At 42.9% G+C, this 130,000-nt stretch overlaps 3 protein-coding genes and 1 long non-coding RNA gene across 8 annotated transcripts in view; 1 reads left to right on the plus strand and 3 right to left on the minus strand.

Annotated features, from left to right (window-relative positions):
* nelfcd (negative elongation factor complex member C/D) overlaps positions 1–10,647 on the minus strand; it is a 56,069-nt gene extending 45,422 nt beyond the window's left edge. The window contains exons 1-5 of one of the 2 annotated variants that reach the window (XM_076268372.1): positions 10,508–10,647; positions 6,226–6,341; positions 1,420–1,529; positions 925–1,034; positions 84–191 (exon numbers count right to left, since the gene is read on the minus strand). In XM_076268372.1, the coding sequence (XP_076124487.1) occupies positions 84–191; positions 925–1,034; positions 1,420–1,529; positions 6,226–6,341; positions 10,508–10,561 (498 nt within the window). In that variant the 5' untranslated portion in view covers positions 10,562–10,647. The other variant, XM_076268373.1, reaches the window with a different exon arrangement.
* A 21,733-nt stretch (positions 10,648–32,380) lies between these two features.
* Positions 32,381–106,171, minus strand: gnas (GNAS complex locus). Of its 3 annotated transcripts, XM_076268423.1 has the most exons (13): positions 104,812–106,171; positions 92,875–92,947; positions 88,708–88,762; positions 84,419–84,538; positions 78,662–78,694; positions 71,494–71,591; positions 52,827–52,881; positions 52,016–52,089; positions 51,117–51,175; positions 40,357–40,477; positions 40,091–40,221; positions 34,972–35,039; positions 32,381–34,870 (listed from the first exon to the last, which is right to left on the minus strand). In XM_076268423.1, exons 1-13 carry the CDS (start codon positions 104,948–104,950, stop codon positions 34,724–34,726), a joined length of 1,173 nt encoding a protein of 390 aa, XP_076124538.1. In that variant the 5' UTR covers positions 104,951–106,171; the 3' UTR covers positions 32,381–34,723. The 3 variants fall into 3 exon arrangements, with proteins under 3 accessions (XP_076124538.1, XP_076124539.1, XP_076124540.1); XM_076268424.1 differs by lacking the exon at positions 78,662–78,694; XM_076268425.1 differs by lacking the exons at positions 52,016–52,089; positions 52,827–52,881; positions 71,494–71,591; ... (3 more) ...; positions 92,875–92,947; positions 104,812–106,171 and adding an exon at positions 51,941–51,952.
* LOC143104098 (uncharacterized) lies at positions 61,808–62,288 on the minus strand. Its single transcript, XR_012982999.1, has 3 exons — positions 62,158–62,288; positions 62,034–62,059; positions 61,808–61,987 (listed from the first exon to the last, which is right to left on the minus strand). It is a non-coding gene; the product is annotated as an uncharacterized LOC143104098 (long non-coding RNA).
* Positions 106,172–126,662: 20,491 nt separating the features above from the next.
* The window catches only part of tubb1 (tubulin, beta 1 class VI), a 20,996-nt gene continuing 17,658 nt past the window's right edge, over positions 126,663–130,000 (plus strand). The window contains exon 1 of one of the 2 annotated variants that reach the window (XR_012983061.1): positions 126,663–126,807. Coding sequence is in view for 1 of the 2 variants with exons in the window: in XM_076268434.1 (XP_076124549.1) it covers positions 126,751–126,807 (57 nt within the window). In the remaining variant the exon portion in view is untranslated. The remainder of the gene's footprint in view (positions 126,808–130,000) is intronic. The other variant, XM_076268434.1, reaches the window with a different exon arrangement.

A 130,000-nucleotide genomic window follows, 5' to 3' on the forward strand; every position in this document is an offset into this window, starting at 1 on the left:
GTGTGTGTGTGTGTGTGTGTGTGTGTGTGTGTGTGTGTTATTAGCCCTGCTGTGTGTGTGTGTGTGTGTGTGTTATTAGTCACCTTGACCGTGAAGTTCAGCATCAGGCAGTCTGGATGGGCCTCAGCGAGTTTGTAGAAGAGATCTCTCCAGGTGGTGTGTGCAATCATCTGTTCCAGCCAAGCAGGGGTCTACAAACACACACACACACACAACCATAATAAACACACACACCCACTAGGGATGTAGAAGAGATCTCTCCAGGTGGTGTGTGCAATCATCTGTTCCAGCCAAGCAGGGGTCTACAAACACACACACCCACTAGGGATGTCACCATTAGAGATTTTGGTGGTACGATAATTGTCTGAAGAAAAATCTAAATTTCATGATTATTACGATTATTTTGCGTGAATATTGCTGTGCACTGTTTTGTTTGGGGGTGGGGGGGCTGATATAAAGCATTGGGGGTGGGGGGGTGGGTGTCTCGTTCTTGTTCTTCTGCGGAGACCAGCAGCACTTCCTGTTGAGGGCACCTTTGGTGTAACTTTGTTTTGGTTCCGTGCGAGTTGCGCTAATCTGTCTATGGTACCGGATGTGCGTTTTTATGAGTGTCAACGGAAAGGCGGTGTAGGAGAGCCTTCACGGTTTATTAACCGGTTAACCGAGCCTTCACGGTTTATTGCGTTTCACACCGTGGTTAATAGTAAAACCGGTTTACAGTGATACCCCTAACACCTACACCACATTACAATGAATAACACTCTGGCATGTGTGTGTGTGTGTGTGTGTGTGTGTGTGTGCGTGTGTGTCCTTACTGCTCCCTCCAGTATAATGAATAACACTCTGGCGTGTGTGTGTGTGTGTGTGTGTGTGTTAAAACTCTGGCATGTGTGTGTGTGTGTGTGTGTGTGCACGTGTCCTTACCTCTCCCTCCACTGTAAAGATGGAGTCGGCTTTCTGGGGGTCAAAGTGTTTAATCAGCAGACTTTTCAGATGGTTCTCAACACGCTCCTGCACTTGTGCTGGTTCCACACCTACACACACACACACACACACACTTAAGGTGGATAGCGATAAATATACATTTCAATGCACACCCTCCTCAGTGCTTGCACTGTGTGTGTGTGTGTGTGTGTTACCCATCTGAATGAGCCACTCTGCCAGCAGGTTGTAGAGTTGTGTGTGTGTGTGTGTGTGTGTGTGTGTGTGTGTGTGTGTGTGTTACCCATCTGAATGAGCCACTCTGCCAGCAGGTTGACCTGTGTTAGTGTGTGTGTGTGTGTGCGTGCGTGCGTGTATATGTGTGTGTGTGTGTGTGTTACCCATCTGAATGAGCCACTCTGCCAGCAGGTTGACCTGTGTTAGTGTGTGTGTGTGTGTGTGTGTGTGTGTGTGTGTGTGTGTGTGTGTGTGTGTTACCCATCTGAATGAGCCACTCTGCCAGCAGGTTGACCGTCTGAGCCACAGCGGAGTAGTTCTCAGACAGCAGCTGGATCACGTGCTCCGGTGAGCCGCCTGCCTGGAAGTAGCTGGACAACATACAGGAAACAGGAAATGGGCCATCAACATACAGGAAACGGGTCATCAACATACAGGAAACAGGAAATGGGCCATCAACATACAGGAAACAGGAAATGGGCCATCAACATACAGGAAACGGGTCATCAACATACAGGAAACAGGAAATGGGCCATCAACATACAGGAAACGGGAAATGGGTCATCAACATACAGGAAACAGGAAATGGGCCATCAACATACAGGAAACAGGAAATGGGCCATCAACATACAGGAAACGGGTCATCAACATACAGGAAACAGGAAATGGGTCATCAACATACAGGAAACAGGAAATGGGCCATCAACATACAGGAAACAGAAAATGGGTTAAAGTGTATTTACACTACCTGGGCCATCAGTCAGGCCGTCATGGCTACCAGTCCCACTCACACCCACTCACACACCCACACACACACACACACACACCTCCATCCAGATATTAGAAAGCTAGATACCGCATTGACTGTCGAGTTCTATTAGGTGGCATCGTAAACGCGGCTGCCATATTGGTGGGGACAACACCTTTATTGTCTATATGGGCAACATTTGCAGGCAATCACAGACACCTGTGTGATGTCCAGTCAGTCTCACCTGCTCCTCCATTGGCCTCCAGTGATTGTTGCCCCCACCAAGATGGCGTCGCTATTTACGTACGTACTAGCTTTCTAATATCTATGTTCTGGAGCCCAATGTGGTATCTAGCTTTCTAATATCTATGTTCCGGAGCCCAATGTGGTATCTAGCTTTCTAATATCTATGTTCCGGAGCCCAATGTGGTATCTAGCTTTCTAATATCTATGTTCCGGAGCCCAATGTGGTATCTAGCTTTCTAATATCTATGTTCTGGAGCCCAATGTGGTATCTAGCTTTGTAATATCTATGGCTCCATCTCTCATCAACACTATCCAGAGATTGCACTTGCCATTTCAGTCATCCCATCGAATCTTTTTAAGGGACTGTATGATATTTACCGGGGGGGGGGGGGGGGGAGGGCCCAAGAGAATTTTTTAAGCCTTAGGGGACGGCCCAGGAGAAATCTTTTGGCCTGGGGGGAGGGCCGAGGAAAATTATTTTTTCCTGATCCATAATATTTTTTTTCCCTGATCAATGATCCGTTTTTGATATTTTAAAAGGTTTGTAGGCCAAAACATGATTCACGTCTCTTTGACAGAGTGGGCGAGTCCAAAAAGTCGCAACCCTACCTGAATCTCCCACAACCCCCCTCGTAAGCATGCAGGTTTTTAAACATGGCGTCTAGTGAAGCAACTAGGCGCAAACGTGGTGACTTTCTGCAAAGATGAAGCAATGCTAGATTACACATGAATGTAGTACGAGTTGAAATGGTCTATAAAAAACGGATTTATTTTGTCTAATATGATGTATGAGCGCCCTCTACTGGTGCTACTGCAGACATTACGAGCATTTTCTAGTAGGCTGTTCTATGTTTTACTTTGGCCACTATCCGAGCTGTGAAACATACAAATTCTGTTATCTGAATTAACTGCTTGGTGCCAAAAGGAGTGATAACTGCATGAGTTGATTGCACAAAGCAAGAGGGTACACAACCGCTACGTAGGCTAGACTGTATGGCTGAGATGACTTGAATCGACTTGACTTGACTTTAATCGACTTGACTTGACTTAAAACCCATTCGAATCCTAGCAGTCTACACAAAACCATGGCTTTTTGGGAGAAGTTACTTTAATAGATATAAAAGGTTCTGTACCTGATGGAACGAATTGACAGACGTACAGTAGAAGGATTATCTTGCGCTGTTGACCCGCTAGCTGATCTGGCGTGGCTGACCGGGGCACAGCCACAGTATGCTGGTAGCTTTCCCACCATCTTCAGCCTCTAATTCCTCACATGTCCACAGGAGAGGCCCCCCGAAACACGCCGCGTTTGTCTCTCATGCTCTTGTCGACAGTGACTATCCTGTGTTGATGAGGGACGCACTGATTTTCGCGGTAAGGTCAGAGGTTACGCTTGTTTCACTTTACTGGCGAATCGTAGCCCTTGATGAAGTCACATGAGCGGCAATAAATATACCGGTATGTGAGTTCAAGCAATCTTTATTATTTTTATGTAGCAAAAACTGGTAGAAAAAGGCCCACTCTGATATTATTCTTAACTACACATAAAACGGCATGTTTTCCCCTTGTTGTTCTGTATGATTCCGAAGCATCTATATAGCCTACGAGAGGCGTCGTATTGTAGAGATCAGCGCTGCGTGTGTACCCGTGTGTGTGTATGTGTGCTTATGACATTTGCTGGCCGTTTTAACCTTGTAAACGTCATTTTTCGACCAGTTTTATTTGATTCACGTAGGGAGGAGGGCCAGGCAGAACATTTTTAACCCGATCGTTAAGCCCTCCCCCCCGCTAAATATGGTACAGTCCCTAACCAAGACAATGCTGAGTACTTTAAGGGAGAGCAAGACACACCCATCACAACTGCATCATTCAGTGCAAACTGCTGGGATTGGTCAGGAGTGGACGACAGATTCCGCCCCCATCTTCCCCCTCACACACCAATACAAGGCTCCATTGACTGGACCACAGTAGAACTTAATCACTGACCCTCAGTCCTGCGTTCGAACGCAAACAAGCGTCTCAAATGAGATCTGCTTCGCCATGTCACTGTGTCCAAGGCTGAATGGTCCTCATTTACATCAGTCAGAAATACAATTATCATAGAAATAGAACTATGTCCTCGCTTCCATAGAACTATGTCCTCGCTTCCATAGAACTATGTCCTCGCTTCCAAAGAACGACGTCCTCGCTTCCATAGAACGACGTCCTCGCTTCCATAGAACGACGTCCTCGCTTCCATAGAACGACGTCCTCGCTTCCATAGAACGATGTCCTCGCTTCCAAAGAACGACGTCCTCGCTTCCAAACGGCTCCACTGTCTGAAACCACTGACAGCTATTGCCCTGCCCGACACATTCAGCTATTGCCCTGCCCGACACATTCAGCGTATTGCCCTGTTGCCCTGCCCGACACATTCAGCTATTGCCCTGCCCGACACATTCCGCTATTGCCCTGCCCGACACATTCAGCTATTGCCCTGCCCGACACATTCAGCGTATTGCCCTGTTGCCCTGCCCGACACATTCAGCTATTGCCCTGCCCGACACATTCCGCTATTGCCCTGCCCGACACATTCAGCTATTGCCCTGCCCGACATATTCAGCTATTCACAATCTTAAATCATAAAGTGATGACCAGCATCATGATATTAATGAGTGGCAATATAAAGTGATGCTGATGACCAGCATCATGATACTAATGAGTGGCAATATAAAGTGATGCTGATGACCAGCATCATGATATTAATGAGTGCCAATATAAAGTGATGCTGATGACCAGCATCATGATACTAATGAGTGGCAATATAAAGTGATGCTGATGACCAGCATCATGATACTAATGAGTGCCAATATAAAGTGATGCTGATGACCAGCATCATGATATTAACCGTTAGAACCCGATTGACGCAAAGTGCGTCAAAAAACACACCCTTTCTTCTCTGTTACATTGCTCCGGAACGGTTCATCGCAGCGAGATGAAACCTTTATTGCACGACAGAGCAGAAGTGGGGCTTTCCAACGAGACTACACACTTGTCTGTACGATCAAGTATGAAAAATTAAAAAAATCATGAAATTAAATCAAATTGCATCATATTTACAGTCTATACTCCTCTGCGTTCACCTGCACACACATTACTCTAGTTTGAATTACTCGCGGACCCGTGATCGCATAGATATGCCACGCATGTCAGATGAAAGAGGAGACTCGGAGCTATCATTTGATACCAAGTACATCCTTCTGGGTTATAAAACAGACGAAGTGACAGCAAAATAATAACTTCATATAGCTGGACTTACCCCACGTTTTTGTCTGTTCTTGTGGCAAAGCATGTTTATAATCCAATGCTATCATGTGTTTCTCTATGGCAAAGCATGTTCATATTCCGGTTTTGAGATCCTAGCAAATTCCTGCATGGCATCCAATTCAAGGCTCACATTGCATCCCAATTTGTTCAACAAATAAACACCTTTTTTGCCTTTACTTTGTTCATGGCAATGCAGTAAAAAGTTGAGAATTATTATGACTGCATACACACAGGCACGCAGGCTAACATGCAACCTCGGGTCAAGTCAGGTCAGATCAGTTCGTGTCACAGATATGGAGCGCGGAAAGGTCATTTTTCATCACTAAATAAAAAATGGCATTTATTTCTGTAAATCACACAGCAAATATTTCTGTAAATTGCTCAGCCCCAGAGTATCCCTCCAACATGGCAATTATATTGCCCGATTCAGGACAGTCTGCCCTACACACACATGAAATGCATGTAGAGCTGTGAGCTTGCTGTGGTGAGATACATGTCGAAATATAAGAATTTTTATAATACACGTTTTATGTTTTAATTCTTTAAAAATCTAAATAAAATCAATGCTAGTATTAATACATGAAATGGTGCCAGATCTGAATAGCCTAGACTCTCCTGAAAAAAACAATATATAATATATGTGTGTGGCACTTACAATGACCAGAATAAATCCTTATAAATAAAGGTAGTGAAAATGCCCTAAAAACAGCTTAGGGTTCTAAGGGTTAATGAGTGGCAATATTCATTGGATTCCCCCAGGCTCTTACGTCTTTAGAGTGTTGAAGACGGTCGGTTCCATGATGTAATCTCGACTGGAGAACTTCTGCAGACAGTCCTCCTGAGCCTTGTCATCATTCTCCGTCCCCTCTCCGTAGCCATCCTCCTGCGGGACACACACACACACACACACAGACGCACTGAGGATTGCGCTATGTTTTGAACTGTCTAGGGATGTAACGGTATGAAAATTTAACCTCACGGTTATAGTGACCAAAATTATCACGGTATTTTTAAAAGTGTGTTCAATATGTTCAGAAAGCACTCATAGGCCTACACAAGCTGAAATAGTTTCAAAAAGTGTCCCGTTCAGTTTTTCATGTTTAATTGGCTATGTGCTTACCGCTTAACTACCATGACTTGGAGGTTGCTATTACTGTTATTTGGATCCAATGAGTGAGACCAGGCTTGGAATTTCACCATTCTGGGGGCAAGGCCACTTGGCCTTCAGTTGGGCATATTTGGTGGAGGGCACAAAGGCCACATAGGCTATAAAAAATATCAAAGTTGTATAGCCTATTCACTGCAGTAGACCTGCATCACTGTATGAAACATTACAAAAACATGAAACATGGCATATTATATAGAACTGCAAATCATCTGAACATCTAATATTTACAGATATCTAGGCTATATTTACCATTTATTTTATATTTGGCCTGTTATGAAATCATGTATTGAACTATTTAAGCACAGTTCAGCTTTAAGAAACTCAAATAGCCTAGATGTATGCTTAGCATTTTGTGATCTACTTTCACAAACTCTTAGTCAGCTGTCCTCTGATTTATCGATATATAGGCAATATTTGTAACATTTATTTTGTATTTGGCCCGTTATGAAATCATGTGGAACAATTTAAACACATTGTAAAACTTAAAGCCCAAATTTGGAGACATCCATGCATGTCGAAATGTACTGCAAATTCAAAAATTACTCTGGAACGGCTAACTGTACAGGGGACTGCTTTACACCTTTATGTTCGGTAAGGTCTGCTGTTTATTCTGATATATGGTTTGTCATGTGTTAAACGAAAGGTTCGTGAAGTATTGCACCGAGAGGAATGGGTAGGGAGATGGACGAAAACCTTCAGTAGAATTTATGATTACATTTAATTATATTATTTACGTTTCTCGCGAACCGTTCCCCACAGCAATTCGCGGCTAACATCGTTTAAAAGCTGAGAAAAAGCTCTTTCATGTGATACTTGTGATGTCTGTGTGATGAGTAGGCTACTTCGTGAGTAGTTCAACAGAAGAATAGGTGAATTTAGACGCACTTTCTTTCTTGCGCTGTCACTTTCTCCACTGCGTAAAATAAATTAATTTGCGATGTGAATGCTAAGATTATTTTGACAGGCCATAGGCTAAATAAAATTCGCTATTAGTAGGATGCAAAGCAGAATATTGAAAGAAGGGCACCAAGGGCACCGTAGCCTGTAAACCTCTGATTTTCAAAGGGACATCACGGCCAACGGAAGGGGCAAAAACGTGGCCGCCGTGAAATTCCTACCCTGAGTGAGAGCTAAGTAAGTGTTCGAAATAAAACTTTAGGCTACTGTGTTCTTCTGATAACGTGAGTGGAATGGATTTAATGTGCACGCAAACATAAAAAGACGCAGAGTGCAAATGATACAGTGCAAGTTTTGCGGTGAAAATTTTCCGCCTTTTAAAATCAGGTGTAGCCTAATCCAATTCGCAGTTAAAACCATCAATTAGACAACAGAATCAGTAGGGTTCCAATTTTGCTTCATTGTACCAGGCCTACTGTACGTCAAAAGCAGGCTCGGATGAAGCTCGGAAGGATTAAACACACGGTTTCAACACCGTGATAATCAACCGTGATAATTATGATATTTCAAAAGAAAACGGTAATTGTTATCGTCAACATTTTTATCACGGTTTATCATTATACCGGTAATCGTTACATCCCTAGAACTGTCAAAGGATTACAGTCCCCATTTAGGGAAATCTATAGGTTGTAGAATATCTGCCCTTATAGAGAGAATTAATCTATAAAAATCTATAGGAAATCTATAGGTTATAAAATATCTGCCCTTATAGAGAGAATGTAATAAATGTCACTCTGTAACACTACTGCCCCCTACTGGAGATAAGGCAGCGAAACCACCGCAAATCATTCATTTCCTACGGAGATTCGCAGACCTCATACAAATGGGTTTGAACCGCTGCGAAAAAAAAAATCGGGTCCGTTGGTCATCCGGATGCGTTCAAAAATGTAACTCGTACGACAGGCACCAGACAGATCCAAACCGACAATCCGACCCTTTCCATGGTTTAGATTTGATTAGAGTAGATTAGATTCAACATTACTGTCATTGTGCAGAGTACAAGTACAAAGACAACTAAATGCAGTTTGTGTCTAACCAGAAGTGCAAAAGAGCATAAAAGTGCAATGTGATGTACAAAGTATAGACATGGTGCATAGACAGGACAAGAAATATAGTGCAGTGTAGACAGTAGTATACAGTTAGTTTACAGAAGGTGGTTTAGAGTAATATAAATTGAATATAAATATGTGCAGTGTATTAGCAGTTACCTTATAAGAGCAGAATAAATTTGGCTATGTAATAAGAAAACTGTATGAACAACATGTACAGATATGTGCAATGTAGTAGCAGTAACATTATAGTAAGAATAATATATATATGCAGTGTATTAACAGAATACATTTTAAGAAAAACAGAATAAATATGGATATTCATTAGACAGATACGTACAGGGGGTTGCAAAAGTATTCACCCCCATGCTAAAGTTGACTAAAAAGAGGAATAAAAAAAATAATCTTTTGGAAATTGCTCGTAATGCCTTAAGATGCATAAGGGTGCATAAGTATACACCCCCCTATGTTATATTCCCATAGAGGCAGGCAGATTTTTATTTTTAAAGGCCAGTTATTTAATGGATCCAGGATATGCATCCTGATAAAGTTCCCTTGGCCTTTGGAATTAAAATAGCCCCACATCATCACATACCCTTCACTATAACTAGAGATTGGCATGGTGTGTATTTCAGTTAGCCTATTAGTTGGTTTGATGCTCATTGAGCTTATGCGCCCTGTATTTTAATGAAGAACATTTATTTATTTACGATACATTATTCATTTACAAAGAAAATTGGTGTCCTTAAAGTTTGGATTTTTCCTCATAAGGCATTGAGATCAATTTCCAAAAGATGATTTTTTATTCCTCTTTTTAGTCAACTTTTTAGTTAGCATGGGGCTGAATACTTATGCAACCCACTGTACAGTACAGTATGTACAGCTATGTGCAGTGTGGTCACAGTAATATTGTAGTGCAGAAACAGTAACATAAGAGTAGTATAATAAGTGTATTGCAGGATTAAGAGCATTATAATATGGCTATGTATAAGTGTGTATGGTGCTGATAAACACACTTATCTTTGCTTTTAAACGATAAAGTTTCATACAGAAGTCATCGAAAAGGCATGATCCATAGTGGTACACAAGCCCATATTGTGAAAAAAAATAAAATTAACGGTTGGTGTAAAATATATAATTATTTCCAAACGAAGTTGTTGTCATGTCATTGTGTTACATAGTTTCCTAACGTCATTAGGTCAGTTAGACAATTAGTTAATACCAATAGTACAAGAATTAGTTAATACAAATAAAATACTATTGTTGTTTGACTCCCAAACTCAACGGCACTGCGTCCACAGATTTCGAGCATGGGACGTCAAATCGAATCAAGATTTTAGGGCACACAGACACTGTTTACTAAGCAATATAGGCACTACCCATCTGTCCAATCTTAAACATGGTTTAAATGCAAATTAACATTAAGTTCATTCAGACACCACAATGAATTAAAATGTAAACAAACATCTGCGCAAAAGTGCCCTTTCATGCCACCAATGCTAACCGTTACAGTAATGTCCTGTGTATTAGCCGCAGGACAGTGTTTTATGCAAGTTAAAAGAAACAAAACCATATGAATTTAATACCATATTAACCACCTCGTGTATTAACCTCATAGATCAAGACATTTTGCAAAATCAATGTATAAGCCACGGCTAATAGTTGGGAAATTACGGTAGTTAACAGCGCATTCAAACAGTAGGATGAATTTTAATCCAGGACTATGTTCGCTAAACATATGCCGTTGAGGTACTTCTTTGATTCACCGGCTACTGTGCATGCAAAACACGTCTTGAGGTTGACTGGACGCTGTCTAGCACCCGCAGCGCCCAGCTCCCTTAGACTGTTGCGTTACGTGTTTGACTTTTCACTTACCCCGTCATGACCATCCCAATCGCCTTGATTTCCATAAAATTCTTCTTCCATCATCAATAACAATAATAGTCCAACTGAAAATAGCTAAACGTTGTTTTTCGAGAGGGTGTTTTCAAAAAGCTACTTCTTCTAAAGGTTTGTCGCACATATATTGCGTCATTGCAAAACAATATCAGATAACGTTACAACAGTAAGCGCCCTCTAGTGGTCTGGAAGATAGATCTAGCTGGCGATCTGGAGAAATGCTTCCTCCATTTTCTTCTGTGATGCTCACCATTGCGACTCTCAGGCTGACTACATTCAGGGAATGCCAGCCGATCCGTTGGCCCGCTTAGAAATGTTTTGGGACTGACCATCCTCTCATAGGCTAATTTCTTCATTTGTGACAGAAGAAATAACTAACCTAAACATTATTTTAGGCTACTAATACTACTATAAGTCATTCATTGTTTCAATTGTTTCTCAAATTACGGTATTTGTGTTGTAGGCCTATAAACTAAGACAGCACATTTCGAATTCAACAGGGCCTGACTATGCCGGCCAGTTAGGCCCCAGAGAAAGGAAACACGACACAACACAAAAACAATAACTGCACTCCAAGTGTCAAAATGCACGAAATCCAGTCTTCTCTAGTCTTCTCTAGTCTCCTCTAGTCTTCTCTAGTCTTCTCTAGTCTTCTCTAGTCTCCTCTAGTCTTCTCTAGTCTTCTCTAGTCTTCTCTAGTGTTCTCTAGTCTTCTCTAGTGTTCTCTAGTGTTCTCTAGTGTTCTCTAGTCTTCTCCAATGCACTTGTTCACAAGAGGTGTTACTCTAACTACTATGCACTAGTAATGCAGTGCATTTAATTTGGACATGGAAATATGATTGTAGCCTACCTAGGCCTACTTCCAATAAACTGCAGGTTTAGTAGGCCTAATCAGTAGCTGAGTTTTGATTTGTTGCTGTCTTCAGTGCGTGCAAGAGGTGTGTTCTTCAGTGTGTGTGGGTGGGTGGGTGGTGCAGGAGGTGTGTTCTTCAGTGTGTGTGGGTGGGTGGTGCAGGAGGTGTGTTCTTCAGTGTGTGTGTGTGGGTGGTGCAAGAGGTGAGTTCTTCAGTGTGTGTGGGTGGGTGGTGCAGGAGGTGTGTTCAGTGTGTGTGGGTGGCGTGTGGTGCCCAGGAGGACACTGCAGTCGACCCCAATCTCCAAGTAGAGACTAGGCTCTCTGCTGCCGGTCAGTGACAGTAGACCTGTGGACAGAAAGTTGTTCGGGACAGAATGTGTGTGTGTGGACAGAATGTGTGTGTGTGGACAGAAGGTGTGTGTGTGGACAGAAGGTGTGTGTGGACAGAATGTGTGTGTGGAATGTGGTGTGTGTGTGGATGCAACCTGTGTTGTGTTGAACTGCGTGGTTCAGCCCTGTACACGCCCAGACTCGAACCCAATAAACAGCAGCACCTCGGATTGGGAGTCGAGCATGCTGACAATCGAGCTAAAAGCCCAGACTGCTAGCTTTCATGCCAGCACTGCTCTAGAGGCGTAAGGGTGTGAGACTTACTAACGTTTCACACACACAGCTATGCTAGCTAGCATCCGTGACACTGACAGTGTTGAATGTGTGTGTGGACAGAATGTTGTGGGATGTGGGTGTTGAGGGGCTCTGTGTGTGGACAGAATGTGTGTGTGGACAGAATGTTGTGGGATGTGTGTGTGTGGACATAACAGTGTGTTAAGTGTAGTCTCAGTAGTGTCCTAACCAAGGGTGTGTCTGTGTGAGGTGTGTGATGTGTGTGAGCTGTGTGAGGTGTGTGATGTGTGTGAGGTGTGTGATGTGTGTGAGCTGTGTGAGGCGTGTGATGTGTGTGAGCTGTGTGAGGTGTGTGATGTGTGATGTGTGTGAGCTGTGTGAGGTGTGTGAGCTGTGTGAGGCGTGTGAGGCGTGTGAGCTGTGTGAGCTGTGTGATGTGTGTGAGCTGTGTGAGGTGTGTGAGGCCTGTGAGCTGTGTGATGTGTGTGAGTGTGATTAATAATGCCAACGCACACAGTGTTGGGGATTAAAACTTTGTGAACTCTGTATGAACATTTGAACGAGGAAAAATATAAATAATTATACCAGGAAGTTCCAGAAATATGACTTGAATAGAAGTTAGTTAGTTATTAACAATTAATTGATAAACTTTTAGAATACTTTGAGCACTGATGCAGCGCCAAAACAACCACCAGTGGACAAAAATAGTATTATGTGTACTGTTAAGACTCGCCAGAGAATGAATTGGGGAAATTACGGAGGTTATAGTTTGACGATGTCGTACTCCTGTGCGGGACGGATGTTATATACCACGGACATGTTTTGGGGGGCCACCTAAAATGAGGTGGCGGGCCGTATCCGGCCCGCGGGCCGTAGTTTGGGGACCACTGTGCTATATCTTCCTTTTTTAGCAGTCTGGGCTACCAATATCTGGGAAAGTATGATGTGATAATATTTGCATATGTCTTATGTCAGGCTTTATATAAAGAAAAACATAATTTCTCAACCCCAAAACCATTCTACATCGCATGAATGCCCCTCCTGACCCATTCTGCGCCGTCCCCACCATATATAGGTGGTTTGATAGATACTAGGGCTGTAACGATACACCAAACGTACGATTCAGTTTGTATCACAATTTTTGACTCACGATTCGATACATACCTCAATATTTTTGTGTGCATGTGTGGGGATTTTGGCGGGAAAAAGACATTTTTTGAATACTTTTAAACACTAGAGGATTTGAAAACCTGGACTGATTTGAACACTAAATATACATGTACACATATAAAAAATGGTATATAATATAAAATATGATATGATATTGATATGTAAACTACAGATATAAAATATTATATATGATATTGATATATAAACTACTGATATAATATGATATTGATATATAAACTACTAATATAAAATATTATATGATATTGATATATAAACTACAGATATAAAATGAGAAAATACTGAATTTCTGATATTCATGACATCACACATTATGCAGATTATAGTCTAACAGAGGTCGTAATTCGTCCGCCGCTCACGGCCCTCGAACCCGCCACCTCGACACTCACCCGCCACCTCGACACTCACCCGCCACCTCCACACACACCCGCCACCTCCACACACACCGGCCCTCGAACCCGCCACCTCCACACTCACCCGCCACCTCCACACTCACCGGCCCTCGAACCCGCCACCTCCACACTCTCCCGCCACCTCCACACTCACCGGCCCTCGAACCCGCCACCTCGACACTCTCCCGCCACCTCCACACTCACCCGCCACCTCCACACTCACCCGCCACCTCGACACTCACCGCCCTCGAACCCGCCACCTCCACACACACCGGCCCTCGAACCCGCCACCTCCACACACACCGGCCCTCGAACCCGCCACCTCGACACTCACCGGCATGGGAGTCGAACGCTCTAACCACTGAGCTAAAAGCCCAGGCTTCCAACTCAGCGGTTAGAAGCGTTCTTAAGGTTAGGGCTGTGAGGATTTACACGGGCAACTAGCACGCTAGCTCCGTTCGCCTCCGTTACACTAGGTGCTGTTCCTACAGTCCCTTTGGCAGTGGCGTGCACAGACATTTTGGGGGGCAGGTGCTCAGGAGGGGGGGGGGGCAGGTGCTCAGGAGGGGGGGGGGGGGGGGGGCACTTTTTAGCGCACGTGGAACACTTAATTATAAAAAAATGACACGCACATGTTGAATGAAATTTGACTTGTGCTGCAATTAGTAAATCAATATACAATTAAGACAATAAAGAGACCAAAATGTGTTAACTTATGTTGCTTAACAAAACCTATACAACAGAAAACGTTCGTCTTAACACATAGATTTGCAATTGCAAACTCTACCGAAATTATTTGTAGCCTATGTGGTTGTCCTCACGTTATCTGTCATTGACTTGGGCTACAGCGTAAAACTTTATCAGGTGACCAGTCGGCTAAAAATGCTTAGTTGTTTGATGCTGTATGAGTCATTTTACTGCACAACAAAATGATTACACGTTGGGCTTAGAGGGCAAACTGTACGATTTTACTTGATCTGTAAGACCAAAGAGTACGAGAAGGAGTTATAGTGGGCTACTGACTGTTGTCATTACATGAATGCAGATGGGCATTTTTCACAGGTAATAGGGAACTTCCCGTTTCTTTTGTCATAAATGAATGTGTTAATACATGTTGCCTAACAAAACATATACAACAGAAAACATTCTTCTTAACACATACATTTGCAAAATCTACCGAAATTATTTGTATGTGGTCGTCACGTTATCTGTCATTGATTTGGGCTACAGCGTAAAACTTTATGTAGCTTCATCTAACTAGTTTATCAGGTGACCAGTCGGCAAAAATGCTTGTTTGGTGCTGAATGAGACATTTTACTGCACAACAAAATTATTACATGTTGGGCTTAGAGGGCAAACTGTAAGATTTTGCTTGATCTGTATGTTACCTGGCTGATGGGGCACGGGAAAAGCAGCCTGTCAGGGACCATGCCTGCTATCTGAAGACGCTTACTGAACTGCTATGGTGCTGCGCATTTGGCGTGCCCTGCGTGCGACCGCGCGAGTTCACGTGACAAAGAAAGAGAGATAGGCTGGTCGGGTGTGCGCAAGGAGGTGGCTCATTTTGGGGGATTGTTTCAGTTGTTTTTAATGGCTCAGGTTTTCAAAAGACCATTTCAAAACCGACCTCAGTAAAATCTTAATAATATTAATAATAAAAAAAAAACAAGTTTCAAAAGGGCATTTTCGTTGATAAAGGGCAAACTTCCTAGTGCTTTAGCACCACCTAGTGTCTATGTATGCACGCCTATGCCCTTTGGCACCGGAGGGATTTGTGCAGTTTAGAACATAACGTTCCTAGAACCCTCTTTTTCTAGGGTTCGGACAGGACAGATTTGAGGATCATTAAGTTCCTCTGACCGCAGTTCCTACTATAACCTTTTCAGCTCCTACATCAGGGCAGGGTCTTTTCCCTTCAGCTCCTACATCAGGGCAGGGTCTTTTCCCTTCAGCTCCTACATCAGGACAGGGTCTTTTCCCTTCGCATAGGAACCTTTGGTGACCTAGGTCTACGTGATTGGCCCAACTCATAAGCCAAACCCACTGTCAAACCTGCAGACCAGACCAGACAATTAGACGTTATTAACCAGAAGTTATTAACCAGACCAGACAACCAGACGTTATTAACCAGACCAGACAACCAGACGTTATTAACCAGAAGTTATTAACCAGACCAGACAACCAGACGTTATTAACCAGACCAGACAACCAGACGTTATTAACCAGACATTATTAACCAGACCAGACAACCAGACGTTATTAACCAGACCAGACAACCAGACATTATTAACCAGACGTTATTAACCAGACGTTATTAACCAGACCAGACAACCAGACATTATTAACCAGACGTTATTAACCAGACCAGACAACCAGACGTTATTAACCAGACGTACGGCATGCAGAACACTCTGCTCTGGTCCTGACCCAAGTGGACGGTGAACAGCCTTGTGTAATGGCAGCAACATCTGCTACACAAACGATACATCACTTCCTGTTGCAATTCGCCAGAATGCGGGCCTATACTACACATGAATACAGCTTGCTAATGTTAAAGCTAGTTAAACTTCTCCGTCGTTTCAGTTTCATTTGCCCTGTCCTTGATCTTTGTTTATATTGTAACTTAAGGGGTGGGGCATGGAAAAACAGGTTTAAGAGAGATGTTAGATAGAGATCGAGTTTTGCCATGTTAACCTATGGAGATGTTAGGTAGGGATCGAGTTTTGCCATGTTAACCTATGGAGATGTTAGGTAGGGATCGAGTTTTGCCATGTTAACCTATGGAGATGTTAGGTAGGCATTGAGTTTTTGCCATGTTAACCTATGGAGACCGAGGTCCTGTGGGTCGTTAAGGGCAGTTATTTGGATGCGCAGTGGCCTAACCCATGTAAAAAAACAGTGAAATAACATTTTGCATGGTAGAAACAACATGGTAGAAACATATCATCCATATGCATGATATTTCCATAAGAGTGTGATGGGCTACACGCTTCACAATGACGGCACAGAGTTGTTATTAGACATTCACTAAGAGCATAGCCCAGCACCAATCTATCTAAAATAAAACCTTTTGGAAGTACCACTCATGATATGAAGTTTATGTGGCTTAAGCTGTGTGTTTCATCCATCCTGACCAAGGGACGAATGAAACATTACGCACGTCCCACTTTTGCTAAAATAAATTAACAATTTTGTTCAGAGCTGAAAATGCAACTGTATTTGGCAGAGGACAGATGTAAGTTGCTAGTGACAAAATATTAGCTTTCAGTGTGGTACGATCTCTGTAAATTATGTTTGATGAAAATGTGTTTGAACTGTCCCGGCTCTCCCCTACTTTAAGTTAGTCCCTCGTTTCTTACGTTCAGTAGTTTCTTCCTCGACTCGCTTACTGTTGACTGCAGTAGCCTAATACAAATCGTAACGTCCGAAAATGGCTCAACTAACGGGATGTACACAAAGAATCCCCCAAAACATCTGAGGTAACACACTTTGGAACAACTGGGACACTTTTGGCCCCGCCCCTCATTTCTCCAATTTAGTGCTACTGCGAGTCAGAACACTTAGATGACACCATCCCAACAAACACGCAACATTCCGGGAACGTTCCCTAAAGGGGAAAAAAAAACCTTTAAAAAAAAGATGTCCTAGGAACGTCCTCTAAAGGTATTTTGTTGTGTAACCTTCAGAGAACGTTCCCTGATGGTTATATTAAGGATAAAAAAATTTATCCATTAAGGAACATTCCCAGAATGGAAAAGGTATAGTTTAAAGCAGAGCCATATAAAGGTAGAGTTGCGACAACTCCATTGACGCTAATGTTCCATTTTTTTTTTCAACAATGGCGGCTAATGGAAGCCTCAAATAGTTCCCGAAAGTTAACAATTTATAATAGCAGCAGTGCAGTTACAGACTGTTCGTAGCCAACATTTCAGACTCAGATTTACATTATTGGCTCTGATTTTGATTGATTTTTGATTTGATTTTGATTTTTTTATCAGTTCCTTATCAAATCAATGAAAAGAGGCTAAAGCCCAATAAATGTGCCACACATAATAACCTAATATAAGATAAACCTTGCCTATACCATTTCAATTAGGCAGCACTAGGCAACACCACGAACGAGCTGTCATGAAGTTTTTGCGTTTGTAGCCTACAACTTTTATGACGTGACGTGTTTTGGGCATTTAGCTTTACCATCATGTCAATATAGTTGTAACGTTATGCGCAATCTAGGCTATGGATTTAAGTGGTTTAATTTTAAAAAGGGCAGCAAAAGTGGGATAAAGTGCAACTGCTTCCCCAAAACAAATCCTCCATAACTGTGGATTTAATCGTTTGATATGTGGATAACTTTCAGTGGACTAAACACATAAAAGGTAAGATTTTGTTATCACAAAGCTAGCTGGTTAGTTAAAATGTAATATGGCGAAGCATATTTACAGCCAACTTTGTACTTGCAACAGTGAAACTGAGTTTGTTGTTAACATTGTTGGTAACGTAAACGTTTCTTCAGTTAGGAGCAGGACTGTTTTCTTTTTATTTTGCATTCATTTTCATTGGCAAAAGCTGGCCTAATATGCATGACAGAACCTAGATTTGAGGGAGCTGCAGCTGTTAGCATCAGCACGGTCATATTAACACAGGAGGGCACACTAGCCCAGTGATGGCTATACCAGTGATGAGGGATCGTGTAAAATCCCCATCCCCAGAAAGTTTCAAACCAAGCTTGCGCTGATGATGCATGATCACTGATCAAATTGCTATTTTCTGACACGATGCACACCATTCCCAGGTGCTCACCTGTCTGAATCTCAAGCTCTTTAGCCTAGTAGCATCTTAATGCTGTTCACAGCACGGTGAATGACAAACGATGACAAAATGCTGTTCATGTTTATGAGTTCATAGCCTGGTTATTTATCGAAGGACTTACATGTCACGTTTTATATTTTATTATGATCACTCGCATTACCATGGGGTTACTTAATAGGTAGGCCTAATTCTACGGTTAACTTAGAATGCCCACCATTACACTGGAGATGTTAAAAAAAACTTTTAAACTTTTTTTATTCTCCCGCGACGATAGGCTAGGCTTGGCTAGGTAATTCGCTCATTAGCTCAGATCAGTGACTACCAGAGGAAACGCGGGGTAGAACACTCAAACAAGTAATGTTAGACTAGCTGTGTTACAGTTTCTCGTTGCAAAATCAAAATTTCACAGGAGCTCCATGCGCTTTTGTAGGCTACACGCAGTCTCAAAAACACTGTTGACAGCTTTTCGAGTCACTGTACGAGGTCATTTATTTTATATAGCGATAATTTAGATACACGTATGGGGTGGGTGCAATTGCGTTTTCTAAAGAATCTCCCGTCTTGATTTTGTACAGAAATTAATATTAAGTGACACGTAAAAGGGCGGAAAAAAAGGTCACCTTATATAGCAGGCTAAGATATAAGGTCTGGAATTTAATTTAATATTGTTGTAATGGTAGGATAGCTACATAGTTTACACAATAATTACACTGTGTTATAAATATTGTATATCAATGCACTTATTGACTGTCAATTACCCAAAATCGTGGCTCTGTCTATCATTGTACAGTACTATTTAATGCATTCTAATCCATTGTCAATCACTTCCGGGAACTAGTTGAGGTTTATACAAACCACGTGACCAACGGAATTTTGAACACCCATTGTCGCAACTCTACCTATATATGGCTCTGGTTTAAAGGTATAGTCTATTATTGGGGGCCAAGCAGCGAAGCTGCGAAGACACCCATTGTGTTTCTACGTTTTCCTCTTATTATTATTATTCCGTCATGGAAGTCTATGGCAGCCCATAGAACCGTCTGGTAAAAAGTTGTAAAATTTGGCACACAAATTAGTCACAGTCCCATGATTAATTTCACTCAATAAATATAATGACTTTTGACCTATAGGTGGCGCTATAATTAGCAAATTTACCTTTTGGCCTGTAACGGGTGTTGTGTTTGGAATTAAAACTTACTAATGGTGATTGTTAATACTTTGGGAGGTCGTAAGTCCGACAGATGTGAATTTGTGACGTCAAGGTAATTGATCCGGCCGCCATATTGGATTTAATCAAAAACACATAAAAGTTTTCACAGACACCAAACTTGACACACATAATCTTCAGTCCAAGCCTCAAAAAAGTGATCCCTTTTTGTCTTCAAACCTAAAACCGTTCGCCCGTAACAGCCAATCAAAATTGGCGGCGAAGCCACCAAACAGGAAGTGAAGGGATATCTCAGCAATGCTTTCATGTATCAAAACCAAACTTGTTACATGGGTTCAGGACCCAATTAGGAGGAGGGTCAAGAAATTTGGTAAATTTTGACCACTGTGTGGCGCTATAATCACAGGAGGTAGGCTCATATCTCAGCAATACTTACACATATCTAAACCAAACTTGGTACATGGACTTGAGACCCCATCCTGAGGACGCACAATAAATTTGGAGTCTTTTGACCACTAAGGGGGCGCTATAATCACAGGAAGTAGGCTCATATCTCAGCAATGCTTTCACATATGGAAACCAAACTGGGTATATGGACTCGGGACCCGATCCTGAGGACGCACAATACATTTGGTGTACTTTGACCACTACGGGTGCTATAATTAGGAAGACTTTATCGTATTGACACTAAACTTGGTATGTTGATTCGTGAACACATCCTAAGGACCCACAATACATTTGGTGACGTTTGACCACTAGGGGCGGTATGATTAGCACTTTCACCTATCGCAACCAAACTTGGTATGTGGACTTGGGACTACATCCTGAGGATGCACAATTAATTTGGTGTGCTTTGACCACTAGGGGCGCTATATTTATGAACACTTTCACCGATTGAAACTAAACTTAGTATGTGGAGTCATGACCCCATATTAAGACTGCACAATTATTTTGGTGACCTTTGACCACTAGGGGTGCTATAATTATCAACACTTTCACTGATTTAAACCAAACTTGGTATGTGGTCTTAGGAGTACATCTTGAGGACACACAATAAATTCGGTGACCTTTGAATCCAGTCCAGTCCAATCCATTTCAATCTAACACAGCACAGTCAAGTCCAGTCCAATCCAATTCCAACTTCTGCTCAACTGCTTACCTGCTTGCCCCCCTCATTGCTGCTTGCAGCTATATTTATTATTAGAGTGCATGAAAATGCAATCTACTGTTATCCGATTTCTTCTTATTATTCTTCTTCTAATGCTTTTTCCGCGTTTAATGCGGCTTCAACCGTTTAATGTAGAAACTTCATTCAAACTGCGTTACGTAGGTCTTACTTAGGACAGGTGTGGAATGTATTTTTGATATTTGTAACTTTTATACTTTTTGAACTATTAATTAAAAACTATTAAAAATTTCCCCGTAGACTTAACATTAGTGATTAGGGCATCACAATAGGGCACTTAGAATCCTATGCCAAGTGTTCCGGCCAGAGCCATATGGTTCCGGCCACCTCCAGCAACTGTCTGTCTCAGGCTTTAAGCATACAATCTGGCTCTCTTAAGACTACAGATCCTGTTCAACTGTTTCCTCTGCCAACAACTGTTTCAAAATTAAAGTCTCCACTACAATAATTCCCTATTAAATAATTTAACCATTTAAACTATCCAACTATTTAACTGTTCAACTATTCCAACTGTCAGCTATATTAAACCACCACCTACTTAGCAACCAATTTAGCAACCATTAAAATTAAGCATCTATGTCAGTTTCCATAGCAACCAAGATGATTATACTAGCAAACCACTGTAGTAAGTCCTTTATTTCTGATAGTAGCCACCATGGACCCTAGCAACAACCTAGCAACGACTTCAACTACCCTAGCAACAGCCTAGCAACCACATTCAGAGTTAAAACCTAGCAACCAACATCATTAACCTAGCAACCAGCATAGCAACCACCATAACTACTCTAGCAACAGTCAGTTGTCATCAACTTTGACTCCCGTCAACTGTTTCCTCTCCCCACAACTGTTTCAAAATAAAAGTCTTCACTGCTATAATCCCCTATGAAATATTTGAACCAATCCAACTGTCAGTTGTCATCAGCTATGACTCCCGCCAATTGTGTCCTCTGCCCACAACTGTTTGGCAGCCTGGGCTTTTCAGTCAACTAGTGTGATCAACTCCCAATCTACATTCAACATTCTACTTTTAAACTATCAACTTTTATTAAGCTGTGCAACCACCATGTCTGTCCTAGCGTAATTGTCATGCACTCCCTGGAATTACATTCTCTAGTTATTATTATTATTAATAATATTATTATTGTACTGTTTGGTAAATTTGCACGCATAGCTCTACAATGAAAGTTACGAGAGCTATGAAATTATTTTATTTCTTTTTGGACAACGTACCGGTAGTTAAGGTGGGAGACGCATGCGGTGTGTGTGTGTGTGTGTGTGCGTGTACCGGTAGTTAAGGTGGGAGACGTGTGCGGTGTGTGTGTGTGTGCGTGTGTACCGGTAGTTAGGGTGGGAGACGTATGCGGTGTGTGTGTGTGTGCGTGTGTGTGCGGTGTGTGTGTGCGTGTGTACCGGTAGTTAGGGTGGGAAACGTATGCGGTATAAGTATTTATAAGTATATATACTTTTTTGATCCTGTGAGGGAAATTTGGTCTCTGCATTTAACCCAATCCGTGAATTAGTGAAACACAAACAGCACACAGTGAACACACAGTGAGGTGAAGCACACACTAATCCCGGCACAGTGAGCTGCCTGCTACAATTAGGTTAGGTGCCTTGCTCAAGGGCACTTCAGCCGCAGCCCACTGGTTGGGGCTCGAACCGGCAACCCTCCGGTTACAAGTCCAGAGTGCTAACCAGTGGGCCACGGCTGCCCACAACACACGGTGTGTGTGTGTGTACCGGTAGTTAAGGTGGGAGACATGTGTGGTGTGTGTGTTGTGTGTGTGTGTGTGTGTGTACAGTATGTACCGGTAGTTAAGGTGGGAGACATGTGCGGTGTGTGTGTGTGTGTGTGTACCGGTAGTTAAGGTGGGAGACGCATGCGGTGTGTGTGTACCGGTAGTTAAGGTGGGAGACGCATGCGGTGTGTGTGTGGGTGTGTGTGTACCGGTATTTAAGGTGGAAGATGTGTGCGGTGTGTGTGTGTGTGGGTGTGTGTGTACCGGTAGTTAAGGTGGAAGACGTGTGCGGTGTGTGTGTGTGTGGGTGTGTGTGTACCGGTAGTTAAGGTGGAAGACGTGTGCGGTGTGTGTACCGGTAGTTAAGGTGGGAGACGTGTGCGGTGTGTGTGTGTGTGTGTGTGTGTGTGTGTGTGTACCGGTAGTTAAGGTGGGAGACGTGTGCGGTGTGTGTGTGTGTGTGTGTGTGGAATTGAAATGGTTTATGTGTGTATGTGTGTATGTGTGTGGAAATTAAGTGGTTTATGTGTGTGTGTGCATGTGTGTGCGGAATTGAAGTGGTTTGTGTGTGTGTGTGTGTGTGTGGAATCGAAGTGGTTTATGTCTGTGTGTGTGTGTGTGGAATTGAAGTGGTTTATGTCTGTGTGTGTGTGGAATTGAAGTGGTTTATGTGTGTGTGTGTGTGTGTGTGTGTGTGGAATTGAAGTGGTTTATGTGTGTGTGTGTGTGTGTGTGTGTGTGTGTGGAATTGAAGTGGTTTATGTGTTTGTGTGTGTGTGTGTGGAATTGAAGTGGTTTATGTGTGTGTGTGTGGAATTGAAGTGGTTTATGTGTGTGTGTGTGTGTGGAATTGAAGTGGTTTATGCGTGTGTGTGTGTGTGGAATTGAAGTGGTTTATGTGTGTGTGTGTGTGTGTGTGGAATTGAAGTGGTTTATGTGTGTATGTGTGTGTGTGGAATTGAAGTGGTTTATGTGTGTGTGTGTGCGTGTGTGGAATTGAAGTGGTTTATGTGTGTGTGTGCGTGTGTGTTTGGAATTGAAGTGGTTTATGTGTTGTGTGTGCGTGTGTGTGGAATTGAAGTGGTTTATGTGTGTGTGTGTGGAATTGAAGTGATTTGTGTGTGTGTGTGTGTGCATGTGTGTGTGGAATTGAAGTGGTTTATGTGTGTGTGTGTGCGTGTGTGGAATTGAAGTGGTTTATGTGTGTGTGTGTGGAATTGAAGTGGTTTATGTGTGTGTGTGTGTGTGGAATTGAAGTGGTTTATGCGTGTGTGTGTGTGTGGAATTGAAGTGGTTTATGTGTGTGTGTGTGTGTGGAATTGAAGTGGTTTATGTGTGTATGTGTGTGTGTGGAATTGAAGTGGTTTATGTGTGTGTGTGTGCGTGTGTGGAATTGAAGTGGTTTATGTGTGTGTGTGCGTGTGTGTTTGGAATTGAAGTGGTTTATGTGTTGTGTGTGCGTGTGTGTGGAATTGAAGTGGTTTATGTGTGTGTGTGTGGAATTGAAGTGATTTGTGTGTGTGCATGTGTGTGTGGAATTGAAGTGGTTTATGTGTGTGTGTGTGCGTGTGTGGAATTGAAGTGGTTTATGTGTGTGTGTGTGGAATTGAAGTGGTTTATGTGTGTGTGTGTGTGTGGAATTGAAGTGGTTTATGTGTGTGTGTGTGGAATTGAAGTGATTTGTGTGTGTGTGTGTGTGTGTGTGTGTGCATGTGTGTGTGGAATTGAAGTGGTTTATGTGTGTGTGTGTGCGTGTGTGGAATTGAAGTGGTTTATGTGTGTGTGTGTGTGTGGAATTGAAGTGGTTTATGTGTGTGTGTGTGCGCGTGTGTGGAATTGAAGTGGTTTATGTGTGTGTGTGCGTTTGAAATTGAAGTGGTTTGTGTGTGTGTGTGTGGAATTGAAGTGGTTTATGTGTGTGTGTGTGTGGAATTGAAGTGGTTTATGTGTGTGTGTGTGTGTGTGTGTGTGTGGAATTGAAGTGGTTTATGTGTGTGTGTGTGTGCGTGTGTGGAATTGAAGTGGTTTATGTGTGTGTGTGCATGTGTGTGTGGAATTGAAGTGGTTTATGTGTGTGTGTGTGTGTGTGTGTGTGGAATTGAAGTGGTTTATGTGTGTGTGTGTGTGCTTGTGTGTGTGGAATTGAAGTGGTTTATGTGTGTGTGTGTGCATGTGTGTGTGGAATTGAAGTGGTCTATGTGGTTTAACATCCTTTACACTATCTACATTAAACTTTTAAACTATCTACTCTGTCTCAGGCTTTAAGCGAGTTAAACTTGTGCTTTTCTGTGCCAAGGCTAGTTATATATATTGGTGTTGTGTTGTGGCTATGTTGTGTGTTAATATGGGTGTGTGTGTGTTGTGTTGTGGCTATGTTGTGTGTTAATATATGTGTGTGTTGTGGCTATGTTGTGTGTTAATGTGTGTGTGTTGTGGCTATGTTGTGTGTTAATATATGTGTGTGTGTGTGTTGTGGCTATGTTGTGTGTTAATATATGTGTGTGTGTTGTGGCTATGTTGTGTGTTAATATGTGTGTGTATGTGTGTTAATGTGTGTGTGTTGTGTTGTGGCTATGTTGTGTGTTAATATGTGTGTGTATGTGTGTTAATGTGTGTGTGTTGTGTTGTGGCTATGTTGTGTGTTAATATGTGTGTGTGTTAATCTGTGTGTGCTAATAATATTATGTGTATGTGTTTGTGTGTGTGTTGTGGTTATGTTGTGTTATTATTTGTGTTTGTGTTGTGGCTATGTGTAAAAAAAAAACGCCTGTCTATATGCAGCCTGACACAAATCCAATAGGCCTAATGTCTGTGGATGTCTGCTTTAATTGTTGACATCCTTTGAGATTTCAAATGAATGATACATTTTTGTTTTTGGCCAAGCTGAACAGTGGTGTCTGTTGTTTGTGAAAATGTAGACTGATTCAGATTGATTCATGCCTCTAGATTAGTGGAGTCTGTTATTGTTGGTGATTTCTAGCATTCACTAGCATGTGGCTAAGGTCTATATTATTGTGTGTGTGTTAATCTGTGTCTGTTGCGAAGTCCATATTATTGTGTGTGTGTGTTAATCTGTGTGTGTTGTGAGGTCCATATTATTGTGTGTGTGTGTGTTAATCTGTGTGTGTTGTGAGGTCCATATTATTGTGTGTGTGTGTGTTAATCTGTGTGTGTTGTGAGGTCCATATTATTGTGTGTGTGTGTGTTAATCTGTGTGTGTTGTGAGGTCCATATTATTGTGTGTGTGTGTGTTAATCTGTGCGTGTTGTGAGGTCCATATTATTGTGTGTGTGTGTGTGTGTTAATCTGTGTGTGTTGTGAGGTCCATATTATTGTGTGTGTGTGTGCTAATCTGTGTGTGTTGTGAGGTCCATATTATTGTGTGTGTGTGTGTGTGTGTGTGTGTTAATCTGTGTGTGTTGTGAGGTCCATATTATTGTGTGTGTGTGTGTTAATCTGTGTGTGTTGTGAGGTCCATATTATTGTGTGTGTGTTAATCTGTGTGTGTTGTGAGGTCCATATTATTGTGTGTGTGTGTGTGTGTGTGTTAATCTGTGTGTGTTGTGAGGTCCATATTATTGTGTGTGTATCTGTGTGTGTTAATCTGTGTGTGTTGTGAGGTCCATATTATTGTGTGTGTGTTTGTGTGTGTTAATCTGTGTGTGTTGTGAGGTCCATATAATTGTGTGTGTATCTGTGTGTGTTGGGTATTATTTCACTTCTGCGAGTGAGCTGTCGCGCCCCCTTTCGACGTGTTCAGACCCCCCAGTTAGAGAACAACTGGTCTAGAACCTATGATCTATGATCACCTGTGTATAGTTTTTTTCTAGAACCTATGATCTATGATAACCTGTGTATAGTTTTTTCTAGAACCTATGATCTATGATGACCTGTGTATAGTTTTTTCTAGAACCTATGATCTATGATGACCTGTGTATAGTTTTTTCTAGAACCTATGATCTATGATGACCTGTGTATAGTTTTTTCTAGAACCTATGATCTATGATCACCTGTGTATAGTTTTTTCTAGAACCTATGATCTATGATGACCTGTGTATAGTTTTTTCTAGAACCTATGATCTATGATGACCTGTGTATAGTTTTTTATAGAACCTATGATCTATGATCACCTGTGTATAGTTTTTCCTAGAACCTATGATCTATGATCACCTGTGTATAGTTTTTTCTAGAACCTATGATCTATGATCACCTGTGTATAGTTTTTTCTAGAACCTATGATCTATGATGACCTGTGTATAGTTTTTTCTAGAACCTATGGTCTAGCACCTAAATGTTTTTCGTTCTCATCTAAGTGTGTGTGTGTTGCGTGTGTGTACCAAGTGGTAGCCTAAACTCTGTCTGCATAAAGGCTATGAAGACGATCTGGCCACATATGGCATAGTCAGATAAATTGTGATGGCCACACACACACACTAGGGATCGACCGATATGGTTTTTTCAGGGCCGATACCGATATCAATTATTACCAAAACAGGAGGCCAATAACCGATATGTAAAACCGATATGTCAGTTGTCAAAAAGGGGGGTAGATAGTAAAGGTGATATGCTGCAAAAAAATTCACTCAAAAGCATTTAATTATGCAAACTTTTCTTTTTTCTTTTGATATACAATTGTCTCTCAACTTGCATCACATGTAAATCCTGTGTATGATATTAATCCAAGAACTGAGTGATTGCAATTATTTTCATAGACTAGGCCTACACAATGGGCTATGTGCTTGTTAAGGGACCTGTCACAAAGAGGTTGAGTGCACGAGAGAGGGAGAGGAAGAGGTGCATGCGTGATGGCAAGTGTTGCGGTTGAACAGTTTAACAAAACAGTTTTAAAATAGTTCTTAGGCTATTTAAGCATGCAATTTGTGTCCATGTGTAGGCTACACTTTGGTGTGCCTAAAAGGCACGTTAATAGCCAGCTCAGGCCGCGACTTAGGCTAGCCTACTTCAGGTCGAATTAAATTAAAATTAAAAAGGAGCAACTAGACTTTTTGACGTTCGCTATCGCATATTTAGGACTTGTCTACTATGTAGGCCTAAGGGATAACGTCAGCCGAGGTGTCCCGTTATTCACAATTAATGGATGAGGCAGAGGCAAAGAACTCCCGACGCGCAGCACCCGAGTTTGTCTCACTAAACTCACTAACGTGCATCAATCGGGAATTCGATAAATGAAGGAAGTGGGTGCTTTACTTATTGATCCGGATCAAAGAGACAATAGCGTCCAAAGTGGTGTTTTTGTAACTTCAGTGTAGATGATTGTGATTCATTGAAACTTCAGCAATGTAAGGTACCTTCCTTACCTTCGAAAAATAGCTCCGTACAGCTGAAGCCCAGTCTACAGTCTGCCTCAGTGAGAATCCTAAACTTTCTCTGTGTTCAGTCTTCGATCCTGATTGACTGCATTCGTGTTAACTAACAAATCAGACGGTGTAGTGGGCGGGACAATGCTCTCGACCACAGAGTAGCAAATGCAGGGAGTGAGAGACGCTTTACAGACAAAGTAACGCGTTTCATTCTTTATCCATTTCAATATCGGCTTATCGGTGGAAAAAATGACCGATACCAATTATTATAAAAATGCTAAATATCGGCCCTAATAATCGGCCCGGCCGATAATTGGTCGACCCTAACACACACACACAGGGCTTCTATCGTTGTGACCTTGAGCAAGACCCCTCCGGGGGCCATGTAATCCCTTGTAATATAGTCAACATATGTAATATAGTTGACATGTGTAATATAATATAGTCAACATATGTAATATAGTTGACATGTGTAATATAGTTGACGTGTAATATAGTTGACATGTGAATCTACGCACCGAACGGCCATCGCTAGATGTGAATCTACGCACCGAACGGCCATCGCTAGATGTGAGTAGGGGTGGGCGATATATATTGTCTGCGATAATTGACATTATCGAGTATTTAAATTACTTATGGGGAAAAAACACTCGAAATCATGCACTGAAGACTCATACATTCCTAGGAGGTAGGCTATGCGGGAGAAGTGCAGCAGAGCAAGTGTCACGTGATCACTAGTGGGTCACAACGTTGTCCCACGCAGTCTAATGTTTATTTTGTGCAGCGAGAGTAGCCTACTTGGGATTTTATGCGGCTACTTCTGTTCAAGTAGCATTGATGAGACAGTCACGTTTTTTCCTACACGGTATTATATGGAGAGAAAACATTAGCCTTTGAGTATTTTAATAGTCAGTTGTAAACAAATAACTATTCTCATGTAACTCTTTTGTAAATGGACTGAAGTTCGCTCTAAATATCAATGTTTACCGATTATGCTAACCGTTAGCATCTCTATGGGATTTCTCATATACATTAGCCATAAGCTAACGCATTAGTTTCTATTCTGTAACTTGGAATGCTAGCCTACGTGATTGCTCTAAAACAGGGGTCCCCAACCTTTTATGTACCATGGACCGGTTTGATTCCCATTTTTTTTTCACGGACCGGTGGGGGGGGGGGGGGGGGGGGGGGTTCGGAGGTTCCATGTTCCGTGTTGTGCATGCATTACTTGAAAATAACTAGCTCCAGTTATGTATGAACAGTGAAGGTAACGAACTCTTAAAAATGTGAAAAACGTGAAAATTGAACAATATGAACTATGAAAATTGAACAACTTGAAGCTATATCTATCATGTGTGAACATGCTTAACAAAATATGGTAACAAAACATGGGAACTAAACGTGCATTACGAATATAATCAGTGGGAGCCCTGTGCTTGTTTCCCTGCAACAGGAAGGTTCCATCTGGGGGTGATGGAAGACAGTGACAGCCTCAGTGTGTTTGAAATGTCCAGTCGATTGCGCAATTTGGTCTTCGCCTGGCCTCGCATACGTGGTGGGAAATGGTAGCAACGTTTTCAGCGCTTTTACGGCTATCTTGGGATATTCTGCTTTGGTTTTCATCCAAAAACCCGCCAGAGAGTTTTCCTCATAGCCTACACACTCTTAAGACCACCGTCATTTGCAATTTCGATCAACTGCTCTTCCTCCTGCGCTGACAAGTTAGGACTATTCGGGATATTGACAAATGGGTTGCGGACCCACTCATTGGTTTGCCGTGGATCTTTGGAGGATGGGAAGTAACGCTCATTTGAAAGCGCAACAAGGTGATCGCGCAACAAGGTGATCGCGCACCAGCTGCGAGAGAAAGGGCCCTGCCTCAGTCTCTCCCAAAACCCCCACTACTGTTTGGAACATATCAAATACACCCCGATCCACTCGTCGTACCCACAAATCAAGCTTGGCTTTAAATGCAGCAACTTTATCTGCCAGTTTAAAGACAGCCGTCATTCTCCCCTGAAGTGACAGGTTGAGGTCATTAAGCAACCCGAATATGTCACACAGGTAAGCGAGTTTTGACACCCAGCCCTCATCACTAAAATATGCAGCTAACGGTGACTTTTTTTCTGTAAGAAATCTCTGCAGCGGCTCTCGCAACTCAAACACTCTGGCCAGTGACCTGCAACCAACCAACTTGGATAGCGTACCACGGTGACCCATTCACCCTCTCTAACAACTGTGCCTCAATATCCTCTGACATATCATCAATTCGCCTATGGACAGTGCTTGCAGAAAGCGGTACCTGAGCTATTTTTTTGGCTGCAGCCTCCCCAAGGAGTTCATTGCACATGCCTTTACCAGAATTAACTCTTCCCCCAATAGTAAAGGGATTCTTAGATTTAGCAATCCGACTAGCCACTATGAGGCTTTTAGCGCAGCCACATTCACCGATGTGGTTTCTTTACGCACTAGTTTTTTGTCCTTCTTGCTCACGTTTCTTACGCTCAAAGAACTCAAGGGAGTTTGTCTTTAAGTGTAGGACTCTAGATGTCGAATTAGCTTTGATGGTTTCATTGCTTCGTTTGACAACTTATCGCCAAATACCACACATAAAGGACTTGGTGCATGCGAGTCACCGGTCTCTGCGAAACCATATTTTAAATATGACTCGTCATATTTTATATTGAATGACCCCTTCTTTTTCTTTGAGGTATCTGGCTCACCATCGTCAGTGGGTATTATTGCGAATGTGACATTATTGCGAATTAAATTGAGTTTATTTAGTTTGCATGCATTTTTTTTTAAACTCTTGTCGTAGGGTACAGCCCGGTTAGGAATGTCCCGCGACGGCCCGGTGGTTGGGGACCGCTGCTCTAAAACAAAACATAGAAGAAAATAACTGAGATGTAGGCTACTCTGTAGGTCTGCTCTTAGTTTTACAGTGAATCCTATGTAAAGGTTTGAAAGGAACTTCAGCTTCAGACTTTGTCTTGGGAAACTGTTAGGCCTATTCATCTTCTCTAATGTAGCTGGCTAGACCATGTCATTGCCACACACACAAGCGGGGGCAGAATTGGAAATGTGTCATAGAGTGACAATGCATTGGTTGATTTGGTTAAAAAGTCACAGGTTAGGTTATTGGTTATTATTGTAATGATGCTATTCATAAATAATGAGCTGTAAAGTAGGAGCTTTAACAAAAAATTTTTTTTAAAGGATATCGACTAATTATCGTTATCGTCAAAATCACAAAAAATATCGAGATATTATTTTTTGTCCATATCGCCCACCCCTAGATGTGAGTCTACACATGCATTAACCCAGTGGTCCCCAAACTTTTTCTTCCGAGGGCCAGCTCAAAATACCTGGCTCTAAGAGAGGGCCAGAGAATCGGAGTATATCAGTAACCATAAATAGCTAAGTGCTGTGAACAGTCTACCTTAGTTGAATATTCCATTACATTTGATCATAGGCTACTGTAATTTAATACCATTGCTAGCTGTGTTTATGTTGCGATCATGCCATATCAGTGTGAAATGTAGCTCAAATGAAATATTCAAAATGTGTGAACTCTGAACTCTGTGTCTTTGCATACACAGCTCAAATTGTGAACAAGCGATATCCTACAAATAATTTAAAGTTCTCAAACTATGAGAGTTTTATGAAGTGCTGGCAAAAACATCTGAAATGACCACTTTCACTCACCTGATGAGAACTTGTGAATTTGTATGAATATTTGAACGAGTGGATAAAAAAATAGAAATAATTATCCCAGAAAGTCCCAGAAATATGACTTGAATAGAAGTTAGTTAGTTATTAGCAATTAATTGATAAACTTTTAGAATACTTTGAGCACTGATACAGTCAGCATAGGCCTCTTACATTGTTTGCAAGTAGGCCTACATTTCATTCCGTTTTCGATGGCAAACGCGAAACAGCGCCAAAACAACCACCAGTGGACAAAAAGAGTATTACACGTTTACTGTTAAGACTCGCTATAGAGAATGAATAGGGTAAATTACGGAGGTTATAGTTTGACGATGTCGTACTCCCATGCGGGGCAGATGCTATATACCACGGACATGTTTTGGGGGGCCATCCAAAATGAGGTGGCGGGCTGTATCCTGTATCCGTAGTTTGGGGACCACTGCGTTAACCTTTTGAGTTCAGATATGCGTAGGACATCCGGACTGAGCACTAGAGAGAGTAGAGGCAGACCAGGGTGATTTCCAGTATATTTCCAGATGATTTCCAGTATATTTCCAGTATATTTCCAGATGATTTCCAGTATATTTCCAGTATATTTCCAGATGATTTCCAGGTAAAATATTTCGGGTATTGTGTTCACACATACAGGCCTCCCATTTGATTCAGTGTCTGAAAGTGTGTGTATGTGTGTGTGTGTGTGTGTGTGTGTGTGGGGGGGGTGAGTATGTATATGTGTGTGTGGGTGTGTGTGTGTGTGTGTGTGGGGGGGGGTAAGTATGTGTGTGAGTGGGTGTGTGGGGGGGGAGTGTATCTGAGAGGGTGAGGATGTCACAGGAATGAGCCCAACACATCATGAAATGGTTTTTCTTTCTTTTTTTTTCATTTTTTTTAGCAAAAAGAATTTGGTTTATGTAGAAACAAGCAATGTTTTTGCATTTGGAATCTCCACTCCTTTAAAGAGTTAAAGCTAAAAAAAAAAAACAGAACAAACAAAAGAAACTCAAATTTAAATGAGAACCCCCCCCCCTCTTCAAAATATGTAGGCCAATGGTGGTGAGACAGGAAAGCGCGGATAGATAATATTATCATAGATCTCTATAAATAAAAACATGTTAGGATTTCCTCTGTTTGAGACTACACAGCATTAGGCTTTTAAATACTTCTTCTTCTAACCCAGAGAAAGTCCAAAGCAAACCAAGAGAAGAGTGGCGTATGGAGGCCCCCGAGGAACAAACAGTGCCACCCTTCCCTCCAGCCCACCCACAATGCACTGCTCAGTGTGTGTGTGTGTGTGTGTGCGTAACATGTCAAGAGTGGGTTTGTGTGTGTGAGTTTGTCTCTAAATGTGTGTGTGTGTCTGTGTGTGCTTGTGTGTAAGAGAGTGTGTCTAGTTGTGTGTGTGTGTGTGTGTGTGTGTGTGTGTGTGTGTGTGTGTGTGTGTGTAGGAGGGGGGTTAGCCAAGCTGTACAGTGCAGTGAAACCTACTCAGCTTATGGTACACGTACAGGCGTGATCAAGGCACAGGGAACCTCTAAGTTATTCTTTCTTTTTCAATAAAGTTGTACAAAATAATACATTTACAGTCTGTACACCTGTCTCAGTCTGTACACCTGTCTCAGGCCAGCAGGAACGAAAACACAGACTGACTGAAGCCGGAGAGGAGGAGAGGAGAGGAGGAGAAGAGAGGAGAGAGGAGAGGAGAGGGGAGGAGGAGAGAGGAGAGGAGAGGTGGAGAGAGGAGAGGAGAAAGGAGAGGATAGGGGAGGAGGAGAGAGGAGAGGAGGAGAAAGGAGAGGAGGGGTGGAGAGGAGAAAGGAGAGGAGAGGGGAGGAAGAGAGAGGAGAGGAGGAGAGAGGAGAAGAGAGGAGAGGAGAAAGGAGAGGAGAGGAGAGGAGAGGAGGAGAGAGGAGAGGAGGAGTGAGAGGAGAGGAGAGGAGGAGAAGAGAGGAGAGGAGAAAGGAGAGGAGAGGGGAGGAGGAGTGGAGAGGAGAAAGGAGAGGAGAGGAGGAGGAGAGGAGAGAGGAGGAGGAGAGAGGAGAGGAGGAGTGAGAGGAGAGGAGAGGAAAGGAGAAAGGAGAGGAGAGGAGGAGGAGAGGAGAGAGGAGGAGAGAGGAGAGGAGAGGAGGAGGAGAGGAGAGAGGAGGAGAGAGGAGAGGAGAGAGGGAAGAAGAGAAAAAAGTGCTGGAAAGAGAATGTGACAGGGGGAGAGAGAGGGAAACAGAAGGAAAGAGAAAGAGAGTGAAAGAGAAAGAGGGAGGGAGCAGTGGAGGTGTAACAGGGGGAGAGAGGGAAAGAGAAAGAGAGTGAAAGAGAGTGAAAGAGAGAGAGAGAGAGGGAGGGAGGGAGGGAGCAGAGGAGGTGTAACAGCTTGCACACACACAGGGGACCAACAAACAGAAAGAGCTGACTTGTGTTAATACAGGACGATATCATATTTATATAGATTTATATTTATATATATACATATTTATATACACTCATATATAAATATCTATATATATAGCTCAGCAAGTCCACTGGGCAGTCCACGTCCCCCATTGGACAGCCCACGGCAGGGGCGGGGCCTCACAGCCAGCCCCTACGCTCTGAATGGTCATCCTAATGGCTCCCAGCGAGGATCGATCTGAGCGTGAGCAGAAGGATTTCAACAGGCCAGGGTCACTCAGGCGCTGCCGTCCCATCCCCCAGCCTAGGAGCACAGTGAGCGTGTGTGTGTGTGTGTGTGTGTGTGTGTGAGAGAGATAGTATGTTTTGATGGGTGTGTTTGGTAAGCCTGGGACAGAGAGCAAAACTTATGACAGGAAAAAGTATAGAATTGAAAGTGTGGGTGTACGTGTGTATGTGTGTACGTGTGTGTGTGCGTGTGTGTGTGTGTGTGTGTGTGTGAGAGAGAGAGAGAGAGAGAGAATGTGTTGGTTGACTCAGTCCTGAGTGCTGGGGGAGTTTAGCAGTCCTAGCCATGTTCAGGCATGTGTGTGTGTGTGTGTGTGTGTGTGTGTGTGTGTGTGGTTAGACATGTTTGCAGTCAGTCGTCTCAACTGAGACACAGTCACCAGCGGAGGGCAGCGAAGGGGGATGCTGGGCTGGAGCGGGAACGGGAGAGTGTGTGTGTGTGTGTGTGTCTCTCTGTGTGTGTGTGTGTGTGAGAGAGACAGAGAGAGGAAGGATAGGGGGTGGAGTCTGTCATCCTCTCTCCTCCAATCACAGGAGTTCGTACTGCCGCAGGTGCATTCTCTGGATGATGTCTCGGCAGTCGTTGAAGACGCGGCGGATGTTCTCGGTGTCCACAGCGCAGGTGAAGTGTGGGTAGCAGTAGTGCCGGCCATCTCCGCTCGCCGTGCTGATCCTCTGGACACGCACACGCACACACACACACACACACACGCATTAACAAACCCTGAGCGGAACACCACCACACCACACGGTGGCGCTAAAGAGCAGAAACTCACCAGGAACTCGTCACGGATGAAGTACTTGGCCCTGGTGACGCGAGGGTCCTCCCCCGACTCTGGAGTGGCTGCAAGAGAGAAACCCACCGCGTGTGTCACACTAAGACGTCTTTACACTGTTAACTCACACACACACACTGAGACGTCTTAACACATACACACACACACACTGAGACGTCTCTACACCGTTAACTCACACACACACACTGAGACGTCTTAACACATACACACACACACACTGAGACGTCTCTACACCGTTAACTCACACACACACACTGAGACGTCTTAACACATACACACACACACACTGAGACGTCTCTACACCGTTAACTCACACACACACACTGAGACGTCTTAACACATACACACACACACACTGAGACGTCTCTACACCGTTAACTCACACACAGTGAGATGTCTTTACACCGTTAACACACACACACTGAGATGTCTCTACACTGTTAACACACACACACACTGAGATGTCTCTACACCGTTAACACACACACACACTGAGACACCGTTAACACACACACACTGAGATGTCTCTACACCATACATGGGCAACATACGGCCCGCGGGCTTTCCTTGACTGGCCCGCGTAAGGTCCGTGAAAGAACAATAGTCAAGAGCCTAGCATAGAGATAATGCACGCAAATCAATATTGTTGCTTTTATTTTGAAAGCGACTGCTATTTGTACGCCCATACATTTGTGCGTGGATGCATACGATGTAAACACCCTCACTGATGTGCTGGTGAATAGAATTTATGCTTCTGCGTCGACACAATGCAGTTGCCTTTAAGTCGGCGTAAACCTTTCAAAGTTTTGTGTCTCTTATGTTTGCGTCACTCACCACCGCAAAGGTTGTCAGAACGAACTCCTGCTGTTTGTTGGAGATACGAAGTGTTAATTTCAAAACGTTACTGGCAGATAGACAGTTTACATTCGGATAACCCCGTCACTGTAACCAAAATATGTCTGAGTTTATTTGCAAAGCTTATGTTAGCGAACTAGTATGATGCTACTACCCACAGGTTGCTTGAAGCAGCCGGCTCAACACACAGAGCGAGTTGACCAATCACAGTTTTGTGCATAAAGTTAAAGCAAAAACATAGCCTACATTTTTAAAATAGTTTTATTTGTGCATGTTGATTAACTAATGACAGCCTACTATTGTCTGCTTCACATTTTCATAGTCTAATTCTGCATAGAGTTAATTTAATGATGGTAATGATTTAATGATGAAATATTGCTGAGTGTTGATGAAATCGTGGCACAGGCCTATGGTTGTACTGACTCCTTCACATTTTCATGGCCTAGCCTAATTATATAGATATTGTAGTACTTTTTTATATCAGCCTTTGAAAACTGAAAAAAAAAAATGTCAATGTCAAAAAATCATTTTCGAGAATGAGGATTAAATACTGTACACAGATTAAATAGCCTATTGCTGTTTTTCCTTGGTCTCCCTCACATTTTCATCTGTTCTTACGAGTAGTAAACAAAACCATATGATTTACTTAATGTTATACAAGAACAGAATAGAATTGGACAGAATTGAGTTCAGACTTGAGTTCGGTATTTTGGATCCGGCCCTCCTCAACAGTCCCAGTTTGTCATGTGGCCCCTTGGGGAAATTAGTTGCCCACCCCTGCTCTACACCGTTAACACACACACTGAGACACCGTTAACACACACACACTGAGATGTCTCTACACTGTTAACACACACACACTGAGACACCGTTAACACACACACACACACTGAGATGTCTCTACACCGTTAACACACACACACTGAGATGTCTCTACACTGTTAACACACACACACTGAGACACCGTTAACACACACACTGAGATGTCTCTACACCGTTGCCAAGGAGAGTGTGATGCTGTGCAGCCTGATATTTCAGCTCCCCGTTGCCATGGCATCATTTGGACAGCCTTATGCAACATCACGCGTTTATTCCCATCCATACTTGTTTTTACTTTTCTTGCGGGCATAAATAAAACTTGGTTTTATTTATACTCCTAAAACTGGGTTCTATTTATACTCCTAAAACTTGGTTCTATGTATCTTGCACAGGGTATCTGCACATTTTCTAAGTGCAATTTTTTTTTCAAGACATCTAAATGCAAAAATTAAGGCTACAGTATACCACGGCAAAAAATATATATACGACAACTTAAAACTGTTTTATGCAAGTTTTTTTGTTTCTACTAATTTTAACCCCCACCCCATTTTGGATGTCTACAGAAGTTCCCAAATATATTTTGGTGAAAGAAAAATAATTGTGTGTGAATTACCTTCACAGCTATAAATGCCCAATTTTAGGGTCTGGGCTGCTTGCTTTTGAAGCTGGCTGTACATATTTGGTTGTGCTACTGGCTGAGGCTGACTGTTCTTCACCTGTGTCTGTAGTAGCCCCCTAGGCTACTTGCCAAAGACATATGCACTGGACTGGATTCCCTTCAATATTTTTTTTAAAGTTAGACTAAGCTATTTAAATATTTTAATAGGCCTACTTTATATAATTTACTATGTGCATCTATTGTCCCATATGCAGCACAGCAAATTAAAGTTAAATCCACTACTTTACATTTTGCATACTAGTTGTATCTAAACCAACCAAAGCTTGACTGAAACATTGTTAAACCATTGACTTTTTTTAAATTAATTAAGAGACAGGTCCTCCTTGCATGATCCTGCTGAAAACTGCTGGTTTCATCTCAAGCACGCACGTATTATGAACGCACGTTTTTTTTCCTGACATTCAAAAATTATGCGGTTATATTTAACAACTTTTGCGAAGTAGGCCTATACTGGGAAACGCTGGCAAGCAAGCTGCTGACAGATATTACAGGTATTATAACTTAGACAGATATTTTCTTCCCTAAGCTAGGCTAGCAACACACGCTGGAAAGATGCAAACAGATCAACTTGGTTCCTTCATAAATTGCGCAAATTATCAGACGAGTGACAGAAGCACTGCGCATAATTTGACCAGCAGTCTTCGTGTCCATAGTTTGTGAAACGATGCTGCGTCCGAGCAAAGATTCTAGATGCCAAGCGCAACTCCAAAAAGGAGGACAAGTGAGCGTCCAGCTTGAGGCTGCGCCGGATGCCGGACAGGGCTTTTAAAATCCATATGTCCGGCCTAAATTCGAACATATGGCCAACCTATCGCTAACTGGCTTACCAACTCTTTCTCCTGCTCATTCTACCGCTCACGTAGACTACCTGCATATCTCTCAGGCCTCTACACCAGCGGTCCCCAACCACCGGGCCGCGGACCGGTACCGGGCCGCGGGACATTCCTAACCGGACCGTAGCCTACGACATGAGTTTTAAAAAAATGCATGCAAACTAAATTAAATTTAATTCTCAATAATGTCACGTCTTTACATGGCATAGGCCTATATGCAGTTGTTTGATTGCACGCATTTTGCAAGGTCTATTTTCTTACGTCTGTCTGTCCCGCCTTCAACACTTTTACATATTGCCTTCAGCGCTGCGCAGCCTCAGGTCAGCTCACTTCACCTTCTTAGCGAACGGTAGTGTCACACGAAGTTAGCTAAACTGCTAGAATGAGCAACAAAAAATAATCATCTTTAGCAGGTCACTGGCCAGAGTGTTTGAGTTGCGTGAGCCGCTGCAGAGATTTCTTACAGAAAAAAAGTCACCGTTAGCTGCACATTTTAGTGATGAGGACTGGGTGTCAAAACTCGCTTACCTGTGTGACATATTCGGTTTGCTTAATGACCTCAACCTGTCACTCCAGGGGAGAATGACGACTGTCTTTAAACTGGCAGATAAAGTCGCTGCATTTAAAGCCAAGCTTGATTTGTGGGGACAACGAGTGGACCGGGGTGTATTTGATATGTTCCAAACAGTAGTGGGGGTTTTGGGAGAAACTGAGGCAGGGCCCTTTCTCTCGCAGCTGGTGCGCGATCACCTTGTTGCGCTTTCAAATGAGTTTGAGCGTTACTTCCCATCCTCCAAAGATCCATGGCAAACCAATGAGTGGGTCCGCAACCCATTTGTCAATATCCCGAATAGTCCTAATTGTCAGCGCAGGAGGAAGAGCAGTTGATCGAAATTGCAAATGACGGTGGTCTTAAGAGTGTGTATGAGGAAACCCTCTCTGGCGGGTTTTTAGATCAAAACCATAGCAGAATATCCCGAGATAGCCGTAAAAGCGCTGAAAAAGTTGCTACCATTTCCCACCACGTATCTATGCTAGGCCGGGTTTTCGGCAATGACTGCAACTAAGACCAAATTGCGCAATTGACTGGACACTTCAAACACACTGAGGGTGTCACTGTCTTCCATCACCCCCAGATGGAACCTCTTGTTGCAGGGAAACAAGCACAGGGCTCCCACTGATTATATTCGTAATGCACGTTTAGTTCCCATGTTTTGTTCCCATATTTTGTTAAGCATGTTCACACTTATATATGTAGCGTCAAGTTGTTCAATATTCATAGTTCATATTGTTAAATTTTCACTTCTTCAAGTTCACGTTTTTCACATGTTTAAGAGATTGTTACCTTCACTGTTCATACATAACTGGAGCTAGTTCTTTTCAAGTAATGCATGCACAACACATATGGAACATGGAACCCCCGACCACCCCCCCCCGCCGGTCCGTGAAAAAAAAATAGGAAACAAACCGGTCCATGGTACATAAAAGGTTGGGGACCCCTGCTCTACACGTCAGGCATATTTATACTGTATTATTACCGTTTTCACACCTTTAACAAAACCCGTGAAAAACATCTTCACTCTGCAACCACTACACTTCCTCCCGAAGCCTTAGTCACTTATACAATTGCGTTTTAAATACACAAAACCGGATGGAGACATTTTGCTCTCTTGCACTCACTCGCTGTCAGTCCCATACGCAAATTTAATACCTCCCTTCCGAAAATTCAAGACATCCCAGACAATTTAAGACCTTTTTAGGCCTTAAAAACCGAAAGTTGTATTTCAGACTTTTTAAGGATCCGCGGGAACCCTGTTGCGGAGATGACCGGAAAGTTGAACAGTGAGAAAGTGTGTGTGTGTGTGTGTGTGTGTGTGTGTGTGTGTGTGTGTGTGTGTGTGTGTGGTCTCACCATCGTCAGGCGTGGTGTAGCGCGCAAACTCAGGGAAGTAGTCCTCAATTTTGGATTTCCCTGCTAGAACTTTTTCTGCCAACAGGTCCTGTTTGTTCAGGAAGAGAATTACTGAGATGGTCCGAAGCCACCTGGAGTGATGAAGGGAGAGAGGGAGGGATGGATGGAGAGAGAAAGAGATGTGAGACTTCCATAACCCCCCCCACCATCCGCTGTCCCACCTGCCCCTCCCCCTCACCTATTGTCCCACCTGCCCCCCCCCTCACCTGTTGTTCCAGATGTTCTTGAAGAGGTTGAGCGCCTCCTGCAGGCGGTTGGTCTGATTGTCCTCCCGAATTACCATGTTGTAACTGCTACTGGCCACCACAAATATGATGGCCGTCACGTCTGCACGCACACACACACACACACACACAAGAAAGAATCTGGGGGTTATTCAACAAGCCTACATTTCCTGCCCATTACTCTGATCGCCTCTGTGGCACCGCCAGCGCAGGCCACTGTTATGGGATGGAAGGACAGGTCACCGTAGCAACTGAAGTTTCAAAGGGGTTTTCTTTCCCACAATTTAAATAAACAAATAAATAAAAATAAAGTGGATCTAATTCCAACAGAAAATTGTCCTCGACAATAATTAACCCTCTAACCGCCCAAGTCACAATATTGCGACAAGCGTCATTACTGAATAAAACAGACGATAGACTCGAGTACAGTGTAAAATCTAATTTGTACTCTTTACCACTAGTTGGCAGACACCCAGAGCTTCGATTGAAGCTCATGTTTGTTTGTGAAAGTTTTTAGGAAGTACGCGAGAAACACACGTGCATTTCCTCTATAACGCGAAAGTAATGCAGGCCATAGTTTTGCACAAATTGAAGCAGAAATACACCAAATGTTGAAAGAATATTTGCCTTTTGGAGAATACGATCGATCGTCTATTGACAGTGATAAGTCACGGTGCGTCTGTGAATGGAGGTGCGCCTTTGCGTCAGTGTCCACTAAGCATACCATGCTTATTTCGACCCTCTGCCCAACAAAGCTGGAGGTTGCAGTGGTAATAGTGATGATAGTGTCCGTAATGGACGTGGTACAGACAGCAGCGGTTGTAAAAATAGTGCTCTGAAGAATCACATCATCTGCATCACAACCAGCTGTTACTCCACTGCATCACAACCAGCTGTTACTCACTCTGCTGCATCACAACCAGCTGTTACTCCACTACATCACAACCAGCTGTTACTCACTCTGCTGCATCACAACCAGCTGTTACTCCACTACATCACAACCAGCTGTTACTCACTCTGCTGCATCACAACCAGCTGTTACTCCACTACATCACAACCAGCTGTTACTCACTGTGCTGCATCACAACCAGCTGTTACTCACTCTGCTGCATCACAACCAGCTGTTACTCACTCTGCTGCATCACAACCAGCCGTTACTCCACTACATCACAACCAGCTGTTACTCACTCTGCTGCATCACAACCAGCTGTTACTCCACTACATCACAACCAGCTGTTACTCACTCTGCTGCATCACAACCAGCTGTTACTCCACTACATCACAACCAGCTGTTACTCACTCTGCTGCATCACAACCAGCTGTTACTCCACTACATCACAACCAGCTGTTACTCACTCTGCTGCATCACAACCAGCTGTTACTCACTCTGCTGCATCACAACCAGCCGTTACTCACTCTGCTGCATCACAACCTGACTCCTTTATATAGATGCTCTTACCCATATGGCAACATTTGGGATTAAACCCAACTATAGGTAAACATCTTACCCATACGGCAACATTTGGGAGAAACCCAACTATAGGTAAACATGTTACCCATACGGCAACATTTGGGATTAAACCCAACTAGAGGTAAACATCTTACCCATACGGCAACATTTGGGAGAAACCCAACTATAGGTAAACATCTTACCCATACGGCAACATTTGGGATTAAACCCAACTATATGTAAACATCTTACCCATACGGCAACATTTGGGATTAAACCCAACTATAGTTAAACATTTTACCCATACGGCAACATTTGGGATTAAAACCTAGTGCGTAGCAGACCTGGGGGAACACGGATGTGTGATAGGAAAAAAAAGGCCGATCTGTTCCACAGCCTTATGATTAGCATGCTACGCTACACTGACTTTTATTTGTCTTCCGATAAGCATTGTACGCTAGGCTGACGTAGCCAGAACTCAATTCTTTTCAGAATATATGTCTGGAGCTTCGGCATTAGGACATGATTATTGGGGCGTGTTTCAACCGATATAGGGGGAAAATTTATCTGCACAATTGGATCGAACTAACCAATCAGCGCAACAAAATAATCTAGCTCGAATCCTGTAGGGAGAAATACCAAAACATCCTTCTTCCCGACAAATGCCTTTATCACTGTTTTATGTTTGTTTTTAAAGTTGTTGGGTCAGTATCTAGATAGATAGATAGATAGATAGATACTTTATTGATCCCCAGGGGAAATTCAAGGTCTCAGTAGCATACAGACAACACACACAAATTCACTAACATCAGAAAAAGTAACTAGAAAAGCATTTCCTGAAGGAAATACAGTGCATGAAAATGCAAAAAATATGATGTAAAATATGCAGAGTAAAAACAAACTATATTGGTTGCTAGGTAGATGAGGTTTAATATAGTTGGAATGACTGAACAGTTAAATAGGTGGGTAGTTTATATGGTTAAATTATTTAGGTAGATAGTTGACGAACTGACAGTTGGAATGGCTCTAATGTTTTCTAGTAGTTATGCTAACTATGTTAACAAATATAATAATTCTAACCAAGTTACTTAACTTAGTTAACTTAGCATAACTACTAAAAATGAAAACATTAGCTAACTAGCATGTTAACTATGCTAACATGTGACTTAGCTAATGCTAATTAACAATGCTAACATGCTAACTATGCCAACCATGTGACTTAGCTAACCTAGCTAATCATTTTAGTAGCTATGCTAACTATGCTAACTAAAATGTTAACAATGCTAACATGTTAACTATGCTAACATGTGACTTAGCTAACCTAGATAATCATTTTTAGTAGTTATGCTAACTATGCTAACTAAAATGTTAGCAATGCTAACATGCTAACTATGCTAACCATGTGACTTAGCTAACCTAGCTAATCATTTTTAGTAGCTATGCTAACTAGCATGCTAACAATGTTAACATGCTAACCATGTTACTTAGCTAACTTAGCTAATTATTTTTAGCAGTTTTGCTAAAAATGTTAACAATGTTAACAATGCTAACATGCTAACTATGGTAACCATGTTACTTAGCTAACTTAGCTAATCATTTTTAGCAGTTTTGCTAAAAATGCTAACAATGTTATCAATGCTAACATGCTATAACTATGCTAACCATGCTAACTAGCTACAGTGGGTAGGAGTCATAGTTGATGACAAGTAACAGTTACAATGGCTGAACAGTTTAAAAAGTTCAGTAGTTTAAAGGGTTAAATTGTTTAACATTGAAATATTGTAGTGAGGACTTTTATTTTGAAACCGTTTTTGGCAGAGGAAGCAGTTGAACAGGATGCGTAGTCTTAATAGAGGCAGTTTGTATGCTTAAAGCTAGAGACTGGCAGTTGATCAAGGTGGCCGGAACACCTGGCATAGGATTCTAATTGCTTAACGTCTCTATTGTGATGTCATCAGCTCATGTTAAGTCTATGGGGAAATTTTGACTAGTTTTGAATTAATAGTTTAAAAAGTATAAAAGTTACAAAGCTGAAAAATACATAGCCTAGGCTGAAATGTCTGATTGGAAGGCACTCTTGTGATCCCATGTATTAAACAGTAGGCCTACATTACATCCCTGCAAAGTTTATTTCAAAAATATTTCCCAACCAGCAGTGCTCAGTATGACTGGGTTATGGATCCATTTAATGCAGCATGTTGGTATTTCATTGAATATATTGTACAATGCTGTAAAATGGCCTATGCTTCCTAATATGTTGCTGGAAAACTGAAATATGTGTGTTATGTATTTATTTATTATTATATCTGCAGCACCAGCTGATTTTAACTCTGTTGAAGAGGATATATTTATTTCAATAAATTTGACAATTTTAAGCTTGACCTACCACTTTCTTAGAGCGATGGGGGACAGATGGGGCTCGAGAATGCCCCCTTGATCAAAGTGGGGAATGAAAGAAAAAGTTTGAGAACCACTGCCTTAAGTGAAGCATTGAACAGTTCAATGGCCCTGGGGACAAATTACTTCCTCAGTCTGTCTGTTGTGCAAGGAAGTGAGAAAAGTCTCCAGCTGATCAGGCTCTTCTGCTTAACAATAGTGCTGTGGAGTGGGTGACACTCATTGTCCAAGATGTTGATCAGTTTGATCAGTTTGTATCTTGTACAACAGACGTGATAGCAAAATGTATTGTCTAGCTTCTCTGCAAAAGCCTTTTTAGTTGTAAACGAAACCAACCGAAGCTCAGGTGACAGGATAGGCTGTGCACTGTTGCTCATCTGTCCATCAACATATAGAGCCGGCCCTGACGATTTGATTGGTACGATCAGTTCTCTGCCGGGCCGAATTGCCTGACCTCAAATTTTGTGGCCGGGATTAAATTCGGGCTACACTGACTTTTATTTGTCTTACGATTAGCATTCTACGCTACACTGACTTTTATTTGTTTACAATTAGAATTGTACCCTACACTGACTTTTATTTGTTTTACCTTATACCTTAAACAAGTTTTTTATTTGTATAACGTTTAGCATTATATGCTACACCATATTTGGGGGGCAGCTGTGGCCTACTGGTAAGGGCTTCGGACTTGTAACTGGAGGGTTGCCTGTTCGAACCCCGACCAGTAGAAACGGCTGAAGTGCCCTTGAGCAAGGCACCTAACCCCTCACTGCTGAAAAATTCCTCCTATGAGAAAATGAATGGATTTTTGGGAAATCATAAGCATACGTTGTCTTCGTGTTGACTTTAGACCCATAACATCTCTAAAATATGACTATGTTGCTATGTCTCTACCACCAGTAAAAAAGCTAATTACATCACAAGGCCAGCAGAAGCTAACCCTAGTTAGCAATTGAGGATCACAAGTTTTCTCACAACAATCACGCAGCTAACTTAACATATCGGTTACAGAAGGGTTTCATAGCCACTTTCTGTTGGTCAGTATAATTCAGATGTTTTTTGGCAATATGGCTGTTGGATAGTATAATTCAGATGTTTTTTTGGCAATATGGCTGTATATTTTGTCTTGGGAACCAGGAAGTGTTCAAATGCTAACGTTAAAAACTACAAGCTAACATTAAAAACTACAAGCTAACGTTAAAAACTACAAGCTAACATTAAAAACTACAAGCTAACATTAAAAACTACAAGCTAACATTAAAAACTACAAGCTAACATTAAAAACTATAAGCTCCGCTACAAGTCCCGCCCTTGCGCTTACAGTCCGTGGACCTTATTTCAAATATTTCGAATTTCATTCCCACCAGAAGGGTTGTGACCAGGGATGGAAATCAGCACCCGCCACCTGCCAAAAGCGGGTGAATTTGTGTACTGGAGGGTGAATTTGGTCAACTTACCAGCCACTGTGGCGGGTAAATAAACAGAGCTAGCATACCACAAATATAGTCAGATCCGGTCAAATTTTCATAAGCATTGACGGTTAAACATAAGAAAGTGTCTGTAGGGATCATGTAACGTTACCAGCCTTTAAGAGTAAATCACGCTGATTTGAAGTTACCAGTGAGCCGCCATCCGCAGCATTGGCACTGGCGCAGCGCTGCACTTTCTGGCGCTACTGTTAAGAAACTGGCGCTATGCTTTCATGTGCCACTGCTACGCCTAGTTCAGGATGACTGCATACACACAGCCCAAACCCAGCGAGATCTGCATTATATCTTCACAGGCTAAAATTGTCATGCCAATACTGCCCTAAGGCAAAAGACCTTAACTCACCAGAGTGTGAAACTGAGAAAAATGCCTTTAAAGTTATCTTAATGTCCTGACAATTGAGTAATAGTTATAATATTGTAATTTTCACATTTTGTAGTGTATACCTGTATTAATCCATCTACAAAAAAAACTCTTTACTGTTACTGTATTCTGCCTTAGTATTGCCCACAAAATGACAATCGGTCATACTAAGGCAAAATACCTTAACACTGTGCTATAAAATAGAAGTTATGATAACTTTCACTTAAAATGTAAGCAATAGTAACCCTATTGGACTCACTATGATAAAATGGCTTCACATTTTTTAACATCATATGAAAATTATAGATTTTTCATTTTTTTCTGTATTTCATACTCATACTAGTACCACACATACAGTCACTTCTAACAAATGTCAGAATTAAGAATGAGAGTGTTTTGATGTTTTAATATATATAAAGCATATTTTTCTGTTTGGATATGAGGCACTTATTTAGACTCATTGGCTTGTTTATTTCGATAACCAGCCTAGAACAGCAAAAATATTTCAGAATCATCCCATTGTAGCATCTTAATGTCTATTGAAAAGTTTCAGTGAAAACATAAGAAGTTATTTCTTGGGATTTTACTTGCAGTATTTGCATTACTATCATAAATTGCATTATTATGGTTATGGTTATGGTTATGGATTTAGCATACGCCTTTGTCCAAAGCGACACATAAATACAAAAAAACATAATAATATTTAAAATTGAACAGGGAACAGATTAAAATGTAGGTCAAATATAGTAAGGAGAATAGTGGTAGTACACAATAATATCAATTCAATCAATAGCCTAATAAAAAAAGCAATGTAAAAAAGGGGAAAGGCAATAATAAAACAATAATGTCAATTCAATCAATAATATAAAAACAATGATATGCTAAGACTACATTAAGGAGAATATCAATAATAAACAATAATGTCAAATTAATTAACAGCCTAATTAAAAATATTATATTATGATATATATATAAATATATAATGATATTATCATATCAGGAATACATTTTGATTATGCGTGTAGTACTTTTTAAAAATCATGATTAAACACTATAGGCCTATACATTTTCCTGGATAGAATGGAAACTTGCAGATGCAGATGATAAAACAAAGTTCTCCCACACAAATTAGGTAGATTAGGATGTGATTGGTTGCCTTTATTTGGTCATTTTATATTACTGCAATTTAAAGCTGCCTGCTAGCTTTAATTTCCCCACTAACCCACAGCTACACTAAACTTTAGGATTGCATAGATAGAACTGACAGCCTGCAAGAACTTGGGAGTTTTGACTAGCCGGCAGCAAGTTTTAAAAACTTGTGGCAGATTTAATGGATTTATTTTCTCGTTGGTTGTTTGGTATGGATTTTAACCAGGGTTCAACAAAAGGTAGGCTCTACATTACGACATTCCTGCTGCTGGTGTGTGTGTGGAAGATGTGTCATTGCGGCTCCAACAAACTCGCGTAGTTTTCAGTCAGTGACTATCATTTGCAGGCGAGACCTAGCCTATGAGAAGCATTTTTTTTTCCAGTTGACATGTAGCCTTGTATTACGGGCTGTGATGTGAATTAAGATATCCTAGGTTACAAGCCATGCTCTAATGCACCGCTTGTTACTGAATATGTTGTTGACTTTAGGCTTTTAAGTTAGGCTAGGCTATCAAGATTAGCCCATCTTTAATGCACCAGCATGTCATTCCTTGATCTTGGCACAAGGCTACGTTTCAAAGCCATCAATCTAACAAAAAGCAAGCACTGCAAAACATGTAGGCTACTGTATACACTTTATTGAAGTTAGTGTGTGTCTGAGGTGATTTAATTGAATAATGCATAGCCTAGACATAAGTCCAGCCAACAATACAACTTCTCGTTGATGGTCGGTCAGAAGGCAGCTTGCTGTAACTTCGCACCGTAACTTCAATCGAGTGTTCAGTAGCAGCGTGAAAGGAAGGCATAAAGCCGTATCTGATGTTACGGGCTTCTGCCACAGTGTCCCCATGACTTTTTGAAGTTACAGCAAAAACATCATCTTATTTCTCCGAAAAAACAACCGAATTGAAACTTGATGTTTGTCTACATGATAAAACTTATGTTAATTGTCCTAATAATGACAAAAACTAATTTTCGCCAAAATTGAAGTTACGACCTTTTGCCTTAGTGCGGCAGAATAGTTCTCTGCATAGCTAATATTTTAATCCGGCCCACTACACCTTCACGGAAAACTATATGACACGCTGCTATTTAGACCTGAGGCAGACATGCTGCTATTTAGACCTGAGGCACACAGACAGATACACATCTCCACACCCATTCGTCGTGGTGGAATATCTCATGAACTCTTCACGTAACACAGTAAAACCCGTATATCAGAATAAACAGCAGACTTTACTGAACACAAAGGTGTCTAAAGCATTCTTCTGTACAATTAGCCGATCCAGAGTAATCCGGTTTTGAAATTATAGCAAATTTGTACATGGTCTCTAACTTTGGGCTTTTGTTCAATACATGATTTCATAAAAGGCCAAATACAAAATAAATGTTAAAAATATCACCTATATAACTGTAAATATTAAAATCAGAGGATATACAGCTCATGGCTAAAAGCTTGTCAATGTAGCCTTATTGATTTATTTTCACAAAATGCTAAGCATCTTTTTAAGTTTCTTAAAGATGTGCTTAAAGGTGCGATTTGTAGGATTGTTACCGAACGTTCTGCAGGCCAAAATCAAAACACTGGTGAACGTTCTCAAGACTACCAGACGCGAGTCTCTTCTGGGTTGCCAGATGTAATGAAGACTTAGCTAACGTTTGTTGACCTGCAGCTGCTTTAACGTTTCTCCAACCATGACCCAGCTACACATTACGGAAACAGTGAAAACAAAAAATACCTCTCTAACCAACGTAACATATTTAGCTGAAGTTAGCGATGCAGATTAAGTTTAGCTTAGGCTAGGCTACCTGTTGTGGAGAAATATGGCCAGCTCTGTGTCAGACTTGATATTCTTCGTTTGAGGAAGACGTCACCATCTCAGGAAGCTCCTCCGATGTCCACTTAATTTGTTTCTTTTTTTTCTTTTCTTTGTTTCTCGTTTTAATTTCTCGTAGGCGTTCATGACTACAACTTACAGCTGTTGACAGTTGGCCTTTGCTAATTTGGCAACCCAAATAGGAGGACGCGCTAGCCCATTATTAATAAGCTATTCTAGAATTAATCGTTCAAAACATAAACGAAAATTCCAAGAGATTCCGCCCCGTAACTCATTTTTTTTCATGGGTTTTACGGGGTTTTATGGGTTAGAGTAATGTTGTCAAATAAGCCATTACTTCAATTCATCGTGTTTCCTTACTCTCTGACAACATATGGTGATAATTTTTGGAATGGTTAAAGTTTATTTTCCATTATTTCCTACATACTGGACCTTTAAATTTGCTAGGTTACGGGGACGCTGGCGAGACACGCCGCTCCGTCTGGCATCATGTTTTTGTTTGTATTTATGTAATGTTCGTAATTTTATGTAATGTTCTGTTCATTTTTTGTATTTATTTTTCAAGTTAAATGTAATCACTCTTTATTTATGTTATTTTCGATCGTTTTTGTATTATTCTTAGTCCTTTTTTCTGATCAAACTCGGCTGACACCATCAACGTCAAGTTAACGTTAACGTTAACCAGCTTCCATTGGGCTGATGAGCGCCTTGGCTAGCCTGCCTTATGTCTCTGAAGTCCCTCATCCATCCGTGACGCTGCACATCCAATGTCTGGACGGAGGGATTGCTCAGCAAGGGTGCCTCAATCTGCAAGAGATCTGCAGCTGCCACGACCACCGAGCTGCGACTGACATGCGAGCTGCTATGCTAGCATCTACCGGTGCCTGGAGTCTGGATTGAGTGCTAAGAAACTCTGATGACCGCGTCAACCATGAAACAACAAACGGTCACTGTCTAGGACCACCGAGCTGATAATCAGCAGGGTCGCCCATCACAAATTCGGACTGTCTTGTCCTTCCAGTGCTCTCCAGACTGCCAGTGGATTCTCCGGGTTGGTCAGTTATTAAGAACTTTTGGTGTTGCATCGTGAAGACACAGCTGTGCGCAGTTGTCACGCGGGTCATCTTTGCCCCTTGGACATTTTCAGCCGTTTGGAAATTGGACTCATTTTATTTTTAATTTGTAAATTCTACGCAAACGATCTATAGTTTCAGTGTTCTTTATACAGTCTATGGGGAAAATCTCTGAGGGTAATTGTTGCATCATAATATGGAACTCTCGGATTGCGAACATTCTAATCACATATTTGTGACTGTACTCCTCAGGAGCCACACCACTTGGCTCAGACACTATGGCATTTGAATATGGCAAGACACTATGGCATATGAAGGACCCACCCCACCTTTATGGCAAGACACTATGGCATATGAATATGGCAAAACACTATGGCATATGAATATGGCAAGACACTATGGCATTAGAATGCTGTTCTGTTGCCCTTACTAGCTGCTGCGCTTGGAGGACAGGCCAATTATGAGTTTTGTCCAACATGGTGGATTTAGAGAAAAAATCATCACATTTGAATTGTATCGCAATAATGCCGATAACCATGATCATTTTGGTTACTATAATCATTACATTACATTACATTACATTACATTTGGCTGACGCATTTTTAGCCAAAGCGACTAACAACATGGTAAACAGTTTAAGTTTAGAGCAATTCTCAACAATATTAGGACAATTTAAAAAACATTAGAGTACAGTAAGAATAAGTGCATCAGTGAGTGCTGTTTTCATCATCATCATAATCATGATATCACATTTTCATACTGCATCTCTAGTGGCTGGTAAACAAGTTGAGTGGCTAATTTACTAATACTAATTTCCATCCCTGACACACACACACTCACACAAACACACATATACACATAGTGGCAGGTGGACCAAAGACGCTCTCACTCGATGACTGTGTCCGCATTCAACAGATATTGATATTGTACCATTTAGTTTAACACACCCTCATTCACACATGCATGCACACACACACAGCTTACCATTGAAGCACTGAATCCACTTCCTGCGTTCATCCCTCTGACCTCCAACATCAAACATACTACAGGGGAGACAAGAGCACATGAGAGACCGGAACCATCCACACACACACACACACACACACACACACACACACACACACTAGACACACTACCATAGCATAGGCATTGATTAACTCCCAATCATAGAGTGTACACGTCACACGTGGGGCAGCCGTGGCCTACTGGTCAGCGCTTCGGACTTGTAACCGGAGGGTTGCCGTGGCCTACTGGTTAGCGCTTCGGACTTGTAACCGGAGGGTTGCCGTGGCCTACTGGTCAGCGCTTCGGACTTGTAACCGGAGGGTTGCCGTGGCCTACTGGTAAGCGCTTCGGACCTGTAACTGGAGGGTTGCCGGTTCGAACCCCGACCAGTAGGCACGGCTGAAGTGCCCTCGAGCAAGGCACCTAACCCCTCACTGCTCCCCGAGCGCCGCTGTTGTTGCAGGCAGCTCACTGCGCCGGGATTAGTGTGTGCTTCACCTCACTGTGTGTTCACTGTGTGCTGAGTGTGTTTCACTAATTCACGGATTGGGATAAATGCAGAGACCAAATTTCCCTCACGGGATCAAAAGAGTATATATACTTCTACTATATACGTCTGTCCCCATACAGAAGGAAAGAGCAGGAGAGCTCACTGCAAATTGACCTTGTCCACTCACACACTCACTCACTCACACACACTCACTCACCTCACTCATTCACTCACTCACTCACTCACTCACTCACACGAGAAAGCTGGAAGTTGACCTTGTCCACTCACTCAAGGAGAAAGCTAGAGAATTCACTGGAAATTGACCTTGTCCATTCAGAGACACACACACACATAGGAGGAAAAAAGGAAGGAAAAAAAGAGAACTCACTGGAAATTGACCTTGTCCACTTGGAACCTTGTCTCAAAAATCCCAGATGTCAGAACTCTGCATCTCAAAAGGTCCTGACAGAGAAACAAACACACTCACTGCATAACAAGAACCCACTTCACTTTGTGAAGGGCTGCGGTGTGTGTTTTAGGGTTACCTGGTCTGTAGAGGTGTGGGGGTGTGTTTTGGGGTTACCTGGTCTGTGTGGGTGTGTTTTGGGGTTACCTGGTCTGTAGAGGTGTGGTGTGTGTTTTGGGGTTACCTGGTCTGTGGGGGTGTGGGGGTGTGTTTTGGGGTTACCTGGTTTGTGGGGGTGTGTTTTGGGGTTACCTGGTCTGTGTGGGTGTGTTTTGGGGTTACCTGGTCTGTGGGGGTGTGGGGGTGTGTTTTGGGGTTACCTGGTTTGTGGGGGTGTGTTTTGGGGTTACCTGGTCTGTGTGGGTGTGTTTTGGGGTTACCTGGTCTGTGGGGGTGTGGGGGTGTGTTTTGGGGTTACCTGGTTTGTGGGGGTGTGTTTTGGGGTTACCTGGTCTGTGTGGGTGTGTTTTGGGGTTACCTGGTCTGTAGAGGTGTGTGGGTGTTTTGGGGTTACCTGGTTTGTGGGGGTGTGTTTTGGGGTTACCTGGTCTGTGTGGGTGTTTTGGGGTTACCTGGTCTGTGGGGGTGTGGGGGTGTGTTTTGGGGTTACCTGGTCTGTGTGGGTGTTTTGGGGTTACCTGGTCTGTGTGGGTGTTTTGGGGTTACCTGGTCTGTGGGGGTGTGTTTTGGGGTTACCTGGTCTGTAGAGGTGTGGTGTGTGTTTTGGGGTTACCTGGTCTGTGGGGGTGTAGTCACTCTGCTTGACGATGTCAATGCGGTCGAGGAAGCTGAGGAGAAGAGGACATGAGGACATGGTTAGTGTGTGTGTGTGTGTGTGTGTGTGTGTGTGTGTGTGTGTGTGTGTGTGTGTGTGTGTGTGTGTGTGTGTGTGTGTGTGATGGTTAAAGCCTTCCAACCCAAGCTCGCTCACGCGTGTGTGTGTGTGTGTGTGTGTCCAATCCATGCTCGCTCACATGTGTGTGTGGGTGTGTGTGAGAGAGAAACAGAGAGAGAGAGAGAAAGTGTTAGTGAGACAGAGAGAAAGTGTGTGTGTGTATGTTGAGTCCCTGTGATGATATGCCCCCTATGGCACTTAGCAGCATAGACCCCTCATCATCATTAATTAGTGTTCATCTTGCAAGCAAGGAATGGTGCTTTTATTGTGGTGATCATGTATATTTTGGGGTTAGTTTCTTCCTTCAACATTTTCAGCCAAAGTGTAATGAATTGTTGTCTGATTAAAGGGATATTCCACCATTTGGGGAAATACACTCGTTTTCCACCTCCCCTTGAGTTAAACAATTGAGTTTTCATCCAGCCGTTCTCTGAGTCTGACAGTAACACTTTTAGCTCCAGCTCATTGAATCAGATTAGACCAGAATCAGATTCCCCTTGGGATCAATAAAGTAAGTAAGTAAGTATGTATGTGTGTGTGTGTGTGTGTGTGTGTGTATGTGTGTATGTGTGTATGTATGTATGTATCTATCTATCTATCTATCTATCTATCTGAACTGATTGGTTTAATGGAATTTAAATGCCGTCTTTTCTCCGTTCGGGAGAATTAAAGTTTGCGTGACACGATCATCGTAGGGGGGCTACTGTTAGGTCTGCTCTTGTGTTGGCATGCACTAAATATTTATCTTTGTCTGTGTTAAATGTTTGTTTGTGTTGGCATGCAGTAAATATTTATCTTTGTGTTAAATGTTTGTTTGTGTTGGCATGCACTAAATATTTATCTTTGTCTGTGTTAAATGTTTGTTTGTGTTGGCATGCAGTAAATATTTATCTTTGTGTTAAATGTTTGTATTTGTTGGCAATAAAGTAAATATTTATCTTTGTCTGTGTCAAATGTTTCTTTGCTACATTTTCCTCACATCTGGTGCAACAGAATGTCGGATTGGGATTATGGACTTGGTAATTAAAACAGACCGTGTGTGTGTGTCCTCTTAACCTGTTGTCCGTGTGTGTGGGTGTGTGTGTCCTCTTAGCCTGATGTCCGTCCGTGTGTGTGTGTGTGTCCTCTTAACCTGTTGTCTGTGTGTTTGTAACCCAGTGTCTAACCCTAACCCTACCACTGTGTCTAACCCTAATCCTACCCTACTACAGTGTCTATGTTAGTTAGCAGTAGCGGCTACCCTACTACAGTGTCTATGTTAGTTAGCAGTAGCGGCTACCCTACTACAGTGTCTATGTTAGCAGTAGCGGCTACCCTACTACAGTATCTATGTTAGTTAGCAGTAGCGGCTACCCTACTACAGTGTCTATGTTAGTTAGCAGTAGCGGCTACCCTACTACAGTATCTATGTTAGTTAGCAGTAGCGGCTACCCTACTACAGTGTCTATGTTAGCAGAAGCGGCTACCCTACTACAGTGTCTATGTTAGTTAGCAGTAGCGGCTACCCTACTACAGTATCTATGTTAGTTAGCAGTAGCGGCTACCCTACTACAGTGTCTATGTTAGTTAGCAGTAGCGGCTACCCTACTACAGTGTCTATGTTAGCCTATGTTAGCAGTAGCGGCTACCCTACTACAGTGTCTATGTTAGCAGTAGCGGCTACCCTACTACAGTGTCTATGTTAGAAGTAGCGGCTACCCTACTACAGTGTCTATGTTAGTTAGCAGTAGCGGCTACCCTACTACAGTGTCTATGTTAGCAGTAGCGGCTATACTACTACAGTGTCTATGTTAGTTAGCAGTAGCGGCTACCCTACTACAGTGTCTATGTTAGCAGAAGCGGCTACCCTACTACAGTGTCTATGTTAGTTAGCAGTAGCGGCTACCCTACTATAGTATCTATGTTAGTTAGCAGTAGCGGCTACCCTACTACAGTGTCTATGTTAGTTAGCAGTAGCGGCTACCCTACTACAGTCTCTATGTTAGCAGAAGCGGCTACCCTACTACAGTGTCTATGTTAGTTAGCAGTAGCGGCTACCCTACTACAGTATCTATGTTAGTTAGCAGTAGCGGCTACCCTACTACAGTGTCTATGTTAGTTAGCAGTAGCGGCTACCCTACTACAGTGTCTATGTTAGCAGTAGCGGCTACCCTACTACAGTGTCTATGTTAGCAGTAGCGGCTACCCTACTACAGTGTCTATGTTAGTTAGCAGTAGCGGCTACCCTACTACAGTGTCTATGTTAGCAGTAGCGGCTACCCTACTACAGTGTCTATGTTAGCAGTAGCGGCTACCCTACTACAGTGTCTATGTTAGTTAGCAGTAGCGGCTACCCTACTACAGTGTCTATGTTAGTTAGCAGTAGCGGCTACCCTACTACAGTGTCTATGTTAGCAGTAGCGGCTACCCTACTACAGTGTCTATGTTAGTTAGCAGTAGCGGCTACCCTACTACAGTGTCTATGTTAGTTAGCAGTAGCGGCTACCCTACTACAGTGTCTATGTTAGTTAGCAGTAGCGGCTACCCTACTACAGTGTCTATGTTAGCAGAAGCGGCTACCCTACTACAGTGTCTATGTTAGTTAGCAGTAGCGGCTACCCTACTACAGTGTCTATTAGGGATGTAACGGTACATGTATTCGTATTGAACCGAAACGGTACGGGCGTCACGGTTCGGTGCATGAATTTACACAGAGAATACACGGTATAAAAATACATAAAACTTGCGTGCAGATTAATTAATGTAATGCAGAATTAGCCTACTGTTAAATACGAGAGTTACGAGAGTTTGTTAGCGACACCTAGATAGATAGACAGATGGATAGATACTTTATTGATCCCCAGGGGAAATTCAAGGTCTCAGTAGCATACAGACAACACACACACATTCACTAACAGCAGTTGTTCAGCAGTTGTTGGGTAACGTTATGTGAGTGGAAATATATCGAACATGCTACACATATCCGACGCCATCACCCAGATGATGTAGGCTACCAATCACTGAAACGAGGAAAAAAAAAAACTTCCCCTGCGCTTCACCAGCCTTTGGATACACATACAAATAGGGCCAAAACCTATGGCTTACAATGATTTCGTAATGACCGAAAGCTATGTAAATCGCGTGGTAATTACCTTTAACTTGTAACTTCTCACATGAGGAACTGGCAGTGTTAAGTGCATAGACAGTAAAAAAGAAAGTGTAATAACTTTACTCTCCTATTTGTCCATATTATTACTTTACTCTCCTATTTGTCCATATTATTTATGCTGGTCTGTAGACCTTACTCTTGCACTGTTGCACTGTTGGACTAATGTTGGACTACTTTTTGCACCTTCACCATGACACTCACTCTCTTGAACACATTGCCATGCACACATAACTAAAGGACAATGGTTGGACTACTTTTTGCACCTTCACCATGACACTCACTCCCTTTAGCACATTACCAGTCCCGGCCCTGTCACTACAAGCGTCTTATGCTTGATCACCCTCAAGCACATTGGACTTTCTTAATTTAATTTATATAGTGTATTTAGTATTTAGTTTTGTTAGTTTTCTTATCTTTCTTATCTTGTACTGTCTTTATTGTACAGTGGAGTTTAGTTATATGTTTATACTTATACTTATGTTGGCCATTTCTGCTGTAAGTGCATGTTGTGTGTGATGTCTGTATGCTACTGAGACCTTGAATTTCCCCTGGGGATCAATAAAGTATCTATCTATCTATCTATCTATAAACAAATCATGCTATTGTGAGTTAACGTTGAAGGGTAAAGTCACGTGACTTCTAGTTGTAGTCTGTTTATGAAATGAAAGGAGCAATTTCGTTTTTTTAAAAGAAAGCAAAATAGTGTGATATTTTCACAGTTAGTAGATTATTACTGTACACACACTGAAAAATATTGAGGCAAATTGTAGACCCTTCCATATACAACTAAACACGGATGTTGAAGGTCTTGCTTAAGTGGATTTTTAAAAATTATTATTCTATGTAATTTGCACTTTCAGAAATAAGAGATGCTGTAGGCCTATTTTCAGTTTTATAGCTGATTGTCTTATTTTGTTTACAAGTTACAGATGGAGTCTGGGTACTTATTGTACTGTTTACATCTTACACACTTCAGGCTGCAAATCGCTCAGGGGAGAGACTGTATGACACTAGGTGGTACAGCCTGAGACATGCACAATAAACAAAAAAATAGCTTTCTGCATTTTTGTTTTGCTTTTCCCTCCATTGTACCGAACTCGTACCAAACCGTGATGTCCGAACCGAGGTATGAACCGAACCGTGACTTCTGTGTACCGTTACACCCCTAGTGTCTATGTTAGTTAGCAGTAGCGGCTACCCTACTACAGTGTCTACCGTAAAACTTCAAATAATCGCCGAGTCCCTAAGAGACGCCTGTCTCTTTTAAACGCCTGTCGTGGCTACAGGTTTGGGTTAAAGGCCGGTCTCCAGTAGAGGCCTGGTCTGTTTTTTAGTTTCGGGTTGTATTTAATGTTCTAAAACCCGTCAGATCGTCTGTTTAAAGATTTGCAATGACATGAAACCGTTACAGAAAGGAGGTTACAGCAGTGTGAATTAGATGTTGCACTGTAGTAGGGTAGCTGCTACTGCTAACTAACATAGACACTATAGTAGGGTAGCCGCTACTGCTAACTAACATAGACACTGTAGTAGGGTAGCCGCTACTGCTAACATAGACACTGTAGTAGGGTAGCCGCTACTGCTAACTAACATAGACACTGTAGTAGGGTAGCCGCTACTGCTGTGTCTATGTTAGTTAGCAGTAGCTGAGCTGGACTGCTGAAGGCTGGGCTTAGGGTGCAGTACCATCAGTGGCCAGCAGAGGGGGAATTACAGACCCAACAGGGAGTGAGTCAGCGCCCGTGAGCCACACTACACACACACACACACACACACACACACACACACACACACACACACACACACACACACACACACACACACACACACACACACACACACACACAACGTAGGCAGTTGCTGGAAAGACACCATCGATTTTGCCCCACTCTCGTTTCCTCACCTCTCTGATCGTCTTCCATTTTCATGTAAATCGAGGGCAGTCTTCCGCGCTTTTACTGTCTGTTTACCATGCGCTCAGGTTCCGTGTTATCCTCCTGATTTACGGTTCTTGTACTGTCTATGATTATGGTGCGCTGAGGTTCCGCGTTATCCTCCTGATTTACGGTTCTTGTACTGTCTATGTTTAGGGTGCGCTGAGGTTCCGCGTTATCCTCCTGATTTACGGTTCTTGTACTGTCTATGTTTACAGTGCGTTCAGGTTCCGCGTTATCCTCCTGATTTACGGTTCTTGTACTGTCTGTGTTTACAGTGCGTTCAGGTTTTTTTTAGTATATATTTTTTTTGGGCTTTTTATGCCTTTAATTAGATAGGATAGTGGAGATTGACAGGAAGTGAGTGGGAGAGAGAGTCGGGGTGGGATCCGGAAAGGACCACGGGGCGGGAATCGAACCTGGGTCGCCGGCGTACGGTGCAGGTGCCCCAGCCAGTTGCGCCACTGCTGGGGCCAAAAATTATCAAAGTTGTATAGCCATTCACTGCAGTAGACCTGCATCACTGTATGAAACATTACAAAAACATGAAACATGACATATTACATAGAACTGCAAATAATCTGATCATCTAATACAGGGGTCGGCAATTACGTTTGGACCCGGGCCAATTTTTTTTCAGACAATGGCATCGCGGGCCATAGCTTTTGTAATGGGGGGGGGGGGGGTGTTATAGGCCTACTATTTCAATTATTAATCTAACTTCCAATAATAATCCTTAATTCCATTAAAAACGTTTATTTGCTTATGTGCGCTGTTTTATGCCGCCTGCTGCATCTCCTGTCGTCTCTCATGAAACAGGCGACTTGCCTAGCAACTTGCCGTAACTAATGTGTACAAATATTATTCTTTTGGATGACGTGTAAATGATTAGCTGAACATTGCTATATGCTAGTTATCGATGCAAAATGTCGTTGTCAAAAGCCTTGAAAAGAAAAATTGATTCAGAATGCAGGACCTACAAAGAAGAATGGAAGCAGAGGTATGTGTTGAGCCTGCCTGCATTTATTAATGCCAAGCCTATTAATTTAACTAAACATAAGCTATTTTTGACCTTGCCCACTGGAAGAGGGAGACAGGACACTTTTGTTTTGTTTTTTGCACAAGATTACGCGCACTCGCGTGCCAATACCGTTCCGACCTGTGCGCCATGGATAACTGCAAGGATGTTCCACCTGTTGTTTTGTCACTTTAGTAGAACTATCATCTATACCTCAATAAATGTTCTGAAATTGATGGGATTGCTGTAGGCCTTTTTTTCTTTTTAAAAACATGGGGTTAAAAAAAAATCTTTTTTTTTATTTTTTATTTAAACAGCAAATTAACGTCATCTCGCGGGCCAGCTAGAATAGATGGCGGGCCAAAATTGGCCCGCGGGCCACTATTTGCCGACCCCTGATCTAATATTTACAGATATCTAGGCTGTTTTAACATTTATTTTATATTTGGCCTGTTATGAAATCATGTATTGAACAATTTAAGCACAGTTCAGCTTTAAGAAACTCAATAGCCTATGCTTAGCATTTTGTAATCTACTTTCACAAACTCTTAGTCAGCTGTCCTCTGATTAACCGATATCTAGGCGATATTTGTAACATTTATTTTGTATTTGGCCCGTTATGAACTCATGTTGAACAATGTAAACACATTGTAAAACTTAAAGCCCAAATTTGAAGACATCCATGCATGTCGAAATTTACTGCAAATTCAAAACTGGATTACTCTGGAACGGCTAACTGTACAGCGGACTGCTTTACACCTTTGTGTTCGGTAAGGTCTGCTGTTTATTCTGATATATGGTTTGTCTCGTGTTAAACGAAAGGTTGGTGAAGTATTGCACCGAGAGGAATGGGTAGGGAGATGGACGAAAACCTTCAGTAGAATTTATGATTAAATTTAATTATATTATTTACTTTTCTCGCGAACCGTTCACCACAGCAATTCGTGGCTAATATCGTTTAAAAGCTGAGAAAAAGGTCATGTGATACTTGTGATGTCTGTGTGATGAGTAGGCTACTTCGCAAGTAGTTTAACTGAGAAGAATAGGCGCACTATTTTAGATTTAGACGCACTTTCTTTCTTGCGCTGTCACTTTCTCCACTGCGTAAAAGACTAAATTAATTTGCGCTGTGAATGCTAAGATTATTTTGACAGGCCATATGCTATAAAAATCGCTATTAGTAGGACGCAAAGCAGAATATTGAAAGAAGGGCACCAAGGCCACCGTGGCCTGTAAACCTCTGATTTTCAAAGGGACATCACGGCCAACGCAAGGGACAACGACGTGGCCGCCGTGAAATTGCTACCCTGAGTGAGAGCTAAGTAAGTGTTCGAGATAAAACTTTAGGCTACTGTGTTCTTCTGATAACGTGAGTGGAATGGATTTAATGTGCACGCGAACATAAAAAGACGCAGAGTGCAAATGATACAGTGCAAGTTTTGCGGTGAAAATGTTCCGCCTTTTAAAATCAGGTGTAGCCTAATCCAAATCGCAGTTAAAACCATCAATTAGACAACAGAATCAGTAGGGTACCAGTTTTGTTCCATTGTACCAGGCCTACTGTATGTCAAAAGCAGGCTCGGATGAAGCTGGGAAGGATTAAACACACGGTTTCCACACCGTGGTAATCGACCGTGATAATTATGATATTTGAAATGAAAACGGTAATTATTATCGTCAACATTTTTATCACGGTTTATCATTATACCGGTAATCGTTACATGCCTACACTGAGATGATAGCGGTTGGTGGGTCATTGAATTGTGACTGGCTGGTTGGGCTATACATGGTTTTACAGACACACACACACACACACACACACACACACAGTGGGGACTGAGAAGGGAATGTCTCATAGAAGGTTGAAAAGTGACAGAAGGGTTGCAGGTCAGACACAGTATGCAGTAATACACCTCACACACACACACACACACACACACAGTACTATACCTCACTCTCTCTCACACACACACACACACACACACACACACACACACACACACACAGTACTATACCTCACTCTCTCTCTCACACACACACACACACACACACAGTACTATACCTCACTCACACACACACACACACACAGTACTATACCTTACTCTCTCACACACACACACACACACACACACACACACACACACAGTACTATACCTCACTCTCTCACACACACACAATCACACACACACACACACACACACACACACACAGTACTATACCTCACTCTCACACACACAGTACCTCACACACACACACACAGTACTACACCTCATACGCACACACACATACGCACACGCACACACAGTACTATACCTCACTCTCTCACACACACACACACACACAGTACTACACCTCACACACACACACACACACACAGTAATCCAACGCACACACACACACACACAATACTACACTTCACACACAATACTACACTTCACACACACACACACACACACACACCCACAACATCCAATACACGTCACAATTATAGAAACAGTCCCTATTTATAGAGATGTGCCAATAATAGTGCTGCAGACCAAATAATATCTTCTCTCCTCTCTCCTCCTCTCATCTGATCTCTTCTCCTCTCACTCCTCCTCATCTATCCTCTCCTCCTCTCACCTCTCCTCCTCTAATGTCCTCCTCTCCTCTCTCCTCCTCTCCTCTCCTCCTCTCACCTCTCCTCCTCTCCTCTCACCTCTCCTCCTCTCACCTCTCCTCCTCTCACCTCTACTCAATTCAATTCAAACCCTAGATGACTTGCGTTGCAGGTGTTTCATAGCCCCCAGCCAATCAAATCGCAGTTATGTAAATGAGCAAAGACAGCTCTCAACTTCAACGAAGATGGAGGACCGAGTTACGCCCCACGTAACCCTAGCCACGCTACGCCCCACGTAACCTAGCTACGCCCCACGTAACCCTAGCCACGCTACGCCCCACGTAACCCTAGCCACGCTACGCCCCACGTAACCTAGCTACGCCCCACGTAACCCTAGCCACGCTACGCCCCACGTAACCCTAGCCACGCTACGCCCCACGTAACCCTAGCCACGCTACGTCCCACGTAACCCTAGCAGTAGCCATGCTATGACTGATAGATAGATAGATAGATACTTTATTCATCCCCAAGGGGAAATTCAAGAAACTGGCCCAAGCCTGAGCCGGCCCATGTCTGAGATGAGCAGGGAGCCAACTATTTAGCGTTAGCAAGTTAGCACGCTAACTACCCTCACCGCCTGCACACAGTTGTTGACCTGTTAATCTTGCTATAACACTTCTGTTAGCAAACACCCCTGATCCTTCACCGCACCAACCGACAAGTGTTAACGCAACGTTAGCGGGTCCATGTGAACTTATATAGTTTTCAGAGAATTTTGGCATGGGTAACAGTTATCTTTCGCACTGGTGGTACTGTCACTATTCCCAGTGCATTATGGGTAACAAGGTTACCTTTCCCAGAGACAGAGGGCTGATTCATACTGATACTGATGATCAGTCAAACACGAGAACAGCCGCATTCACACACACACTCTACTACACCTCACACACACACAAACACACACACACACACACACTCTACTACACCTCGCACACACACAAACACACACACACACACACACTCTACTACACCTCACACACACACACACACACACTCTACTACACCTCAAACACACACACACACACACACACACACACACACTCTACTACACTTCACACACACACACTCTACTACACCTCACACAAACAAACGCGGGAACAGCCACATTCATACACACACACACACACACACACACTCTACTACACCTCTCACACACACACACTCTACTACACCTCACACACACACACACACACTACTACACCTCACACACACACAAACAAACGCGGGAACAGCCACATTCACACACACACACACACTCTACTACACCTCACACACACACTCTACTACACCTCACACACACACTCTACTACACCTCACACAAACAAACGTGGGAACAGCCACATTCACACACACACACACACACACACACACACACACACACAAACAAACGTGGGAACAGCCACATTCATTCACACACACACACACACACACACACTCACACACTCTACTACACTGTAACCTTTTGATGTTCCGCAGCACTGGACGAATCCCCCAGCATGCATCACACTAAGACACACTAACCCAATAGGCTTGTTTGAGATCAACTGCGTCTGACTTTGTCTGGCTCTCTACGTAAACGTGATCTTCAGAGGCTAGCCGGGAGGAGCTACAACAGAGGGCAGCTCATCCCAGACAGACAGGCTACAGTCTGCCTGACGTGACTCGCGGGAGATATCGCGCAATTTTGTTTGCAATAAATACAGCATAACTTTCATTCTTACTCATTAAAATGAGCATGATGACTGACGAAATAAATTCTTATGATGTAGTTTAAATACACCACTGTTGTCATACACATACATTCACATACACATACATTCAATATCAAGTGTTTTCCCTATATGTGTGTCTATCTATTTAACCAACAGCAGAAAATAACAGAATATCCAAACGTTTTCAGTAGGCTAGCCTACCATTGTTGCAGAAATCACATATAAGAAGGTATCCCTTCGATTTCGGTTCATTTTCACATATTCCAACATAAGGAAGCAGCATGAGACACCCGTCAAAATCGTCATGAGGAGATTCCTCCCAAATGGCCCCATCACGTCTTTGAACTGACTTCATGAGGGCGTGTTTCAGCTTGTGCAGATCGTGGAAGGCAACTGCAAGATCTGTCTGCAGGCTAAGACTCCCGCGATATTATATGGTCATGTGACATGGTGACACGGTGGTAAGATCCTCCCTGGCTGACAGAAGTCGGACAGGATTTCTAACCAGCAAGCATTGCGTCCATCCCAGTATGCATTGTGTTCAACCCAGCATGCATCACATCAAGTCAGATCTGCATGAAGTCGAACAAGCCTCATGTTACTATTTCTAGTGCATCATGGGTAGCACTAGTAAAAGTGTATTATGGGTAATGCCTTTTATTATTACCAGAGCAGTTAGCCATTTGAGCTCATCAGTTTCATCGCACGCCCTGTTCGTTTGTTTATCCATTTAGCATAGTTAGCATCCATCAGGGAGGCTATTAGCTAGGAAGCAGGTAGTCCAAACACACATTAACAGCTTGAAGACAACAGTTAATCAATTTTAAACTGTTAATGGATCTTAAAAAGTTAATCAATCTTAAACTGTTAATGGATCTTAAACAGTTAATCAATCTTATCAAATCAATCAAAACAAAGCAACTGACATTACAGAACAACTCTGAACAAAGGCAGAGAGAGAAAGAGAGAGAGACAGAGATAGAGAGAGAGAGAGAGATATATAGAGAGAGAGATATATAGAGAGAGAGACAGAGAGAGAGAGATATATATATAGAGAGAGAGACAGAGAGAGAGAGAGAGGGAGAGAGAGACAGAGAGAGACAGACAGACAGAGAGAGAGAAAGGGAGAGAGAGACAGAGAGACAGAGAGAGAGAGAGAAAGGGAGAGAGAGACAGAGAGAGAAAGGGGGAAATAAGTAAAGGCTCTGTGTGCAAAGTCTTGCAGTGGAAGCAGGTAGACACAGAAAACCTGCCAGAAGAGGACAGAGCAGGTGGTCACTGCCGGGACGGTGTGTGTGTGTGTGTGTGTATGACAGAGAGAGAGGAGAGCAGTGTGTGTGTGTGTGTGTGTGTGTGTGTGTGTGTGTGTATGACAGAGAGATAGAGGAGAGCAGTGTGTGTGTGTGTGTGTGTGTGTGTATGACAGAGAGATAGAGGAGAGCAGTGTGTGTGTGTGTGTGTGTATGACAGAGAGATAGAGGAGAGCAGTGTGTGTGTGTGTGTGTGTGTGTGTATGACAGAGAGAGGAGAGCAGTGTGTGTGTGTGTGTGTGTGTCTGTCTGACATTACAGAGCAAAATGCCAAAAATAGCTCCCTGGCGCCCTGGCCTCCAGCATGGTTGTCATGGCGACAGAACCACAGGCGCTATTAATAGACTGATCCTGTGTGACTGGAGAGGGGCCAGAGAGAGAGGGAGGGAGGGAGGGAGAGAGAGCGAGAGAAAGAGAGAGAGCGAGACAGAGAGAGCGAGAGAGAGAGAGAGGGGAAAAGCACGAGAGAAAGAAAGAGAGGGAGGAAAGTGCGCGTGGCAGTGAGGGAGAGAGAGAGAGAGAGAGAGAGAGAGAGAGAGAGAGAGAGAGAGAGGTGGGGGAGGGAGAGAGGGGGGGGAGGGAGAGAGGGGGGGGAGGGAGAGAGGGGGGGGAGGGAGAAGGCAGAGAGAAAGTGAGAAACAGAAACAGAGAGAGAGAGAGAGACAGAAACAGAGGAGGAGAAAGAACAGAGAAATGGGAGGAAGAAAGGAGGGAGAGAAAGAGAGAGGAGGGAGGGAGAGCTGGGAAAAAGTGTCTCGAGCTGACTGAAAGAAGAAGAGAATAAGCACACACACACACACACACACACACACACACACACACACACACACACACACACACACACACACACACACACACACACACACACACACACACACACACACACACACACACAGACACTTTGACACATATTCACACTCTCACAGCTACACACACACACACACACCACAGAAATAACTCAATATATTTAACATCCTATTTAATATATTTAACCTCCTGTTTAAAGCCGCATCCACCCAAATCTACACCCACCTATAGAACAACTTCACATTCATCTAAAGCCAACTACATTCTACCAACTCTACACATCTATAGTAGGGGTGGCCCATATCTCCATAATTGAAATATATTGAGATATTTTTTAAACATGAAATGGATTTTGACATATCGTATATATTGATATAATGTTGATATTTAATTCTGATTTGGCCACTTTGCTTGTTTGCCTTCTCTGTGCTGTGCTGGCCCCGCCTCCTTGCATTTGTTGCCCCGCCCCTTGTGTGTTGTCTCATTCAACCAGCCGGAGGCTACAGAACTCGTCTAAAAAAAAAAAGGACAACTGGCTCCATTATATGGAGATACTTCGGTTTTAAGGCATCGGACGAACAGCAGACAGATGTCTACTGCCGTGAATGCCGAAAGTTGGTGGCAACCAAAGCTTCTAGCACCAGCACCCTTTTCCCCCATTTACAGACAAGGCACAAGCTTGCATACTCACTCACACATTACAAACACTACACAGATCACACTCCACAAAACTTTAACATACTCACTCACACATTACAAACACTACACAGATCACACTCCACAAAACTTTAACGCGGAGTGTAGAATATGAAAGAAAGAGCGCACGTGGCTTTATGCGCATGCTAAAAACACTTGATCCAAGATACAGTTTACCTAGTCGCTATTACTTTTCGAGAAATTAATGCAAAGATGAGCTTGAGTTGAGTTGTTTTATATTTGAATGAAAAGAAGGTAAATTATTATTATTTATGTAATCAGGGATTTTTTTTATCTTAAATGTCGCAGAAGCACTTTGTTCCTACATGCGCTGCCTACCTTGAGTTGAGTTTTTTTTTTTTTTTTTTTGAATGAAAAGGAGGCAATGTGTATTATTTCTTCCTTTGTTTTACAGTTATTTTATTATTTTTGTATACAGGGATTGTTTTTTAAATGTTGCAGAAGCACTTTTGTTCCTACATGGACTGCCTACCTCTTTGCACTTCAATAAAAAAAAGACCTTGTGGAATTTGGAATATTTGTTTTTGCAGTAGTTTTTGGGGCGTTATTTTTCCTGTAAAGATATCGTATATCGAGATACAGCAAAATATAGATATATTTTTTTCTCCACATCTCCCAGCCCTAATCTATAGCCAAATTTACATTCCCCCAGCTCTACATCCATCTATAGCCAACTTTACACAAACTTTACATTTTACCAACTCTACATCAACTTAAGCCAACTTTACACAAACGTTACATTCTACCAACTCTATATCAACTTAAGCCAACTTTACATTCTACCAACTCTACGTCAACTTAAGCCAACTTTACACAAACGTTACATTCTACCAACTCTATATCAACTTAAGCCAACTTTATATTCTACCAACTCTACGTCAACTTAAGCCAACTTTACACAAACTTTACATTTCCCCAGCTCTACATCCATCTATAGACAACTTTACACAAACGTTACATTCTACCAACTCTACATCAACTTGAGCCAACGTTACATTCTACCAACTCTGCATCAACGTAAGCCAACTTTACACAAAAATTACATTCTAGCAACTCTACATCAACGTAAGGCAACTTTACACAAATGTTACATTCTACCAACACTACATCAACGTAAGCCAACTTTACATTCTACCAACTCTACATCAACGTAAGCCAACTTTACATTCTACCAACGCTACATCAATGTAAGCCAACGCTGCTGGCTCTGTGCCATTAACTCTCCTTCTGTAGTGGTCAGTTGAAATTAGCTTTCTACTAACAAGCAGCTTTTAGTGCCACACAAATCTCTCTCACTCTCTCTCTCTGCTCTCTGTCTCCCTCCCTTTCTCTCCTCCCTGCTCTCTCACTCCTCCCTCTCTTTCCCTCTCTCTCCCTCTCTCTTTCACTCCTCCCTGCTCCCTCTCTCTCGGTCTCCCTTTCACTCCTCTCTCTCTCCCTGGTCTCTCTCTCTTTCTCTCACTTTTACTCCTTTCCCTCTCTGTCTCTTTCCCTCCCCTCGCTCTCTCTCTCTCCCTCTCCCTCCCTGGTCTCTCTTTCTCTCCCTCTCTGTCTCTTTCCCTCCCCTCTCTCTCTCTCTCTCCCTCCCTGGTCTCTCTTTCTCTCCCTCTCTGTCTCTTTCCCTCCCCTCTCTCTCTCGCTCTCTCTCCCTCTCTCTATCTATCGCTCCCTCCTGCTTTCTCTCTCTCTCTCTCTCTCTCATCGCTCTATCGTTCCCTCCTGCTCTCTCTTCATGTTTCTGTCCTCACCCCCCCCCCAACCCATGCGATGACTCAGTTCCAGCCATTTGCTGTCCCTGTGGAGACTGCATCAGCATTAGAGAGGAGCTCAGTGCGCACGCACACACACACACACATAGAGGGAGGAGGAGTCAGTGCACACTAGTGTTGCACGGTGTATCGATACTAAAAAGTTATCGCGATGCCTTCACGCAAAAAACGATACGATTTCAGACGTTTTTAGAATCTATACTTTATTAAAATAATAACGTTCTGTGTCTGTGTGAACTGCTGTTCTCACTGCTCCTTGCACGCATCTAGGCAAGTGGGCGTGTCAAGCAGGCAGCTCTGAGTGAGTGAGTGCGCAGCCAACGTCAACATAGTTCTTTGCCGACAGTTCTAGGCCTTGTGGATAAAACAAAAGGTGCAGTGAAATCTGCAACTATTTCGGATACATCGCGAATTAAGGCAAGCCATCAGGTACACAAAGTGATTTAAAAGCAGTAGGCTACGCATGGAACTTGGCTAAACACCTCGCAGACATATCCCAACATTTCAAAGAACGACAGGTTAACGAATATGCTATAGAAAACACGACTACATGGTTAGTGCCAAGTTCTTCTCTTATGTTTTAGTCTAGCCTAAGTGAAACGAGTATGGTTCTCTGGGATAAAGCGAACCTTCCTTCATGAATGAAATTTGACGAGACATAACGAGCTGTAATCATTTTGACGAGACATAACGAGCTGTAATCATAGGGTGCTAACGTGATGAAAGCGCAATGTTCACGCCAGAATAACATTACCATAACTTGTAAACAATATATTTCATGTTCGGTCAGTAGCCTACTACTGGTAATATTTGTCATGGCATGTAGACTGCAATTTGTTCAATAATTATTGCCCAGATGTAGGATAGGCTACCCGAAATGCGCTAATTAAAGCCCACAGCATAATACCACCAAAGCGTGTTGAGTCCTAATAATAATAGCGGCGTATTGTTACAGTACGTGCTAGCAAATCATGTTATCAAAGAAATAGACGTAATGTAGTAATGCACACAGATATATTGCAACAGGTAATGGTGTAGGCCTATCTGACGAAGACCTAAGTGGTTGGAACGTCGTACTTGTACACTGGGCGCAAAGAAGACTATCCTCACATTTTCCCCTTTGCAACTGTCAAAGAAATCCCATGAACACGGGAAGGCCTAGGGTAGCCTATACTGTACATCAGATTGCCTAAAAATTAGGCCCCTCTGCATAGCATTCAGTGATTTGCATGCAGTAATTTCAACACTGACCTTGATCTAGCCTAGTTTGGCTATTTAAAGCTACTTTATTGCCAAAACACAACACAATGTAAATTTACTATAACAAACAATAAAGGACTTAATCACAGAAAGTAGGCCTACTATTTTACCGACTATAAAAAAATAATAATTATGTAGGAAGTTTAGAACCCAGAATTGACCTACACACTGCAAAAGTGCACCAAATTTAACACATGACTCAATACACTTGGAGGAGGTATGAGTCCTTTCTTCTCCAGATATCTTAGGATTTCGCCGTAGTATCGTTTTAGTATCGAGCATCGTGATATTTATGGCAGGTATCGTATCGAAGTCATAATTTTGGTATCGTGACAACACTAGTGCACACACACACAAATATAAAAAGAGAGTGAGATGGTAACATCAAATCTGTGGCTGCATGAGTAAAGCAGTGTCAAGAGCTAGTATTTCCCAGAGAGCAGTGCTACATTTCCTCTTGTTCTTCCTCTATATCTGACCTCTTCCCCCTTTCTCTCCCTCTTCTCCCCTCCCTCTCTCTCTCTCTCTCTCTCTCTCTCTGATTCTCTGTAGCAGTACTGCTTTCAGACGCCTTCAGATGGATCCAACTGTGCATTTACTTCTAATAAAAATGTCAACCTCACAGCCAATAAATCAAAATAAAGGGATAGAATATATACCCTTCCTATAATCGAACACACAGAGACATATATAGGGTTAGTCTTCATTAAACACACAAACACACACACAGACATCTATAGGGTTAGCCTTCACTAAAACACACACACACACAGACATCTATAGGGTTAGCCTTCACTAAAACACACACACACTTCCATAACCCCACAGACGCATCCAAAACCCCCCCGCCCACACACACACTTCCATAACCCCACAGACGCATCCATTACTCCCCCCGCCCACACACACACTTTGCATCTCATGAGGATGCATGAGGGTTTATGTGCGCTAGTCTGAGTGTGTTAGTGTGTGAATGCATGTTTACATACGTGCGTGTGAGTGTGTGTGAGTGAATGAGAGAGTGTGTGTGAGTGAGTGAGTGAGTGAGTGTGTGTGTGTGTGTGTGTGTGTGTGTGTGTGCGTGCGTGCCTGCGTGCCGTGTGTGTGTGTGTGTGTGTGTGTGTGTCCACACCAAAGCTACAGGTGCTCATGTGGAACTTCATGTTTTCACATTTGTGAATTTGAATGTGGAGCCATTATTGCCTAAAGTCCATTTTTAATAGAGTGTGTGTGTGTGTGTGTGTTAGAAATTCTACACTAGACTGGAAGCCAGCCTGAATTTAACCCCGCCCACAAAATCTGAGGTCGAGAAATTTGGTCCGGACTTGCTCAATTGACAAGCCTCTATGACAACTTGAGAATTGTGCGGACAAATCGAGTTGTCCAGATGGGCTTTATACAATGTAGACAGATGAGCAACAGGGCCTCAGTCACGTGACCTGACCGAGCTTCAGTCACGTGACCTGACCGAGCTTCAGTCACGTGACCTGACCGAGCTTCAGTCACGTGACCTGACCGAGCTTCATTCACGTGACCTGACCGAGCTTCATTCACGTGACCTGACCGAGCTTCATTCAAGTGACCTGACCGAGCTTCATTCACGTGACCTGACCGAGCTTCATTCACGTGACCTGACCGAGCTTCATTCACGTGACCTGACCGAGCTTCGCTTGATTTGGTTTACAGCAAAAAGCTTGTCGCTAGAAAAGCTACACATTTATGTCGCTACTGTGTCATAGATAAGATATTGATAAGGTAAGATATAAGATAAAGATATCGATGCCGCTAAAACATAAAAAAATGAACATAAAACCGTGATTAAGTCGTGTCCAGAAGAGGGATGTTCTGCAGGATTCATGGTAGGATATGTTTTTGCTCCAATTGTGTGATGAGGCATTTCCCCCTATATCGGTTGAAACACTCCCCAATGCTTCGGTTCCAGACTGATATTCTGAATAGAATTGTGGCTACTTCAGGCTAATTCTACACAGTAGCTTACAGTGTGTGTCTGCATGTGTGTGAGCGACTGTGAGAGAGCAAAAGACAGAGTGAGAAAGAGAAAGAGAAAGAGAGAAAGAGAGAGGGAGAAAAAGACAGAGTGAGAAAGAGAAAGAGAAAGAGAAAAAGAGAGTGTGTGAGAGAGAGAAAGAGAGTGTGTGCTTTGTACTCACTATTGTGCACAGTCGATCAGCTGATACTCGTTGGACCTCTCGAAGCAGGCCCTCACACCACCATCCTGCCATAAGCTCTTAGTGTGCTCATAGAACTCCTCATATGGAGACACAGAGGGAGGGAGGGAGAAGGGGAGAGAGAAGGGAGGGAGAGATAGAGAGAGAGAGAGAGAAGGGGAGAGAGGAGGGAGAGATAGAGAGGAGAGAGGGAGAGAGAGAGGGAGAGAAGGAGAAAGAGGGGGAGACAGAGAGGAGAGAGGGAGAGAGAGGGTGATATGGTTAGTGACATTAAGTTGCAAGCTCAAAGACAGAGATGCATCTGCCCTGCACACAGCAGCTCCGCACGCACTCTCTCACTCTCACTCTCTCACTCTCACTCTCTCTCTCTCTCACTCTCATTCTCTCACTCTCACTCTCTCACTCTCATTCTCATTCTCTCACTCTCACTCTCTCACTCTCATTCTCACACTCTCTCTCACACTCTCTCTCTCTCTCTCGAATCCTTTATTTGGATTGACAAGTAGGACATCATAAGAAGATGCAGCTTTAGCTGTAAAAAGTTCCAAACAGCAGCAACAGTATCAATCCATAGTGTGCACATCTGGGTTAAAGGTGACACCTGCACTTCCAGACGAAAAGGTGACCAATTATGATGTGCAACAGGTTAGATTTTACACTCACCATTATAATTGCAAAACAGATCTAGTCTATTGCATAGTTTTACTGGGTTTATTTTGACTGGTGGTCTACGGCTAGTGAGGGTCTCTGGTAGCCTCCCCTTTCCCCTCTCGTCTCACTCCCCTGTTCCCCTTTGCCCTTTCCAGTTTTATATCTATGGTGTATGGAGAGAGGTAGTTTTATATCTATGGTATATTTATATCCATGCTATATGGAGAGAGGTAGTTTTATATCTATGGTATATTTATATCTATGTTATATGGAAAGAGGTAGTTTTATATCTATGGTATATTTATATCCATGTTATATGGAGAGAGGTAGTTTCATTATATCTATGGTGTATGGAGAGGTAGTTTTATACCTATGGTGTATGGAGAGAGGTTGTTTTATATCTATGATATATTTATATCTATGTTATATGGAGAGAGGTAGTTTTATATCTATGGTGTATGGAGAGAGGTTGTTTTATATCTATGATATATTTATATCTATGTTATATGGAGAGAGGTAGTTTTATTATATCTATGGTGTATGGAGAGAGGTAGTTTTATTATATCTATGGTGTATGGAGAGAGGTGGTTTTATATCTATGGTATATTTATATCTATGTTATATGGAGAGAGGTAGTTTTATATCTATGGTATATTTATATCCATGTTATATGGAGAGAGGTAGTTTCATTATATCTATGGTGTATGGAGAGAGGTCGTTTTATACCTATGGTGTATGGAGAGAGGTAGTTTTATATCTGAGTCGTGCCACGACAAAATGAGTCCAGTATCGTGGAAATCCATTTCGAGATATACCGATTTGAATGCAGAGAGGGTCGGAAAATGACAAAATTGTGCAAAAAATGCATTTTCTAATTTCACCACAAACACATTTCTTTGCCTCTTATGTATCACTATTTAGCATTGTTTCACATGGCATCCCATTGAACTCATTCCATGTAGTCTACAAAGTGATTGCAATAATAATAATAATAATAATAATAATAATAATAATAATAAACTTATTACTATATTGCAGAATTCAGTGTCAGTGCACTACTATGCATACTACTACTTCTAGAAGGCTAGTAGTAGGCAGCGTACATATCTATCAAACCACCTAGATGGTGAGGGTGGCGCAAAACGAGGTTAGGAGGGCCTTCATGCATTTTAGAATGTTTTGGGGTTGGAAACGTTCGAGAACCCATCAACCCCATTGAAACTGAAATTAATAGGTCTAAACTGTGTGTGTGACTGTTCATTTTAAAAGCAGACTTAAAAGTAACTCAAAAGTTAGCGGACTATAAGTCGCATCAGTCAAAACATTTATCATGAACAGGAAAAAAACATATATAAGTCACACCGCATATTTAGAAATGTATTTCACAAAATCCAAAACCAAAAACAGACAGAGACTATGTAACTGGACTATTGAGGCCAAAAAGATTAATGTTAATGAAGACGAAGGAGTGAAGGCAGCCAAGAGGAGGACCAGAAGGTAATTTAGGCTACAAAAGATTCACTGAAAGAAAATGCTGATGTGGTACAACAAACTTTAGCTAAAATGTGGAGAATACAATGCAATCAAGCATTTTGGGTGATGTGGAGTCACAAGCTGGCAGCAGATTAAATGCTCACAAGAGAGAAAAAGATGCGGTTTTAAAAGGACGTGACCGAAGCTGATGCAAGCCAGGTGAGAAGAGTAGGCCTAGGGCCCGACGGTAATTGTAAAGCAATTTACAAAAGATTCACTGAACAAAAATGCTGATGTGGTACATGAAAATTTAACTAAAAATGTGGAGAATGCAATGCAATCAAGTATTTTGGGCGACATGGAAGCCGGCAGCAGAGCAAATTTTCGGCAGCCTACCTCCCAGAACAAGAGAGAAAAAGATGCACGTTTTAAAAGAACATGCAGAGGAAGGAGTGAATGGCTGCCAGCTGAGGCGAGCCGGGCGATAACAAAGACTGCCAACGAGGGCCCGACGCTAATGCTGCCAACGAGGGCCCGACACTAATGCTGCTAACGAGGGCCCGACGATAATGCTGCCAACGAGGGCCCGACGCTAATGCTGCCAACGAGGGCCCGACGCTAATGCTGCTAACGAGGGCCCGACGCTAATGCTGCCAACGAGGGCCCGACGCTAATGCTGCTAACGAAGGCCCGACGGGCGATAAAGAAGGCTGCCAACGAGGGCCCGATGCTAATGCTGCTAACGAGGGCCCGACGCTAATGCTGCCAACGAGGGCCCGACGCTAATGCTGCCAACGAGGGCCCGACGCTAATGTTGCTAACGAGGGCCCGACGCTAATGCTGCCAACGAGGGCCCGACGCTAATGTTGCTAACGAGGGCCCGACGCTAATGCTGCTAACGAGGGCCCGACGCTAATGCTGCTAACGAGGGCCCGACGCTAATGCTGCTAACGAGGGCCCGACGCTAATGCTGCTAACGAGGGCCCTACGGGCGATAAAGAAGGCTGCCAACGAGGGCCCGACGCTAATGCTGCTAACGAGGGCCCGACGCTAATGCTGTTAACGAGGACCCGACGGGCGATAAAGAAGGCTGCCAACGAGGGCCCGACGCTAATGCTGCTAACGAGGGCCCGACGCTAATGCTGCTAACGAGGGCCCGACGGGCGATAAAGAAGGCTGCCAACGAGGGCCCGACGCTAATGCTGCTAAAGAGGGCCCGACGCTAATGCTGCTAACGAGGGCCCGACGGGCGATAAAGAAGGCTGCCAACGAGGGCCTGATGCTTATTGTGAAGCAATTTACAAAAGATTCACTGAACAAAAATGCTGATGTGGTACAGTACATGACAATTAGCTTAAAATGTGGAGAATGCAATCAAGCATATTGGGCACATGAACATGTAAATGTGGAGAATAAAATGCAATCAAGCATATTGGGCGATGTATAGGCTCAAGCTGGCAGCGGAGCAAATGCACGCCAGGCCACCTCCGAGAGAGCAAGAGAAAAAAAGATGCGCATTTAAAACAGGGCCTAAATTTCAGTGCGGGATTGCGGGTATTGCACATAGGTTAGCATTGTGCATAATTTATTAAGTCCCGCAACTCTAGCCATCATAATGCGAGAAATTCCCGCACACATTTTACAGCGCTGTCTGATAACGTTAAAGTAGAATTCCGGTGTGATTTTGACCTAAAGTGTGTTGAAACATGATACCGAGTGTGAACGTATGTCTCATAGCTCATCTCGGCTTGTCCCCTGCACTCTGAAATCTGGCGCTAGTTAGCCAATGCTACCAACAGTTTTTCGTTGGGGGTGCCTCGGGCATCGGCCTAGCCATGCAAATAAATCACTGTTTTACACCATTGACGAGACTCAAAGTAGCTCCATACTTCATCCGAGGGCCTTGACATTTAAAACGAGACATTGAGAACTTTGAAAAAGCACTGGTGCGCATTCATTACATGAAAGAAAATTTGTAGCAAAACAGCGATCAAATATTACATATACGGCAGTGAGTTTTGCAGACAGAGACTATGTAACTGGACTAGTTAGCCAATGCTACCAACAGTTTTTCGTTGGGGGTGCCTCGGGCATCGGCCTAGCCATGCAAATAAATCACTGTTTTACACCATTGACGAGACTCAAAGTAGCTCCATACTTCATCCGAGGGCCTTGACATTTAAAACGAGACATTGAGAACTTTGAAAAAGCACTGGTGCGCATTCATTACATGAAAGAAAATGTGTAGCAAAACAGCGATCAAATATTACATATACAGCAGTGAGTTTTGTTTTCAAATGTTTTCATGGATGTCTGGATAACGGGTGAGGAATGTTTAGGAGACAGGCTATCGTAAATCCTCAAATTATGGCTGGGGTCTTTTATTTAGGCTGCGCAAAGCACAGTACTTTTATTTGGTGCAGGCTTGTATTCGAGGCAGCTAGGCCTTTATTTCTTACGTGGTGCGTTTTATTGTGAGACAGGCCTACTTTTCGTTTGGAGCGGCATACCGTTCCAAGATGTTCGATTTGGGATTTAATTTACGTTTGGACTGTTTGATCATATTGATAAATATCGGGACTGATGACCACTGAAATCTGTGGGGTAGGCTATTTGATGGTTCACTATTAATTGTAGTTCATGTAGTTGAAAGTTGTAGTTGTACTATTCATGTAGTTGAAAGAGTGTCGGGATTTCCATCCACTTATTGCGAGATAAGCCGGCATCCGCTTTCATTCATTCATGGAACGTGTGCTGTGCTGTAATGGAAACCTTATTCCGTATAGCCAAAGAGGTCTACGATAGCCTAAATTGAGTTTTATTCCTTTAACCCTTAGAACCCGATTGACGCAAAGTGAGTCAAAAAAACACAACCGTTCTTCTCTTTTACATTGCTCCGGAACTGTTCATCGCAGTGAGCAGTTATTGTGTGACAGAGCAGAAGTGGAGCTTTCCAACGAGACTACGCACTTGTCTGTACGATCAAGTATGAAAATTAAAAAAAAAAAAATCATGAAATTAAATCAAACTGCATCATACTTATAGTCTATACTTCTCTGCGTTCACCTGCACACCCATTACTTTCGTTCGAATTACTCGCGAACCCGTGATTGCATAGATATGGTAAGCATATCAGATGAAAGAGATGAATGATATATATTTATATCATTTTATATATATATATATCCTTCTGGGTTATAAAACAGACGAAGTGACAACAATAATAACTTCATGTAGCTCGACTTACCCCACTTTTTTGTGTGTTGTGGTGGCAAAGCATTTTCATAATCCAATGCTATTGTGTGTTTCTCTATGCCAAAGCATGTTCATAATCCGGTTTTGAGATCCTAGCAAATTCCTGCATGGCATCCAATTCAAGACTCACATTGCATTCCAATTTGTTCGACAAAGAAACACCTTTTTGCCTTTCATGACAATGCAGTAAAAAGTTGTTGTAGAGAATCATCATGAGTGCACACACTCGCAACCTCGGGTCAAGTCAGGTCAAATTAGTTTGTGTCACAGAGATGGAGCGCAGAAAGATAATTTTTCATCACTAAATAAAAAAAATGGCATTTATATCTGTAAGAAGCACAACACATATGTCTGTAAATTGCTCAGCCCCAAAGTCCCCCTCCACCATGGTTCTTATACTGCCAGGACAGGACAGTCTGGCCTACACATACATGTAAGTCATGTCCAGCTGGCAGCTTGCTGTGGTGAGGATGCATTTAAAAATGTAAGAATTGTATAATACGCTTTTTGTCTTTGTATTATTGAAAAATCTAAATCAAATCAATGCAAGTATTAATATATGAAATGGTGGCAGATCTGGGTAGCCTAGACTGTGCTGAAAAAAAATATAGCATGTGTAAATGAAACTTACAATGACCAGGATAAATGCTCATAACTAAATGTAGTGAGAATGGCCAAAAATAGAGTAGGGCTCATAGGGCTAAATAAAAAATGGCATTTGTTTCCGTAAGGCACACACCACATATTTTTCACATTTGCTCAGCCCCAGAGAATCCCTCCACCATGGCAATGATATTGCCAGTAGAGTTCTCAACGGGCCTGAAAATTACAACCCGGCCCGGCCCGTGGCTTTTAAAGCCCGGAACCGATGTAACCCGACACATCAACATGAATTATCTGCCCGAACCCGGCCCGCGGCCCGACGTAAAACATACGCTTTGACTGTTAAACCCTGACTTTATTTAGGTGAAGATTCAATACATTAGCGTGACAATTTACTTAAAACGGTGGTTTTCTTATATTTTCGACCCGAACCTGCGGGTCCCGTCGGGTTTGTCGGGCCGACCCGACCCGTTGAGAACTCAAATTGCCAGATTCAGGACAGTCTTCTCTACACACACGCAAGTCGAGCTGCCAGCTTGCAGTGGTGAGATACATGTCAAAATATAAGAATTTTTATAATACGCTTTTTGTATTTTTATTATTTAAAAATCTAAATGTAATCAATGCAAGTATTAATACATGAAATTGATCTGGGTAGCCTAGACTCTGCTGACAAAAACAATATATAGCATGTGTGTATGGCACTTACAATGACCAGGATAAATGCTTCTAACTAAAGGTAGTGAAAATGCCCTTAAAACAGTGTAGGGTTCTAAGGGTTAAAATGTCTATATATTTTGCATCTAGGCATTAGCCACACCGTGGCATAGAGCAGGATTAGCACAACTAGCCATCGCAGCTGGCTAACCATACTACATAGCAGGATTAGCACAACTAGCCATAGCAGCTGGCTAACCATACTACATAGCAGGATTAGCACAACTAGCCATAGCAGCTGGCTAACCATACTACATAGCAGGATTAGCACAACTAGCCATAGCAGCTGGCTAACCATACTACATAGCAGGATTAGCACAACTAGCCATAGCAGCTGGCTGGTGGACTGTTTCAGGAGTTGAGAGGAGCTGTTGCTAGGACAACGCATTTGTATTGGTGTGCTACTGTGCAGGCGTGCACATATTTTTATTACATACAGAAGAGTACTTACTTGTTTAGCCTTTTTCTTATAGAGTCCACAAATCTGTAGACACACACACACATTTTATGTACATGACCCAAACTACCAAAGATTAAGGCAATGACTTTACATTTGTATCCAGAATTGTTAAGCGCATTACTTAGGGGTTTATATCTTAACAGTTTTGATACATAAGAGTCCATGTAGGCATCGAAGAAGCACAAACACCAATGGGCCAACTGTGGCTATAAAAGTAGGCACAGCTCTCTCTCTCTGTTAAAGTAGGAGATGGATTTGTAAGAGACCTCAAAAATACTTTATTTGCAAATCCGAATACAAGACCAGTGATTGATTGTATGACCACACGTGGTGCCAAAACTGATATAAAGCCCTGACCACTTAACGAGAACAATGATGGAGGTGCTTTTGCCATCCTAACAAGGAGAATGAGAAGGAAAAAAATATTTTACTAGTTTTTCACAAGTGAGGTACACTAGACTCCTTTGTCTTTTCCGTTCTATATTAAACATAGATTTTATTCATTAAAATGGAAAATACTGTCTATGACTATGATTGTAAAATGTGATCACATCCAGTCTGTTTAGATTTCCATGTAACTGCAAACCAGATGTACACTAGCTACATGTCTAATGTCAGGAAGAGCAGTAGGCTCTCTGACAATAATATGGGTAATTTGAGGAAGAGCTGTATGCTAGCTTTCCTACCGAAATACGGCTAATGTCAGGAAGAACTGTATGCTTGCTCGATTATTGAAATCCGGCTAATGTCAGGAAGAGCTGTATGCTAGCTCTCCTACTGAATTAGGGCTAATGTCAGGAAGAGCTGTATGCTAGCTCTCCTACTGAATTAGGGCTAATGTCAGGAAGAGCTGTATGCTAGCTCTCCTACTGAATTAGGGCTAATGTCAGGAAGAGCTGTATGCTAGCTCTCCTACTGAATTAGGGCTAATGTCAGAAAGAGCTGTATGCTAGCTCTCCTACTGAATTAGGGCTAATGTCAGGAAGAGCTGTATGCTAGCTCTCCTCAGGCATGAAAACGGGTCAGGGATGAAAAAGGTGAGATGGGTGCGCAAAGAGGGAAATGGCCGTTTCATAGCAAAACAAGCGCGAGTGACATTGTTGCCAATAGTGCATGTAGCTTCCATGGAATATGAAGTTGTCTAAACAAGAGATTTATAAAGAAAACAAACTACAAAATGACTAATTATTATTATTTCTTCTTTTTGGCTTGGGCCTATGTGTGAAGGGGCCCACTTGCACTGTTTGGCAACATGCTTCAGCCTGGCCCTCCTCTCCTCCTCAGTAATCTACATGAGTTTTCTTCAAAGCTTTCTTTCTTTATGCCTGAAGTTATCAGACATTTCTGAAGATTTCATAGGCCTAATGGACACTTCATAGTAGACTATTAGAATGAGTCTGAATAAGATAAGTCTGAATATTTGTTGGACCAAACCAGATAATAGATAAACTTGGGTAGGGTAGACTAGGCTTTAATTTGTAAAATTGGTTTTAATAGTTTTAACCTGCAGCATAGGCTACTTACAGATTGTGGCATTGTGCTAGTGTGTTTAACCAACCAATAAAGTTGTGTGATCACATTACATGTTAAACCCTGTGGACACAGACTAGGCCTACTGATCAGGCCACTGAACGTTTCTTAAAAGACAGCATTACCATGTCAAACACTGCTTTTGTCTCTGAATTCGACAAAACGCACCAGCCCAGTTTAGGAGCATTTAATTCAACTATTTAGTTATTCACAATAGCCATTGCTATACTGATAAAGTATGCCTATTTGCTTCACCTTCATTCTTCATCAAATGAACTCGTTATGTCTATATTTCTGTCCAATATCGCTAAGTTTAACAACAGCCTATGTTACGTACGTTGCTACACCAATCTCAACGTCTTTTTCTGACAGAAGTTGAAAGTTTCAACTAGCCCACCTGTGACATCAATAAGCATCTCTCCTCGCCGGGCTCACATTCCAGCTGACATTTCAGACGCATATATCTGTAGTCACACAGACAGGGAGGCTATTCCAGCGCAAGCGTTCTGTTCGCGATGCATCTGCGGCAAAATTTAGCTTCCACTGTTTAAGGCTAAATGCATAGGGGCTGCATTCACATAATTGCTGGATCAGACAAGTTTTTAATTGGGCTCTTGTCTTACAACGCATCAAGATGCGTTCGCGTCTGCGCGTGATTTGTAAACTCAGTTGTAACCCCATACCCCCCACCCCCCACACACACACACACCACACACACAATATTTTGTCATCGGATCTGCGCGAACCACGTAAGTCCCCTATTTTGGATTCAAAACGGCGAATTTCGCCGAAAGGTGAGGAGTTTTCATGCCTGTCTCCTACATGGGACTGAGGGAAAGGCGTCGGAAAGGCGCAGGTGAGGTGGGATTTGTGTGCTCATGTGTGCTGGGGCGAAGGGACAGGTGTCGGACGCGGAGGTACCAAGGGTGGCCCATGAGGGCCTGGAGGTGTAATCTACGGAGACTCTCGTTTAGAGTAATTAAAAACTAATCACACACACACACACACACACACACATTCTCTCAGGTGACACACTGCTCCCACAGGTGGGGGCACCTGGTAATTACCCAGTGCACACACACACACACACACACACACACACAAACACCTGAGCAGGCTCCACTTCACTAGTTGGAAAAGTGCTATTCTGCAGCCCAACCCCGTTAACGATACACTGTGGGCTCTGTCAATGCCAAAATCCTGAACCACCCCTTTAAGCTCCTATCAGTGCTCGTTGTAGGCGAGTATAGATTAATACTGTCTGATTGAGCTCCCATCAGTGCTCGGTGTAGACGATTATAGATTAATACTGTCTGATTGAGCTCCCATCAGTGTAAGCGAGTATAGATTAATACTGTCTGATTGAGCTCCTATCAGTGCTCGGTGTAGGCGATTATAGATTAATACTGTCTGATTGAGCTCCCATCAGTGTAGGCAAGTATAAATTAATACTGTCTGATTGAGCTCCCATCAGTGTAGGCGAGTATAGATTAATACTGTCTGATTGACCTCCCATCAGTGTAGGCGAGTATAGATTGATACTGTCTGATTGAGCTCCCATCAGTGTAGGCAAGTATAGATTAATACTGTCTGATTGAGCTCCCATCAGTGTAGGCAAGTATAGATTAATGCTGTCTGATTGAGCTCCTGTCAGTGCTCGGTGTAGGCAATTAGGCAGTATTAAGGGTGTCACAATTTAAATTTTATATCTAAATCGATTGAAATTACATCTCAATCTCGAACTTCAAACTTAAAAGTAGAATCGACGATGCAGCCACACCCCCAATGTCACGTCCAGCATGTATGCCAAGACGCACAAACACACACGCACGTGCTGAACTGCAGCGTCAAAACTCCTCTAATTTTAGGCTGCAGCCAGTTAAAACATACACATCAACCTACCGAAATCAAAGCCCCTCTTGCTACTTTGAAATCACCGGTGTGGAAGTATTCATTCATTCACGTCAATTAAAACTAACTTTGCCTACTCAACTTAGCAACTGAAAAGATGGTCTAATTACAGTCCAAAGTTACTTTAAGGCTTAAAATGCACATTTATAAGTACATATTCCATGAACACTAACCTTGGGTCTCTTCGGAGTGTGCTGAAACAATCAAATTATCATTCTGTGTTTCATTTCACTATGTTCACGTCTCTGTTTTAGCCTAATGTCAGTTCTGTTTACATTACAACCTCGCGGTTGGAACGGTTTCAAAATAAAAAGCGTTTTCAAAATAAAAGCCCCCCGAAACAGTTAAGGAAAAGGCCAAAAAGTAAATAACATATAAGTAATGCATTAATAGTAATATTAAAAAAAATATCGAAAATCGAATCGATTTGTGACTTTAAAATCGAAAATGACATCGAATCAAGGATTTGGAGAATCGTGACACCCCTAGCAAGTATAGATTAATACTGTCTGATTGAGCTCATATCAGTGCTCGGTGTAGGCGAGTATAGATCAATACTGTCTAATTGAGCTCCTATCAGTGTAGGCGATTATAGATTAATACTGTCTGATTGAGCTCCTATCAGTGTAGGCGATTATAGATTAATACTGTCTGATTGAGCTCCTGTCAGTGCTCGGTGTAGGCAAGTACCAGGGATGTAGTGGTAAAATAAGAGGTGGGTAAATGATCAATTCTGTGATCTCGGTGAGGTGGACTGCGCCATGCGATATCAGATTTTTTAAAAAGGCATTCAGAACATGGTGGAGGTCATTGTCCAATGTTTTTAACAAAACCAGCGGTATCAAATGGTTTCTGGAGTCTTGATGAGTGTACATATTGTGAATGTGGATAATACAATGTGATTTTTGAATGTTAAAAGTTGCAATTTGTGAATAAACTATTTTGAGAGGTGGATAAACGCTAATAAGAGGTGGATAAACTCTATTTCTGAAATGTTAGAGGCGGATAACTGCGTTTACTTGTGTTTAGCCTCCACTACATCCCTGGCGAGCACACAAAGGTGCTGCTGCCTCTCCATTAGCAGTGACTAGGCCAGCAGTCTGGGAGACCCCATCACACATCTGGGAGGAGCAGACAAGAGCCACTTTCCCACCAAGTAGTTACAGGAACGTAGTTATAGGAACAGTCCACTTCTAATAAGTTCTACTAACTACTCTCTCCCAAAACCGGTTTCTCCATTTGCATTCGCACTGGCCAAGTGGACATAGGAACTGGTTGCCCATTCAACTTCAACTTGACCATTACATTTGGATTGACAGTGGGCTTTTTTCCTGCGAACCGAAGTGGCAATGGGCATGTCATTCTACCATTCAGTAAGGAGGAGGCTAAACGCATAAGTTTACCCTCTTTCTCAACTGTTGCCATGACAACAAAACTAGTGAACTAGCACTACACTGCAGACGTTAAGTAACATTTTACACAGTTTACTAGAAACTGTCATATCACCCTCCAAACTTGTGTTCATGCACGCAACACCCATTGTCGATGACGCAACACCCATTGTTGATGACGCACCCTTGGTTCCGTTCTGGTGGAAATGCGGGCTGGTTCGCTAAATAGCACCAAGGTTCAAAGCATTCTGGTTTCAAAAATGCGTTTCCTATTGGTCGAAAATCGCTATAAGATGAGACCCAAGGTTCCCTGGCCCCCTCGCAACCAAACTGTATGAGTGAGCATGACCACAGATGCAGGAATGGATACACTAAAGACAACCCACATTTTGGGGAGTAGGATTAATTTTGATTAAACATACGCATTTCCAAACGCTTCAAAACAGGAGGGTGATCCCAGCAGGGCAACAGCACAGACACTCATAACCCTCATAACCCAACAGATACTCACAGCCCTCATAACCCAACAGATACTCACAGCCCTCATAACCCAACAGATACTCACAGCCCTCATAACCCAACAGATACTCACAGCCCTCATAGCACTCATAACCCAACAGATACTCACAGCCCTCATAACCCAACAGATACTCACAGCCCTCATAACCCAACAGATACTCACAGCCCTCATAACCCAACAGATACTCACAGCCCTCATAACCCAACAGATACTCACAGCCCTCATAGCACTCATAACCCAACAGATACTCACAGCCCTCATAACCCAACCGATACTCACAGCCCTCATAACCCAACAGATACTCACAGCCCTCATAACCCAACAGATACTCACAGCCCTCATTACCCAACAGATACTCACAGCCCTCATAGCACTCATAACCCAACAGATACTCACAGACGAAAACTCAAAGTCCTTCTGATTGGCCAAGTTGCGGACGTAGTCGATCCGGAACTGGTTCTGCGGACTGGCCAGTTGAACTGGAGGAGCCAGAGAGTTCATGGCTGTTACTATGGTCTGGAAGAGAGAGCAGAGTGTTACTATGGTTACTATGGTCTGGAAGAGAGCAGAGTGTTACTATGGTTACTATGGTCTGGAAAAGAGAGCAGAGTGTTCATGGCTGTTACTATGGTTACTATGGTCTGGAAGAGAGAGCAGAGTGTTACTATGGTTACTATGGTCTGGAAGAGAGCAGAGTGTTACTATGGTTACTATGGTCTGGAAAAGAGAGCAGAGTGTTCATGGCTGTTACTATGGTTACTATGGTCTGGAAGAGAGAGCAGAGTGTTCATGGCTGTTACTATGGTTACTATGGTCTGGAAGAGAGAGCAGAGGGCAGTGTTTCCCATACATTGACTAATCTGTGGCGGGGCGCCATGAAATAAAAATCGACCGCCACAGATTAATATTCTATGTTTAATTTAATTTAATTTAAATTAAATATAAGATCAAATCCTTGCATTGCCATTGAGCTGCGCTTTTTACGCACACATCCATTCCTTGCCCCGTCCCGCTCTCTCTCGTAGCCCGCTGCCCCTCCTCTGCATGTGCATTTAACAAAATATTCACGATTGTTGAAGGATTGTTGTTGCTACATAGAAGCATTGCATAGAAGACGTCTGGCTAAATTGCTATTGTGACCATGCTGCGCAAATTTGTTCAAAACTGCTGCATTGAAGTTAACTCATACCTGTCAACGTTTAACTTTCCAAAAACGGGAGATTTTTTTTCGGGGGGGGGGGGGGATGGTCAGTGTTTATACCGGATCTGTGTTTGCATATTTAATACGTTTCATACACGTGTTTAAACTGCATTTCGGTCGTTGCTTTTGCTTTTACCTTACCATTACCTTACGCATGCCAGTTATGTATCCACCAGCTGCCTGCCTGCAGCCTACTTCCAAAACTGTCAGATTTGGTTCCGAGGGCACAAGTTCAGTGTATCAACAACACTTAATAACAGTTTATGTGATGTGTTAATCAATTACACTCCCAACAATTTCACAACAGCTAGTTCTGGAGTAGAGGGTGACAATTTTTCGGGACTCCCGCGGGTCACGGTATTCCCGCGGGTTTCCCGCAGTACGGGAGTAAATTTCACTGTTGGTAACGTGATTGGGACGGGACAGGAAATAATAAACGGGAGCTGGCGGGAAGCCAAAAATTAGGCTATTAACTTAAAAAAATGACAATGCAGTTAGTGCGCCCAAAGACGTGAGACATTTCGTTTTAGAAAAGATAACCAATTACAACCCACAATACGTTTGTTGTTGATTGGTAGCCTATCAGAGCAAGACAAGCAGCTGCCCTGTTCACAATCAATCAGCTTCAGATAGGCCCTAATATAAGGCAAATGGATGCAAAGAAACAGTTACAGGCGAAAGTGTCAGCAAAGGACAGCTCTATTTAATTGCACGAGCTGTCCGGGAAAGCGGATCTCGTTGTTTAATGTGTCATGCAATGTTGGGGCATGGCACCTCAACGATCGCATTCCTCAATATATTTAGTAAGGGATAATGTATAGAACGCCGGTCATTGTCGGGAGATAGGTCCCGACAGGGCGAACCGGACCCCGACGCGCAGCAAAACGACACAATAAACTCCACACGATATGACTCTTTAGCCTACATAGCCTAGGCTATAGCCTATTTGTTACCGTTTCATCATGGCTTTTGCTGAGAAACAAATAGTTCGCAACAACACACGCTGAACTTGAATCAAACATTCTTTAGAACACAGCTGATCAACCGTCTGCTTTCACTTTTGAATAAAGTTCCAATCCTTGCGTAGTGATATGAAAGAATTGACTTAGAAGCACAAAGACCATTTTTCTTTGACAGCGGTCTGTTATACTTAGCAACGGTCTGTTATTCAGAATTAGCAGACCGCCGAACGTTGGGAAGGCCCATTCAAGTGAATGGAGCATTCTGCAGCACTATGAAGAGCCGTGTAATAAGCCTATATATCGCATAACCTGGCGGAACGCAAAAAATAGTTTTGTTTACTCATAGCAACAACGTTGCTATGCTTCGCTGGTTTAACGTGATGAGAACGGTGCAAACTTAACTGATGGGATGAGATCTATGAAATGATTTAAGCATAGCCTACAGCAAAGTACTGTAAAATATGTAATTTTAATGTAGCCCAAAATGATCGGCTATTAAAGAAAAGTTAGACAAGGCTTTCTGCCCTACCAAAATGTAGCCTATGGTCACCGCACGGAACTGTAGCCTAACAGTCGGATAACTTTAGACATCAACATATATAGGGAGTGGGACGGGATTCGGGAGTCTTTCTCTCGGCATTTTGCGGGACAGAATTTTTTTGGGGGGGCTGTCACGTGATCGGGATATGACGGGAGTATTTGTGCGGGCTCGGGATGGGACGGGAGTGAAAATTGCTTCCCGTGTCACCCTCTATTCTGGAGTAGGCCATTCAACTAGCCCGCTTTCCTACGACGAGACTCAGGCTGCGCAGTCGGCACCCGCTTCCTTATTTGGGTTTTGGGTTGCCAGGTTTTAGCCTATGACAAAACGGTTGAAATTGAAACTAAGTGATCGTGTATGTGTAGAGTGTATTTCATACACAATCTGGCAACCTGAATGGATCAATGATTTTAAAATGAAGTTTGATGGCCATGCAAATTACGGGAGTTTTCCGGGAGAAATAACAAAACGGGAGGGTGCTGGGAGATGACCTTGAAATACGGGAGAAACCCGGGCAAAAACGGGAGTGTTGACAGGTATGAGTTAACTCTGCTAAGGACTTATCACAACATAGTAGGCTACATTGAAGAGACTAAACTAAGTTAAGTTATGCAATCAAGCAGTATCTCAAAGCTAACGTTAGAATATTGTTTGGATGTCGAATTTAGCATGCCTTGCCTACTTACAGCTGCTTGTTAATTTCGTTGAAGGGCTCATTTTATTGACTCTTGACACTGAATGTTTACAAAATCCCGATGTAAATGGAAAAGTGTTTTTGTGCTTGTCCCAAGGAGAAGTACGAACCTTTATTTTAACTATGTAGAAAACGTTATAAATTGCATCCACACATCAGCAGCCTTTTAACTGTGTTACTCGTCTTAAAGTCTTAAAGTGACAGGCACTTAATTAGACCTATACACTACCAAGACGATCTTAATACCCTGTGTGTGTGTGTACTATATGTTAATGTATTAGACCTATACACTACCAAGAGGATCTTAATCCCCTGTGTGTGTGTGTGTACAATATGTTAATGTTTTAGACCTATACACTACCAAGACGATCTTAATACCCCGTGTGTATGTGTGTGTGTGTACTATATGTTAATGTATTAGACCTATACACTACCAAGAGGATCTTAATCCCCCGTGTGTGTGTGTGTGTGTGTGTACTATATGTTAATGTATTAGACCTATACACTACCAAGACGATCTTTATACCCCGTGTGTGTGTGTGTGTGTACTATATGTTAATGTATTAGACCTATACACTACCAAGAGGATCTTAATACCCCGTGTGTGTGTGTGTATGTGTGTATACTATATGTTAATGTATTAGACCTATACACTACCAAGACGATCTTAATACCCCGTGTGTGTGTGTGTGTGTGTGTGTACTATATGTTAATGTATTAGACCTATACACTACCAAGACGATCTTAATACCCCATGTGTGTGTGTGTGTACTATATGTTAATGTATTAGACCTATACACTACCAAGACGATCTTAATACCCCGTGTGTGTGTGTGTGTGTGTGTACTATATGTTAATGTATTAGACCTATACACTACCAAGACGATCTTAATACCCCCCCCCCCCTCGTTGTCCAAGTCAGCTACACAAATTGAATCCAATTCTGTGGGAAACATTGGAGTGTTACTATGGTTACTATGGTACTATGGTCTGGAAGAGAGAGCAGAGTGTTCATGGCTGTTACTATGGTTACTATGGTCTGGAAGAGAGAGCGGAGTGGTAACATGCCATGTCAGAGTCATTACCATAGCGCAGTAGGTTCAAATGCAGGAGTGGGGGCAGTAGAATGATTAGCACAGTGCTGTAGTTTCAACAGCAGGGGTGGGGGTAGAGTGTGGAGGAGGTGGATTCTTAAAGAATGATAAATGTTGAGTGTGGGGTGAGTTTGGGGTGTATGGCTCATGCTACTACGGGTTCCGCCTCTCACACACACACACACACACTTACCTCTATAGCCTCCTTGATGTTATTCTTTATGTCCTGGATCTTCTGTTTCTTCTCTCTGTAAAGCAAGAGAAACGATATGATCAGCCAACACACATACACACACACACCATCACCCCACTAATCATCTCTCATCAACTCGGTCTCCTGGCAACAGCTCCCTCCTCCCATCTTTTCATCCCTTCAGCCTGTTCTTCTCTCCTCCCCGTTTCCCTCCTCTTCCCTCCCTCTTTATCTCTCTCTCTCTCTCTCTCTCTCTCTCTCTCTCTCTCTCTCCTGTTTGCCTCTTTATCTCTCTCCCCTCCCTTTTTCCCTCTTCATCCCCCTCTCTCTTGCCCTCCTTCTGTTTCCCTCCATCACACTCTTCTGTTATCCTTCTGCTTCTTTCTCTTTTCTGCCACTCTCCTTCTCATTCTCTCAATCCTCTCTTTTCACTCTTTCCTCCCTCTCTCTCCTCTTCTCTTCATCTCTCCTCTCCTTTTCTCATCTCTCCTCTCATGCTCTCCTCTCCTTTCCTCTTCATCTCTCCTCTCCTTTCCTCTTCATCTCTCCTCGTTCTCTCTCCTTTCCTCTTCATCTCTCCTCTCCTTTTATCTTCATCTCTCCTCTCCTTTTATCTTCATCTCTCCTCTCCTTTTCTCTTCATCTCTCCTCTCCTTTCCTCTTCATCTCTCCTCGTTCTCTCTCCTTTTCTCTTCATCTCTCCTCTCCTTTTCTCTTCATCTCTCCTCTCATGCTCTTCTCTCCCTCCCTTTTCTGTCTGAGAGACTTTCTCTGGTGCTTCTAAACTTCACCAGAAACCTCGACACTCTCACACAGCACACTTCTAACTTCTACACCCACAGACACAGCACACTTCTAACTTCTACACCCACAGACACAACACACTTCTAACACACTTCTACACCCACAGACACAACACACTTCTAACACACTTCTACACCCACAGACACAACACACTTCTACACCCACAGACACAACACACTTCTAACTTCTACACCCACAGACACAACACACTTTTAACTTCTACACCCACAGACACAACACACTTCTAACACACTTCTACACCCACAGACACAACACACTTCTAACTTCTACACCCACAGACACAACACACTTTTAACTTCTACACCCACAGACACAACACACTTCTAACACACTTCTACACCCACAGACACAACACACTTATAACACACTTCTACACCCACAGACACAACACACTTATAACACACTTCTACACCCACAGACACAACACACTTCTAACTTCTACACCCACAGACACAACACACGTCTAACACACTTTTACACAGCTGCTGCTCCACCACATCACTCAGACATTTATCAGTAAACCGTCTCAGACCATCTCCTGCCCTCCATACGCCATCTTTGTTGATGTCATTCTTTGTTGTCAATGTCATTGGCTGACGCTTGCATTGGTCAGCGTTAGCGCTTCAAAAGTTTAATGTTTTTTTTTACTTTTTGAAGCAGTCGACAGGAGCAAAGCAATGCAACGCAACGACAATACACTTCGGCAACAAGTGACGTAAGCCCATGTAAAGTGCATGGGAAGCGCAGTGTTTCCTCTAGGATTTTTTTAAGCAGTGGGGGCAGGCCCGTCCGAACACTCCCCCCCCCCCCCCGTCCCAGCACCACGGAACTGACAACTGACACTTCGCTGCAACACAAACAATTATATTTATTAACCTCTATTCACACACTCTATTCAATGAGGCATTATTTTCAGTTGTGATTGAACTGTATTTTTGGAGAATCTACCACAGGTCTGCTAAATGAATTTTACAAGAAATTCTTCGTGGGGAAACCAAAATTCAAAGAAGCCTTGCTGTGCACATTTAATTTTTCTTTTGGAAAAATAACTCCAAGGCTCGGTTATAGGGGAATTCAGAAAGAGGTGGTCCATTGATGCTGAGTAGCATACATGCTGTTAGATCAGGGGTGGGCAAACTTTTTGGCTCAAGGGCCACATTGGGTTTTGAAAATTGCAGCACAACAAACAACATATACATAAAAAACTATTGTTTTTATAGCCTATAATTTAGTATGAAAAGTATTTCTTTTAAAATATTAATTGCTTAAAAATACTGCTAATTTTATGCAGTTTAACAAATGTATAAATTGTGCACTGTCGCTTTAAGACAGTCGCTTTAATTCACGTTTATTTCTCAATGATCTTCTGCCTGCACCGCTATGGCTAGTGTTGTACCTAAGGCTGGGCCCTCTCACAGTTTTTAAATGGTCAGTAGTGGGAACTACTGTTGCCTTCATGATTTCCTTTTAAAAGTTTTTTATAAGAAGGAGATATCAGTTATCAACAATGACAAGCCAGCTGGAACCTGCGGCTCTCTCTCCCTCTCGTGAGTGCAGACGCGTTCCCAATTAAATGGATCGCATAATGTTCACGTTACATCTGCTGCAAAGGAGATAACTAAGAGTTAACTTAGTTTAACATGATGTTATCTCTATTTAACATGATGTTTTGACATTGACATTGCAAACGTTCTCTAAGGAGAATGAAAAGCAGTTTGCAGTAAGGCTAACCAACGTCGTCTCTATCGCAGGAAAAAAATAGCGAGCAGCCTGATAACCAAATGAAATGCTCGGCGGGCCGGATGAAAATGCTCGGCGGGCCGCAGTTTGCCGATCCCTGGCCTAGGCTAAGCATTCTGTAGCCTAATTCGTTAGAAATTTAAAAAAATGGTTGCACTTCTTTTTGCTAATTTATTTTCACATTTAGCAACAAGGGTAATAAACGTTTAGGCCTTTGTGCGTCTGTGTAGCCCAAATCATTAAAAAATAAACTTTTCCGTGTCATACAACACAACTATTTACTTTAACATCATTACATCTATTACTACATCTATAGACTATTTCCCATTTGTATTATATTAGTGACTCACTTATCGTTTTAATGTTTCCAGATGTTTGATATCAGGACGTGAGCTGTCAGAACTGACAAGTTGAACGTTGTCTTATTTAAACGGTCCCACCGCGGTGACGTTTTTGGTGGAGGTGTTGTTTAATAGTGACTCGGAAGAAAGCTTTTGGACGTTTGGACAATAAGCACATCAACACACTATGTGGAGTTAAACTGGACAGCCCCAAACCTCTGAATAGTTCTGCTTGTTGTTAAATTGCAACGTTAGCGGCCGCCAACGGGGGTGCATAATGTCGGCAGGATCATTTAAAAGGCAACTGCGACTATTGTGCGTCTGCCCCATTTCTGATACCGTGGGGGAAAAAAATTAAACCGTGGTGGGCCGCCACTACCAAATCAACATAGAGGAAACACTGGAAGCGTCTGTCAGAGCAAACAGCAGAGATGTGTGAGGACAGAGCAGCCATATGCACTCTGTATGTGTGTGTGTATGTGTGTGTGTGTGTGTAAGGGGATTCCCCTAGAAGTGGATGGATTTGTATCTAAACACAACCACTGGTTCATCAGAGCTAGCGGGTGGGTAGATCCATCAGCTAAATAAGATGAGCTAGCTAACGGGTGGGTAGATCCATCAGCTAAATAAGATGAGCTAGCTAACGGGTGGTAGCGGACCATTTTAATAAACAACCAGAAACAGGCTGATTAATTGGCAAGACAACACTCTAATCCTCTACACCAGAAACCATCAGACCTGACCAACAGCACCAGAGTGAACACCAGAAACCATCAGACCTGACAAACAGCACCAGAGTGTGAACACCAGAACCCATCAGACCTGACCAACAGCACCAGAGTCTCCTATGGCTCTACACTGGCCATACTGCAGACCACCCTCTCTCTCTCACACACACACCACACACTCTGATTTCATTACAATGGAAAAGTGCTCCTCATCAGATCAGATCTCTCCTTAAAGACAGGAAGCAACAAGCACAGACACACACACACACACACATGCCTGCTCTGGACACTGAAACAAAAAACACACACACACACACACACACCTGCTTTGGGCACTGAAACAAGACACACGTGTACACACAAACAAACGCACACACACACACACACACACACACACACACACACACGCCTGCTCTGGACACTGAAACAACACACACACACACACACGCTCACTCTCCCAAAATATAACCGTGAAAACACATGCATGCACACACAATCACACACACACACAGAGTTCAGTTGCCGATACTTACTCTGCATTGAAGCCATTGACGTGTAGAATGCGCATCTGCTTGACAATGGTGCTTTTTCCAGACTCACCAGCACCTGTAACACACACACACACACACACACGTCCATCAGTCCAGCTCATTAACATCAGCCTTAAGTAATGTGAGTGGGCCACTCCAGAACAATCACATCAAGCATGTTGGGCCGCAGCTCAATTCAGTGTTTTTTTGCCGCCTGAGGGAAAACGGTGTTGACAAAGTAGAAAGAAGCAGCACAGAAACACTGCTACTGAAACACTGCTAATGAAACACTGCTACTGAAACACTGCTAATGAAACACTGCTAAACACTGCTACTGAAACACTGCTAATTAAACACTGCTACTGAAACACTGCTAATGAAACACTGCTAATGAAACACCGCTAATGAAACACTGCTAATGAAACACTGCTAAACACTGCTACTGAAACACTGCTAATGAAACACTGCTAATGAAACACTGCTAGAGGAACACTGCTGATGAAACACTGCTAATGAAACACTGCTAAACACTGCTACTGAAACACTGCTAATGAAACACTGCTAAACACTGCTAATGAAACACTGCTAGAGGAACACTGCTAATGAAACACTGCTAATGAAACACTGCTACTGAAACACTGCTAATAAAACACTGCTAATGAAACACTGCTAATGAAACACTGCTAGAGGAACACTGCTAATGAAACACTGCTAGAGGAACACTGGAACACAGAAACACAAAAACACAGCTAATTATACACTGCTAATGAAACACTGCTAAACACTGCTACTGAAACACTGCTAATTAAACACTGCTACTGAAACACTGCTACTGAAACACTGCTAATGAAACGCTGCTACTGAAACACTGCTAATGAAACACTGCTACTGAAACACTGCTAATGAAACACTGCTAATGAAACACTGCTAAACACTGCTAATGAAACACTGCTAATGAAACACTGCTACTGAAACATTGCTAATGAAACACTGCTAATGAAACACTGCTACAGTCTTAGATCATTAATTATTCTTTCATAATGACAGTATATCACTTGACCACAGGAAGTAGACTAGACGTCCCAAAGGAAGCAGACTAGTCTTCCCACAGGAAGCAGCACTACTCCCCACAGGAAGTAGACTAGCCAACCCACAAGAAGTAGACTAGACTCTCCACCGGAAGTAGACTGGATTCTCCACCGGAAGTAGGCCAGACTCCAGTCATGCTCAGGCTCAACGGGCTGAGCTTACCTGCACACCTGTGGCTGACCCTAAGTTGGACCCACAGGTGAAGCTACACACTCACACACACACTCACACTCACACACACACACACACACACACTCACTATACATTACAGGCTACACACTCTCACACACACACACAATTACTATGAACTACAGGCTAAACACTCTCTTTCACTCATGCACACACTATGAACTAGAGGCTACACACTCTTTCACACACACACAATCACTGAGAGCTGAAAGGCCAGAACTCTCTCTCTCACTCACTCACACACAAACACACACACAATCACTAAGAGCTAAAGGCCAAAACCCTCTCGCTCGCTTGCTCTCTTGCTCTCTCTCTCACACACACACACACACTCACTCACACACACACTCACTCACACACTTTCTCTCTCTCTCCCACACACACACTGACTAGGAGTTACATGCTAAAATTTCTCGCTCTCTCTCATTCATTCACACACACAATATCATTGTGGACTACAGGCTACAGTCACTCACACACACACCACACAAACACTAGGAGCAGTGGAGGCTGGTGGTATTTTTTTCTAGTGAAGCAGTTATGAAATGATGACCCCCCCCCCCCCCGGAAATGAACATTGTGCCTAACACACCTGCCAAAGTTGGTGAGGTTGCATGTATGAGACACATGATGACATTGAACTGTCTGCAATGGCATAAACAAAAGCTATGTTGTTTGATCAGTCATAGAGCTCAGAGTAATTTGTTGAGAAATCAAGACCTGTTACCACCATCTCGAAGTACAGGCCACAACTGGGGTGTAGTAGGCCTAAGACTGGACAAGACAGTAAACAAGGTTTATGTATTATTATTATTATTATTATTATTATTGTAAGTTTGCATATTTTTGTTAAAGGAATTATCCGGAGTAAAATGCACTTTAGATCGATTTACGGATGATTGGGGGTACATACGTTGAGTTGACATCAAAATCATGTCATTCGGATGTGTTTTGAGAAAGTTCGATTGTACCGTTTTCAGTCACAACTCGTAGCCTGGAAGTGAGCAGGGCATTTCAATTTATGTACATTTCAACATTTCAAGGGCATTTCAACGTATGTACCCCCAATCATCCGTAAATCGATCTAAAGTGCATTTTACTCCGGATAATTCCTTTAAGACATATTGCTTGCAGAGACTAGGCTATCGTCCTGCCCCCAAAAAAGAGCATCTCCATTTTAGCACTAATTAGTGACTAGGTACGTTTTTGCAGTGTATTAATGCCAACTTGTTGATGTCCACAACATCTTGAAACAACAACCTTCCAATATTCTAAGCTACTAATTATGCCCCATAAGCAATGTCAAATTCAGTAGCCTATTAAGAGACACATTCTTGCCTCTGGGATAAATTAAGAAATTATACCATGACTGCTGCTCTGGCATTGACCAACCAGTTTGTTTCGGTCACTGCCTTCCATCTCTACAAAAATAAAAATCCACTTGGCATTTGCCTCCTGATACATTTAAGAATCCTAGATTTTTTTTTAAAATCAATCAGTGTCTATTTCGTTTTTAAATGGTAGTTGAAATTTACCTTCAAGCAGATTGTTCTGAATTTGTCCCCTTAGAATTATAGGGTTCTATCTACGTTCTGAGTAGTTCTGAGATATTGAGCTTCAAAGTCTTAGAATTCCATAGACTTATACTGATAAGTGGAACAAACCTCTTCAGATATAATGTCCAAAAATGCATACAACTACAAGAAACACCTCACCTCATCTTCTTAAGGTGTCACACAATAAGAATATGTCAATAACTCAATTTTGACAAAAATGTCAGGCAGAACCTTATAATTCTAAGGGGACGAATTGTCTTTGACAAAGTTCAGGATTTAAAATGGGAAGCCAAGACGTTATAACACATCCACACATCCATAACATAGGCTAATGTTATCATAACACATCAATGAACTTACTGGATGGCTACGTTGAGAAGCTGCATTTTCTAATGCATAGCCTACTGTAGCCTACATCGAACAAGTTTATCCTTACCGTAGCCAAAGTAGCACCCACAATCTGTGTTAATTTCACAGGAAGTCACTTGGTCTCCCCTCTGCATTCACTCATAGGTCCTCATTTCAAAAAACTGTAAAGAATCCTCTAAGTTGCGGTCAACAATGTTCATCACCTGAAACTTTCGTCAAATCCATCTTGCTAGGACTTAGCGAGTCACTAACGTTAGCTGACTGGTGGGGGAGACCCCTAGCTGATGTTAAGAAAACACAGAGCTACACACAATAATCCTAAATAAAACGTTCTCCCCTACACAGAAAAAAATCTGATGTACCTTACAAAATGAATGTAAAACAAACTATGCGAATGAATTACACAATTTATAATAAAACTCTAGTAAGGTCACTGAAGGCAACTGAAAAGTGATGGCAAACTAATGGAGACAGTGCTTGGCCAGAGTGTTGCGTCAATCATATTCAACGGCAGGAAGTGTGAAATTCTGCCCAATCGGTCACTGCTTCACGGGTGGGACTTATCTGCCATAAGGATCAATTGAAACGGAAAAAATTCCACGAGCCGCCTGGGGTTTCATAACCTGACACTCGCCAGATGAATTTCGTTCCGCCTAGCTCCACTCATCCATCTGGGATCAATCCATTGAAGTGTTGCTTCAGAAGGCTGGGCCTAATCAAAAAATGCTTGCATATGATTGGATAAGCCACTTGTCCGTCATCTATTGACGTGCTACTAGTGTTGTCACGATACCAAAATTATGACTTCGATACGATACCTGCCATAAATATCACGATGCTCGATACTAAAACGATACTACGGCGAAATCCTAAGATATCTGGAGAAGAAAGGACTCATACCTCCTCCAAGTGTATTGAGTCATGTGTTAAATTTGGTGCACTTTTGCAGTGTGTAGGTCAATTCTGGGTTCTAAACTTCCTACATAATTATTATTTTTTTATAGTCGGTAAAATAGTAGGCCTACTTTCTGTGATTAAGTCCTTTATTGTTTGTTATAGTAAATTTACATTGTGTTGTGTTTTGGCAATAAAGTAGCTTTAAATAGCCAAACTAGGCTAGATCAAGGTCAGTGTTGAAATTACTGCATGCAAATCACTGAATGCTATGCAGAGGGGCCTAATCTTTAGGCAATCTGATGTACAGTATAGGCTACCCTAGGCCTTCCCGTGTTCATGGGATTTCTTTGACAGTTGCAAAGGGGAAAATGTTCTTTGCGCCCAGTGTACAAGTACGACGTTCCAACCACTTTTCGGGCATTTCGGGTAGCCTATCCTACATCTGGGCAATAATTATTGAACAAATTGCAGTCTACATGCCATGACAAATATTACCAGTAGTAGGCTACTGACCGAACATGAAATATATTGTTTACAAGTTATGGTAATGTTATTCTGGCGTGAACATTGCGCTTTCATCACGTTAGCACCCTATGATTACAGCTCGTTATGTCTCGTCAAAATGATTACAGCTCGTTATGTCTCGTCAAATTTCATTCATGAAGGAAGGTTCGCTTTATCCCAGAGAACCATACTCGTTTCACTTAGGCTAGACTAAAACATAAGAGAAGAACTTGGCACTAACCATGTAGTCGTGTTTTCTATAGCATATTCGTTAACCTGTCGTTCTTTGAACTCTTTAAAAATGTTGGGATATGTCTGCGAGGTGTTTAGCCAAGTTCCATGCGTAGCCTACTGCTTTTAAATCACTTTGTGTACCTGATGGCTTGCCTTAATTCGCGATGTATCCGAAATAGTTGCAGATTTCACTGCACCTTTTGTTTTATCCACAAGGCCTAGAACTGTCGGCAAAGAACTATGTTGACGTTGGCTGCGCACTCACTCACTCAGAGCTGCCTGCTTGACACGCCCACTTGCCTAGATGCGTGAAAGGAGCAGTGAGAACAGCAGTTCACAGACACAGAACGTTATTATTTTAATAAAGTATAGATTCTAAAAACGTCTGAAATCATATCGTTTTTTGCGTGAAGGCATCGCGATACCTTTTTAGTATCGATACACCGTGCAACACTACGTGCTACTTCAACCACTCACATCGAAGCCAAACTGTGACGCTGATAACAGTCTCATGGTGCATTCAGAGCACCTCGGAATGACAAGGACCGCCCCCATGGCTACTTTGTTTTTCCGACAGCAAGTGTTCAAGTGTTTTGCCATCGAATGTGTGACAAACACGGATGCCACAACAAAGGTTAAAACATATACTCACTAATCCTAAACAAACAACTGTATTTGCTTAAAATATAGTGTAAGATGCTCGTGAAAGAAAGATATGCAGCTTTTCAAGTGATAAAAAGGGCAAATTCCCAAGTTCACATTAAAACTGTTGGACATGAAAGGCCACATGGACTACAAACGAACTACAACGTGACGACAAAAGTGATGACGAGCCCCTAACTGGGCAACTCTGTTAGCAAAATCTAGCCCCAGTTTCCGACCTCTGACTCACACATTAAGTGACGTGAATGACGCGGAATGATGATGTTTTCACTCGGAGAAAGGTTTTTACGAAGCCCATGAACGCTAGGTCACAGTCGCTTCTACGCTATGTCACATCTATGAAACTCCCACCCTGCGTCCTGATTGGCTCTACCATCAGTGTTTCCCATACATTGACTAATCTGTGGCGGGGCGCCACAAAATAAAAATTGTCCGCCACAGATTAATATTCTATGTTTAATTTAATTAAATTTAATTTAAATATAAGGTCAAATCCTTGCATTGCGATTGTTGAAGGATTGTTGTTGCCACATAAGCATTGCAAAGAAGACGTCTGGCTAACTTGCTATTAAATCCGCTTAGCATCGTGACCATGCTGCGCTAACTTGCTATTAAATCCGCTTAGCATCGTGACCATGCTGCGCTAACTTGCTATTAAATCCGCTTAGCATCGTGACCATGCTGTGCAAATTTGCTATTAAATCCGCTTAGCATCGTGACCATGCTGCGCTAACTTGCTATTAAATCCGCTTAGCATCGTGACCATGCTGCGCTAACTTGCTATTAAATCCGCTTAGCATCGTGACCATGCTGTGCAAATTTGCTATTAAATCCGCTTAGCATCGTGACCATGCTGCGCTAACTTGCTATTAAATGCGCTTAGCATCGTGACCATGCTGCGCTAACTTGCTATTAAATCCGCTTAGCATCGTGACCATGCTGTGCAAATTTGCTATTAAATCCGCTTAGCATCGTGACCATGCTGCGCAAATTTGCTATTAAATCCGCTTAGCATCGTGACCATGCTGTGCAAATTTGCTATTAAATCCGCTTAGCATCGTGACCATGCTGTGCAAATTTGCTATTAAATCCGCTTAGCATCGTGACCATGCTGTGCAAATTTGCTATTAAATCCGCTTAGCATCGTGACCATGCTGTGCAAATTTGCTATTAAATCCGCTTAGCATCGTGACCATGCTGTGCAAATTTGCTATTAAATCCGCTTAGCATCGTGACCATGCTGCGCAAATTTGCTATTAAATCCGCTTAGCATCGTGACCATGCTGCGCAAATTTGTTCAAAACTGCTGCATTGAAGTTTACTCTGCTAAGGACTTATCACAACATAGTAGGCTAAATTGAAAAGACTAAACTAAGTTAAGTTATGCAATCAAGAAGTATCTCAAAGCTAAAGTTAGAATACTGTTTGGATGTCGAATTTAGCATGCCATGCCTACTTACAGCTGCTTGTCAATTTCATTGAAGGGCTCATTTTTTGACTCTTGACACTGAATGTTTACAAAATCCCGATGTAAATGGAAAAGTGTTTTCCAAAATTCAAAAGTGCTTGTCCCAAGGAGAAGTACGTGAACCTTTATTTTAACTATGTAAAAAACGTTATAAATTGCATCCACACATCAGCAGCCTTTCAACTGTGTTACAATTGCAAGGGTTCCCTCAAACGTCTTAAAATGACAGGCACTCAATTAGACCTATACACTACCAAGACGATCTTAATACCCCCCCCCCACCCCCCCGAATCCAATTCTGTGGGAAACACTGACCATACAATCTTGTGCTGAAATCACTCTCAACAGAAGAGGTCCCAGATGGATGTGAGTGAATCTAGGCGGAGCTAAGCGGAATGAAATTCATCTGGCGAGAGTCAGGTTAGGGGTTTCACTCAATTTACATTGAAGTCAATGTGGAAAGATATCTATGGTAGTGAAGCAAAACGAAAAGTTGGTGAAGCGGGTGCGATGGCGCTGTTGTCACTCACAGAACTGATTTCAGGAAAACAGCTTGTGTCAGTGACTGTATTTCTGTTTCAAAGGAGTAAAATTGGGATTATTGTATTTTTTTTTTTGTGTTTTGTTTTTGTTTTTGTTTTGTCCTCTGACTAGGAGATACATGCTACATAATATATTATACGCAATAAATAATAATGGGTATCAAATAATATATATATATATAATAGCAGGCTATTTCAAACAAACAAAATAAACAAACAATTCTGTCTAAAACAACAAGTCTCCACACTGGCACTGTGTCCATATCTTAATTAAAGACATTATTAACTAGATTATCTTAATTAAACACATTATTAACTAGATTATCTTAATTAAAGACATGATTAACTAGACTATCTTAATTAAAGACATTATTAACTAGATTATCTTAATTAAAGACATTATTAACTAGACTATTTTGCACTGTGTCCATATCTAAACACATTATTAACTTGACTATTTTGCACTGTGTCCATATATTAATTAAAGACATTATTAACTAGATTATTTTGCACTGTCTCTAGGGCAACAAAACATGATCCCACGTGACCCTACTGTAGAGACCTTTGTAAGTGGTGTGGCCCCTTTAAGAGTTTAGAGGGAGCGGCCACCTAGCGAGAGAGGAAAAGAGAAAAGATGCTTCTGTCGTCTGCTGATTCCTGCCAAAACAGTTAGTGAACGAGACTTATGCATTGTCTAAACTATTGGCCACTGAATAAAGCGGTGATGTCTTGCAACTGCCTGTTGCTTATGACTTAGTCTACAGTAGCAGTGTTTCCCATACGTTGACTAATCTGTGGCGGGCCGTCACGAAATCAAAACCGGCCGCCACACAATAATGTTAACCCCAACTAGCGCCAAGTACAGAGCTACGTTAACACACCAGCGACGCACAACAACTAGGCTACACTCACAGCGACGCACAACAACTAGGCTACACTAACACACCAGCAACGCACAACAACAACTAGGCTACACTCACGCTGCACTAACACACCAGCAACGCACAACAACAACTAGGCTACACTAACACACCAGCAACGCACAACAACAACTAGGCTACACTCACGCTGCACTAACACACCAGCAACGCACAACAACAACTAGGCTACACTAACACACCAGCAACGCACAACAACAACTAGGCTACACTCACGCTGCACTAACACACCAGCAACGCACAACAACAACTAGGCTACACTCACGCTGCATCAGCGACGCACAACAACATGCTACATGCTTAGTTTAGCTGAGCTACAGGAAAACAAAAAAACATACGTATTAACTGCATATATTCAACGCAGATACATTAATCTAGCTAGTGCAAGACTGGAATAAGCGTCGCGATTAGGCTTCATGAAAGCGGAATAACTGTAAGTATCGCTGGGTGCTATCGGGGAATTTTTACCAGTATGAGTATATGGACCCAGTATCGGCCCGTTCCCCGATGCTAGTTAAGTATCGGGTCATCACTAACTATGAGCATTAAATTGTGTATGTGTGTGTGTGTGTATGTGTGTGTGTGTAAATGCTTCACCACAGTTAATCACTTGTAACACACACTTGACACAGTCACACATACACACTCACACACAGTCATATGTGAGACATATATTCAGATCTCGCTTACTATACACACACACAGAGTCTCACACACACCACACTCATTGCAGACAGTTACAAACACAAACACATACACTTACTGCAGAGAGTTACAAACACACACACACCACTTATTGTAGACAGTTACAAACACACACACCACACTTATTGCAGATAGACACAGACACAAACACACACACACACACACACACAGACACACACACACCACACTTATTGCAGATAGACACAAACACACACACACACACACACACACACACAAACACACCACACTTATTGCAGATAGACACAAACACACACCACACTTCTTGCAGATAGACACACACACACACCACTGTGGAGACTGGAGACAGAAGTGGTTGGAGTCATGTCTCTCTAGAGATACCTATAGAGATCTCTCTCTCTTCTCAGCTTCTGTGTAAGTGTGTGTGTGTGTGTGTGTGCGTAAGTGTGTGTGTGTGTGTGTAAGTGTGTATGGCGCGGCAAGGGGTGGGTTCTCTCTCTCTTCTCAGCTTCTACGCCAGAGCTGTGGCTGGAAAGGTCAATAACGCGTGGGGCAGCCGTGGCCTACTGGTTAGCACTTCGGACCTGTAACCGGAGGGTTGCCGGTTCGAACCCCGACCAGTGGGCCGCGGCTGAAGTGCCCTTGAGCAAGGCACCTAACCCCTCACTGCTCCCCGAGCGCCACTGTTGATGCAGGCAGCTCACTGCGCCGGGATTAGTGTGTGCTTCACCTCACTGTGTGTACACTGTGTGCTGTGTGTGTTTCACTAATTCACGGATTGGGATAAATGCAGAGACCAAATTTCCCTCACGAGATCAAAAGAGTATATATACTTATATATATAACGCCAGAGCTGTGGCTGAAGAGGTCGCTAACGCTAACGCCAGAGCTGTGGCTGGAGAGGTCGCTAACGCCAGAGCTGTGGCTGGAGAAGTCGCTAACGCTAACGCCAGAGCTGTGGCTGGAGAAGTCGCTAACGCCAGAGCTGTGGCTGGAGAGGTTGCTAACGCCAGAGCTGTGGCTGGAGAGGTCGCTAACGCTAACGCCAGAGCTGTGGCTGGAGAGGTCGCTAACGCTAACGCCAGAGCTGTTGCTGGAGAGGTTGCTAACGCCAGAGCTGTGGCTGGAGAGGTCGCTAACGCTAACGCCAGAGCTGTTGCTGGAGAGGTTGCTAACGCTAACGCCAGAGCTGTTGCTGGAGAGGTTGCTAACGCCAGAGCTGTGGCTGGAGAGGTCGCTAACGCTAACGCCAGAGCTGTTGCTGGAGAGGTTGCTAACGCCAGAGCTGTGGCTGGAGAGGTCGCTAACGCTAACGCCAGAGCTGTTGCTGGAGAGGTTGCTAACGCCAGAGCTGTGGCTGGAGAGGTCGCTAACGCTAACGCCAGAGCTGTTGCTGGAGAGGTTGCTAACGCCAGAGCTGTGGCTGGAGAGGTCGCTAACGCTAACGCCAGAGCTGTTGCTGGAGAGGTTGCTAACGCCAGAGCTGTGGCTGGAGAATAAATATTTTTCAAATCTCCCCTTGTGACCAACGCAGCACAAATGGGGAGATTTTAAGAATATTTAGTCAGCCCACAACACAGCCGAGTCCGGCCCGCAGCACAGCCGAGTCCGGCCCACAACGCAGCCGAGTCCGGCCCGCAACACAGCCACATCCAAGACTGTCGGCCCTCCGGGTGCCCCTACATCCAAAGCTCTTTGCCCCTGGGGTAGCTGGAACACCCAGTGGGGCAGGAAGGGCCACTGAGCAGCTAATGTGTGCTGCTGAACTCAGTACACACACACAACAACACACACACACTGCAGCACACACACACACACACTACAACACACACACACACTGCAGCACACACACACACACACTACAGCACACACACACAACAACACACACACACTGCAGCACACACACACACACACACAACACACACACACTGCAGCACACACACACACACACCACAACACACACACACTACAGCACACACACACACACACCACAACACACACACACTACAGCACACACACACTACAACACACACACACTGCAGCACACACACACACACACACAACAACACACACACACTGCAGCACACACACACACACACCACAACACACACACACTGCAGCACACACACACACACACACTACAACACACACACACTGCAGCACACACACACACACACTACAACATACACACAGCCACTACAACACACACACACACTACAACACACACACAACCACTACAACACACCCCCCACACACACACTACAACACACACACACACTACAACAGCACCCACACACATAACACACACACACACACACTACAACACACACACACACTACAACAGCACCCACACACATAACAACACACACACACACACACACACACTACAACACACACACACACTACAACAGCACCCACACACATAACAACACACACACACACACACTACAACACCCACACACTACAACTCACACACTAAAAACACACACACACCTATAGTGAGACTAGCTTATAGGTTTTACCCTACCATTCCCTAACCCTCCCACAAATTACAAACACAGGCACCACAATCACACAAAAACAAGCAAGCAAACACACACACACACACACACACACACACACACACACACACAGTAGTAATGGGCAGCTCAGTCTTGCTTCCTGTCCGACAGACTGGGCATGTTAGCACACGGTACCACATGATACTTCCTCTAGATGGACAACCAGAGGGACACCTTTCCCCTCACACACACACCTAAACCAAACCTCTCAATAGGCCTAGCCCCGTGTGTGCACGTGCCACCTACCGAGCAGAAGTAGCCGGTGAGTGGCCCTGTAGATCTGCTTGTCTTTCTGCAGCTGCTTCTCGATCTTCTTGTTGGCCTCGCGCTGGGCCTTCTCCTCGTTCCGCTGGTCCTCGGTTTTGCTGTTCCCCAGGCAGCCCATCTTACCGGCGCCCCCGACGAGCTAAGGGGAGAGGGATTCGGCGAGGAGAGCGCGGAAGAACCCTAAATCCCGAGACAGGCCCTGGAGGAAAGCCGTGTGTTTAAGAATGGTGACATTGATATCGTCCCATGGACATGCACTGAATGTGAAGCCCAGCCCCCTTTCCCAGAACCTAGCCGTTAGCTTGTGGTGTTGATCTGCGCGAGCAGAGTGAATCTGGAGCCGTTAGCGTGCAGTGTGTCTACGCGAGCAGAGTTGAACCTGGAGGGTCGCGAACCTGGTGACAGCCCCTGGGCCTTCGCCTCGTTATGCTCTCAAAGCCGAAACTATGTCATCAAAATCCGTCTAAAGCCCAAGCGGTGTTCCCGTTAGCGCGCATAAGGGCTCGTCTTCTGGGTTTCCCACGACGCCTTCATGAAGAACGCAAATGCAAACACGATCTAAAGGTTTTCCTTTAGAAAATTCATACTAGATTTCCGAAATATAAGTGCGTCTGACTGTACACTCTGTTGATAACCAGAGGCTCCTATTTGTGTTTCGGGGTATCTAAAACCCAATCCGTCCTCCTGCACCAAAACAACCGAAAGGGACTGATTGAGCTGGAAATTAAAATAATAAATATTTCCACTAAAATGACGGCACAAGAATCATAACGCTGCTCCCGGGTAGTGGAGAAGCTCCTAAATCCGTTTGAGGCGCGATCACAGGTTATTTTCGGTCCTTTCTGGCAAAATTTTCTTTCCCTCCTCTTCTGATGTGAGCCGCTGCTTTTGGGGGTTCCAGCTCACAGAAGGCCCTGAATCTGGATCTCCTTCGTCTTTCTCGCCCCGACTGTCATCTGCCGTCTTCCGCACATCTGGCCGCCCGTTGGACGCCAATTACGATCCTTATGCTCGTTTCCTTAGTTTGTCTCCCTCGGTTAAGGTCGACGAGTAAAAATCCTTCGATATTTAGATGGCAGGTAGGTCGCTGTCAGCCTAGCTTTGTATTCCTGTCGAACTCGGCGGAGGATCTACATGTGCATGAAGATTCATGAAGAACTGCCCGATCAGAGCGGCTCATCCGCCGATGACAGCAGATTCCTCACGTGCGGGTCGAGCTCGTGTCTGAAGAGAGGCGGATAGGTGCTTTTCTGCGGTGTATTTCGCGTATTTTCTCCGCTTTTCTCAGTGAATTGGACATTAAACAGATAGCTCGAGATGGGTGGGGTAACGAGCTCCGCTGAACCCTGGGAAGGAGCTTGTCTGGTCACATGACAGGCCTGCGCGTCACCGGCCGCGCTGCGCGCTCCAGCGGGGGAACGGCGCCCTCTTCAAACGGATCCGCGCACAGACTGAAGTTAAACAGCCACAACGCAGGTCCATAGACTCCCTCATCAACTGTGTGCACAACTCATTTTCAAAGACTGCACTGTGGCGTTTCATCTCCATGGAGTCAAAGGCTATTACACTGGACTGGAGCCATATTGGTTATGTTATGAGCACAGATTACATGAGTGTTAACTGATTCAACTGATTCTGATGCAACATCACTAATGTGTGTTGCACCAGCAATCCTGGTTAACAGTAAGTTCTGTTCTGTAGCTGTATCTGTAATGAATAATCATGAAAATACACTTGATAATCAACCAACACCATCAGTCCAGTTCTAACATTCCCCTCTGGATGAATAAAGTATCTATATCTATCTATCTATCTATCTATCTATAGTTTACCCATCTCCCTCAGTCAGAACAGGGCTGGCAGAGCATTGTGTTTGTGTGTGTGTGTGTGCATTGTAGGTAAGTGGTTGTGTCTGGTCTGTGTGTGTGCAGTGTAGGTGAGTGGTTGTGTCTGGTCTGTGTGTGTGCAGTGTAGGTGAGTGGTTGTGTGTGTGTGAGCAGTGTAGGTGAGCGGTTGTGTGTGTGTGTACAATCATGGTAGTAGTGTGTGTGTGGGTTTGTGTGCAGTCTAAGTGAATGTAGAGGTGTGTGTGTGTGTGTGCATGGTCTGAATGTAATGTACAGTAGGCTGTGTACAGTCTGGGTTGAGTGTGTATAGATAGATCAGTACTTTATTCATCCCGAGGAACATTTTAGGCATCACTCACAGATTTTTAAAAATGTAAAGAGTTGAACATTTGTGAAGGTCTGGTATGGACTGACCATGTGATGCATTGACCATGATAAGGTGCTATGGTAAAGTGTGTGTGACCATAATAAGGTGCTATGGTAGAGTGTGTGCAATGGTGGTAGTGCAAAAGTGAACAATGCAGGGATTACACAGTGCAATAGCTTTGCTTATTATTACATATTAACTATGACTATGAAAAGACAAGACAGTGTATGTGTGTGTGTGTGTGTGGAGTCAGGGTGACTGTAATGTGTGTGTGTGTGTGTGTGTGAAGTGAGTAGTGTGTGTGTGTGTGTGTGTGACAGTGTTGTACTCATGTCCAGTCATGAGCTAAATTTAGAGACTCGTGACTTGACTTGGACTTGAGCACTGAATGACTCGAACTTGGACTCGGACTCGTACATTCAGACCATGCAGACTCGGAAATTGAGACGAGGACTCATTAGGGTATAATATGTCATTAGAATATTATTTGGTATATGATTTTAATATCTAAATTATTCTCAGTATTAATTTTAGTGCAATGGAATGTTACTGCTTCATGTCATACATCACACATCATGTCATGTTCCTACAATAACGGACGTTAACTTTAACGGCGCCAAATGCCTGGAGATATGAATGCTTCGAAGGTTGTTTGTTTTGCATTTAATAGTGACTCGACCCAGACTTGACTCAGATGAGTAGTGGACTCGACTCGGAATTTTTTTTTTTAATGACTTGGACTTGACTCAGACTTGAACACTGAAGACTCGAACCTGGACTCGGACTCGAGGCATAGTGACTTGACTACAAGACTGGTGTGTGAAGCCTGTGTGAGTGTAATGTTTGTGTGTGTGTGTGTGTGTGTGTGTCTCACTCACTCACTCATTTACACTAATATGGACACTAACTCACAGTCACTGACTTAACTTAAGCTTAATTTATGTTTCTGCATAGAATCGATGGCGTAGCTCTGCAGAGACCTTTGTGTGTGTGTGTGTGTGTGTGTGGAGTCAGGGTGACTGTAATGTGTGTGTTGTGTTTCTGCATAGAATCGATGGCGTAGCTCTGCAGTGTGTAATAGAGCCGGGCTGTGATTGGTCAACTCCCCCATTGTGTTTGTGTAGCAGGGTTAATTATGCTTCCCTGAATTCCCCCACCGTTTCTACAAGTTCTATTGTAGTTTCCCACGCCTCTGAGGTACAGTAGGGGGGTGTGGCTTGGGTGTGGCAGGGGTCGGTTCCCACACTGAAGACCCCTTAAGTGTTCATGTAGCCCCCTCCTCTGCCTCTTTTGCTACTGTCCTGAGGCAGAGGAGCTGTGATGCGACTGGCTCGCTCCCTGTCTGATGTGTTTGTTTTGTCTTATATTTCAGTAAAGAGTCAAAGAGCAGGTCGGTTGTGGCGTCTCATTTTTACACAACACAACGCACCTCTGTACCTCTGTTACATTTAGCCACTATGCTCAGGAGTCGACTGTGGGTAGTAGCAACATGCTAACAGGAGCTATGCAAATAAACAGTGTGTGTTGTTGTGTGTGTGTGTGTGTGTTGTTGTGTGTGTGTGTGTTGTGGGCCTAGTTGCTAACAGGAGCTATGCAAATAAACAGACATATTTTTGATTACATTGACGGTGATTGTATGGTTACTATTTGTCAGTTACGTTTTGAAATCAGCACTTGGTCATGCAAGCAGTACTTTGTGGACAGTTATGTGAGGTTTGATTGCTAACATTAGCCTAACTGGCTGTCAGACACCTCGTAAATAACCTCAGACTTGTTTTCTGGTTACAGTAGGTCATTGAGAAATTAAGAATTTCTTAATAACTTTTATAAAATATAAGCAAGAAAAGGCCAAACAAATAATAATATTTTAACACGGCAGACTCCAAACAGACTACATTACCCAGAAACATGCTATAGACCAGGGGTGTCAAACTCATTTTGGTTCAGGGGCCACATACAGCCCATCTGATCTCAAGTGGGCCGGACCAGTGAAATAATTGCAAAACATCCTTTGACAACTCCAAATCTCCAGCTTAGTTTTTTTCAGTAGGCTATGCTTTACCCTTCAGCCTACATTTGTAGCCTACATAATCACAAGGGATATATTAGATTATTACACATTTATTCAGAGAGGCCAATGAAATTGAAATAAAATGCATTTCACTCTCATAAACAACTGGTTTATTTTTATAGTTGAGTGGATAGGCCTACATTTTTACATCTGACCACCTGAACCAACTCACCACACTAAACTCAAGTGGGAGCTATGAAGAAAGTTAACATCCTGCCTTAAAAATGTAAATGTGCAAATGTATGAAAAATAAAATGAATTTAACAAACATAAGTTAGCAGTGCATGAGCAATACGATCAACTGATACGATTAGGTTACATCAGATCAAATAATTTTGTAGGCTAGGTGGCGGTGCTGTGTAATAGGCTATCCACCATAAAGGCCAGATCCTGCACCCATTCCGGGCATTTAAATTGCTACTGGTCTGCCTTTTTTCTCCAAGAACTGTCCAATTTCCTCTCGTAGTTCAAAGAAACGCTTGAGTACGGCACCTCGGCTTAGCCACCGTACTACAGCGTGGTATGGTAAGCCAGACAGAATGCCATTATCACTATGGGCCCGTCCACACGGAGACGCTTTTTAGGTTAAACGCAGAGGTTTTGCTTCGTCTTGGCCGAGCGTCCAAACGAATCCTGTAAACGCACTGCCCGAAACCGCACTTTTCTGAAACCTGGTCCCAGAGTGGATTAATCTGAAACCGTAGCCCGTTTGAATTCGTTTAGACAGCGAAACCGCACGCACATCCTGCTTGCGTATCGATGATGTCATCGCCACACATCAGCTGCCCTGGACTTGCACTTATAGTATTGCCTAACAATACTAGTTTTCATACATGACATTACCTACGATTACACTCCGTAAGATAAATATCACAACTGGTGCTGCGCAGCGCCGATAGCTTATGACTTGGTGGACTGAACACTGTTTTTCCCCGGTGTTTTTTAATGCATTCTAGCTACTGTCAGTGACGCGAGAGAACTGAAGTTATTAGGAAAGTGCGGTGTAAGTTTAGGCTACATTAATTTGTGCGTAGTGCTTGTGTCATTCATTTATTTTACATGTCTACATTATACATGTTACAACATATATACATGCATTCACAGTCGAGTGAAATCAGATATAAGCATACAAAGACGCTTAGAACTCACGTTAAGCCGATGGTAGCACACTGAATGCAAATGCGCGATTTGATTTGATGCAGGCAAACGTATTGACTGTTACTAACGAAGGTTTTATAGCAATATTATAAATGTGGCGACATAGCCTAGAACTTGGGTAAGCCTTGCGTTTAGTAGCCTAATTGGGGTGATAGCCAAAACAAATGTGAATCACGGACTATCCTACAACCAAAGAAAGTAAAGGTGATTAGTAGGCCCACCTGCGTTAGCCAAATAAAGGACGGGACTGCACCCTTCACAAACCGTAAAATAAAGTTTATTAGTTTTACAGTTGACTACAGTTGACAGTTCACCATCAGTCCACACAAACAATTCTGGTTTCCTTGCACTAGCCATTTCGTCATAGCCTATTCTGTCTGTTTGTAAAGCACAAACTTTGGTCAATTTCTGTAAAGAAACAGTGCCACCTATAGGCCTGGGGTATGAAGTAACGTGTTGAGTCGTGTTGAGATCATGGTTGAGATGGATCCGTTTGGACGCAAATATTCTTGATGCGGTTTCAGGGAAGACGGAGGAAAAAAAGATCGGTTTCGTACGTGTGGACTAGCCCTAAGAAAACAGTCAAACTGACGGTGAGTCAGACCTCGCGACCTGATTAAATTTACAGTTTGCACAACCACACTTTAACATGATCCAAGTTTAGTGTTTTACAACACAACACTTCCTGGTGCAAAATACAATAAAATGCCCAAACATCTTGTCCTCCGTTTGCAGGCTGCACTTTGTCTCTGAATTTTTTCGCAACGCCTGCTTTTCTCCCGACAATGTAGCCAAACTGACAGCACAGGACCAGTCAACTCCGAACTATTTTGTTGTTTTTTGGCTGCGCCTAGCGGCTGAATTGAGCATTTCGGTTATTTCTTTGAAAATTCATAACTCCTCACAGGAATGGGCTAGAGATTTTTTTTTTTTTACATAGTCAGAAATGTATTCTCTACAAGTCTGGGCCGGATTAAACCATCTAGCGGGCCGCATCCGGCCCGCGGGCCGTATGTTTGACACCCCTGCTATAGACTGAGGCTGCAGACTACGTTACCCAGAAACACGCTATAGACTGAGGCTGCAGACTACGTTATCCAGAAACATGCTATAGACCAGTGGTCCCCAAACTACGGCCCGCCACCTCATTTTGGGTGGCCCCCCAAAACATGTCCGTGGTATATAGCAACCGGCCCGCACGGGAGTACGACATCGTCAAACTATAACCTCCGCAATTTCCCCCATTCATTCTCTATGGCGAGTCTTAACAGTACACATGTAATACTCTTTTTGTCCACTGGTGGTTGTTTTGGCGCTGTTTCGCGTTTGCCATCAAAAACGGAATGAAATGTAGTCCTACCTGCAAACAATGTAAGAGGCCTATGCTGACTGCATCAGTGCTCAAAGTATTCTAAAAGTTTATCAATTAATTGTTAATAACTAACTAACTTATATTCAAGTCATATTTCTGGGACTTTCTGGGATAATTATTTTTATTTGTTCAAATGTTCATACAATGTTCACAAGTTCAGGTGAGTGAAAGTTAGAATGGTGGTCATTTCAGACCACTTCAGCACTTCATAAAATTCTCATAGTTTGAGAACTTTAAATTTTCAGAGTTCAGAGTTCACACATTTTTAATGAAATATACTTTTGGGACTACCTGCTAATACTTTTGGGAAGTCTTTTTATTAGTATTATTTAATTTGAGTTACATTTTACACATGATGGCAATATAAACACAGCTAACAATGGTATTAAATTGCAATAGCCTATAGATTAAATGTAATGGATTAATATTCAACTAAGGTAGACTGCTGTTGTTCACAGCACTAAGCTATTTATGGTTACTGATATACTCCGAGTCTCTGGCCCTCTCTTACAGCCAGGCATAGTAAGCTGGCCCTCGGAAGAAAAAGTTTGGGGACCATTGCTATAGACTGAGGCTGTAGACTACGTTACCCACAGAGTGCGATTTGTGTAAAAACCAGAGGGGGGGAGGATTTTGAATAAGTTTGTAACACCCCCCCCCCCCCCCCCCCCAAAAAAAAAAGAAAATTAACGAACGATTCATAGCCTAGTAATGTCATGGCTAATAATAGCCTATATTAATTTTGCCACCTTTGTAACATTTTAGTTTTATTTTACCGTGGTGTATGACTTTAAACAGCGAGTGTGCTTGGTATGATGATCAGCTCCTCTAATGCAGGGTAGGACTAGCCTACATTTTGACAAGCATACAAATTCACCTTGTTCTTGCCCCATCTGAAATGACTTCTCTACTTTTGCTGCCTCCATCCTTTCTGTATTTGTTGTGTAAAAAAACGTTGTAGCCTATATGATGGCACTGAAGTCTTAAGTTAGTGAATTTGCTAACAGTGTTAGTTGGTAACCAAATAGCCTACACATTGCGCTACACGCTGCGTATACGTGCATTCTCTCTCCTGCTAATTTGCGTTCAGTAGCCAAGTGTGTATATTGCAAAAGTTGAAAAAATAAATGTGTTTATTGTAGCCTACAGAAAATAAATAGCCTAGGCCTACTATTATACAGTCAGTTAATTTGCTACAGTGCAGTGAAGAGTTTGGAGAGTAAAGTTATAGGGCAACTTGAAGTTTTATGAAAATAATTTACGAACCAGAACATAAAGACCATGAAGCTTCTATTTCTTGCAGCTGTTAAAACACCCGCTAGATAGTTTAAATACCCACCAACATTCGTTTTTGCAGTACAGATTATTTCTGAAAGTTATTTGTCTACTAGGCCTAGCCTATCAAACGAGTGCTTTCTCGTTCGTCCTCCGCAAACTACAGGTGTTTCGGTAGAGAGCCATTGAATAAGCGATGCCAAGCAATTTCTTTAACACTTTTTGTGACATTCAGCAAATATCTCCTCATTTAATGTAAGTTCCTTCGGACAATAGGCCTACGTTCTACTCTACGTGCAGTTGTCCTCCATCTCAGTTGCATCAGTTTTCTAATTTTGAAGGTTCTAAAATATGAAGATATGCTTCACTGAATCCTTCTCGTTTTCTTTCATTTGTCCAGCTAACTTTTCCATTGAAACTAGCCATTTATGATGGATTACACATAGGGTGACCACCCGTCCCGCGTAGCGCGTACGCGCACAGCGTTTGAAGATGTTGGTACAGCTGGCGCAGATCCTTCAACCATTTGAGCATTGAAACATTTGTGCTATGTGAACTGTCATTTTGTGGTTGTGATTCAACACACAACTTCATAACTACAATGGATGAAAAGTAATGGTAAAAAAACTGTATCTGTGCATTTAAAATATCATGAAATACTTGTGTGTGATAACAGTATTCCGTTTTCAGTGTCACAATGAAAACACGTAACAAGGGCAACATTGGAAAAATGCTGCATAAAGGCATGAAAATATTCCAGTGAAATGAAGGGCAATCATGAAGTAAAGTTTTAATTTATATAGCGCTTTTAGAACAGAGTGAAACCCAAAGCACTTACACAACAACATGTTGTTCAACATTGTTCATATTACATCCATATTTATTCTGCTCTTACTGTAAGATAACTGCTAAGATACTGCACATATTTATATTTCATTTATATTACTTTAAACCAGTGTTTTTCAACCTTTTTTGTGCCACGGCACACTTTTGACACTTAAAATGTCCCACGGCACACTAACATCCTGTGTGGAGAAAAAATAAACATACCATAGCCTCAAATAATACACAGATACGGCCTTATTATGGCTTCTATGCAAGACCTGCTCAATAAAACAAGCGCCCTCTGTTTGATTTGTAGGTGACTATATCTAATTTAATTGTTGTTATGAACTGGATATGTGATGATTCTGTGAATACTGGATATGGGCACAGTGGTTGAAAAACACTGCTCTAAACCACCTTCTGCAAACCAACTGTATACTACTGTCTACACTGCACTATATTTCTTGTCCTGTCTATGCACCACCTGTCTATACTTTATATATCACATTGCACTTCTCTGCCTTTTTGGCACTTTTGGTTAGATGCAAACTATATTTGGTTGTATTTGTACTTGTGCTCTGCATAATGACAATAAAGTTGAATCTAATCTAACCATGCCAATTTTCATAGAACATAATATACATGTATCCTAAGCCTATAGGCTAGTAAGCATATGGTCTCCAATCAGTATGTAAAACTAGGACTACAGGTTCTAAACGATCATAGGAATATTTAGTGATTGAGCCTATCCAAGATTCCAACACCATTGTTAATTGATCATTATCCAGGCCCGAACCTACGACTACAAGGTCCGAAATGCAGAGGTCTATCCTTTCACGCCACCTTGTCACGCTACAACAAATGAAAATATTGACCAGTATTTAGCCTATATGTAGGCTATTCGGTGTGTTTTATTAAATGTGTAACTTATTTGTTCACATTTGCTCGGTTGGCGATTTATGCTTCACTGATTAGGCTAATTAGTAGGCTATGGTCAATAGACTGTGACGTTATTATTAAAATTATTATGCCTATTATTATTAATAGCCTAATATATATATTTCTAAAAAGCCTACATAGCCTAGGGCCTATTGAAATTACTGCCTATTGTTGTAATAAGTATTATCATCATCATTATTATTATTATTATTATTATTATTATTATTATTATTATTAATGATATTATAACTGCTGGGCCCAGGAAACGTCATGCAATGTCAAATTTCATTACTTTTCAGTGACTTCATGCGTTCGGCTCTAACCGACAGAGCCCGACATTCTCTGAACACATCTGCAACCATTGTAGTCTGAACTATGTTGGTTGAAACCAACATGGTTCAAACTAACAAAGTACTATGTAAGTACGACGGTTTTGGGAAACAGTCGTAACTTACATGTTGGTTAGTTGAACGATGCATCGTACCACGTTAGTAAAAAGCTAAAAAAAGCAGTTTTTTTACCATTACTTTTCATCCATTGTAGTTATGAAGTTGTGTGTTGAATCACAACCACAAAATGACAGTTCACATAGCACAAATGTTTCAATGCTCAAATGGTTGAAGGATCTGCGGCAGCTGTACCAACATACACACACACACACACACACTGTTACTGTAGGTGCTGCTCATGTTGTTGCCTTCTGCTGCTGAGATAGTAGCAAAGTCTATACTGTTGTTTTCAAATGCATGTCTATATTCCCTGAGTGCACTGACATTTCAAGACCTACTTTATTCCATCAACCCCCTATGACACAAGCATGCAACAGCGAGGCAGAGGCGCGGTCCAACAACGCCCATAGCCGGACCCGCGTTGTTGTGGAGAGGGCCCTGGGCATGTGGAAAGGTGTGTGAGCAAATCCGCTGGTGGCCTGAAGCTCCATCCTGCAAAGGCGTGCAGTGTAGTTTTGGTGGCGGCGCTTCTGCAACATGGCCCTTCAGGATCACATCCCACTGCCGGCTGATGAGGAGCTGTTAGTGGAGGAGGTGGAAGAGGTCATTCCAGTGGCTGCTGCACACCTTCCTGCTGGCCTGGAAGCACACTGGGAATTAGTTGCACATATGTTTGGCCCCTAAACACCCAAACCCCACAATTCCCTGCCACATTCCCTGTTTTTTCCCCTTTGGTTTATGTTTTTTACATTTCTTCTAGTTTGGTGGGGGTGAAATGTACTTAACTTTCCCACCATCACTTTCTCCCCATGATCCCTTCCACACACACACACACACACACACACACACATGTTCAATTGCTCTTGGGTGCTCCTTGTTGGTGCCCCCCCCCCCATCCCAATCCTCCCCCACCTTTCTTATACAGCCCTTGCCACTTAATCTATTAAACCCCTCTTCTACTGCACTTTTTACCCCCCCCCCCATAAATGCACAAATAGGCTGACACCAGACATAATTTCACTGCATTTCTTACTTCCAGTAACTATATGCATGTGACAATAAACTTCCTTGTATCCTTGTATCCCTATGAGCCATGACATCAAAATACATACACAGATTAAAAGGTCACAAAGCAAAGGCAACTTAACATTTTTTCGCCTCCCATATATTTACTGATGATGCCCTGGGCTGCTTGGACTGTAAATAAAACACTACAATTCTACCCCCCCCCCCCCCCCACCACTACAGTTCTACCCCCCCACCCCACCCCACCCCAACACTACAATTCTACCCCCACCCCACCACTACAGTTCTACCCCCCCCACCCCACCTCACCCCACCCCAACACTACAATTCTACCCCCCCCCCATCCCAGCCCAACACTACAGTTCTACCCTCCCACACCCCTATAATTCTACCACCCCACCCCACCCCAAGACTACAGTTCTAACTCCACCCCCCCCCCCCTCCAGCACTACAACACTCCACCCCCCCAACACTACAGTTCTAACTACAGTTGGGGGCAGCCGTGGTCTACTGGTTAGGGCTTCGAACTTGTAACTGAAGGGTTGCCGGTTCGATCCCTGACCCAGTTGGAAAAATGTAGGTGGGGGAAGTGGTTGAGCACTGCTCTCCCATGCCCACATCCACGGCTGAAGTCCAAGTCGCAAACAGCATAACACACTACACAAACAGCATAACATACTACACAGCTAACAGCATAACACACTACACAAACAGCATAACACACTACAGAGCTAACGCAACAGAAAAACACAGCACAGCAGAATATAGCACAGAACAGCACACTCACCTCACACACAAGAGAACATCCCTGCTGCACATCGTAAAAGCACAGCAGAACCACACTCCCAACTGCAGAACCTGCCACTCTAGAACCACACTCCTTACTGAACAACATGCCACTCTAGAACCACACTGCCAACTGCAGAACCTGCCACTCAAGAATCAAACTCCCAACTTCAGAACCTGCCACTCTAGAACTACAATCAAAACTATAGAACGTGCCACTCTAGAACCACATTTCCAACTGCAGAACCTGCTACTCTAGAACCACACTCCCGACTTAAGAACCTGCCACTCTAGAACCACACTCCCAACTGAACAAGCTGCCACTCTAGAACCAAACTCCCTACTGGACACCCTGTCAATCTAGAACCACACTCCCTACTGCATAACCTGTCACTCTGGAACTCCACTTCCTACTACAGAACTTGACACTCTAGAACCACACTCCTAACTGCAGAACCTGCCACTCTAGAACTCCACCCATACAGAGGAACCTCACGCTACAGAATGTCTCAACTCCACAGAACATCAGCGCACTAAACTGAAGAAACTGGAAGTGGTTGGAGTGCCCCACACGTCATTCAGACCACAACTTCGTATCCCACTTTATGGCCCGGTAATAACCATTTGAACTATGTCACTATTAAAACTGCTTTATGGCCCGGTAATAACCATTTGAACTATGTCACTATTAAAACTGCTTTATGGCCCGGTAATAAACATTTGAACTATGTCACTATTAAAACTGCCTTATGGCCCGGTAATAAACATTTGAACTATGTCACTATTAAAACTGCCTTATGGCCCGGTAATAAACATTTGAACTATGTCACTATTAAAACTGCCTTATGGCCCGGTAATAAACATTTGAACTATGTCACTATTAAAACTGCTGTCATGAACCTGCCACTTTCTGTCTCACAGGAGAACTGGAACTCTATTGTCTGGATAAGAACAGTGCAGGGAGAGCCCATGGGCCAGAGGAGAACTAACAGAACCGTGCAGGAAGAGCCCATGGGCCAGAGGAGAACTGTAACAGAACCGTGCAGGAAGAGCCCATGGGCCAGAAGAGAACTAACAGAACCGTGCAGGAAGAGCCCATGGGCCAGAGACATGGATGAGCTGATTTGAGGCGTTTTCTTAGATTGGTACTACGTCAGAACAGAAAACCTCCCAAAAGCTGCACGCAACTCACGCACGCAAAAGTTCTGATGTCAGTCTCATTTTTGGGGAGTGGATACCAGACAAGTTACCGTGTTTTAGTCTGTTGCTCAACGCCACATCTACGTCACCAAATTGAGCTGAGCTGATTGGGGCAAATTTTGTGAGAAATAAGTATTGCAATCAATAAATCCCATTACACTAGCCTAGAAATCTAGACGCGCCCCTATCGTGTATAGAGTCGCAAATTACATTTGCTGCCAGGGCTAGTCTAGCAACTCTCCGTTGACTTGTGAGCTCTAGAAATCGAAACTAAATCTGGCATTGAAATCGTGTATAGAGTCGTTTGTTGGGCTTAACATAATGATTGATGGCAGAGTTGCAACGGTTTGGCTTGAATTCCCTCCTACTTGAAAATAAATATCCTATTGCGTGCAGAGGGAATTTGAAAGACAACTGATTATCCCGACCCTCGGACTGAGCACTGCGAACGGTGAGTGCCCAGACCCTACATTATAATGTGGGTCTGGCTCGCCAGGCTACCATTACACTGTCAGAGGTGATTTGTGCGACATGTACGCATACCAGCCAAGATAACTATCTAACTATCCACAGCTCGACCTTTAAGCTCCAGTGGACATACAGCTCTTTAATAATAAAAATAATAATACGTTTTATTTATATAGTGCCTTTCTCAGACTCAAGGTCACTTAAGTTAGACACCACTCCACATATACAGCTCTTTAGTGCACATATACAGCTCTTTAGTGCACATATACAGCTCTTTAGACTCCACATATACAGCTCTTTAGTGCACATTTACAGCTCTTTAGTGCACATATACAGCTCTTTAGTGCACATATACAGCTCTATAGACTCCACATATACAGCTCTTTAGTGCACATATACAGCTCCATAGACTCCACATATACAGCTCTTTAGTGCACATATACAGCTCTTTAGACTCCACATATACAGCTCTTTAGTGCACATATACAGCTCTTTAGTGCACATATACAGCTCTATAGACTCCACATATACAGCTCTATAGACTCCACATATACAGCTCTTTAGACTCCACATATACAGCTCTTTAGACTCCACATATACAGCTCTTTAGTGCACATATACAGCTCTATATACTCCACATATACAGCTCTTTAGTGCACATATACAGCTCTATAGACTCCACATATACAGCTCTTTAGTGCACATATACAGCTCTTTAGACTCCACATATACAGCTCTATAGACTCCACATATACAGCTCTTTAGTGCACATATACAGCTCTTTAGTGCACATTTACAGCTCTTTAGTGCACATATACAGCTCTATAGACTCCACATATACAGCTCTTTAGACTCCACATATACAGCTCTTTAGTGCACATACAGCTCTATAGACTCCACATATACAGCTCTTTAGTGCACATATACAGCTCTATAGACTCCACATATACAGCTCTTTAGTGCACATATACAGCTCTATAGACTCCACATATACAGCTCTATAGACTCCACATATACAGCTCTTTAGTGCACATATACAGCTCTATAGACTCCACATATACAGCTCTTTAGTGCACATATACAGCTCTTTAGTGCACATATACAGCTCTATAGACTCCACATATACAGCTCTTTAGTGCACATATACAGCTCTTTAGTGCACATATACAGCTCTATAGACTCCACATATACAGCTCTATAGACTCCACATATACAGCTCTTTAGTGCACATATACAGCTCTATAGACTCCACATATACAGCTCTTTAGTGCACATATACAGCTCTTAAGTGCACATACAGCTCTATAGACTCCACATATACAGCTCTTTAGTGCACATATACAGCTCTATAGACTCCACATATACAGCTCTTTAGTGCACATATACAGCTCTATATACTCCACATATACAGCTCTTTAGTGCACATATACAGCTCTATATACTCCACATATACAGCTCTTTAGTGCACATATACAGCTCTTTAGACTCCACATATACAGCTCTATAGACTCCACATATACAGCTCTTTAGTGCACATATACAGCTCTTTAGTGCACATATACAGCTCTATAGACTCCACATATACAGCTCTTTAGACTCCACATATACAGCTCTTTAGTGCACATACAGCTCTATAGACTCCACATATACAGCTCTTTAGTGCACATATACAGCTCTATAGACTCCACATATACAGCTCTTTAGTGCACATATACAGCTCTATAGACTCCACATATACAGCTCTATAGACTCCACATATACAGCTCTTTAGTGCACATATACAGCTCTTTAGTGCACATATACAGCTCTATAGACTCCACATATACAGCTCTTTAGTGCACATATACAGCTCTTTAGTGCACATATACAGCTCTATAGACTCCACATATACAGCTCTTTAGTGCACATATACAGCTCTTTAGTGCACATATACAGCTCTATAGACTCCACATATACAGCTCTATAGACTCCACATATACAGCTCTTTAGTGCACATATACAGCTCTATAGACTCCACATATACAGCTCTTTAGTGCACATATACAGCTCTTAAGTGCACATACAGCTCTATAGACTCCACATATACAGCTCTTTAGTGCACATATACAGCTCTATAGACTTTAAGACATTCCCAGGAGCTAATGTTACACACTAGTAGGAACTTACAGACTCTAAGAAACTAACAGGACACACTCCCAGGAACTAACAGGACTACATTAAACACTTTCAGGAACTAATGTTACTCTCAGGAACTAACAGGGTACCACTACACACCCTCAGGAACTAACAGGGTACCGCTACACATCCTCAGGAACTAACAGGGTACTGCTACACTCAGGAACTAACAGGGTACCGCTACACACCCTCAGGAACTAACAGGGTACCACTACACACCCTCAGGAACTAACAGGGTACTGCTACACTCAGGAACTAACAGGGTACCGCTACACACCCTCAGGAACTAACAGGAGCACTAGAATGCGGGACACCAGACGAACCTATTTAATGAGACACACGGATAGTGTGCTGCTTACCTAAGAGCAGGAGCCGGTGTGTTTGCAAGTACTCTCTCTTCACAGCTTTCAAACTCTTATCTATATTCAGACTCCTCTTTTTCCCTTTCAAACTGTTATCTATATTCCGACTCCTCTTTTTTATCTATATTTTTTTATCTATATTCCGACTCCTCTTTGTTATCTATATTCCGACTCCTCTTTTTCCCGACGGATCCGCAGGCACTCGCGTCCGTCTGTCCGGATTCCCCATCCAACGCGGCGTTAGCACCCGAGCACACGGTGGAGGCGTTAGCACCCGAGGACACGGTGGAGGCGTTAGCACCCGAGGACACGGTGGAGGCGTTAGCACCCGAGGACACGGTGGAGGCGTTAGCACCCGAGGACACGGTGGAGGCGTTAGCACCCGAGCACATGGTGGAGGCGTTAGCACCCGAGGACACGGTGGAGGCGTTAGCACCCGAGCACACGGTGGAGGCTAGCCTGGGTTTTCCCATGCTGCCTTGACATGAGGTCTGACGTTAGCCAGGCTAGGTGGAGGCTATACACAACTCATACATAGGCAATTAAAAAAAAAAAAAAACAGTTACATATACAGCCCCACACCACCACAGTTACAACAAAAAACAACTCAGTCAGAGCTACACACTGGATAACATATAGGTAGCCAGCTGCCTATCATTGAGCATCTTTATGGCAGTTGGGATATAGGAGTTTTTGTATTTATTTAATCTGCAGTTTAGTACTCTAAAGTGTCTACCTGAGGGTAGGAGGGCAAACTCCTCGTACAGGATGTGTGTGGGGTCTTCTACAATTTTCAGACGCCCCAACTTGGACTTTAACTGAACTCTCAGATTGCCATACCAGGTCTGCATGCCATACTGTATCACGCTCTCTAAGATTATCTGGAAAAATAAAAACAAGAGCCCGCTACTGACACCATACAGCCTCAATTTTCTCAGAAAATACATCCTCTGCTGGAGCTTAGAACAGAGACTTTTTATATGGACATGCCATGTGAGTGAGCAGTCCATAAAAACACCAAGGTATTTAGAAGAGACCTGACGTATAGGAGTGTTATGGATGCACACTGGACTTGATTCAGAAACTGCTCTAGGGTCAAAGATCATTTCCTCAGTCTTCTTTACATTCACAACTAGATGGTGAGCATCACACCAATCTACAAACTGCTTGATTTCTGAATGGTAAGATGCTGTGTCTTGATCCCTATATAATAGTCTATATAATCAGGCGTTAGCCAGGCTCAGTGTAGGCTATCGCGGACTGGGATGCTAGTAATCAGGCGTTAGCCAGGCTAGGTGGAGGCTATCGCGGACTGGGATGCTAGTAATCAGGCGTTAGCCAGGCTAGGTGTAGGCTAGCGCGGACTGGGATGCTAGTAATCAGGCGTTAGCCAGGCTAGGTGTAGGCTAGCGCGGATTGGGATCCTAGTAATCAGGCGTTAGCCAGGCTAGGTGTAGGCTATCGCGGACTGGGATGCTAGTAATCAGGCGTTAGCCAGGCTAGGTGTAGGCTAGCGCGGACTGGGATGCTAGTAATCAGGCGTTAGCCAGGCTAGGTGTAGGCTATCGCGGACTGGGATGCTAGTAATCAGGCGTTAGCCAGGCTAGGTGTAGGCTATCGCGGTCTGGGATGCTAGTAATCAGGCGTTAGCACCGGAGCGCTCAGTGTAGGCTATCGCGGACTGGGATGCTAGTAATCAGGTGTTAGCACCGGAGCGCTCAGTGTAGGCTATCGCGGACTGGGATGCTAGTAATCGGGAGCTGAAGCTATGGCACATCCCCATGACTGCCCGCGAGCTCTAAACCGCTACTAGGCTACTTAGTATTCCCATGACAAGTGCAAAAGTCATCTAGAGGAAACAGCATAACATCTGTAATCAGCAGGGACCGGACACTCAGCCGAAAACAGAATTTTGATCAAGACGGGAAAGGGACGGACTCGATCTCAGCCTGGTTTCCTCGCTCAGATAATAAGGCTTTGGCGTCATGTTAGCCGTTCTAAAACGTGAAAAGATGTCAATTGTGATGTCAAAGAAAGCAGAGAATTATCGTAATTTTAATGGAAATGGTGGATATTTGAAATATGGTCCAAATGTGCTTCAAACAAGTGTGTAAATATAGCTGCCATATTGAGACCTTCCTAATCTCAATATGGTTATGGTCTGTATTTGGATAAATTCTGCTGTTTTATGTGTAATGGCGTGGGCTCGTAAAACACCATCACATAATGAGGGACAAGAAACGGTTGTAAAGAATAATAATTTATTTAGAAAAGTGCTATCAAATCAGGTCAATAATAATGTGTGTCTAGGGTATGTTGGTGCAATGTTGTGCGTGTATGGATGTAGTGAGCGTCTAGTACAGGGGTATTCAATTAATCTTCAGCGAGGTCCAGTTACGGAAAATTTCCTCAAGCAAAGGTCTGGAGCATCATAATGTTTAACGTGCGTGTTTAGGCTATGTATATGTATGTATGTATAATATTAGGATGGATGGATGGAGCCTAGTTGTAGATAGATAGATAGATAGATACTTTATTGATCCCCAAGGGGAAATTCAAGAAATAAAAGATTGTAGACCTAGGCCTAATGTTTAATGTGAAATAAAATAAGTAGCCTAAAAGGCAACATTCGAAATGAGGAGAAATAAGGCAAGATAAGAGTAGCCTAATTGGGGAGAAAAACTGAGTAGCCTTGGCTATTTTTAAGATCTTAACGTGAACTTAAAATAAAATTTGAGCTGAGACAAGGATGGATATTCCACAGCTGGTTCCTTGAACCCATTAATCAGCAAGTTTAATTTAATTTTTTAATTTTTTTTTATGTTGACCCGAAATCCTGGAAACCCAGGAATATCACGTTGTTGGGCAGTGAATCCATGTAGGCTTAACTAGATTGTGGTGGATCAATCATATTGCCTTCTTAAATCGTAAAATATTCTGTGGTCTCAGTTCACTGTTGAATGGACCTAGCCTACCCTATGCTTGCTCAAAATATATGCTTTGTCTAGTAGAGGTGCTTCAAATTGGCGCTTAAAATTGCCTCTCAGAATATATAGAAGAGGTCCAGGGCAATTCTGCGCAAAACTGTCACATCCATATTTAGTTGGCGTTACGGACGTGACAGTTGTGCGTGGTATTGCCCCCGTATCGTTATATAAAGCTCTGTTCTCGCTGTCTAGCTGTCTCCTCTTTGAGCAATCGATGATTTGAAAATAACTTACTTATCGTTAACTTAGATATCCATCTGAACGTTCTCGTCCCGTCTCCTCTCCTCGCTCGTTTCAGGCTATCAGTCTCTTCTCCATAGTAGGCTACTTTACTCACTGACTCGACTTTATCAGAATTCACAGATTTCACTGGCTGAGTAGCAGCAAGCGAAATGATGGTTCCTGAAGCTCCTGAAGTAAATGCTGTTATCCTAACCAACGAAACATTTAGCGCAGCTTTGAAATCTTACGTGAAAATCTAAATTAGGCTATTATGGTCTGGGTCCGGATAGGATCACGTCACGGTCCGGACTCGGACCGCGGTCCGCCATTTGGTGATGGCTGGTCTAGTAGATCAGTATGTTAGCTGTAAAGGAAGAAAATGATCATTAAGATAAGACGAGTGAGATGGAAGGAAGTCAAATAGTGCCCACCTGTAAGAGAGAGAAGCCCCTTTATAGCCCAATCCCTAAGTGCAGGTGAAACCAATAAGGCACTTAGCACTGACCGTGCACTGACTGCACTAGACCCATAGGGGTCGTGGTTTTCGCCCAGGTGGGCATCACATATGCCGTTGTCCATGTGATAAATGCTGCTGTTCTATGCCGTTGTTCCATGTGATAAATGCTACTGTTCTATGCCGATGTTCCGTGTGATAAATGCTGCTGTCTATGCCGTTGTTCCCTGGCTGTTCCATGTGATTCTCAAGAAAACACAGGTTTCTGGTGTATTTTTGTCCCTATTTTGATCTATTCAAACATCCCATTTTTTCATTGATTGTCATTACCACCATATTACTTTATTTACAGTAAGAATACTTTAAAATAGTTCCTCTCAGATGTTCCTCTCAAGCGTTCCAGTTGCACAGGTGTTCCTCTCAGGTGTTCCTCTCAGGTGTTCCTCTCAGGTGTTCTCTCAGGTCGTTTCCACAACAACACAGGCATTAGGGATCTCAGTGCAGGTGACTCCAAACGCACTTTAAACATCTTCACAGGGTCATCAATCCATGTGTTGCATGTCCGTTGTGTTAACAATTATACTTACCCCTTCTAACGTATAGCAATTAGGCTACTTACCCCTTCTAACGTATAAAAATTAGGCTACTTACCCCTTCTAACATATAGCAATTAGGCTACTTACCCCTTCTAACGTATAACAATTAGGCTACTTACCGCTTCTAACGTATAGCAATTAGGCTACTTACCCCTTCTAACGTATAACAATGGCAAAGTAGGCTCTCTCTTTACACACAGTAGAGTTAGCTGTAGTCTCTCTTTATCACACAGTAGGGTTAGTTATAGTCTCTCTTTATTACCCAGTAGAGTTAGTTATAGTCTCGTTTTATTACCCACTAGAGTTAGTTGTAGTCTCTCTTTATCACACAGTAGGGTTAGTTATAGTCTCTCTTTATCACCCAGTAGGGTTAGTTATAGGCTCCTCTGCTGTCAGAATATGGCATACCCCCTAACACTACTAACAATCCCATAGGACCTCCTAACTCTACTAACAATTGGACTTCAAGGCACACAGCTTAGTTGATGCATCAGCCTACTTACTTGCGCCAGTTTCCATGTACCCAGCTAAACTTTTCAGTTGTTCGATTTGTTCCATGGCTTAGCCTGTGCTGCATACAGTTTGTCCTGTAGGTGGCAGCACTGAGAGGTGTAGCACTCTGCAGAAGTACTGGGAAGGTGCCATTCATGCCTCGGCCTGTTGATGGCGATGATTGATTTATGTATCATTCAATAAATGAAGTGTATTATTATTATTATTAGTAGTAGAAGCAGCAGTCCTAGTAGTCTATCAGTAGTAGTAGTAACACACAGCTGTGTGTGTGTGTGTGTGCGTGTATGTATGTGTGTGTGTGGGCGTTTGTGTGTGTATGTATGTGTGTGTGTGTGTGTGTGTGTGTGTATGTGTGGGTGTGTGTGTGTGCGTGTGTGTCAGAGGTCTTTAGCTGTCAGTTGGGTTGATAGAGACAAAATGAACCTTATCATGCAAACACACACACACACGCACACACACACACACACACACACACACACACACACACACACACACAGACCTCACTGTTATGCCCACTCCCTCATTTCAGAAGAAACGGACACACACAAGGCACAGTTCATTAGAACATCAGACACACATCTGTTTTTATACACAAACACACACATACATCTGTCTTTGTACACACACACACACACACACGGTTGTACTGCGGAGCTGATGTGAAGGCGGCCCTCGGCTGTGTGCCCGCTGTGTGCCCGCTGCGTTGCGGGCGACTCCCTGCTGATGACGTCATGCACGTATAAGACCCAAAGGGGCGCTGCTGCCCCTCCACACTCGGCTGCCCGCTCCTCTCCACTACGCGCTCCTCTACGCGCTCCAGGCAGCCATGCGTGAGATCGTGCACCTGCAGATCGGACAGTGTGGAAACCAGATCGGCTCCAAGGTAAGCACCTCTCTCTCTCTCTCTCTCTCTCTCCTGTCTGTGTGTAGATCAGCTGTCTCTCTCTCTCTCTCTCTCTCTCTCCTGTCTGTGTGTAGATCAGCTCTCTCTCTCTCTCTCTCTCTCTCCTGTCTGTGTGTAGATCAGCTCTCTCTCTCTCTCTCTCCTGTCTGTGTGTAGATCAGCTGTCTGTCTCTCTCTCTCTCTCTCCTGTCTGTGTGTAGATCAGCTGTCTGTCTCTCTCTCTCTCTCTCTCCTGTCTGATGAGGTCTATAGGTTCTAATGCAGAAAATGACTGCAGATACACAACCAGCCCCTCTGATGTGTGTGAATGCACTGGGATGTGAATGCACTGTGGTGTGAATGCACGGTGATGTGAATGCCCTGGGATGTGTTTCCATGGTGATATGAATGCACTGTGGTGTGAATGCACGGTGATGTGAATGCCCTGTGGTGTGAATGCACGGTGATGTGAATGCCCTGTGGTGTGAATGCACGGTGATGTGAATGCACTGGGATGTGTTTCCAAGGTGATATGAATGCACTGGGATGTGTTTCCAAGGTGATATGAATACAATTTCAATTTCAATTCAATTTTACTTGTAGAGCGCCAAAACATGGCGCTTTACAGAGTGTTAGACCAATCAGAGAGGCCCATGAGTAACAGGGGCGAAGAAAACCTCCCTAGAATTGGAGATACATATAGGAAGAAACCTCAAGCAGATCCACGACTCAAGGGCCTGACCCATCTGCCTAGGGTCAGTTACAGGGCAGTAAGATCTGTATACATGATAAATGAAAGGTTAGTTAGGTGTAGAGAATAGAACATGGTGCTTAAAGCCACCTGAGGTATATGTTACTAAGAGATGGGATGGGTACATATCCAGTATCATAATGCATGAATCCTATTTAGTGCACTGGGATGTGAATGCATATTGATGTGTTTCCAGGGTGATGTGAATGCATAGTGATGTGTTTCCAGGGTGATGTGAATGCATAGTGATGTGTTTCCACAGTGATATGAATGCACTAGGATGTGAATGCATAGTGATGTATTTCCACGGTGATGTGAATGCATAGTGATGTATTTCCACGGTGATGTGAATGCATAGTGATGTGTTTCCACGGTGATGTGAATGCATACTGAGGTGTTTCCAGGGTGATGTGAATGCATATTGATGTGTTTCCACGGTGATGTGAATGCATAGTGATGTGTTTCCACGGTGATGTGAATGCATACTGAGGTGTTTCCATGGTGATATGAATGCACTGTTCCTTGTCATTCTGAACACTCTAATGGATGTTTATAAAGGAAAACTTAAGTGACAGAGTTGCACACACACACACACACACACACACACCCTCGCTCTGTATGAGGGGCCTGAGTGACAGGGTGTTTCCCCCCTCACACACTCTCTGTGCTAGATAAGGCACCAGGAAGAGGGTGGCATGAGCAGGGGCATGAGCAGGGGCATGGGGGGGGGGGGGGGTCAGGGCTTCTTATCACGCTGGCTGGTGGGAGCTCTACGAGGATCCAAGTGTCTCTGTAAAGCACACCAAACTGCCTCTGTGTAGTATAGTGTAGTATAGTGTAGGGAACAAGTGTCTCTGTAAAGCACACCAAACTGCCTCTGTGTTTTAACTGCTATCCGTATGTATATGATATATACATGTACCCTGCCGTGGTGTTTACAGTAATAACTATGGACACCTAAAGAGTGTGGACTAGACATGGGTGACTATGGACACCTATAGACTGTGTGGACTAGAGATGGTAACTATGGACACCTATAGAGTGTGGACTAGACATGGGTGACTATGGACACCTATAGAGTGTGTGGTAACTATGGACACCTATAGAATGTGTGGTAACTATGGACACCAATAGAGTGTGTGGACTAGAGATGGTGACTATGGACACCTATAGAGTGTGTGGTAACTATGGACACCTATAGAATGTGTGGTAACTATGGACACCTATAGACTGTGTGGACTAGAGATGGTGACTATGGACACCTATAGAGTGTGTGGTAACTATGGACACCTATAGAGTGTGTGGTAACTATGGACACCTATAGAGTGTGTGGACTAGAGATGGTAACTATGGACACTTATAGAGTGTATGGTAACTATGGACACCTATAGAGTGTGGACTAGACATGGGTGACTATGGACACCTATAGACTGTGTGGACTAGAGATGGTAACTATGGACACCTATAGAGTGTGTGGTCACTATGGACACCTATAGAATGTGTGGTAACTATGGACACCTATAGAGTGTGTGGTAACTATGGACACCTATAAAGTGTGTGGACTAGAGATGGTAACTATGGACACTTATAGAGTGTATGGTAACTATGGACACCTATAGAGTGTGGACTAAACACGGGTAACTATGGACACCGATAAAGTGTGTGGACTAGAGATGGCTTCAAGTGGTAGATTTGAGAGATAAATTATAGGTGCTTTCGGACACAACAGTTCTACTAACTGGAGAGGCTACCCCTAAAACTACACAGTCATGGAGCTTTATTTCTGTTTGCATTCCCACAAGTAAGAAGAACTCTAAGATGACATTGGACAAAAGCACATAGGCGAAACCTGTTTAACATCTGCCCTTAGATTTGTGTGAAAAGGTGAAACATGGATACTGTACAATAAAAAGGTTATGAAGACAGATATGCCCTTTATGTAGCCAATGTTATAACATTGTCATGTCTGCTAAATATTTAGTAAACCTGTTTACAGTCTCCAAGTTTCATTCCCATATTCACAACCCCCTTGGAGATGAAACAGCTTCAGAGGAAGACGTTGGTGGTTGATCCAATGTTGTTTTAAGTCAGCATTGTATTTTTTACATGTTTACAGGAACATGAAGCAATGGAGAGCATAGATATTTAGGATAGTGTTTACTGACAGTTTACTGTCTTGATTGTGGCAGCAATCAAATCAGCGATTTGTTTTTCATTAAGATCATCAAATTAATTTAAGGGTAGCAGAGCTAGTGCGCTTTAATTTAGAGGCCAGAGCGTCCGCTCTGTTCCGCTCCAATTTCGCTCCGATGCCCAAATCCACCCAGAATTCATGTCTTCATAATGAAACCAAGACCGTTAAATACGGAAAAACATCGTCTTTCTGTTGCTATCCCTCTGCTGACAGCAAGATTTCAGACTACAAAACTGCTGCACTAACTA

Source organism: Alosa pseudoharengus, unplaced genomic scaffold (assembly GCF_046254945.1).
Source record: "Alosa pseudoharengus isolate Yale_2024_CS ecotype anadromous, Long Island Sound unplaced genomic scaffold, YU_APseudo_1.1 YU_APseudo_1.1_scf_5, whole genome shotgun sequence".
Taxonomy (NCBI): domain Eukaryota; kingdom Metazoa; phylum Chordata; class Actinopteri; order Clupeiformes; family Clupeidae; genus Alosa; species Alosa pseudoharengus.

Excerpts from the sequence above, each read along its gene's own strand:
- gnas (XM_076268423.1), bottom strand. The coding sequence starts at position 104,950 with ATGGGCTGCCTGGGGAACAGCAAAACCGAGGACCAGCGGAACGAGGAG. Across the intron at positions 71,592-78,661 it reads ATAAGAAAAAGGCTAAACAA|GAGTTCTATGAGCACACTAA; the intron begins GTAAGTACTCTT and ends TCTCCATATGAG. Across the intron at positions 51,176-52,015 it reads GTGGACAAGGTCAATTTCCA|TATGTTTGATGTTGGAGGTC; the intron begins GTGAGTTCTCTT and ends TCTCCCCTGTAG.